General features: G+C 36.2%; 12 protein-coding genes and 1 pseudogene across 13 annotated transcripts in view; 6 read left to right on the plus strand and 7 right to left on the minus strand.

Moving 5' to 3' along the window:
- Positions 1-965, minus strand: part of LOC110692679 (putative clathrin assembly protein At4g40080) — a 1765-nt gene extending 800 nt beyond the window's left edge. Inside the window, exon 1 of the mRNA XM_021869716.1 lies at positions 1-965. This exon is cut by the window's left edge and continues 800 nt beyond it. Coding sequence (XP_021725408.1) covers positions 1-565 — 565 coding nt within the window. The 5' untranslated portion in view covers positions 566-965.
- A 16749-nt stretch (positions 966-17714) lies between these two features.
- Positions 17715-19886, plus strand: LOC110692839 (putative receptor-like protein kinase At3g47110). The gene has a single exon (XM_021869922.1). It carries the CDS (start codon positions 17715-17717, stop codon positions 19884-19886), a length of 2172 nt encoding a protein of 723 aa, XP_021725614.1.
- Positions 19887-19894: 8 nt separating this feature from the next.
- LOC110692680 (probable LRR receptor-like serine/threonine-protein kinase At3g47570) lies at positions 19895-21061 on the plus strand. The gene is made up of 2 exons (XM_021869717.1): positions 19895-20376; positions 20484-21061. Exons 1-2 carry the CDS (start codon positions 19911-19913, stop codon positions 20885-20887), a joined length of 870 nt encoding a protein of 289 aa, XP_021725409.1. The 5' UTR covers positions 19895-19910; the 3' UTR covers positions 20888-21061.
- A 1690-nt stretch (positions 21062-22751) lies between these two features.
- On the minus strand, positions 22752-25491 carry LOC110692840 (annotated as a pseudogene).
- A 3825-nt stretch (positions 25492-29316) lies between these two features.
- On the minus strand, positions 29317-32280 carry LOC110692681 (receptor kinase-like protein Xa21). The gene is made up of 3 exons (XM_021869718.1): positions 31452-32280; positions 30107-30928; positions 29317-29980 (listed from the first exon to the last, which is right to left on the minus strand). Exons 1-3 carry the CDS (start codon positions 32227-32229, stop codon positions 29574-29576), a joined length of 2007 nt encoding a protein of 668 aa, XP_021725410.1. The 5' UTR covers positions 32230-32280; the 3' UTR covers positions 29317-29573.
- A 4605-nt stretch (positions 32281-36885) lies between these two features.
- Positions 36886-44593, plus strand: LOC110692683 (receptor kinase-like protein Xa21). Its single transcript, XM_021869719.1, has 3 exons — positions 36886-37258; positions 42937-43651; positions 43745-44593. The coding sequence occupies exons 1-3, from the start codon at positions 36908-36910 to the stop codon at positions 44128-44130; spliced, it is 1452 nt and encodes a 483-aa protein (XP_021725411.1). The 5' UTR covers positions 36886-36907; the 3' UTR covers positions 44131-44593.
- Positions 44594-45465: 872 nt separating this feature from the next.
- Positions 45466-47642, minus strand: LOC110692684 (E3 ubiquitin-protein ligase ATL6-like). The gene has a single exon (XM_021869720.1). The coding sequence runs from the start codon at positions 46863-46865 to the stop codon at positions 45957-45959; it is 909 nt and encodes a 302-aa protein (XP_021725412.1). The 5' UTR covers positions 46866-47642; the 3' UTR covers positions 45466-45956.
- A 7243-nt stretch (positions 47643-54885) lies between these two features.
- Positions 54886-56391, plus strand: LOC110692685 (protein MIZU-KUSSEI 1-like). Its single transcript, XM_021869721.1, has one exon. It carries the CDS (start codon positions 55243-55245, stop codon positions 56002-56004), a length of 762 nt encoding a protein of 253 aa, XP_021725413.1. The 5' UTR covers positions 54886-55242; the 3' UTR covers positions 56005-56391.
- A 17272-nt stretch (positions 56392-73663) lies between these two features.
- LOC110692687 (magnesium-transporting ATPase, P-type 1-like) lies at positions 73664-74848 on the plus strand. Its single transcript, XM_021869725.1, has 2 exons — positions 73664-74236; positions 74319-74848. The coding sequence occupies exons 1-2, from the start codon at positions 74081-74083 to the stop codon at positions 74835-74837; spliced, it is 675 nt and encodes a 224-aa protein (XP_021725417.1). The 5' UTR covers positions 73664-74080; the 3' UTR covers positions 74838-74848.
- An 18-nt stretch (positions 74849-74866) lies between these two features.
- LOC110692686 (probable glucan 1,3-beta-glucosidase A) lies at positions 74867-79227 on the minus strand. 2 transcript variants are annotated; one of them, XM_021869723.1, is made up of 10 exons: positions 78546-79227; positions 78340-78455; positions 78120-78239; positions 77369-77557; positions 76848-77006; positions 76412-76581; positions 76161-76316; positions 75620-75972; positions 75341-75520; positions 74867-75247 (listed from the first exon to the last, which is right to left on the minus strand). In XM_021869723.1, exons 1-10 carry the CDS (start codon positions 78637-78639, stop codon positions 75162-75164), a joined length of 1623 nt encoding a protein of 540 aa, XP_021725415.1. In that variant the 5' UTR covers positions 78640-79227; the 3' UTR covers positions 74867-75161. The 2 variants fall into 2 exon arrangements, with proteins under 2 accessions (XP_021725415.1, XP_021725416.1); XM_021869724.1 differs by lacking the exons at positions 78120-78239; positions 78340-78455; positions 78546-79227 and adding an exon at positions 77945-78105.
- An 856-nt stretch (positions 79228-80083) lies between these two features.
- On the minus strand, positions 80084-83652 carry LOC110692688 (RING-H2 finger protein ATL52-like). The gene has a single exon (XM_021869726.1). The coding sequence runs from the start codon at positions 83223-83225 to the stop codon at positions 82011-82013; it is 1215 nt and encodes a 404-aa protein (XP_021725418.1). The 5' UTR covers positions 83226-83652; the 3' UTR covers positions 80084-82010.
- A 25870-nt stretch (positions 83653-109522) lies between these two features.
- Positions 109523-110152, plus strand: LOC110692841. Its single transcript, XM_021869923.1, has one exon. The coding sequence runs from the start codon at positions 109523-109525 to the stop codon at positions 110150-110152; it is 630 nt and encodes a 209-aa protein (XP_021725615.1).
- An 871-nt stretch (positions 110153-111023) lies between these two features.
- On the minus strand, positions 111024-121029 carry LOC110692689 (ATP-dependent RNA helicase DEAH12, chloroplastic-like). The gene is given in 4 exon segments (XM_021869727.1): positions 111024-112461; positions 113244-113480; positions 113483-116399; positions 119830-121029. Coding segments are annotated over 4 exon segments (5211 nt in total). The 5' UTR covers positions 120667-121029; the 3' UTR covers positions 111024-111241.
- Between the last annotated feature and the right edge of the window lie 1290 nt (positions 121030-122319).

Here is a 122319-nt window from a genome sequence, read left to right on the forward strand (position 1 = left end):
CCCTTAACAAGTCCTTGCATAAAAGCGAGGCGATGATTTCCTTACCCTTTTCCCTCTCGAGGCTACACGACGTCGAAAACAAAAAATACCCGAGTATCCTGGAGCTAGACAAGATCTGCTCCAGGTACTTGGCGTACCACCTGATCCAGGTGGACAACTCCCAGGTTATCGGAGACGAGTTGTCCCGAAAATCGGAGAGTTTAAGGTAGTTACGCCCGCCACTAGCGGGGTAAACAGAAAGTTGGTCGTGTAATATGAAGTTTCCACGTCGGACAATGACGTGGAGAGCTAAGAGTGATTTTATTGCTACAGCTGAAGAAGAGGTCTTGTGAAGTCGCCGCATGAGAACGTCGATCACTACGGCTGCTGCCGTACGTGGACCTTCTCCTGCGGCAAGTATTGCCGCAAGGTGGGATTCTTGGGGTGGTGTATCGGCCTCGTGGCTGGTTGCGCGTAACACGGTGAGACGGAGCGCTGCCGTGGTGTGGTTGCGGGAGAGGAGGGCTGCTTTGCCTATTGACGCCTTGTCTTTGACCTTGCCTATTATGTCGCCTAGGAGTCCCATGTTTTATATTTTGTTTGAGTTGAAAATTTTGGAAATGGGTAGGAAAAAAACCAAGGTGGGAAGTTTTTAATATAAGGTATGAAAAGAATTTTGTAAAGAATAAGGTTAGAATGATATGATATCAACGGTTACAGGATTTAATTTAAGTTCAAGTTAAAGTGGGTGGGGTTAAAATGTAAATTAAAGGAGGAAGAATAAAGAAGGGGACTGGTCATACAAAGATAAAGGGGATTATTAAAGAGACAAATTTTACCGGCAAACAACTTTTTGATTACTTATGAAAGAGAAACTTCCATCTTATATTGTCAATGCGTGCAACTATTGAGTGCTCAAAATCTTCAAATTGGCCAACTCATGAATTGGTGCTATAATATTGTTTGTGATTCTTATTTATGATCTTGCATTTAATAGTATTTTAAGTAGGGTAGTACGTTGTACCATTTATTTTTGGGACTTACTTCTTATATGATAATGACGGTATTCAACTATCAGATTTTATTTGTCACCAAAGTATGTGTCATCTTTTGAGTTGATCATTATTATTAGTGAATTATCGCTTGTTAAGTCATCATTGTCATTCAATTTTTAAATATGCGAAGTATTATAAAAAAAGAACGTTGAATAGGCGTTTGGTTCGCGGAATATAATTATGAGGTATGAGTTTAGAATGACTAAAAGCCAAACCATCCATATGTTTGGTTGTCAAAAGTATATATGAATTTTAAACTCATACCTCGTATGGGGTTTGAAAACCTTGGGGGGGGTGGGTCAGGTTTGGCTCATTCCATTTCCTTAGGTATCAAATACATGGTATTAAGGGGATGAGATTCCATTCCAGAATTGAACCAAATACATGATATTAAGTATCTAGTTTCAACCCGATATCACCTTAATCCCATCACTGATTCCAAACCGGCCATACCACTCTGCGAACCAAACGCCTTCAAACTATCAAGTATCAGTCTTACTCATTGTCATTTGTATTGATGTTACGTGTCCTCTCCCGCAATAGAAAACCGAGTTATTTAGATTTAACTCCCAAATTTGAAATTTAACCATTAAAATTTAATTTATCTTACTTGCAACTTATTATTATTGATTACTTCTTATTTCTTAAAATAAATAAGGGTCATGTCGTCATGTGTAGTAAGTAGCACTGTCAAATTTCAAACCGAAACCGTTTAACTGCCCGAATCCAACCGACCCAAATGAGAACCAAATCGATTAAAAATCGATTTTTTGAAACCGAAAACCGACCCGAATCGCATTTTAGTAAACCCGAAACCGAACCGATCCGAGTAACGTTAAACCGTTTAAGAACCGAACTGAAAGAAAACTGAACTGAAAATGAATCGAACCGTTTAAACTGGCATAAAAACCGTTTACACCGAACTGTTACAAATTGCAGCCCATTTGCACCAAACAGTTTATAAATCGAACCGATTATAAACCGAACTGCTTATAAACAGAATTGCTTATAAATCAAGCCATTTACAAACCGCTTACTGTAAAGAAAAGATTAAAACCAAGTTAAAAGGTATTTTAAATGAAATCTAATTATGCACACATGTTTCTAGCACATAACTTTTTCCCTAAATAAATATTTAACTATGAGAATATGAGATGGTTAGATGTTATGTGTATGTATAATCGATTGAAGAATCAATATTACCTTTTTAATCATTAATGTTTTCTTTCATTATATAAATCAAACTACTTTGTAATATCTTCATATATAACTTTATGCAAATATATAATGATAAACGAGTCTTAATTATCAGTCTTGTTGACTAATTAAGTATCGAATACCAAATTGCAAATTTCGATGTCACAACAAGTCATCAAATCATGATTATGACACTATTAATTAAATGATCAAATAAGAAGCAGATAATAATCTGATAGCAAAACAATAATACATTAATGCACTAAAATTTTATAATCTACTTCGTAATAAACTAGTAAGATCAGTATGGCTAAACTTGAAACATAACATGATATGTATTTATAATATTAATGGGAATTTATATATAATATGATGCCTAAATATAAAGTGATCAACTCTCGGCTTGATATAAAACTTGTTAGCCAGCAAAAAGTTAGAAAATACTATTAAATTTCAAACCAAAACCGTTTAATTGCCCAAATCCAAACGACTCGATAAAAACCGATTTTTTGAAATCAAAAACAGACCCGAACCATAATTTAGTAAACCTGAAATAAAACCGATCTAAATGATGTTAAATCGTAGAAGAACCGAACTTGTTAACGAACCGAACCAGTTATAAACCGAACTAAAATAAAATTGAACCCAAAAAAAAATCGAACTATTTCTAACCCAAAAACTGTTGGAAACGGGATAAAAACCGTTTACACCGAACCGTTAACAAACCGCAACTCGTCTGCACCGAACCGTTTACTACCTGGACCGTTTACAACCCGAACCGAATTTAAACTGTTCAAGAATGAACTGTTACCGAATCGAATCGATAATTGTTTAAACCGAACTGAAACTGACCCATAACATACTTAAACCGATTTCAAACCAACCCGATTTCAAAGCGAATCGATTTCAAACCGAACTGCCAAACCGTTTTTACATTGCCGAAATAAGTATAATTATCAACGACACAACTTCTAACTATCAAATAATAAATTAATGTAGGTACACTTGCTGATAACTATTTGAGTGGATCCCCTAATTATAAATGTAGACAATATCAACTTTGGTGTTAGCAATATATCCCAATAATACAATCATGATCAAATATCCTCGTGTCTTGAGGGTCCCACAAACTGCAGGCTGCATTTGTTTCACTGAATCACTGCCATCCTTCAATAATTTCGAATGTATTAGGCGGCGTCACTAAAAGTACAAGTACACAATTCTTTCAGTAAAATACAACGTATATATTGATCTTTTTCTCTTTTACTGTACTCTTTTTTGAGAGATCACGGTCAGACTTGCCAAACAAATTGGCGGATTTTAGGCCAAGGATTTGGGCTGGGCTGAAAAACATATCCAAATTCGCCACAAATTTTAAGCTAGACCCACGTCCAGTCAGATCTGACTGATCCTACGACTAGAAATGAACATTTATTATACTTCTTCCGTTCTTTTTTTATCGCATCACTTTGACTTTCACACTATTCACATAATCTTCTTTGACCATCTTTTGTAATTTATTCATAAAGAAAAACATTGTCATGTGGAATCTAGTTAGATTCATCTCGAAATCTTCTTTCCAAATATCAATTTTTTATAATTTTTACAAAGGTATAATTAAAGATATTAATAGCTAAAGTAATGCATTGACAAGCGTGAAATCTCCTATGATGCAATTAAAAAAGAACGGAGGAAGTAACAAAAATGAACATTTAGTATTGAATATATTTGAAAATGGTTGGTCCTCTCCAACAAAAATGAACATTTACCAGAAAAAAAAAAAACGAACATTTAGTAGTTAAACATATTTGAAAAGTAACATTAAAAGTGCAAATTTATATCAAAAATTTGAGATGAATATTTTATTAAATAACAATGAACAATTATTTTTTTTAATGAAAAATGAATTACAAATCAAAAGGAAAAATATCTAAAACTTGAAATCAACATTGCAATATATAAAAATGAACATTTATAATATATAAGAGTAAAATAAAGTAGGCTGACAATCCTTGACCCAAACCCGATAACCCGACTTGAAGTTACTGAGAGAAACCTGAATCGAACCCGAACGATCCGAACTCGACCTAATTTGACCCAAATTTCATATTTCGTAATAATATTAAGTTTTACATATTTTTGATAGTTTCTAAGCATAACCCGAAATTGACTCGAAATCTTACCCGAACCTGACTTGCTGACCCAAATTGCTACCCCTAAAATAAAGAGACTATGAAACTAAAAAAATAAATTGTACATCTAATATTATATCACTGAACATTTCAGTTGTAAATAAAAATGAACATATAATGTTGTTGCTTATTAATCAATATTTTTATAAGCTTCAAGTGAAATCATAATGCATGAAAATGAACATTTATTTTATAAGAATGAACATCATATTGCATGAAAATGAACATTCAAGTATTGAGAAATACAAAACATCTGTAATACAAATGAGCATCTAATTTCATATTTTTGAAAATTGAAATAAACAAATAAATAATTTTTTTTATTAGCATGATATACAAATAAACTTACAGTTTTATGATTATGAATATTTTGCTAATATTAACCTGAATATCATTAATATACTCTTTAATAGTAAATTATTCACAAGTGAACATAAAACACATGGGAATGAACATATATTGATTTTATAATGAACAAAATTGTAAAATATGTTCAGTTAGAAAATGTTCAATTTTGTTATATTAAGTGTTTATTTCTGGTCGCAAAACCAACCAACTCTGACTGGATGCGAGTCCAACTATTACAAACTGCAAACTTGCTATTTGGGGTATTAATAAAAAAAATTTGGGTCAAAATCAAATCGAGTTAAAATTTTAATTAAAATTAAATTTTAGGACTTCAAAAATCCAATTTTTAAAAAATGAGTTGGGTCAGACCAAAATTATTTTCCAAATTCAACAATTTTCAAACTGTCTTTGATTAGGTCTACTTTCTACCTTTTTATTAAATACCTAATACTTTAATTGGAAACTACTCCGTAATATTTACATAACCGTCATTTATTTATGTTGATTTGCCTTTAAGTATCTTAAAAGTATCGTTCAGGTCAAAACAATGTTTTGAAACTCATCGTAAAACACTCATGTTAAGATTTGGAAATAAGAAAGCTCCTCTCAAAGGGGTTTACTGAGAATCTAACCCAAGCATTTAGACTTAAATAAACGTGAAGTACCAAACAAAAAAAAAGGTAAAGTAGTTCATAAATCCCTAGTACATGAATAACTTAAAATTATTTATTATTATTATTAAATTAGGATGATAATTGTATATATTTTGTATCATTATCGTACTATGTTTACAATATTTTTAAAACTCTATATATATTGATCAATGGTACGGTACGTCACACTCCAGATTGAAGAGTTTTCCCAAAATCTAACATTTTATACGTATCAAATTTAGTTACGAATCTCATATTCGCCTTTCTAGTCATTTTGTTTATCCAGTTCTCAAACCTGTACGTTTTACACTGCATGTCTTGCCTACAAATAATGTAGACCGTGTTGCCCTCTTAGAGATCAAGTCCAAAATTAGTGAGGACCCTCGACGGGTTTTTTGAGCTCTTGGATATGACTCCCTCCCTCGCTGTAAGTGGTCGGGTGTTACTTGTGGTGTTAAGCATCCACAACGAGTCGTGGAATTAGATCTTGAAAACAACGATTTGGTGGGAACTTTATCACCATATGTAGGCAACTTGGGTTTCCTTCATTATCTCGACTTGTCCAATAATACTTTTAGAGCATGTTTGGTTAGAGTATTTTTTTGGGTGGGAATGGGTTTAATTCAACCATTACTATTATTAAGTGTTTGGTTAGAAGTTTTAGGTAACAATTAGGTAATGGTTTCCACTATTTGTTACCTCTCTATAACCTAAGGTAACAATTACCCTTACCTTCCTCAAACAAAAAGAAAAGGAGTTATGATTAAGTAATTCATTTCCATTGTTAAACCAAATTAATTAATGAAAAGGTAAGTATATATTAAATAATTTATTTCCTCCCTCTTATTTATTTCCGTTCTACTTCATTTTCAATATCTATATCAAACGCCCCCTTAAAGGTTACATTCCACCTCAAATTGACCATCTACTTAGATTAAGGTCTCTAGTATTACAAGAAAACTCATTTGAAGGTGAAATCCCGGCCAATATATCTCGCTGCCTGAGACTGAGGGTGATAAGTCTTGCAATTAACAATCTTACCGGAGCCATCCCACCTCAATAAGGCCTTCTAACAAACTTATTCAGTATAACCGATACACCGGTGACCTACTCAACACAGTTGTTATCAATATGACATCCTTGCGAATTTTATGTGCACCCGTTAATTCGTTCCAAGGAAGCATTCCGGACAACATTGGAGTACTCCAAAATTTAACTTACATCAGCCTTGCACAAAATATGATTTCAGGTAAAATTCCTCCTCCTTTATACAATTTATCATCTCTTCAAGTCTTTGATTTGGACTTGAATCGAGTCCAAGGAACTCTTCCTCTAGATATCGGATTTAGTCTTCCTCAACTTACTTCATTTAAAATAAGTGGAAATTCCTTCAATTCCATGGTCATCTTCCAATGTCACTTTCGAACCTTACTCACCTTAAGCAACTAGCTATATATTCTAACAATTTCACATGAATATTCATGTTTAATTTAGTGCTAGTAACACGCCTGGTTTTTGGTGGCTAGATATTGCCGATAACTATTTGAGGACAAGAGAAGCTGATGACTTAAGTTTTTTACAAACACTTGCTAATTGTAGTCAGTTAGGATGTTCTTCTAACAACTTTGGAGGAGTCCTACCTCATTTTCTTGGCAACTTGTCAAGTAGTCTAACTGAAGTATATTTTGATAAAAATCAAATAATAGGAAGTATTCCAACGGGGTTATTTAACCTCATTAACTTGAAGCGACTAGAAATTGAACACAATCATTTTTCCGGATACCTTCCACCACAATCGGAAAGCTAAGGGTTCGTTTGGCATCGCTATGATTTCTGTTTTTTGGTTTTTTTTTTTTTTTTGTTTTTCAAAACCATATGATATATGGCATATAATGAATAAAAAATTAGTCAAACTTATTAAAATCTTAATAATTTTGAAAACTGACAAGAAAACTGGAAACACCGTTTTTGGTTTTTGGTTTTCCAAAAAACAAAAAACAAAAAACGATGCCAAACAAGAAATTTAGAATCCTTTCCCAGTGTTAACAATCATCTTATTGGCAATATTCCTTTTTCATTCGGAAAATGGTTGAGTCAGCTCTATTTGGACCAGAATAGCTTCGAAGGGATGATACCCTCGAGTCTAGGAGATTTAAGGAATTTATTGTATCTATCACTTTCACAAAACAGCCTTAGTGGATTTGTTCCTTCTCATCTATCATAACAATCTACAAGGAATCATCCCTATGGAGATTGAGCAATTGAAGAATTTAGTTTTGTTGAATTTGTCAGAAAATGGACTTTATGGAGAGCTTCCTATAAGCCTGAGTAGTTGCACTAGTCTTATTGAGCTAGACTTGGGAGGAAATTTTTTTATTTTTATTTTATTTATTTATTTATTTTTCTTTTTGACACTTGCAAAGGAGAAGAGGAAATATATTTAGTGGATCTATCCCCGGTTCTTTTGATACTAATTATAAATTTTCGTAGTATGTTCATTTTAATATATTAATATTCATTTTAGATTTATATAATGTTTTACAAACCCCTTTGAATTATCTCGAATCATATAAATTCATTTGGATTAATTGATGTTCATTATAAAATAATAATGTATGACACGTTCATATTCAAAATTCTAATGTTCATTTTCAAATAATATATGTATGTTCAAATCCAATTGTATCTCGGTTTTATATTTTTCAAAAAATAAAATAAAATAAAATATAAGCTCAAATTTAATATATGTAATTATTAACGAAAAAATGAAAATAAAACAGTTTGTTTAAAATAGGTCCCTTAAAAATAGTTTATATTCATTTTTAATGTACTACATGCTTATTTTGTTAATTGGACTAGTATAGCGGCTAAGGTTTTCAAGGGTGGGGCAAGGGGCGGTTGGGGGTTTTGGGGGAAGGGGAGGGCTTTCTAGGAATTTTTGAGGGGAGGGATGGAGGTCATCGGGGTGGAGGCCGGGAAAGGAGGGGGATGGGTTGTCAAGGTAAGGGAAGGAGGGTAGTGGGGTGGGTCACGTTGTGCGTCAGTGTTGGAGGAGGGGGTTTGGGCCCCGCTAGGGGGAGGGGGTAAGTCGGTAGGGAAGGGGTGGGTTGTTGCTGGTGGCCGGGAGGGAGGGGGTGGTGTTTTTTTTTTAAAAAAAAAAATTAAAAATAACTAATAATAGTTATATATTTTAACTAAATCTATAAATAAATATTACTAAAATAACAACCACTAATATCATTACTTTTCTCAATTATACAGATGTCAGCTTCTTCTTTATTTTTTTCCCGCCCAAACTTTTTTTTTCTCTTTCATATTTTTTAATAAAAATCTAACTACTGATTGAAAAGTAGTTTAATACAGTACATTAAACATTTTAGTTTTCATTACTTTTTCTTTTAAAAACCTTTTTAAAATCTTAAAGAAAACAAATAACAACCTTTTATATATGTGATTATACTATCTAATTACAAAGTTCGCAAAATTTTATTGTAGACATGAATTTTCTTTTATTCCCTATTATTTTAATTTTTGTAGTTTGGTTTATGTTAATAATAACGTATGTAATACAAAGATTTTACATATTTTGACTGATATGTCTTTGAAGTTTACACAATTATAAATTCTCTATATTATATCCATGCATCGCACTAATCTACTAATAATTATTATATTTGGTAACCAATACTTATTATTATAAAAAATAATAATCCGTAAGTTTTTTTTTCAATTCAAGTAAATTTAAAAATAGAGGATTATCAAAGAAAAATTTCCAAAATATTAAAAATTTGAAAAATTCAACTCGTATTTATTATGAAAATTGGAGATTGAACGATGAACCGTGTACATTTAATAAATATGAAAAATTCAGTTCTAAACGAATAAGGAATAACCCAAAATACTTATTACGAGCAGATGATACACCTACTTTGAAAATAAGGTCTATTAAATTGGATACACCTCTTGACTTTTGTGTCTTGTGAACTGAGTGACAACAAGTAATACGGAGTATTCTCTTCCGGTTTGCGAGTGGGAAGGTATCACTTGTGGCACCAAGCATCCACATCGAGTCGTTGGCTTAAATACATGGTATGGATTATACTTTGTATTTCTTATATCATAAATTCTTAAGTCATCTTAAGTAATACGGAGTATTCTCTTACGATTTTAGTTTCATCTTCCATCAAGTAACACTCATTACTCATCAAAAGTTGTAATACGGAGTATTATTAACTAACTCTAAGTTATTTAGAACCATTAACACAGTGTATATGCAAGGGTAGGGAAACTTACTACTTCGTATAGTATTGCAATGTTGGTACAACAAATAAAGAAATTTCAAAAAAAATATATACGAACTATGTTTTTTTTTTTTTTTTTTTTTTTTTTTTTTTGTTTTATTTATTTTATACGGTTCAATCTGTTGTGCTATTTAGTATTTTAATTCATACTTCGTAATAATTTGCTCATGAAAATATAACAAATAGTACAAGTAATACTTTGTGATCAGGAAGCATGCTTGAACAAAACCCATTTCGAAGAGCATTTCTTGACATGAATAGGTTTCTCATCATACATTTATCACAGAAAACAACTTGTTTCAGGTGAAAACAATGGGACCTTGCCGAAGGTCCGCTGAAACGGAGAAGACTCGATTCGGTCCAAGTTATGTTGGGCCGAAGGTTTCCTGCACAGTAAACACACGTAAACTAGCCTCGGGGGTGTTGCCGAGGAAGGCCCCTCCGATGCTAAAGTTAGTACAATGTGTAGAAAGAGAACACTATGCAAGAGAATTTGTTGCTTGAGGCTTTTTTTTGAGTATATGAGAATATATGAATCTATGAATTGAATCCCCCTGAATATATGAATATTGATGGCTTTTATACCTCTTCATACATGGAGAAGTTGGGCCTTAGCCCAATTGGCTTGCTTTGAGGGCTGACTTTTGACTTTAGCACAATTGGAGAGTTGAACCTTGACCTTGGGCTTTTAATTGGATCATTTAATGCCTAGGCCCAATTGGACTAAATTGGACCCAAACAACTTGCCCCCCAGACCCGATTTGGAAGGATGACGGGTCGGGTTTGATTTAATTCAGAAAAGGAGGGAAGTAAATGATTTAATTAATCCAAAAATTTGAATTTAAACCGTAATTAATGAGATAACAACGATTAAGGCGGATGATTGTGGAAGTTGGACGGATAATGGGCAGTTTAATCGCAAGGTCGTGTGTTTAACGGTTACTTAGTGGGGTATTTAAGAGAAATTGAAACGCGAACTCCCCGTATTCCCAATTCTGGAGATATAATCAGAGGCGCTGTCATCTCTCCTCACTTATTCACCAACACAAACCCAGAATTCTCGAGAGAACCCAAGAACCCGCATCAAAACTTCGCAAATTCCCCAAGCATTAAGCTTAGAAACTGAGACTTGCCACTACGAACTCGTAAATCGGCAACTTTCGCTTCAGATTAAGGTAAATTCCTTTGATTTCAGTTTATTTTTCTTCGAATTCGAACTCCTTCCCCCTTTTTTTTCGACTTTTTTCTTCGAAATAATCAATGGCAAGAGGAGTTAGAGGTAGAGCCCGTGCTCCAAGAAGAGCAAGGCCAATTCCCGATCCTAGGAACAGGATTGGGACCTGGAATGGACAAAGGCCAGAGTCTGACCCTGCTGAAGGGATTAGGGCGACTCCAATTTCCTCGGCTCCTCCTCAGAGAACGGAGGGGCCGAGCGCTTCTGGACGGGACGATGAAGTTCCCGCTGTCCTTTGGGATATCCTCCCCGGGTTTTCAGAGTGGGAGAATGCCGAAGTAGCTTCGGCCATGATAAAGAACCGCCCCTACTCATGGTGGGTAGAGAACGCCGAACAATATCGGTTTGCCGAGCAAATTGAGTTGCATTACGGCATTTTTGAAGCTGATGGGTATTGGTGCCGAATGCCCGCGGCATCCGATAGAATCCATCGTCCACCCCCGGGGTATGTGGGGGTGTACACAAGACAGCTTCAGTACGGCTGAGGTTCCCTTTGGACGTATTTGTCCGAGACTTGCTGATCCATTACAATATCTCCCTATGTCAGCTAACTCCTACCAGCATCCGAAGGGTGATGACATACTTATGGGTCTGCAAGTTCTTCAAGTATGTGCCGAACCTGCACTGCTTCAAAAAGCTTCATCAGCTAGTGCCAAATATTCAAAGTGGGCACGGAAGCCATGGCTCTTGGTGGTACCGAATTGAGTCTCGGCCCCAGTACCTGACCACGTGGCCGAACGACTCTTCAGACAAGGACTGGAGAGGTCAATGGATTTGGGTTAGGGCACCCACAGATCCGGGCCACCCTTGCGTCTTCAGCGCTCCCCGGTACCTTGCTGAGCCTGATCCCGACATGGGAAGTCTAGGTCCCCCCGCAGATAACGGGCCGGATCCGAACCTTGATCAACAAAATATCTTCGGCAAGCTACCGAACCGGGGGGGCAGCAGCCGAATGCAGCATATCCCGGAGACTTGGCTCCCCGATACGCATTATGTTTTCCAAGAGAACATGCTAGCAGCTGTTGGCCTCAGCCGAAAGTTTAAGGATGGTAAGCTTCTTTGGCTGGGGCCGAGGCTATTTAATTATCTCTTTTTCTCCTCACTTCGCTTTTTTATGCTGTGCCAACCTAACTGAACTGACCTTTCCCCTTTTCTTTTTCAGAGCGGGACGAGACCAACGTTGGCATTAACTACGCTCGTCTTGGCGTCAACCGAGAACGAGTTGTAACTGATCGGGCCCCGTCTATCACTGAACCGAGGCATAGGGAAGTTCATCTAGACTCTTCCCACTTCCAAATTGAGGCTGTTGCTCTGTATCAGAGGCAGAAGCCTTGGTGGAAGAAGAGAGACCCCTGGTTTCAGGTGCTGGACGAAGAAGCTGAAGCTGCCCGTACAGCCGAAGAGGTTGCACGGGTTCTCGAAGCTTGCGAAGGAGGAGAAGGGTCCTCCAGAGCTGCTGAAGAAGAAGCTGCAGCTAGGGCAGCTGAAGAAGACGAGGCTTTGCTGAAGACCTCGGTGAGCTTTCAGACTTAACTTTGTCTTCTTCTTTCTTTTTTTTTTTTTTTTTTTTTTTTTGTACTCACATTCTTCCTCCCCCCTGTCTGTTACAGTCTGAAGAGAGTAACAGACACAGAGAAGGGAAAGCCCCTGTTCGTCCCGAAGACCAAATACAAGAAGAGTCTTCAGACTCAGACATGGACGAGCAGCCCCTTCAGAAAAGGCGCCGAAGAATGGCCATCATCGGGCCGCATGACTTTCAGCGGAGGCCGATGACCATCGGCGTTGAAATAAGGGAACCCGAGGAAGGAAATGGATCGCCGAGGGTTCCCCGGCCACAACCTCAATCACCTCAAAAGACCCCTCCGCCACCTCCTGAGATGGAGGTGGATCAAAAAACTCCCGAATCTAAGGGAGGGGTCCAAGAAGAAGTTCAGGAGAGTGCTGCTGAGCACAAGAATAAGGATGCCGTGATGCCCAGTGCTGAGGGTTTCACGGCAGACATTGCAAGAGAGGTTGAGGCTTTCGTCCTCACCCCTGAAGAAGAAGAGGTCATAGTAATTGACTCCTCTGAGAAGGATGATGCTGAGCCATCTAAAGCTAAACAAGCTCCATCGTCATCCTTTCCCTCCTTCCAGACTCTGCAATCTGGAGAAATGGGTTTCTTGGCCCCCCGAATTCCAATCCCAGATCACATCTGGGACCTCATATGGGGTCAGAACCGAGAAGGTGCTGCAGCCTACTTCGGCGATTTTGCTGGCATGTCCGAAGTAGATAGGGCAAGAATCTGGTCGCTGAAGGCCACTGCTGGGATGGGCGAATCCAGCAGATCAGTTCCTGACCCAGCCAGGTCTAACCAACTGCTGATGATGCAGGTGATTTTCCTTGCCTTTATTTCCTCTAAAATTCAACTCTATTTTTATTTATTTTTATTTTTTAACTTGTGCTCCTGTTTTCAGTTCGTGCACAATCAGACTCTCACTGTAGAGCTGATAGATACCCTAGAAGATAGGGTAGACGCTGCCGAGCACGACAAGAAGGTAGCTGAAGAGGAATTAAAGCTTGCTAAGCTGAAGCAAGCAACAGCTGAAGAGAAGCAGCAGAAGGGTGAGGAGTACGAGAAAAAAGCTGCTGAAGCCCTCAAAACCTTCTGCGACGCTATGGAGAAGGAAGTTTTTCCCCCACTGATGGAAGGGGAAAAATTCCTCCAGGAGCACATGGGAGTGGACGTCTCCAAATTCAAGGCTGCCGTTGAGAGCCGTATTCAGGAAGGAGCTGCTGCACAAGCTGAAGTGCAGCAACGGCTAGAAGCTCTTGAAGCCAGCAGAATGGCTGCTGAAGAGCTGCTCCAGGCCAGGGATGTCCAACTCTTAGAGGCTGTTGCTGCTGCTGAAGCTTAGAGAGCTAAGCTCCAAGAGGTTGAGGATCTGCTGATGGCCAAAAAAGAAGAAATGGCCCAGGCTCAGACAGAGGCTTCCCAAGTTCAGCAGGAGCTGAATGAGCTGAAAGGTTCCTCCTCCAAGCTCGGCGATGAGCTGAAGAAATCCAAGGAAGACTTGGAGGAGACCCAGAAGAAGTTGGCTGATGCTGAGGCTCTACTCAAAGTCTGTGTCTATACCCAGGAAGAATATAAAATGGGTTTCAGAAACAGGTTCAGAGTATGCCGAAGAGTCTGCCTTCATGCTGAGCCGAAGCTGGACTGGTCCAAGTGTGCTGAATGGGTCCAGAATCCCGAAGACCCTCATATGAAGTATGCAACTCCAGTCGAAGCTGAAATTCTTAAGGCTGAGGAAGCCGAAGAGGAAGCTGAGAGAATGGAGTTGGAGGCTGAACAGAGGGAAATGGAGGCTCGGCAGAGTGCAAAGCCTGCTTCTTCTGCTGCTGGGGTTGAGGCCACCATGGGGCTCAACAATGCTGATCAGTCTGATCCTCGGGCTGAAGCATAGGAACTCGGGCAGTCGTCTTCAGAATCTTGCGGTTCATCATGCGCTTAACTTTAGACTTGCCGCTTTCTGAATTTTTTTGCCTTGTTTTTTGCTTCAGCTTGCCTTGTCGTACAACAGTTTATTTTTTTGCTTATGTACGTATTTCGGCAGCTGTTATTTTCCGCTTGTGGGCGGTTGCCGATACAGTTTAATTGAACTTGTAGCTCAATTTCTGAGCATAAATTATTAATTTGATGCTCTTTTCTTCAGCTGCTTTGTTTTTGAATGCTTTACTGTTTCTTCAATTCTGCTGAACATTAACTTGCACTGATAGTGCTTCTTGCCCCCCCAGAAATTGAAGTATGGCTTCAGCTGAATAAACAATTTCTTCACTTCTTAAAAATGGGTATCCGAAACACAGGGCCAACTGAAGGCAATGTTTCGGATAATGGCTTTCTGGGATACAAGGCTCAGTTAAGGCAATATCCCAGAATTGTCCATGGACTCGTCTTTGGAGAACAAGTCTTACTGAAGTTGGATTTCAGCTGAAAGACCAGTGTTCTTTAAAAAGACGAGTTTTGTCAGCAATCTGAAACCCAGTTACCCGAAGGCGAAGGTTTCAGACGAGGCTGAATAAACAATTTTCAACTGTTGCTGTTATCCTTGATTTTCTGTCTATCTTTGAAAAATGGATACCCGAAACACAGGGCCAACTTAAGGCAATGTTTCGGATAATGGCTCTCTGGGATACAAGGCTCAGTTAAGGCAATATCCCAGAATTGTCCATGGACTCGTCTTTGGAGAACAAGTCTTACTGAAGTTGGATTTCAGCTGAAAGACCAGTGTTCTTTAAAAAGACGAGTTTTGTCAGCAATCTGAAACCCAGTTACCCGAAGGCGAAGGTTTCAGACGAGGCTGAATAAACAATTTTCCACTGTTGCTGTTATCCTTGATTTTCTGTCTATCTTTGAAAAATGGATACCCGAAACACAGGGCCAACTTAAGGCAATGTTTCGGATAATGGCTCTCTGGGATACAAGGCTCAGTTAAGGCAATATCCCAGAATTGTCCATGGACTCATGTCTTTGGAGAACAAGTCTTACTGAGGTTTGACTTCAGCTGAAAGACCAGTGTTCTTTAAAAAGACGAGTTTTGTCAGCAATCTGAAACCCAGTTACCCGAAGGCGAAGGTTTCAGACGAGGCTGAATAAAAAACCCTTAAAGAGTAGATAGAACAAAGAAAACTTTGAAAGGATAAAAAGTTGTAAACATTTATATAAATGGCGGCTCCAAGGCCTTTCATTAGTTCAAAATGTACTTACAAAGATTGTTCTGCCCCGAAGGGTTTACACATGATATTTTTTCAGTACATCAGCGTTCTAGTGATTTTTCAACTCAGTTCCATCCAACTGTCGAAGTCGGTATGTCCCTGGCTGAAGCTCATCATAGATTTCATAAGGTCCTTCCCATGCAGCTGAGAGTTTCCCATGGATTCGGCCTTTCTAAACTGCAGCAGCATTCCGAAGGACAAGGTCTCCAATTTTGAGAGGCCTTGCATGGACCCTTCGGTTATAAAATTTGCTGATTCTCTGCTTATAAGCGGCCATTCTGTCTCGGGTTGAGTCTCTTACTTCGTCGAGGAAATCGAGAGATTCCCTCATCAGTCGCTCATTCTCAGCCGAGAAGTGGTGCACTCGTAGGCTCTCAGAGCCAATTTCCAATGGAAGGACGGCTTCGGCACCATACACCAGTTCAAAAGGTGAATAGCATGTTGCCTCTTTTTCAGTTGTCCGAAGGGACCAAAGGGTTCCTGGGAGCTCCTCCAGCCACTTGGACTTTTGATCTTCCACCCTCTTCTTGAGGGCATTTAAGATCTGTTTATTTGCAGCTTCGGCTTGTCCGTTACTTTGCGGGTGGCATACCGCTGAATATGCCAGTTTGATGCCGAACTGATCTGTATACCGCTTCAGCGGTAAGTTATCAAATTGCCTAGACCTTGCCATTTGCATAGTCGCCCATCTATTCCACTTGCTACTACATTTAATTTCCTAATTAATAAGCAATAAATTGGTTAGACCTGGCATATATTTAGTGGTCCATCCATTCTAGCATATTGCTACTACATTCAACTCAATTTTTGCAACAAATTGGTTAGACCTGGCATATAAATAATGGTCCATCCACATTAGTAACTTACTATTAGGAGTGGTTATTGGTAGGGCTACCCAATGACAAAAGGGTCGGGCCTAATACTAAAGGGTTTTGATCCTTTAATTTTTTAGTGGACAAGGTTTATAAGATCTTATTTTTTAGGGGTTTATAGGGTTTCAATTAGAGCCCAATAATTTAAGAATTAAAATAAAAAGCCTAATAATAATGGTTAAGGGTCAGCCCCACTCACCACTTCTTTGACTTAACGCCGTCACTTCCATTTTCTCTCTTCTCCTCTGTTCTTCTGCCCACCTCTAACTTCTGATCTTCACTGAATTTCCAGAAATCTTTCGTATTCGTCTCGATTCTTTCTACCATTTCTTCAAATCGAAGTGGTTTTTACATCTGTTCAAGCTTAGAGGGGAGAGAAAAGGTTTCGATTAAGGTGTAACTTGTGTTGGATTTTCATTTTTTTAGGCAAAGTAGATTGCTGAATAATTACTGTTTCTGCTGAAAATTTATTCAAAAAATTGTTGTTAATTTCGAATTTGTTGATTCTATGGGAGTTGTGTATTCAAGGGAGAGATCGTGTAATTTTTTTTTTTAAAAAAAATTAACCCAAATACCTTTCTCTCTCCTCCATTGAAGCGCACTCAGAGTTCTTCATTGAAGCCGCTTCTCAGCTTCTCAGGTATCATCATCATTTTATGGGTTTAATGAAATTGTGCGGCTGCGATTTGATGATGACTTTGGGCTTCTACGATTGAGCAACGAAGAAAATCAATGGCTCTGATTTGCGATGGTGTTGGAGCTGATGGAGAAGAGAGTGCAGCCAAGCATTTCACGACTTCACGAAGAGGAAGAGAATAGAGGGGGTCTGATTGATTTTAGGGAATTTGGTTTTATTTTCCTTTTTAATTTAATTTAATTTATTTTCATTTTCCTTTTTCTTCTCTGTTTTCAATGTGGGTAAAGGCCCGTTTCACTTTTACCTCGACCCTAACGGCTAAATATTCATCTTGACCCGCAACTGACCCGCCCCACTAATGACCCGCATTGACTCGCACTGACCCGTCCAATAACCACCCCTACTTACTATATATGTGCAGCATATTGATAAACATAACATACTTCACAAATAACAAAAACAGCATTCAAACACTAGTTTTTTTACAAAACGCAATGAATCCTAAATTTACCTTTGTATTCATTTTGCTTATTCATTTCTTATGCCTATTCCACTCCGTCTTTCCCTTTACCGTAGACCACGTAGCCCTCGTAGCGATTAAGTCTCGAATCACACTTGACCCTCGCGGAGTTTTAAACACTTGGAACAACTCCCTTCCGGTTTGCGAGTGGGAAGGTGTCACTTGTGGCACCAAGCATCCACATCGAGTCGTCGGTTTAAATCTTCCAAACAATAATTTGGTGGGAACTCTATCACCTTATGTGGGCAACTTAAGTTTCCTTCATGTTCTAAATTTATACAACAATAGCTTTAGAGGTCACATACCACCTCAAATTGGAAATCTATTAAGGTTAAGGTCTCTACAGTTAGTTAAAAACACCTTTGAAGGCGAAATTCCAGCCAACGTATCTCGTTGCTTAAACCTCAAGCAACTTCAATTATCAGGCAACAATCTTGGTGGATTTATTCCATCTCAACTTAGTCTCCTTACTAAGTTACAAGTTTTGTCACTTTCTTATAATCGACTTAAGGGTGACATCCTTAATAAGGTCGCCATAAACTTGACTTCCTTGCAAATATTGTTGGCTTCGAATAACTCCTTTCACGGAAGCATTCCGGACAACATTGGAGTAGCACTCCAAAATTTAGCTTACATTTATATTTCTGGAAATAAGATGTCAGGTATTATTCCTCCTTCCTTTTACAATCTTTCTCGTCTTCAACAGGTTAGTTTAGAAAAAAATAAGTTCCATGGTACACTTCCCTTAGATATTGGGTTCCGCCTTCCTCAACTCACCGCGTTTTTCATAGGTAAAAATTCCTTCCATGGAAACCTACCAACTTCCCTCTCAAATCTTACTCAGCTTGAGCAATTAGGTCTTTATTCAAACAAATTCACAGGAAAATTCATTTTTAGTGCTAGAAATATGCCCAATTTGTTATTCGTCGAGGTCAACTCTAACTACTTGGGTACTAGAGAAGCAGATGATTTAAGTTTTCTACAAACTTTTGCAAATTGTAGTAAGTTATACCGTTTGGAAGCTTCTTTTAATAACTTTGGAGGGATTTTACCAGCTTCTTTAGGTAACTTGTCAGAACTAACTGTATTTAATTTTCCATATAATAAAATTTCAGGAAGCATTCCATCATCTCTTTATAACCTTATTAATTTAAGAGTACTAGGCTTGCAAGGTAATCAATTCACTGGAAATCTTTCGCCTCAGATTCAGAAGCTAACTAAGTTAGAATTATTTGATTATAATGATAACTATCTCTCTGGAACTCTTCCTAATTCATGGGGTAATTTCTCACATTTGAGTGAGGTCAATCTAGCTAACAATAGATTTGAAGGAACAATACCCTCGAGTCTAGGTAGTTGTAATAATCTATTGTATTTGACAATCTCAAATAATAGGCTAAGTGGAACTCTACCCCCTCAGTTATTCCAAGCTTCTTCGATGTTAGTTGAGCTAGGATTATCCTACAACCAATTACAAGGAGTCATCCCGGTTGAAATTGAGCAACTAAGAAATTTAGTTGTGTTGGATATGTCAGGAAATTCGTTTTTAGGAAAACTTCCTACCACCCTTGGTAGTTGCAATGAGCTTGTTGAGCTACATATGGGAGAAAACTTGTTCACCGGGTTCATCCCTCAGTCTTTTAAGTCATTAACTGGTTTACGAGTTTTAAACTTGTCTCATAATAAGTTGTCTGGTCCAATTCCAAGGTTCTTAGAAAATTTTCCATTAGTAGGACTAGACTTATCTTTTGATAATTTTGAGGGTGAGATCCCTAGGAAAGGTGTTTTTATGAATTTAAGTGGATTGAAAATTCTTGGAAATAACAAGATTTGTGGAGGGATTCTAGAGCATCATTTGCCAACATGTCCACCTAATAATGATTCGAAAGGAAAGGGGAGTAAATTGTCTGTTGTCGTGATTGTGATCATTGCAGTAGCTTCTTTGGTTGCGGGTGTGTCCATAGTGTCATTAGTATACTTCCTACTTTGTTCAAGGAGGAAACGAAACAAACCGTCTCAAGGATCCGAGATAAACTTGATAGAGCCCTTCTCGAAAATATCATATGACATGCTTTCCAAAGCTACAAATAGATTTTCGGAAGCAAACTTACTTGGTGCAGGCCATTTTGGGTCTGTTTACCAATGAGTATTTGATCGTGAGAGTTATAGTATGGTTGTAGCTGTTAAAGTTATCAATCTTGAAGAGAGAGGAGCTGCCAAAAGTTTCATGGCCGAGTGTGAAACATTAAGAAGTATCCGTCATAGGAACCTTCTTAAGATTGTCACGGTTTGCTCGAGTACTGACTTTCAAGGCAATGATTTCAAGGCTTTAGTGTACGAGTTCATGACAAATGGAAGTCTTCATCAATGGATTTTCATGGATGCACGTGTGAGAATCCTAAGCCTACTTCACAGAGTAGATATTGCAATTGATGTGGCGAGTGCATTGGATTACCTGCACAATGGTTGCGGCACTCCTATCATTCATTGCGATCTAAAGCCAAGCAACATTCTCCTGGACAATGATATGGTTGCTCATGTTGGGGACTTTGGGTTAGCTAGATTTCTTTTGCGTGCAACTGCAAACAATAGTAGCTCCATAGCAGTCAAAGGCACAGTTGGATATGCAGCTCCAGGTAATATGCAATAACAGTAATAACATTGAAATCTAAAATTAGATAGCTAGTATATACTTGTAATTGTAAATTATAAGCTCTGCTTTGAATAATTCTGTTTTGAACAGAATATGGCTTGGGAAGTATGGTGTCTAAGGAAGGTGATGTTTATAGTTTCGGCATTGTGTTGTTAGAGATGATGATTTCAAAGAGTCCCACTGGTGAGATGTTCGAAAGAGGTTTAAACCTTCACAATTATGCTAATTCAGCAGCATTGTCTGATCAATTGGTAAACATCATTGACCCAAGGCTCCTAGAGAATGGTGGTACAAGTGAAGGAAATGAAGGTGAAATTTTGACAGAAGTTCACAGGAAACATAAGTGCATAAGATCTATCATTGAAATTGGAGTAAAATGTTCCATGGAGTCACCACAAGATCGAATGAAGATCGAAGATGCTATTGGGGAGTTGCAAGTAACAAAGGATGCTCTCCTTAAACAACTACATGTCATTCGTGCAAAGCGCGTCTAGGTAAATGTACTAAATTTCACATTGTCTAGTATATGCTAAATTCATCAATTACATACTGTACTGAATTTTACTAGGCTCTTGCAGGAGTCATGCATGCTTTTCGATAGTATGTTCTCCGTTTAAACGGTCAAGATTGTAATTCATATAGAGTAATTATAATTTCATATAATTCATTGTTGGGTCCAAGTATATATATAAGCTGAAATTCCTTTGTTATTAATAGTTCGATGTCTACTATAAGAGGGGGGTGGATTATATACTATAGAAAATAGTGAACTTTTTGCGGAATTAAACAACGTAAGATAAGAGATAACACACGAGATAGACTTTTCGAATATTTTCACTATGTAAAGACTCTTTTACAAAGGTGAAGCTTCGGCCTACACTCAAGTTCCTCTAGGAACTCAAGTATCCCAGCTACGGTATGGTCCCTCTACAGCAGCTTGACTCTCTTTCTTGATTCGACTCTGAATCACTTACAACTCTTTAATAGACTCACTCCAACTAAGTCTCTTAGTTACAATTCTCTCAAACCCCAATCCCAAATTACAAAAGTAATTACAAAACTAATCCTAATGCACTAGAGAAGATTAAGACAGAAAGGAACTCAGCACTCTTTTGTATTGAATGTAAATACTTTTGAAAAACTTAAGCTCTAAAACTGAATGTTTTTCGTTGTATTAAATCCAAATCTGTTGCATGCCTTTTATAGAGAGATGGGTAGCCTCAATCACATTTTCCACTCCTCCCATAACCCACGTACACCTTAACTTGGGGAGTAAGTCAAAAGTGAACGTTGATCAAAGAGTGAGAAATTGGATCTCCCTACCTTTTCTCTCAAGCATCCAACGTGCTCCTTAAAGGTAGGTAATCAATTTTACTTAGTCAAATAAAATCAGTTATAAGATGTTTATTTATTATTTAAATAGATAAAACCTTAAATAATTATTTAATCCAAAAATAACAACCTTATCTTTTAAATTAAACAATTATTTATATTTTATTTATTTACAGAAAATATATCTATTGAAAAACTGATTTTATTTAATCCTTTAATTATTAAGGAATAAAACTGATTTTATATTTTACGTTAAAACATTTAGTTCCTTACTGAGCTCCTCTAATGCTTACAATGAATGCTATGGAATGGAATTTTCTCTTCTTCTTGAAAGCTTGCATACAAATATCAAAACTTCCAATTCAGTTGCTCCTACTCCGAAACAGTTAATATCGCCTGAATCTTTTCGTTCTACCAAAGACTATCAAACACCATGAGTCAAAGTTTGTTTGTTTGCCAATCATCAAAATACCAAGAGGGTCTTAACTCTTATCATGTTTTATTTCTAAAACTTATTGCTCCATACGTGTATATAATCAAAACAAACTATATCACATCTATATTTAAAGATTATGAAAATAAGATGTTTAAAAATAATCATCATTACAGATTAACAAGATCTTACTCCCTCCTCTCTGGCCTTTATGTGCTTATCCCTATTTTCAAGGTTAAACTTTAGAAAGTGACCAAAAATTGTCATTAATGTATATATTTATAGATTTGTCTCAATTTATAGTCTATAATATCAACATTTTATAATTTTGTTAATACGTCAATAAACATATTGATGGTCAAGTTTATATATGTTAAGAAGACCTTAATTTAATTGCAAAATTAAGGCACTATATATATAAGAATTGATGGTCAAATGTATGTTTTAAAGACCTTAATTAAGAGATCAAGCCCGACTAGACCACCCTTATTTTAGGGGGTGGGGAAATCCTACATTAATTATATAAACACTGAGTACTTTGTTTGTAATCTATAGCATGCTCAACCGTCTATTTATATAGCATCTGACAATATTCAATACATGTATCTGTTGATGATGCGTAACTCTTTAAGTAATTTATCCTTTGTCCGTAGTAGTTCGTTGATGGCATCTTTGATTGTTATCCGATATAGAGATGACTCGACTGAACATTTTAATCCAACCTTAACGACAGATTTTATACACTTGGTATAACTGTCAGTACTTGCCAATAAAGTTTCATCTTGATTCCTATTTCTTGCACCAATACTATCATCTAGAAGTCGTGGATCAATTATCTTGGACAGCTGGTCTGTCAATAATGCTGATTTTGCGTACTTATGAAGGTCTAAATCTCCGCCAAACATCCTATCCGTGGGAGTTTTTGCAGTCATCATCTCTAACAACACAATGCCGTAACTGTAAATGTCACCTTCCTCGGATACCATGCTTCCTAGGCCATATTCTGTCCAAAACAGGACATTTCAGAGGTGAGGAAATTGGCTATTGATAGGTAAAATATACGAAAATAATTTCTTATTTCGAGAAAATAAATAATATTGTGGAGTTACCTGGGAGCAACATATCCAACAGTCCCTGTAACTGTAAGTGAACTACTATAACTTACACGTGCATGTAAATGAAATCTTGCTAAGCCAAAGTCCCCAACATGAGCAACCATATCATTGTCGAGCAAAATGTTGCTTGGTTTCAGGTCGCAATGAATTATAGGAATGACACAATCGTTGTGCAAATTAATCAAGTGCACATGCTACATCAATTGCGATATTTAATCTTTGAATGAGGCTTAGGGTTCTCTCATGTTGATCAACGTGAATCCACTGCTGAAGATTTCCATTAGGCATGAACTCATAAACCAACGCCTTGAAATCGTTACCTTTAAAATCCATACTCGAGCAAGCAGTAACAACCTTAAGAAGGTTCCTGTGACGACTAATTCTTAACGCCTCACATTCTTCCATGAAACTCTTAGTCGCTCCTTTCAGATTAAGGCTAATGATTTTAACGGCGACAACCATTTTATTTTGGTCCAGATCAAGGACTCCTTTATAAACAGAATCAAAATGGCCTACGCCCACTAATTTTTCATTCGAAAATCCTTTTGTAGCTTTCAAAAGCATGTTATAAGATACTTTCAAGAAGGGCGGTTTTAAGTTCAAAGACGATACTTGAGACAACTTATTTTTTTCCCTCCTACTATAAATCTGAGACAACTTATCGTTTTTCCTCCCACTATGAACTGTGAAGTATACCAATGACAATATCAAAGACATCAACCCAAAGCCCCCAACAAAGGCAATAAGCGCTTCCACAAGAAGTCGTCGACCCGGGCACTTACATTGGTTGCCTTGGGAACTTGACAAACGAAGAAAGCTATGAAGCTCATCACCAGGATACACTCTGCCAATCTTGCTATCTTCAAAATTTGTTACTGCATGTAATTCAGCAAAAGCTTTCATTCATAATCATTATTGCTTATCCTCCAATTCATAGAAATACGTAGTAATTAAAATCTACCTATGCCTTAAAAACAGTACAAGAAAATTCTTACAAATCAGACTAATTAAACTTGAATGATTGAAGCAAACTAGTCAAAATTTTGAATATCTATCTATTTACAAGTATTGAAAATTTTTAGAAGTCTGAGCAACCTTTTTATAAGTTTATGCTTACTCAGGCAAGTTGGTGGATGAGCAACCTTAATTCTTACCACAATTTGAGAGTCTCAATTGCTCCAAAATTCCAATCTTTCAATTATGTGCATTCTTTATTTTATTTAAACATAGAAACCCTACAATTTCTCCCATAACTTACACTACTGTCCTTTTAGGGAAAATTACAAACTTCCAATATTGTTATCCTCTTAATCCATTTAATAACTACATTAATTTACCTATTATTAAAAAATTGATACTTTTAACTTCCCACACTTAAAATATAAAGATACTATTTCCATTTCTTATTATTTGCAATGAAAGAATATTTTATGTCTTATAGATAATACTCCTTGTTGTAAATAATAAGAAACAAAGGTAACATAATATACTTTAAACCTTAATGACAACAAATTTATATATTCTGCACTAGCGTTGGTACACTCAATTCTATATAAGAGCACTTTAAACCTTAAATACAACAATTCTATGCAAACAAAAATGAAATAGATAAGTATATAAAAAACTTATTATACTATTCCCTCAAAAAAAAAAAAAAAAAAAAAACTTATTATACTAATAACTTTATTCACTCTTGTAATAAAGGAGTAATTGTTGCTAAATTAGCACCATTGACTCATTAGCTCAAGGTCTTGCGCAATGAACATTGACTAAGACATATCTCATAAAAATATAAAATCATTACCTACTACACCGTTGACTCATTGACTCACGGACGTGTGTAATACTGTGCAAATTACATTTCCATGAAAAAATAGGCATACGAAAAAGAGGGGGGGGGGGGGGGGAGGCACTAACCGTAACGAATTTTACGACAACCTTCTCCGTCAATGAACCCGTCGCCGGTGAAACCCGGACGACACCGACACCGGAACCCAGAAGTCCCAACATGATTACAATACGCATATTGATGACACCGGCACGTGCCGGTAAGCCACCAACCAAGCTGAACTGCTTGAAACTCGACCCATGAAGAATCCAAATCACCTCCAGTTATAGAATCATGGACAACAACTGACGAAAACAAAGTTTGGCATCTAGTAGCAATGACATCTTCGTAATTCAAAGTGCTAAAACTCTCCGTAGCATAACAATTCATATATTCAGTCCTTCCTTCACACTTCGAAAACCTGCTCTCAACCAAGTTCGATGGAATTACGCACTTGTTTAATGGCGTGACACAGTCTTGTAAAAGTAAACTATTTTGCGCAGTTAACACGTAGTTTGTTCCGAAAAGATGTAGGCTTTGGTTGATCGGACGGCTACAATTTGGAGAGAGACTTAGTACAATGGAGTTCCATGTTATATTCATAATATCAAAACCTTGGAATTCCATTCTACCGTTGGACGTGCAATTCAGTCGAAACTCGCAATTTTCGGAAAATCCGAAAGGGTAGTTTACTGTTGTTCCGTTGCATGATCTGATGCATTTTGTTGGATTTGTTATTGCTTTTGTTGTTGATATGAAAGTGAATAGTATCACTAGCATTAATATTGTTCTTTCTATATTTTTTGAGGTAGTTTGCATATTTCTTATGTTTGAGACTTGGATTACAGAACTAATGAATATGAACAAGGATGATTTTGCTAGGTCGTAATTTCGAACTTTCAACATTAAATAATATAATAGTGCTCCTAATATCATTTTTATGTGTGTTTTGAATTTTAGTAGATAATATGTTTAAAGCTACATCGAAAAGTCAAGTTGTCCCGTCAATCAATCCTAATGAGTCTATTTATAAGCGGAATAATCCCTTAAAGAATATAAGTTTAGCTCTATAAACTGTAGAAAAGTTCTTGCTTAATACACTGCTATTCAAACATTTCAAAGAAAAATTCAAGATGGGCAGATGGTCCATTGATAATATATTTCAAATCGCCTGAATGGGCCTTTTTTTTTCCGATTGATCATCCAACGATCCAAATTATTTAATGCTAAATTTTGGGTTATTAATGGGGCGCAATGCCTTGTTTGGCAATTACGAGGAGCTTTTTAACTATTACATAGTATCTGCTAGCTTCTTTGACTAGTTGTTAGTTGTTAGCAGTTTGATTAGTTGATTGTAATTGTGTAAAAGTGTTTGGTAAATAATTAATTCCTCTGTTTTTGAATACTTGCAACAATTTTCTAAAATGAAAATGTCACAATACATGTGTAGCACATTATAATTGGAAATTTTTGTTGTTGAATGTTGTACTATGTATAAGTTCATTGTCCACTAAATTATACTCTTTATAATCTCTCACCCCTATTTTAAGTGTGTTATATCATGTGATGTCCACTTTTCTTAAAGACGTGAAAAATTGTGTGTTGCAAGTATTACAAAATGGGAAGTGTTAGCTATTAGTTTTTTGTTTTTTTATTTTTAGTGTATAAACAATCAATAAGCTAAAATCTCCTCATATTAGGTTTCTGCAAACTTGTTTGTTGGACCCAAAAATAATTTTAAAAAGCACTTGCCCAAACCCTAACACCCCCAATAATGTTTATGTGATTTGCAAATAAAAGTGCCTCGTCATACTATTGACATGATGAGACAAGTGCCAACTATACTCAAGAAAACTAGAAACATATTTAAGCTTTGTTTCCGCGACTCTATGCCTCTAATCAGGACCCTAAATGTAGGCTAACGTTGTCACTTTGAGTTAAAAAAACAGTGTAGGCTAGTGCATAAGTTACTCCACAACACAAATACATACAACTCCGTACTTTACTATCCATCTCCTAATGTTTAACCTATTTTCATTTTTAGTATGTTTATTATTTAATTTTGTCTCATACTACATACAAAGTATCAGTTTTAGTTGGAATAAACCACAATTTCACTCTTACATATTTGGTTCACCCATTTTTCGGGCTATTATCCACAAGATTTATTAATTCTACCATACTCTCACATATATGAAACCTCATACAACAGACAGAGTATTAAACATTATTACTAAAGAAATGTAGCAACTAAAAATACAGAGCCGAGCTAAATATATGCATAACTAATTACGGTAACAAAATATATTCACATATAGCTTTAACATCTACCATCACCACAGCTTACACACTTTGATTTAATTAAAACAAGAACACAAATTAAAAGGCCTTGGCCTACTAGGCTACGACCTCAAAACCCAACTTGAGGTATTTAAGGTTCAAAATTAAAATTTTAAATTTTCAAATATGGTAAATATGGTGACAAAGTCGAGGCTCAGCACAAACACTAAGAGGAATCTTTTTAGGATTTGAGAGACCATAAACCTCATCCATATCCACTTCTTGAGGCTTCATGTTATTAGGCAATTTCCATGCAAAACCATGAAGAAGATTAGCCAAACTTGTCTCAATAACTTTAAGGCCAAGATTATACCCTAGGCACATCCTTCTCCCCGATCCAAAAGGCAACAACTCAAAATTGTGACCTTTGACATCTATATTTGTTTCACAATAAATCTTTCAGGCCGAAATTCATCTGCCCTTTCATACACCTTAGGGTCTCTTTGTATGGTGAAAGTATTTACAAGCACAATGGAACCCTTAGGAATATCATAGCCTTTAATTTTAACTTGCTCCCTTGCTAGGTGAGGCGCGAGCAAAGGTGCTACCGGGTGTAATCTCATTGTTTCCTTTACTATTGCGCAAACATAAGGCAAGTTTTGTATATCTTTCTCTAGAACCCATTTTCCCTTTCCTATCACGTGGTCCATCTCCACTCTAGCCTTAGCTATGAGTTCAGACATTGCCCACTCAATTGTTGTTGTTGAACTCTCTGTACCTCTGGCAAGTAATTCCTGAAATTCATTTTATGTATAATACTAATGTATAATATAATGCACATGCTCACAAATTACAAATGGAGATGGGATTCACAATAATCAAGTTCAATGTAATTATAAGTCGCTAAAACCATCTAATCACTTTTATAAAAAAATATTCTTCCTTGTATTTAGCCTTGATGAGCAATATTGAAAAGAAGGGAAATTCTAACATGGTGGTCTCCAGGTTTTAATTTTTCTACGTGAAAGACAAACTTTTTTCCAACTCTCTCAAGTGGCACTCTGGATTTGCAAAATTAAGTGTAATGTTTTTTTTTTTTTTTTTTTTTTTTTTTTTTTTTATGGCTTACTTTTATAATTAAAATGGTTAATCTAAGGTTTCTTAGTTTAGAAATTAATTAAAATATATTTTAAAATAATCAAAAGGAAATTTCACCGGCCACCACCACCATCCCGGAAGGCGGCAGCCTTCACCATTCCGACAGCCCAGCCCGCTCCCACCCCCACCGGCGCCTAGACAACCTTTTTCCGCACCGGCGACCCGTCCCCCCCTCCCCTTCCCCCTTACCCACTAAATCCACCCCCTGAAACCCCCAAATACCTAACCCGAAACCTCAATAAACCCTCCCCCACCACGTTAAACCCCAAATCCATCCGGCCCTCTCCCACCTTCGAAACCCTGGGCGACGGGGTTTCGAGGGTGGGGGAGGGTTTTTTAGGGGTTTCGGGGTTTTGGGTTGGGGATTTGGGGTTTTCAGGTGGTGGGTTCAGTGGGTAAGGGGGACGGGGTCGCTGGCGCGGGAAAAGTGTTTCTGGGCGCCGGCGGTATGTGGGGGTTCCGGTTGGGGTTGTGGATGGTGGTGAGGAGGGTGGTCGTGGGTAGGGGGCTTTTTTTAATTTTATTATTTTAAAATATAATTTAATTAATTTTTAAACTAAAAAACCTTAGGTTAACCATTTTAATTATAAAAGTTAGCCATAAAACCAAAATAAGGACACTACACTTAATTAATTTTGCAAAACCAGAGTGTCATTTGAGAGAGTTGGAAAAAAGTTTGTCTTTTATGTAAAAAAAAATTGAAACCTGAATGCCACCATTGTGTAGAATTTCCCCCCCAAAAAAAAAAAAAAAAAAAAAAAGAAAAAAAAAAAAAAAAAGAATAAGTAGATCAGAGTACTAATACTGTATCAAAATATTGTAGGAAGCTGATGAATTACTAACAATAGCCGACTTATCATTGATCACTTATAATTGGCTAATCTAAAATCTTACATTTGCCTTCTTTTATACATACTAGGCAATAAAATACAAACTTGAAATTAAATACTAGTATATACTCATACATATAGAAAATAATTATTCTCAATCAATCAGATCGATACTGCAGTAGTGTCTAACAAATTTCCAAAACTTTAATACATGTATCGGTTGATGATGCGCAACTCTTCAAGAAAAGTATCCTTTGTTACTTGTAGCTCTTTGATGGCATCTTCGATTTTTATTCGTTTTTGTGGTGAATCCACTGAACATTTTACTCCTAATTGCATTAGTGATTTTATGCACTTCATTCTACAGACATTAGTTGCCGAAATTATATCTTGATTCCCATTTCCTGCACCATCACTATCATCTAGAAGCCTAGGGTCAACTACCCTGGACAATCGGTCTGTCGATAATGCTTTCTTTGCATACTTGTGAAGGTCTAAACCCTCCTCGAACATGGAGGAAGTGGGAGATTGTGCTATCATCATTTCTATCAACACAATGCCGAAACTATACATGTCACCTTCCTTAGACACTCTGCTTCCTAGGCCATACTCTGTCCCAATATACAAAAAATATAAGAAAACGTAACAGCTTATTTTGTAAAATAAATAAATAAATAATGATGCATCGTTTAAGAAGCAGAAGTACGAAGTAGTTAATAAATAAGTCATGGAGTTACCGGGAGCAGCATATCCAACAGTCCCCTTAACCGCGACTGAACTAGTAATACGTGAACTTGATTGTGAATGAAATCTAGCTAACCCAAAGTCTCCAACATTAGCAACCATGTCATTGTCGAGTAGAATGTTGGCTGGTTTGAGGTCGCAATGAATTATCGGAATGTCACAATAGTTGTGCAAATAATCCAGTGCACATGCTACATCAATCGCAATGCTTACTCTTTGAACGAGGCTTAAGATATTCTCAGTATGTTGATTGTTGTGAATCCATTGTTGAAGATTTCCATTTGGCATGAACTCGTAAACTAACGCCTTAAAATCATTGCCTCGAAAGTCAGTACTCGAGCAAGCAGTAATGATCCTTAAAAGGTTCCTGTGACGAATATTTCTTAATACTTCACACTCTGCCATGAAGCTCTTTGTTGCTCCTTTGAGATCAAGGCTGATGACTTTCACAGCTACAATCACCTTCTTATTGTGTTCGAGATCAAGGACTCCTTTATAAACCGAACCAAAATGACCTGCACCAACTAAGTTTTCTTTCGAAAATCTCTCTGTTGCTTTCAAAAGCATGTCATAAGATACTTTTAAGAAGGGCAACTTCAAGTTTAACATTGATCCTTGAGATATCTTGTTCTGTTTTTTCCTAAATTGAACTAGGATATATATTAATGAAAGTACCACACCAACCAAAGAAGCTACCGCGATGATTAAGGTGACTACAAAACGTAATTTATGCCGCCTTTTGGACTTGTTTGTTTGGCAATTTGGCAAATGAAGCTTATCCCCACTACAACTTTCTTCATTTCCAAAATATTTCTCTGCATTCAAATTCACAAAAATTTCCATATAATTATATTAGAATCTATCCCTCCAAGTTGAATGATCTAGATAATTATATTGGTAAAAGATAGATAGGACTATCATACGACTCAAGGAGTAGACTCAAAGCTTCAAAGAATGATTAATACCAATTTTTTAGTACTAGCAACATTTCTAATAGACTACCATTTTTTTAGTACTCAAACGCATTGACTTACATTATGGGGCTATGTGCATTGACTTGCAATCTTGCATTATGGACGACTTATAAAGTATTCCTTATTTGATTGGTTTTCTATCCAACCACTTGACAATATTTAATGTCAAATTGTGATTAATCAATAAGACGGATGTTAACTCATTAACAACTTCACATCCTCATCAAGCATATTATAAAATTTAAATTGTTTTTAAAATCTGATTACAATGTATTAACGTTGACAATTCAAGGTATTGAACTATTGACCAAAGTAACATGAAAAAATGATCGAAACTTTAATAGCAAAAGGTATTAGCACTAACCGTTACGGCAACCCTCACCGTCGATAAATCCATCACCAATGAAACCCTTATCACACTGACACCGGAAACCGGAAGCTCCGGCAACTTGAATACAACGAGCCTTTTCATGACACCGGCACTCCCCATTAATCCACCAACTGACCTGAACCGCCTCGAGCTCAAGCCATGTATCATCAGGATTCCCTCCGGAGACAAAACTGTCTACAACAATCGATGAATACAATAAATTACATCGACTGTCAGTGACATCCTCGTACCTCAAAATTTCACCTTCTAAAGTACCATTCTTCGAATCATAACAGCTCATGTTCTCACTCTTCGAACCACAAAATGCGAGCCTGCTCTCCAACAAGCTCGGTGGAATCATGCACCCTATAAAAGGCTTGGCGCAGTTCTGTAAAAGTAGACCGTTGAGATTGGTTAAAGCGTAGTTTTTCCCGAAAAGATGTCGGATTTCAGTTATCGAACGGCTGCAATTTGGAGGGAAATTGAGTATGATGGACTTCCATCTTGTTATGCTTCGTATATCATAACCTTTGAAAAACATTCTACCGTTGGATTTGCAGTCCAACTGAAACTCGCAATTTTCGGAGAATCCGAAAGGGTACTGTACTTTTGTTCCTAAACATGATCTGCTACTGCAGTTTCCTGAAATCTCAATTGCTTTTGTTACTGATATGAAAGTCGTCAAAAGGATCACCAAATTGTAGATTATTACCACCATAATAATTCTATCTACATTTTTTGTGGTGGTTTGCATTTTTCTATTTTGTGCCATTCGACTTGGATTCAGTACTAAAGAACAAAGACTTGACTTTGCTATGGTGTTTTGAAACTTCCAAAATAAAATAATTTTGTCCCTATAATCATTTGATTACGTGTTTATATGATTTTGACTCCATTGAAAAAACGTTTAATGGCACCTCAAAAAGTCAAGTTACTTGTTATTGTTTGCTCTAAGATTTGTTATTTCTTTAACACATTATTACGTCAGTTCAGCTTGATTAAATGTTTCGTCAGTCCAGCGGGTTTTTGCTTTATACCAATGATCGCTCCCATCGGCGGCGTTGTTATTAGCGGTACTATCGTCGACGGGGAGAAGCTCGTTGATTGTTCATTATATTTGACCATGATTTATGCTTAAATTGGCTTGATAATTGCTTGAGATTCTCGGATATTTTGAAAATTGCCAAAAAAATCAATTTAGGGCTTTCTTGTGTGATGTATAATTGTTGAAATTGATTGCCCTATGTGATTGTATGTTGAATTGTGAGCATTTTGATAACAATGCATGTATTTTAGTTGAGAAATGAGCATGTTATGTTATACCCATGAGCTTAGTACGAGGCCTTCAATGGTGGTTCCGCCATTGTTGACCTTTTAATTATTTTTATAAAATAAATTCGATTGTCTAGATTATATCATCTATAATAAGTTGGATGATATCATCTATAAGTTGGATGATGATATTATCTATAAGTTGGATGATATCCTCTATAACAGGATATGATATTATGTATATCAGCTAACAAATGAAGCATATCAGTCAACAAAAGGAACATATCAGCCAACAAAAGATAGATATCAGCTAACAGATTGAACATATCAACCAACAAATGAAGCATATCAACCAACAAAAGGATGAAATCAGGAAACAAAAGCAACAAGTAAGCCAACATATTGTACATATCCTCTATCAAATAATATTCCTCCAACAAACTTTACATATCCTCTATTAAGTAACACATATCCTCCAACAAATTTTACATATCCTCTATCAAATACTACATATCCTCCATCAAATACTACATATCCTTTAATAAACTGTACGTATCCTCTATCTACTAACACATGTCCTATACTAAATACTACATCATATCCTCTATCAAATACTACATATTCTATAACAAACAATATATATCCTACAAAAACTGTACCTATCTTCTATCAAATAACACATATCCTCCAACAAGTTGTACATATCCTCTATCAAATAATACATATTCTATATCAAATTGCATATCATATATATTTGACGCACTAATTGTTTGATGCGACTTGCCGCACCCAATACCTTATCTTTCTTTAATTTTTTTAAAGAGTGGGGTTGATGAGTAAAAAATTAATGAAATTATCAATAACGAGTATTGTGGTGATTAAAATTTCCAATTGTAACATAGAACAACATCAAAATAACAAATTATAAAGATTATTGAATCACATAAAAAGCGACTTTAAAGCTCGGTCAATCTTATTGAAGAGATCAGAGAATCAGAACTTTACTTCTCCAATCTCCATATCAATTATAAAACCTCAATTTAATTGAAAAGGCAATGTAGCAATAACTAGGTACTCCCTTCTCAATATACTATTCAATATTTATCATCTTATTGGACTTTTCTATTCAATATTCATCATCATATTGGACATACTTTATACAAGATGGGCAGATGGCCCGTAAAAGAATATTTAGAATGGTCTGAACAGATGGGCCTTTGAGGAGGATGGGCTTTAAACATTGATTAAAATCACCCAATGGTCCAAGTCAAATCCAAAATTTCTAATCGTTATAGTTGAGGTTGAGCTCAGCTACACATTTATGAGGTCGCCATCAAAATGAACATTTAACATAAAATATGAACATTTTCTAACTGAACATATTTTACAATAATTTCGTATTTCTCAATAATCAAATGTTCATTTTCATGCAGTATGATGTTCATTCTTATAAAATAAATGTTCATTTTCATGTTGTATGTTGTTCATTCTTATAAAATACATGTTCATTTTCTTTTTTAATTAATAAATTTTTTTGTGTTTGTTCAGTTGTATAAAATGTTCGTTTTTATAGTAAAGGATATTTAATTAACATATGCATTAATAATGTTAGACATTAGCATATTGTTCTTTATTAAAAAACATATTGTTGATTTATTTAATTGGTATTAAATCATATACTTCAGTGAATTGCAAGATATCCATTCAAGAGACTTGAACAAATCGAGGTATTTCACTTGAAACTTAAAAAAAATGTTGATGAATAAGCAATAACATTATTATATGTTTATTTTTATTTACAACTGAAATGTTCAGTTATATAATATTAGATGAACAATCCTTTTTTCAGTTTCATAGTTTCTTTATATTACTCTTATATTATTAATGTTCATTCTAGTAAATGTTCATTTATGTTGCGCGACTCTAGGTGGTGCTAGCTGGGCGCGACCCTAGCTAAAAATTTGCCAAATTTTGGGTTTAACAATGGGCCTCATAATGTCCATAGCCCATTACTATCGTAGCTAGTCAAAGTCTTGGGTATCATCCCAAAACTTTGAGATAGAATTTCATTTACTAATATCACTAGCTAGCTATCTTTTCTGAATCCTGAAAAAAAAAAATGTTACTTCGTATTAATTAAATTACATCACCAACCAATGTATGACTATACAAGTACAAAATTACTATTGGCAAAATGGTAACCTCGCTCAACCCAGTGTGTAAAGGCAGCTAGGAAAGAAAATAAATAGAGAAAAGAAAGTAAACTTACCTTTCAATCTCTCGTATTAGTCGTATACTAAAGAAAAATTTAGATCATGATTTCTCTATGTCCATACAATGAAAACGAAGTTAATCTGTACATTTATTATAATCCTATAATGTGAATTGTATTACCTTCCTTTTATAAAGTCATCTTTGTTAATTAACAATAAAGTGTTGTTGCATTTACTTTACCAACCACGTCCTAGTCAACATTCTGTAAATTAATCGTCGTGTTTAATTGCTCTTTGAATTTCGTCCATTATGCATTTTGATACCATAAAACACCAAGCTAGGTACTATAAAAACACATCAAATAGCCTTCACTTGTGATATATTAGAGATTTAGAGCCATGAATATCATCTGCCCATCTATATTCATTATAATCATCCTTTTCTTAAGCCTTTTCTGCTCGGTCTTGTCAAATAGTGAGGACCGTGTTGCGCTCTTAGCCATTAAATCTCAAATTACTCATGACCCTCAAGGAGTTTTAAACTCTTGGACCGACTCCCTTTCGATTTGCGAGTGGCATGGTGTCACTTGTGGCACCAAGCATCCTCATCGAGTCGTTGGCTTAAATCTTGAACACAACAATTTGGTGGGAACTCTATCACCTTATGTTGGCAACTTGAGCTTCTTATACAATATTTCCTTAGCCAATAATACTATTGGAGGATATATACCGCCTCAAATAGGTCATCTCACAAGTTTAAGGTACCTAGCTTTAGAAAAAAAACACCTTTGAAGGCCAAATCCCGGCCAACATATCTCAATGCTTGAACCTCAAGACACTTTGTATAGGAGGCAACCGGCTAACAGGAATCATTCCATCTCAACTGAGCCTCCTATCTTGCTTAGAGGTTTTATCACTTTATAAAAACCAACTCATGGGTGATCTTCTCAACAAAGTCGTTATGAATTTGACATCTTTGCGACAACTGTCTGCATCATTCAACTCCTTTGAAGGAAGCATTCCGCACAATATTGGAGCAATACTAAAAAATTTAACTTTCTTTAGTATTGGAGAAAATAAAATTTCAGGTACTATTCCTCCTTCCTTTTACAATCTTTCTAACCTTCAAGTCCTAGATTTGAGCCTTAATCAACTTCATGGAACTCTTCCCCCGGATATCGGGTTTCGACTTCCTCAGCTCACCATATTCCACATAGCTAATAATTCCTTCCATGGAAATCTCCCGGCTTCTCTCTCAAACCTTACTCAGCTTGTGGACTTAAGTGTCTACTCTAACAACTTCACTGGAAAATTCATATTTAGTGCCAAAAATATGCCTAATTTGGAAAGCTTAGATGTCTCCTCCAACAATTTAGGGACAGGAGAAGTGGGGGACTTAAGTTTTCTACAAACTCTTGTAAATTGTAGCCATTTACAATTTTTGCAATTAAGTTCCAATAATTTTTGTGGGATTTTGCCAGATTTTCTAGGTAACTTGTCCTCTAATATGACCGAGTTAGACTTTGGACTAAATCAAATCTTCGGAACCATTCCCACAGGATTGTTCAACCTCGTAAACTTAGAGCGGTTAAGTCTCCAAGGAAATCGACTAACCGGACATCTTTCACCACTAATAGGAACAAGGTTAACAAAATTACAAGCCTTTAACTGTATGAATAATAATCTCCATGGACCTGTCCCTTACTCGTTAGGAAATTTATCACGATTGAGTTGGTTGTACATGGGCTATAATAACTTTGAAGGTATGATACCCTCAAGTCTAGGAAACTGTACAAATTTATTATGTGTCACTTAATCAAAACAACCTCACTGGAGCTCTGCCTCCTCATCTATTCCATGCTTCGATGATAGTTGAACTAAATTTGCACCAAAACCGCCTACTAGGAGGTATCCCGGTGGATATTGCTCAACTGACAAATTTAGTGGCATTCGACGTATCAGAAAATGCCTTATCCGGCAAGCTCCCTAGTAGCCTCGGTAGTTGCATTAGCCTTGTTGGACTATTTATGGGAGGGAACAATTTCACTGGAGTCTTTAACTAGTTTGAATTACTTGCAACTACCTCGTAACAAATTATCTGGCCTAATTCCGAATTTTTTGACTAACCTTTCATTGATGACATTAGATTTATCTTATAATGAATTTGAGGGAGAGGTCCCTAGAATTGGGATTTTTGCCAACTCTAGTGCCATTATAGTCGAAGGGAATAGGAAACTTTGTGGTGGGATTTCTGAGATACGTTTGCCTAGATGTCCGAAAAGAGAATCAAATAGAAGGGGTAGATTCTCCGTTGCTGTGATTGTTGATAAGTATATTAGGTGACTCGTACTTCGTAGCTTTGTCCGCCCGATCGGGCGGACATTGCCCGGTCTGACCGGGCGGAAGAAGAAGAGGTGCCTGGCAAATTCGTTGAAGAAGCTGCTCTCGCGCCCGACCGGGCGAGCCTTCGCCCGACCGGGCGAGCCTTCGCCCGACCGGGCGAGCCTTCGCCCGATCGGGCAGACCTTGCCCGGTCTGACCGGGCGGTGGGGGTTGGATACGTTGAAGCATTCGTATGGAGTTTTCTTCTCGCGCCCGATCGGGCAGACCTTGCCCGGTCTGACCGGGCGGAGAAGGAAAAATACGGAACGCGGATTTTGCGGTTTTAGGTTATCTTATTTTATTATCTTTTTGCCCAAGTATCTTTTAATTAGGGATTAATATAAAACCTCCCTAATATCAGTATTAGGGTTAAGAGAGACAGAGTGAAAGCCGTTCTTGAGAAATACAAGAATCATCTTTGTAATCTTTGCAGTTTATAGTGAAATCATTCGATCTCGGTGCCCGTGGACGTAGCTATCACATCGATAGTGAACCACGTAAATTCTTGGTGTTGTTCTTATTGTTTGCATTGAATTTCTTTATTGTTTTCTTGTTTGTTTACGACCTTTGCTTCCGCTGTCGCACAACAATTGGTATCAAGAGCTCAGGTTCAATCCTTGGAGAGTTTCTTGAAGATAACAATGGCAGGAGATTCAACAATAAGAATTGAGAAGTTTACCGGGAAAAATAGTTTCGGGCTATGGCAAATTAAGATGAAGGCTCTGTTAAAACAACAGCAGATATGGCGTCCGTTGGCTCCAAAGAGTACTACTTCGGAGTCAGGAGACGGACCGACTGACTCGCAGTTAGAAGTTATGGAAGAGAAGGCACACTCTACCATATTACTTAGTCTTGATGATCAAATCATCACGGAGGTTGCTGATCAGGAAACGGCGGCTGGATTGTGGCTGAAGCTGGAGTCATTGTATATGACTAAGTCGTTGACCAACAAATTATTACTGAAACAGCGGTTGTTTAGCCTCCGGATGCAGTCAGGTACTTCCTTACGGGAACATCTAGAAAAACTTAACTCTATTTTGCTTGATTTACGTAATTTAGATGTTAAAATTGATGATGAGGATGCTGCGTTGATTTTACTTGTATCTCTACCGTCTAGCTTTGAGAATTTTGTAGAGTCTTTTGTTGTTGGTAAGGATTCTATAACCTTAGAAGAAGTGAAGGCAGCACTTCATACTAGGGAACTCAGAATGAAAGCTACGAGTGATAATGGGGATAATGGTAGTGGGTTGTTTGTTAAGTCCGGAAAGTCTAAAAAGAATAAGGGGTTTAACAAGGGGAACAATGCTGGGTCGGGTGCTGGAAACGGCAAGGATGGATCTAGTAAAACTACTACTAAAACATGTTATTACTGTAAAGAACCGGGTCACTTTAGGAATAATTGTCCGGTGAGGAAAAACAAGTCCCAGGCTGCTGTAGTTGAAGAGAAACCGAATGAGAGCTATAATTCAGAGGAAGATTTAGCATTAGTCAGTTCTGCTAGGTCTGATGATTTATCTGATAACTGGGTTCTAGATTCGGGGTGTTCGTTCCATATGTGTCCACGTCGAGATTGGTTTGATACATATGAACCTCGCAATGGGGGTATGGTTATAGTCGGTAACAATGCTCCATGTAAGGTCACAGGTATTGGTTCCATGAGGTTGAGGACTGTTGATGGGCGGAGGTTAACTTTGACTAATGTACGGCATGTTCCTGCTTTAGGAAAGAATCTGATTTCATTGGGTACCCTGGATGAATTGGGGTACAATGGTGTGTTTTCAGATGGGGAGTTGTGTATTTTCAGAGGTTCTGAGTTGGTACTTAAGGGTATCAAAAGGAACACCCTCTATGTTTTTGAGGGTGTTACACTGCCTAGTTCTGCGGTTTGCGCATCTGTATCTCACCAGGAGATGACTAAGATTTGGCACATGAGGCTTGGTCATATGGGGGAGAAGGGGATGCAGCTATTGTCCAAGAGGGGTCTTCTATCCGGGGTCAAGGTTGCCAACCTTGAATTTTGTGAGCATTGTGTGTTTGGTAAGAAACACAGGTCAAAGTTCAGCAAGGGTGCTCACATTACTGATGCAGTGCTCGATTACATCCATTCAGATTGCTGGGGTCCATCTAGAGTTGAAGGTATGGGAGGTTACCACTATTTTGTGTCATTTGTTGATGACAAGTCCCGATACACATGGCTTAGGTTGCTTAAGTCAAAGGATGAGGCCTTCAAAGTTTTCAAGCAATGGAAAGCTTTGGTGGAAAATCGACAAGGAAGGAAGATCAAGAAGCTACGAACGGACAATGGGCTAGAGTTTTGCAAAGACGAGTTTAATCAGTTCTGTGCAGATGAGGGTATAGGTCGGCATCATACTGTCAGGAAGACACCACAGCAGAACGGTGTAGCAGAACGGGTTAATCAGACACTGCTAGAGAGAGTCCGATGCATGCTCTCTAATGCAGGGCTTGGGAGGAGGTACTGGAGTGAAGCTGTGTTAACAGCTTGTTATGTCATTAATAGGGGTCCTCATTCTGGAATTGATTCCAAGATTCCGTTTGAGATCTGGAGTGGTAAGTTGCCTAATTTTTCGAATTTGAAGATTTTTGGTTGTGTTGCTTATTATCATGTTATTGAGGGTAAGCTGGATCCACGAGCCAAGAAGGGGTGTTTTGTTGGGTACGGGGATGGTGTGAAGGGGTTTAGAATTTTTTCACCTTCGGAGGGTCGGGTCATTCTTAGTAGGGATGTTACTTTCGATGAAAACACCATGTATTCAATTAAAAATGCAGAGATTTCAGATTTGAGAAGGGAAGGAGACAATTTATTACAGACAGATGGGGTACTTGAGGTACATCAGTCTACCATTGCTGATTTACCTCGGGTACAATATATTGATGATGATGCTGATGTTCCAGTGCCGGGTACTCCTGAACCTGAGATTACTCCTACTCATTCTAACTCTGGGGATGAGGTGGAGCAATCTAATCAGGGGTCATCTAGTCAACCTGACACCATTCTTGAGATGCCTAAACGAGTTATCAAGAAGCCTGTTAGATTGATTGAAGAGATGGAGGGAAGAAATTGCTGTGTTGATGCGATGACAGGTTATGCATTGAGTGTAGCTGATGATGTAGAGTCATTTGAACCTGCCACATATAAACAAGCAATTAGTTGTAGTGAGTCTGCGCAATGGCTTGCCGCAATGGGTGAAGAGATGCAGTCTCTTTACAAGAACAGAGTGTGGGAACTGGTAAAGGTACCGGAAGGGAGGAAGCTTGTGGGTTGTAAATGGATTTACAAGAAGAAAGAAGGGTTGTCGGAAACTGAGCAAATACGTTTTAAGGCTAGGCTAGTTGCTAAGGGGTTCAGTCAGGTAGAAGGGGTTGATTTTGTTGAGATATTCTCACCTGTGGTTCGACATACTTCTATCCGTGTGTTATTGTCAATTGTAGCACATTTTGATCTTGAGCTGGAGCAGTTGGATGTTAAAACGGCTTTCCTTCATGGCGATTTGGAGGAGGAGATTCTGATGAAGCAGCCCGAAGGATTCGAAGTTCCTGGAAAGGAACACTATGCCTGCAGATTGCTAAAGTCATTGTATGGACTTAAGCAATCCCCCCGACAGTGGTACAAAAGGTTTGATTCTTTTATGGTTTCACAAGGTTTTGACAGGAATTCATATGATTGCTGTGTGTATCATAGTAAGCTGGATAATGGTTCCATGATTTATCTTTTGTTATATGTTGATGACATGTTGGTTGCCACAAAGAATAAATCTGATATTGCTAGATTAAAGGAGATGCTTAACTCGGAGTTTGACATGAAAGACTTGGGTGCAGCTAGGAAGATTTTGGGTATGGAGATCTACAGGGATCGGGCTAGAGGTAAGCTTTTCTTGACTCAGAAAAGCTACATTGAAAAGATTTTGTCTCGTTTTGGGATGGAAAAATCGAAGCCTATAAGTACGCCAACTACTGTTAGTTGTAAGTTGTCTTTGTCTATGTCACCTCAATCAGAGGAGGAGTTGTCTTATATGTCTAGAGTTCCATATGCAAACGCGGTTGGTTGTTTGATGTATGCTATGGTCTGTACTAGGCCGGATATTGCGCATGCTGTTAGTGTTGTAAGCAGGTTTATGGCTCGACCTGGGAGGGAACACTGGCAAGGGGTGAAAAGGATTTTTCGCTACCTGAGAGGGACAACTGATATTGGTCTTGTGTACGGGAATGGTAGGGAATGCTTGGTCACTGGGTACAGTGATTCTGATTATGCAGCTGATGTGGATACCAGGAGGTCTGTGACTGGTTATGTGTTCACTTTGGGTGGTTCTGTGGTTAGTTGGAAGTCTACATTGCAGTCATCAGTTACGTTGTCAACTACTGAAGCTGAGTATATGGCTTTAACTTCTGCAGCTAAGGAGTCTATTTGGCTCAAAGGCCTAGTAGGTGAACTGGGTATTGCACAGGATTTTGCTACAGTATATTGTGATAGTCTAAGTGCGATTTGCTTAGCTAAAGATCAAGTACACCATGATCGGACGAAGCACATTGATGTCAGGTATCATTTCTTGCGTACTGACAAGAGGATTAAGGTGAAGAAGATTGGGACTGCTGACAACCCGGCTGATTTCTTCACTAAGCCTGTTCCGTTTAGCAAGTTTAAACATTGCTTAGACTTGCTAAATATTGATTACTACGTGATGTAGTAGGCCCTGAGGGGCGAAGTTGGGGAGCTCCTGGTGTAGGTGTGTTGGCATTAAGGTGGAGCTTGCCCGGGGCTTGTGATGCAGGTGGAGCATTATGAGTTGTTATACTTGGAGACGAGTATGTGATGGGTCTTGGTTGAAGACTTATCGGGATGTATGGCTTATGCATGAGTCCTGCATCGGGTTTGGCTTGAGATGTTTTTTCACTATGTCTTGATGGGGTCGTTTGCTGACTACGAGTTCTCGTCAAGGTGGAGATTGTTGATAAGTATATTAGGTGACTCGTACTTCGTAGCTTTGTCCGCCCGATCGGGCGGACATTGCCCGGTCTGACCGGGCGGAAGAAGAAGAGGTGCCTGGCAAATTCGTTGAAGAAGCTGCTCTCGCGCCCGACCGGGCGAGCCTTCGCCCGACCGGGCGAGCCTTCGCCCGACCGGGCGAGCCTTCGCCCGATCGGGCAGACCTTGCCCGGTCTGACCGGGCGGTGGGGGTTGGATACGTTGAAGCATTCGTATGGAGTTTTCTTCTCGCGCCCGATCGGGCAGACCTTGCCCGGTCTGACCGGGCGGAGAAGGAAAAATACGGAACGCGGATTTTGCGGTTTTAGGTTATCTTATTTTATTATCTTTTTGCCCAAGTATCTTTTAATTAGGGATTAATATAAAACCTCCCTAATATCAGTATTAGGGTTAAGAGAGACAGAGTGAAAGCCGTTCTTGAGAAATACAAGAATCATCTTTGTAATCTTTGCAGTTTATAGTGAAATCATTCGATCTCGGTGCCCGTGGACGTAGCTATCACATCGATAGTGAACCACGTAAATTCTTGGTGTTGTTCTTATTGTTTGCATTGAATTTCTTTATTGTTTTCTTGTTTGTTTTCGACCTTTGCTTCCGCTGTCGCACAACAGTGATCTTGATTATTACAGTGGCTTCGTTGATCGTTGGTGTATCGATAGTGGTATCAGTATACTTCCTGCTTTGTACGAGGAGGAAATCCGATAAACTGTCTCATACATCATTGTATAATGCGGAGCACTTCTCTAGAGTATCATACGCCATGCTTCTACAAGCAACAGACAATTTCTCAGAAGCAAATTTACTTGGTGCTGGCCATTTTGGTTCTGTTTATAAAGGAGTTCTTGATATAGAGGGCAGTATGGTTGTGGCTGTTAAAGTAATCAATCTTGAAATGGAATCAGCTACGAAGAGTTTCATGGCTGAGTGTGAAGCATTGAGAAATATCCGTCATAGGAACCTTCTTAAGATTGTCACTGCTTGCTCGAGTACTGACTTCCAAGGTAATGATTTCAAGGCATTGGTTTACGAGTTCATGCCAAATGGGAATCTTCAACAATGGATTCACACCGATCAACATGAGAAATCTTTAAGCCTCCTACAAAGAGTAAACATCGCAATTGATGTGGCATGTGCACTAGATTATTTGCATAGCAGCTACGACGTGCCTATAATTCATTGTGATCTAAAACCAAGCAACATTCTGCTCAACAGTGATATGGTTGCTCATATTGGAGACTTTGGATCAGCAAGAATTTATTTCGATACAACTGCAAATAATAGTAGCTCAGTAGCTGTTAAAGGGACAACTGGTTATGTTGCTCCAGGTAATAACAATAACTATAACGCTTAAGCACTAAATTTCATGAGTTAATTTTCGGAATTCTATTCTCACCTCTAAAATGTTCTGTTTTGGACAGAGTATGGCCTAGGAAGCAAGGTATCTAAGGAAGGTGACGTTTACAGTTACGGCATTGTGTTGATAGAGATGATGACTACAAAAACTCCTACTGATAGGATGTTTGAGGAAGGTTTAGACATGCATAATTTCGCAAAATCGGCGTTGTCTGAGCATCTGATAAACATAATTGATCCAAGGCTTCTAATTGATGGTACTAGTGCAAGCAATAAAAACGAAGACCAAAAGTTGGTAGGAAATGAAAGCACTAAAATGAAGTGCTTGAAGTCTCTCATTGAAATCGGAGTAAAATGTTCGGTGGAAACACCACAAGATCGCATGAGAATCAAAGATGCTATCAGAGAGTTACAATTGACTAGGGACATGCTTCTTACAAACTGTGTATAAGTATCCCCTGCATAGTAAACTTCAAGTTACATTGTATCTTTTATTTGATTTTTAATACATAGTATCCAGAGTATTCCTTATATTCATATGAAAGCCGAATTTCTTCACCCACAAACATTTAGGTCAAATGCAGGTAGGTCATGTATTGTATGTGTTACAAAACATTGACAAAAATATTCCATAAAATCAGATTGTGTGCAAGTATTTCTATTTTTTTTGAAACTGGTGTTGGACAAAGGGAGAATAGGAGAACAACTATTATATTTTCTTACCATTGTTTTCTTTTACCTTACGGAGTATCTTTTAATTACAATGACGAATGTCAAATTAACTAACAAGAAGTCAAGAATTAAGGTGCTTAATCATCGCAATCAAAAGATTGATACATACTCAATTTCCTTAATGAGTATTTTGCAAATAATATGTCAATTTTATATAAAATGAAAACATTGCAAGTAAACAAACTCACAAAAAAAAAAAAAAAAAAAAAAAAAAAAAAAAAAAAAAATAATAATAATAATAATAATAATAATAATAATAATAATTATTATTATTATTATTATTATTATTATTATTATTATTATTATTATTATGTTGAGAGCAATATAATTATATAAATATCCTTCAGAGTTGGTTGCGGTGTACATGATTTCTCAATTTAACCGAAAATTTAATGTTATTTGTTTGGGGTGCTTTTTAAAAGTCCTCCCAAATTTAATGTGTGATTATTTAATAAATGACTAATCAATTATATATATCAATGCATGTCAAGTGCATGGGCGGATCCAAGGGAGCCTACCCGGGACTTGGCTTGCTCTTTGCCAAAAATGTGTAGTATTTCGTATTAATTATTGTAATAGATAATCCGTATTATTGTTAATATCACTACAATTTAAAAACGGAAAACAAATATAAGCCTTAGAATTTCTTAGCAATACGTGAATGATTTCCTACGAAATGTGAAGGAGAAAATATTTTCTAAATTTAAGAAGTCATATTTAGAATATAGGATCTGTATAAACTTAAGTTATGATTTGTTATATTCATCCCAAAAACAAAAGAAAACATAAAGTAGAGAGAGAAGCTTTAAGAGAATTTTTTAGAGAAAAGTCTCGAGTGTATATGGTTGTGAGTTATAATAAGTGTTGTGAACACTTGTGTATTATTTATCTTTTTCAATAAATTTTGCAGCATAATTAGGGATACAAATATTTGTTCATTTATTTGTATTATTCAAATATATTTTTTATTCCCACTAATCTGATTCTAAAGGAAATTTGCATAGTATTTTCTAACAATTATGAGTTGTTGAGTTGGTTTTATGTCATTGAAAATGACATGGTAAATTTCGTAACAGACATCATAACAACGATTACAATTATAATAAGATAAGGTTGATACTATATGTATTATCGATGTATACAATTCACACTAATTAAAACTTGTGCTCCTCCACTACTCGCTCCGTATAATTTACTCAAATTATAGAGTAGTTTGGATCACACTCATTGTACATTATTCTAACATGGTAGTATATACAACATTTTCTAATAATTCATTTGTCCCAATGAAATGAACAATAATTATATTCTATACAGATTAAATTTACACCTCACCATGAAAGAAATAGATTAACTAATGTAACTTGGGAAATTAACTAACCCTATAGTAAAATAAATAAACAATAATATACAATTATCGAATTATGAAAAGGGGTCTAAGGTCTAGCTAACACTCAAACAGGAAGCCGAGGCAAACCCTCTACCGGTGTTACAACCGTGCCATAAAACCTCTTAGACCCCGAACCTAAATCTCTGTCACCACCGTTATTTTTTCGATGTCCACCTAAACGAATGCCCGAAAAATCGTCCGTAACGACTACTTCCACTACCTTCTCCGCCACCATTTCGATACCCCCGTCGTGAACTCGACACCCGAGGCAAAACCACCAAGCTAGCTGACCGGTTCAGCTTCGGCCTAGCCACCATCAACTGCTTCCGAACCTCATCCGGTAACCGAAGCGTAAACCGCTCATGATCCTCACTCGATCGAACCAGTGAGTGACCCGTTGAGTGCGATCTCGGCACTCTCCCCTTCGGTGGCATAGGTAGAACCGTAATCTCCACTTCATAGCTCGTCGTTCTAGACTCACCTTCCGCCAAGTGAGGATTATCCTCACTCGACGACTCGTGTGCGTCAGGAACAAGCTCAGCTCGGCAAACCGGGCAAGTAGTATGAGCAATAAGCCAAGCGTCAATACACTCAGGATGAAAAACATGATCACATTTCGGTAGCAAACGCAGCGTTTCATCCTTTTCGAACTCATTAAGACAAACCGCGCACTCGAGTGACCCTTTACCGATCTTCAACTCCTTTACATCAGAGTATAAAAATGTCGGGAACGTGTCGATCACGGATCGGTCAAGTCCCCGTTGGTTAATTCTTACTATGTTACCGTTTCGGGCGATAGTGGTCGTATCGCCCGTACTATTATTGGAACATTGTTGGATATAGATGGAAATACATCCGGTGATGAAAAACCCAAGGACTAAAACAATCACAATTAGAGCCATTGATGGGCTTACTCTACTATTGTCCAACCCATTATAATCGTTATCCGGTGAATTTGACGATTGTTGCGCATACACCGCACGTGTCGGTATCATTAGGAGGATTAACAGAAATGAAATAATAGTATAGAGGTTGTTGGTAGTGCAGCAATGGCGGGTCTTCATTTGGAAAGAGAGAAAATAGTTTTTTTTTTTTTTTTTTTTGGGTATTTTTATTTTTAAGTGTTACTAAAAACATTAAAGTTTTTAAAGAAGGGTAGGAGTTGTCGTGGGAAGGAAGAAAGTGGGGTCCAAAGGAGTCTTTGCTTTGGCATGTGATGACGTAATAAGTGAGGAAGATTTTGATAGGCGGCTTTTTTGTGATTAATCCGACGGCGGTGATGCGAGTGATTTATTATAAGGAGAATTGGAGGATTGACTTTATCGGATATGTATGGGAGTTGAAAATTGACTTTCTAGATAAATCTCGAATTTATTGACTAATATTTTATTACATGTAGTCATGTATCAATCTATTCTAAATTCAACCATGCATGTTTTTCTATTTTGTTGATGTAAGATGAAGGTTCCAATGAGATATTAAAATGAAGATCGAATAAGAAATATCCTTTTGTAATAAGATTATTGATCTTATATAACCTACCTGTATGATCGGATAGTTGGCTAAACGTTCTAGCTTGATGCTTCGAAACATCTACTTTTAATTGTGATGGTTATGGTGTGACAACACATGAATAATGCCTAAGAAGGGAGGACTAAATGTTGTAGTTCATATTTGAAGAGGACCGCAGCTGCCATTAGTAGAAGAAAAAGATGGAATATTTTGAAATAAAGGAAAAGGGTGAGAAATGGAGTGAAGATGACATTTGCTCTTTTAGAAGGGTTGTTCAATGTTCATTGCATGGTCTTTTTAATAAGTTTATTTAATCAAGGTTTTTAAATACTTAAATGGGATAAACTGCTTTATAAATTAGTTCACGAGTTTGCTTCCAAGATAGTGTATTTTGGGTAAGAAGGATGCTTCCAAGTCACGCACTCTTTTGAAAATATGATTGATGTTATATAATGCTTCCACGCTGCACCTCTATTTATAAAATACTTGTATGAATGTTGATTTTTCATTTGTTGATACATATACATCTTCGTTCCACTCTTACTACTTCTATACTCTCATAATTATACCATATAAAAAAAGAAATCTTGTATTTTACCCCCATAAAAATCATTTTAAAAATCCTTAATTAAGTATTTAAAGTTTTACGTTTGTTAATACACAAATTTATTAACCATTAATATATTTAATTACTTTAAACAATTAATCTACTTGTAACGTTTTGACGTTTTCACTATTTATACTATATATAATTCACTTTACCTTTTTATTTTGGGTAAGAAGACGGATTGTGATAAGACCTCAACCATCATAGTTTTTTTTTATCCAATATTTGCGGGTTAGACACGTTGAAAATGAGGGGGAAATCCGGAAATGTAATGGATCTCCACCCTTAAAGTGTCTTTAATGGGATTGAACCTCCAACCTTAAAATTACAAGGTGTAATCTTTTTCACAAAACCAAGTTTAACTTGTATATAATTCACTTTTACTTGCTTTGATGATTATAATTAAGGAAAATATATTTGTGAATTTTGTCATATTCGTCTCAAATTATATTTTCAATATTTCATAATTTAAATTTTTGTATAATTGTAAAAATAATAATTATAATATAAGTGGTTAAATAAAGCATTGACAAGTGTGAAATGAAAAATATTACAAGTAAAAAAATATCTCTAAATAAAAATATAAATCTAAATTTTTTAGAAATAATATTTGATAGAGTATAAAATATATTTCTAGGCCTCAATTATCAGCTTAAGCTTTTAATTGAGTAGGTCCTTTAATATGGTATCAGAGCCAACGTGACACATGTAAATAATCTTGGACATTACTAGTTTGTATATTAATATCAAGACAAAATTTACAAGACCTCACAATACTAAATTTATCCTTGTATAAAAATTACAATAAATAGGCAAAGTAGGGTGTAAAAAATTGTCTTTCAAATTGACCCTAATCTAGTACTTCCTCCGTTCCATTAATAATGCAACAAAGATGAAATTACGCATCCCAAAACACATTTTATATGTTAAATATGTATAATTCTATATGAGTAAAAATTATAAAAAGCTGATATTGTGTAAGTATTTTACGAGACGAATTTAACAAGGTCTCATATGAATATATTTTACTTAATATATAAAGCATAATATGTGATCAAACAAGCATGATAAATAGTGCAAAAATCCAGCTGTTGTAATATTACTAAAACGGAGGAAGTATTATATATTCATTAAATTAACCAAAACAAGAAGTCATTTTACATGTGGACTACCGGCCTGCTCACAGTTTTCTCGTAAAGCCCGGCCCAAGTTGGTCAATTGCAAGGCGACTTTGGTAAGACCAAATCCTATCCACCCAATTAACCAGGTAGGCACTGGCTAAATATGTGGTCATAACAATCTTTTTTACATGTTTAAATTGTTTAATTCATCTCTTTGATCCCTTAAGCACAAACTAAACAAGCCCAAGAGAGAAGGCACATCAAAAAAGTTCAACCAATTTGTTAAACTCTAGATGCTATTGGGCCAATGAATTTCATTATTAAATGAGACATATGAGAGATTGAGACTTTGTGAGGTAGAGTTGTCAAATTGGATATTTGGTTCGGATTCGGATCGATAACGTGAATTATTTGGATCATATGTTTAGTTTACTAATCCAAATCTTTTATTATGATATTATCCAAATAATTCACATGGCCCATAAACTGTACTACTGTAGTAAATTAAACATATAGCCAAGAAAGGTAGTTTTTAAGGCCAATAGCCCATAACATTATAACACCAGTATGATTTGAGGAACTTAAATGTCAAAATTGATTTGTATAGCCCTAACATTATTTTAAAGTCGGGTTTTAACAATCACGTCATATGCATTTTCATTGGGTTGAATTGGGTAATTGGTTGTTATTGGGTTAGATGCATATTCAGTCTGATTTAAAGTTTGTAAATTCAAATCCCGTGTGTCTAGATATTTTTAGGTTGGTTACGGATCGGTTTAGATCTTAATTTCATCGACTAACTAAATAGTTGGTTAACATCAGATTGGTTTGAATCAATTTCTTAAATATAATAAAGTTGGATTGGATTTCGATTTATCTTAATTAATTTCTCAAGTCGGATCACTTTTTAACTGCTCTATTGATAGGGAGATTAGCTTTGGACTTTTGAATCTCCTCTCTCTCTCTTTCTCTCACGTTGACATGTTGGAAAACTTCCAAACTGTAGTGTTTCCCCAATAAGCATCAGAGATTGAGTAATAATTATCAAATTAAACAGACAAGATTATATATATGTTAGCAACCCAACAACATTATAACTACACCTGAGATGGAACACACTATACTTTGTCTTAGATTTGCTCTTTATTTTCCTACTCAACCCACCAACTACATATTTTAGTTAATCTTTATTGACACAAATTAGTTGAGTACATGTGAACCATAAGAATAATTATGAAAAAAATTAATAAATCAAAGTGCACAACATAGATTTTCATAACTATAGTCCATCATTCAAAAGTAGATTTAATTAAAAAATAAAAAATAAAGGAAGCAAAGTTAGGACTTGCACGTCGACACGTCGTTTTATTGGGTGCAACTTTACATTATGTAATTAAACAATGGCTTCAATAATATTATCTACACCCATCTAAATATAATAAAATGGCTTCAATAAAGCCGCTACTTATGCAAGTCAGCCTTATTGTATTAGTTTTGTAAGCCAGGTCAAATATTGTTAAGGAAGAAAGAATTATTAATAATTTAAATGGGGAGCATACTACATGATCTGTTAAGCTATAGTATTTTGATTTCATGTCAATTCTTAATTTTTGTGGAGATTTTAAGGGTACCGAATTGCATGTATACACATATGGGAGTATGTAACTTATATGTGGTCGTAAGGTCAAACCTTCTAAAATGCAGTATTTAGGGATGAAGATCTTTTACCCTTTTTCTTTTGGAATTAATGTTCCACTTTAGTATATACTAGCTAGGATTAGCACAATACCACTCACAAAGAACTGATTGGAATAAAATAAGGCAATTATTATTGATAACAGGGAAAATTGGATACCCAATTAGTTGGAGCAATAAAAAAAAAAAAAAAAAAAAAAAAAAAAAAAAAAAAAAAAAAAAAACATCAAGTAAATCAAACGCGTTACACCACGACCTACCTGGCCAACTCGTGTGTGTGCATAGTATACAGTAATCCTTTGCCGAGGAGGAAAACATATACTTCATATAAACAAGGGAGATGTCTTTTAATCTTTCTTTGTGGGACAAGAGACTTTTCCAAAATAAAGCCCATGGCAAAGCTTTAATTTGTGGTTTTTACCTCCAACAAGATATTTCAACATTCATATATTTTGAGATAGGAGCCAAAACATAACAATTGGTTATTTCTCTGACTTTAGATGACATGAAGCTAGGGTCAAATCTCACCAATCTCAAGCTAGAACAGATCTTCCTAAATTTTCCCCTTTATAATGGATCTTCTCCTATCCCTCCTAGTGATTCATGATCTTCATTCCCATGTTGTACGATGAAATACGGGATATTTTTCACCGTACAGACAAAGCACGCCATATGTGCCTAAACATTATAGAGTACCAAAGAGTGAAAAGGTAGCAAGTCCTTCCATTTACAAGGTCACACACTCACACAATAGTACAATATACATTCTATTGACATTTTTTGGTTAGTTGTGCTAGAGTCATGTAAAAAGGGTGCACCATATGATTGATGTACTCTATCAAACCTTGGTCATTTATACTAGTATAAGATATGAATAAGGAATGTTTTCTTTCATAATAACGGAATTAATCGATTTAGTGCGGGGAAAGGGACGAGGAGATCGAACAAAGTGGGTCGAAGCATGTGGTAAAGGAAAATTAAAGGTGAAGCAAAAGAACATGAATGGAAAAATCCAGCTAGAAAGCCAAAAGAAGAACAAATAATGAACTACTATCTACTATTAATGCTACGTTTATGGTTCGTAATTTTATCATAATTTTATGTATACTTGCTTATAATTTAGTGGTCTACATTGCATCCAACAAACCACATTAATTAACTCTATATATTCTCTTCTTTATATTTTCTCCCCTTTATTCACTTTGAAAAAATTCTAATTAGTATATGAATTCAATTTCAAAATTATTATTATATACCCAGTACTAGAAGAGATAGAATAATTTGTTTCCAAAACATATTCTTTTTGCTTGTTGAAGGAATCTGTTTGCTGATATCCAATTAATGAAATCACAACATTTGGTGCATGAGAATGTTTGAATTTCCTTTTCTCAACTCCCATTAATTGTATTTTAAAATACACAAACTATTGGATGCGACAATCCGCACCCAACAGTTCGTGCGACAATGTTAACCCTAATTGAATGATCTTCAAAGCATTGCCGGAAAAGTACGCCAAGAAACTCCGTATCTATTGCGACGAAGAGTAATCATCGATCAAAGATCGAATCAAGCAAAACTCATATTCAAGATTATCAGACCATACCTCACGGATCTTAATCGATTGAACAAAGGCCATGAAGAATCCAGAACTTATTGAATTGTTAGGGTTCCTCAATCTGCGTTCTTCAATCGGCTGCGGTTCACTGGTGAGGTGCAATTCGGTCGCAGCTGTTGTGGACGGTGGTGAGGTGCGATTCGCTGGTGAGGTGTAGGTCGCAGGGGACTAGGGGAGGTACAATTACGTACAATCGTGGCTATTATGGATGGTGGTTGTGATTGGTGGATGGTTGGGCGGCAGTTGGGCATTTGGGGAGTAGCCGGTGGTTTGTGCGATTGTTGGTGAATTGGGATTTGTTGTTGTACGTGAATGGTGCAGTGGGTTTGGTGGACGGTGGGATCGGTGGGTTGGTGGTTGGCTGTGGTGCTGTGACTTTGGGGATGGTGAAGAGAGAGGGAGTGCGTGAGTTTGAATTTGGCTGATACATTTGTGTCATTGGCTTATTTTGGGTTGTTGGCTTATTTTGGGTTGTTGCCTTATACATTTTGGGTTCTTGGCTAATAGGTCATTCATATTAGCCATTCAAATGAACATATCGGCCTATTGATGTCTGATATCAGTCCACATTAGGACCATATCAGACATTAATAAAAAAAACGTATCAACCAACAAAAAGAATATATCAGTCAACAAAAGATAGATATCAGCCAATAAGAAGAATATATCAGCCAACAGAAGGAACATATCAGCCAACAAATAAAGCATATCAGCCAACAAAAGGATGAAATCAGCAAACAAAAGCAACAGGTAAGCCAACAAAATAAACATATCAACCAACAAAATAAAACATATAAGCCAACAATTAAAATATATATATCAGCCAACAAAATAAAGATATCAGCCAACTTAAGAAATATATTAGCCAGCTGATGTCTGATAGCAGCCAACAAAAAGAATATATCAAAAATTAAACAAAAAACATATCAGCCAACAAAAGGAATATATTAGCTAACACAAAAACCATATCAGCTAACAAATGGAAAATATCAGTCAATACATGAAACATATCAGCCAACAAGTGAAATATATCAGTCAAGTCTGCCGCACAGAAATTTTCACGCAGCAGTACGCACCCAATACCTTCTCTTTAAAATATCTCATTATTCACATCACAGATGAAAATATATAGGTATATCGTGTTAATTATTATGTTATTTACGTATATAAATCATATTTTGGATAGCATCCAGTCAACAACTTACACCCTCACAAAATATTTATAAACTTTCTTTTTTCATAATTTCCCACATTTGTATAAGCCAAAATAACATATAGTAGACCATAATGCCTTTATTAAATTAATATTCTCTTCTTTAGAGAAATTGTCGTTTTTCTTAAAATTGAAATGATATGAGTATCTTTTCCGGGAACACCGTGTTAATTTGGAGGGGAGTATAGGACATCCTTTCGTCAAGAAAACGCCAATTATTTAATGTTGAAGATTTTTTTTTTTTTTTTTTTGGTGTAAAAAAATATCCACACACTAACAGACACTTAATTTTGGGGTTTTGGGTGGCAAAATGTCTTTAAATCATTAATTTTTCCAACCATTTTTTTTCTTTCGAAATGACTAATTGTACGGTACTCCCACGATTCTTCTTCTCTATATTGTTGTCGTCGTTGTTATATTATATACATTCCCATAATTATTCATTTTCATTATTGTTGCAATCTAGGATGAACAAATTGCACATATACCCTTTTTCAATATTTTCGTAAATCAATTCACAAATTGCAATTACAACATGACGGCATTCTACATCAAAAAATAATAATAGTATAAAAGTATTTCCACCCTCTTTATTCGGAGTATTTTTTATTTATATAATGAATAATACAAAAGGAAATGTTTATTTGAAGGTAGTCTAAGCTTATATAAAGAAAACTAGTAAATAAAACAGAGGTTGTCATTTTTTAACATATCCTTCTTAGGATGAAGAATTATATTTTTTCTTTCAAGATTTCATTAATGATTTAAAAAGATAATAAAAATCCTAAACAATAAGTGGGTATCAAATTATCTTTCACTACTGGTTTACTACTATTGTAACACATACATGCACAAAAAGCAGCAACAACTACCACATTCAACTCCGCAAGTCTTAGAGAGCGATGTTCTTTAAAATATACGAGTACTTTGTATTCTCCTTGCCTCTTCTTCTAAATCGTAAAAATGCAGCTACACAAGTATATATGTACTGACTAGGAAAGTGATATAAGTACCCAATTTTAATTCAAAAACTTTAAGAAAAGTGATTGATTATAGGTTTATAACATTTGCAGGTATGATTTTATGGTACACAATGTATAACCTTATGAATTATATATAATTTTTTCTTAAAAAAACTACTTTTTTTATGTTGAATTTGTTCAACCTAATGAACCTAATATATATGTATTATCCAAAAATAATATAAAATATTACTTAATTTCCTACTTTGCAAAGCAAGGTTGAATATATTCATAAAACACTTGATCGACATTTACACCTCATTCACGCAAACATTACTAGGAAATATTTATTTAAGTACATTTAAAAAAGAAAAACTGTCAACTTTGCATCAACATATATAAAAAGGAAAAAAGCATCAAAATCAATGATCAATTGAATGATTGAAATCAAGAATAAATTAAACTTAGCACCTTCTTTCACTAATTGAATCATTCCATTATAATTAATGTGATTAGTGTCAAAAGATAAACTAAATAATTACCCATTGGTGGGCTAACTAGATTCTCATAAACCCACGCACATAAACCTTTTTTACATTGCTAACCTCATCATATATTCATATCCCTTTCTCTATATATAGGTGTACCACACAAAGTTCTTAGTAGCTCCAACAACCAAAACACATCACCTAAATTCTCTACCAACAACCACCACCATGCCCACATACCGGAACATGGGCCCCACCCACATTGCCGCCAACGTTACCACCGTCGAATGCCACAAACAAGTCCGAACGTGGCGGCTCCTCCGTGCCATCATGGAACTCCTTATCCCTACATGTAATTGCACCTTTGTCCAAGAACAACCTAACCACCAAATCAAAAAACCTACACAAAACCATCATAATCCTAAACCAACTCATTCGAGAACCTCCTCAGCATCCTCATCCTCGTCCTCATCCTCATTCTCATCCTCATCCTCATCCTTCCTTACAGGAACAATCTTCGGATACAAAAAAGGCAAAGTAAAGTTTTGCGTTCAAACAAACTCGAACGCAGCAACCCCAATCCTTCTTCTAGAGCTAGCAGTCCCTACAACAATTCTAGCTCGCGAAATGCGAGGCGGGGTATTGCGAATCGCCTTAGAATGCTCCTCCATGCCCAGTACTAATGACCCTTTTTCTCTTCTCGAAATGCCGGTTTGGAAAATGTACTGCAATGGTAGAAGGGTAGGTTTTTCCGTAAGGAGGCGGCCATCGAAGGCCGATACCGAGGTTTTATGGAAGATGAAGGATGTAGTGGTGGGTGCCGGCGTTGTTAGCGGTAAAGAAGTTGGATGTGAAGAAGATGATATTATGTATTTAAGAGGAAATTTTGAAAGAGTTCGTGGGTCGAATGATGCTGAATCTTTTCACTTAATTGATCCTGATGGTCATATTAATCAAGATCTTAGTATCTTTTTTCTTCGATCTCGATAATCGTTATCGTTATCGTTGTCGTCGTCGTCGCCGGATCAAATTATCTCCTATGGACACTCACTAGTCCATGCTATATTTGCAAACTTTCATTTGCATGGGATTTTTTTTAATTGGGTTGAAGAAGGAGGTTTTATAATTTTTTGTCAAATATTATTTTGGTAATTTCCCATTTAGTTGGTTGTCTAACAATTTTCTCTTAGTTTTTTAGCTGCTAAAAGAGACTTATTATAAGTGCTTTTTTGGTAGTTGTTGTCATTATAGAGAAAATTTGTATGTGTATTAACTACCCAAAGGGGGTATTGTTGCTAGCCAATTTATGTAAATGATTTATTCATGAATTAAAGTATTTTGTGGATTTTAATACATGAACTATATAGTTCGAGATCAGATTGCTTGTTTTTATTGCTTTATTTGTTTATTAAAATTATGATTAAAAAAATGAATTAAATATTTTTATATACTCAAATCAATACTCTCAAACAAAAACCAATGAACTTGCTGGCTTGGAGGATAGTTAAAAGATAAGAGCATGCACATGCATGCACTACTACACATTTTTTTTTCCCTAAGAGGGGATTATTGAACTGCAAGAAATAATGTACTCCGTATATTAAGACTTTCAACGTAAATCCTAGCCGTGAAAGTTGAATTTACTTTGCAAATATTAATCATTATTCATGCTTGTTTTACGAATGTTAATACGTTTATTTATATGGTTAGTCCAATCTAGTTCCGGCAATAAAGAAGGTTTAAGAAGCTAAGACAACCTAACAAGGTTTCTAATTTGGAAAGTTCAACTAACTTAATTGGTCAAAATCTCAGGACTGCGGTGATATTCAAGATTTGCAATTAAATTTGTATACTCCCCCTGTCCCAGAATAACTGACACAGTCAACTTTGTACACATGTCAATGCACACGTTTGACTTTATTTTTAAATAATTAAATATTTATTAGATATTTTGGGACGAATGGAGTACACTATTGTCTTATATGACTCTCTCTACTTACCCACGATAAAAGTACACTGCCACCCCTCCCCCAAAACTAAGGATTTATTGTATTACACTCAACCAAGCATACCTTCAAAGTTTAAACAAGTTTAGTTTATAATTTTGATTAAGTAAGAATCGGATGAAAATATATATCACACTTTTTTTTTCTTTTTTTTTTTTTTTTTTTTTTTTTTTTTGTTGTTGTTGTTCATCTGATAAAGAAATATATGGCACATTTTATTGTATGTATAGCACTGTATACTTCACTTTCGAAATGTTGTTTTCCCGCACGCTCCTTATCTTTATTTGTCAGTAACACTGTAAACTGCATATGATATGACATGCATGCATGTCAAGTCTTTCGTTCTCAGTTCTCACTAGACACTAGTTGTTGCACACTACGGGTGCAGGCAATTTAGCATGATTTGGTCGTGGTCAAGCATTGTCGTGTGGCATCTATATATACACAAGTACTCTGAAAGTGGTTCTTTAGTCCTAGCTTTTCAAAATTCTTGTGTACAGACTACGGAGTCTATCAAAAGATCAAGAAATTATCACAAATAATATATAGAGTACATCTAGTCATCAATACCTATTTAATATTCCGTATGTCGTAAGTGATAATAAATGGTAAATTATGTAAATTGTTAAACAACGTTTCCATTTTACAAGGAAACGCTCCCTTTTTGACATGGAAGGACAATGTTGCCTTGTGTGTAAGTTGTAGTATATAATGGTCCATTATAGATTTATGGGACATGTTGGCATTATAATATCATTCCCGACTTACTAGCACGTGGTAAAAAAAATTCCCGACCCTTCCACATCCGACCCCACCACATTCGATCCACCACCAAAAATCCAAGTTTTTTTTAAAAAAAAAATTCTTAAGCATTAGCGACGGGTTTAGGACAATGGACGACAACAACGTTGGGACACCGGAGGCTTTGTCGGAGGATTCTGTAAGTCGTCGGACCTTTTTTTAAAATTTTTGAAAAAAAAGATCCGCCTAAATTAGGATCCACTTAGGTGGATCACTTAAAATTTTCGGATCCACCTAAGTAGATCCGGAAATTTAAGGCGGATCTCCACATCCGCCCAGAATTTCCGGATCTTCTTAGGTGGATCCGGAAATTTTAAGTGGATCTACCTAGGTGGATCCTAATTTGAATGACTTGAATCATAATGTTTTTTATATTCTGAATCAACGACAGGTTCTTTGGATACCGTATGGGCCCGAGTACATTGTCATATTGATAACTAGATCATTGCAATTCGTAATAGTTTGGAGGCATCAAGATCGAAAATTGGTGAGAAGTATAGACAATTGCCACTATCACGTATAAATGGCAAAGTGCCTCAACATTGTTTGAAAATTTTGGATGATGAGACGACAAGGATGAAGGAGTTGAGTGACCAGGTGTATGAACGTTGTGGTTGTGCAATGCGTGTGACCCATGGTTTACCATGTGCTTGCCAGATACATGATTCGCTAGTTGCACATAAGGGCTTGTATATCAGGAAAATTCATCCATTCTGGAAGACCTTGGTTATTGGTGATGGTGTTGATATACCTGTGTTCGTTGATGACTCAACCGAGGAAGCTTCATGTTTTCGTTCCCTGATTGATGAGGTCATTGGTAGTGATCCTGCTATACTTCGAAATGTATCTCGCATCATTGAAAAGGAGCTGCATCCGGATCATACAAACCTTGAAGAACCACATGTAAACCACAATGTTCGAGGTCGACGAAGGAACAATGATACCGGGCGTGATCCCTGTTATTTCGAGCATGTAAACTGTCGAAACAGTCAACGTGGTACACAACAAACAGGTACGACCGCAGGTAAGTCATGAAATTAAACTTATTAGGCCTAATGTAAATTACACTTATTTCATCTTGTAGCGTACTAATAAATGACCATTTATTTTGGGGCAGAAGATCATTGTGACATCAGGCAATGCAGGTACTTACACTTGCTTCTAGGACCGATGGTGTCTTACATCACGGCATGGAAGGATATCATTGATGATGGAAACTGTGACTTTTGTTGTGTGGCTGACTTCTTCTTTGGTGATCAAGTGCAATGGTTTACCACTCAGGAAACAATTGCAAACGAGGTCGCCGCTCATCCAATATTGTACGAAAGGATTTACGGGATTGGAAGGCTTGGGTTAAATATAGCACGTATTCGATGGGATGGTGGGGCGGTTGATATGCGACATTGGATGGTAGCAATTCAGGATTTATTTCCTTTTGCTACTTGGTTCAACGCATGGGTGATATGTCTCGGTATAGGGAATGTACCAACCTGCTACTACCCATGCATCACGGTGTTACCGTAACGGGCACGAAGCACGGTTAGGGCACCCACTCAAGAGTTTGTGATCGCTACAGTTGGTGGGTCACATTTCATCCATCTTGATCTCGCACAGGATTCACCTCTTCCCCCAATTGCAGGTTAGTGCACCGAGCACCACGAGCCAAGTGTTGTTGGATGAGATCAGCAATTTGAAGTTAGAAGGACCATGTGGGATGCATTAGTTAGATAGTGAACATATTTATGTACTTTTATTAAGGTTGAACATTTGTAGTTATGTAATATAGATTAATAAAAGTAATAAAACTAAGATCCAATAAAACCAAATATAAAAGTGTCCAGTTCTTACATTTCATGCCGAATAAAGAGTAATATAAAATAAGTAAGACAATTAATAAAAATCAAACCACTAATCAAAGTACTAAAAGATAAAAATAGTCAATATTTTACAATCCAAAAATCTATAACCCCATTATCGTGTTCCAATCAACTACCAGCTGCTCAGTCATTGCCCTAAACTCACGCGACATGTTGGGATACTCAACAAGAGATCTTTGGTGAATCTCCATGGACCGACCCATCCACTACAAAGATGAAAACAACATATTGTAGACATTACAATTACTGGAAGTAGGATTAATAGTATAACTAAACAATACTACTTACATAATCCATGTTAGTCCTCTCAGGTAGACCGATACTCCCAGCTGGTGAACCCCCACGAAATACACGAGGGTGAGAAAATCTATACAGCCACTGCATGTAACCAAGTACGAACGTAGGTGCTCGACGACCAAGTCTGGTGTAGGTACCTAACACTATACTGAAAGACGAACCAGAGACAAACCTAGTCCACATAACAGATGTCATCTCATTCGGAAATTTTACCCGGTACATCTTCAAGTTGGTCGGTCTCTTGGCCTTCTCAAGCCTGATAATGGTCCTTGGAAATTCCTGCACGAATCCAAGTTGTCAAACCACTCGATTAGGCATGTACGACTCAATGATGCTACGGTATTGTATGCAAACAATAAATAAAGTGGTAGGCACATGATGTGTAGGATCAACTCCGTACGGTAGCCAGTTAACCTCAAGGTCAGTCAGCTCATTGAGTCTACCACGAAAAGCTAAGAGGCGCTCCTTTCTCTTGTTGGGGCATCCCGATCCAACATCCCAAGCAGACGCACGAGGGATAATAAGCTCCCTTGTCAAGGTACCCTGCTGAGGCCAAAAGCACGGAAAGTACTCGTAAATCCACGCTTGCAGAAGCGTGAGACAACCAACGATCGAATCAGTATTTTTTCGTGATGTCGTACCCAACTGCCGATACAGGTACGCTAGAGTAGCTGAACCCCAAGAGTACTCATAAATCGGAACACCTTCAACAACAAGTTCGTGAATGAAGGAAGGATGAGCGCGGTTACCACTCTTGTCTAAAAACAGTGATCCTCCTAGTACTAACCATATGTATGCAGTATAATGGACACTAAAGGGCCTCTACACCTCCAAAGTCGTACCAAAAATCCTCTCAGTCAGCACCCCACTACCCTGCCAAGTGGTTTTAGTACCATACTTCTCATTCAACTTATCCGCAGTCAAATCCATGATAACCGAGCACACGTCCCGTATGGAGTCTGTTCTAGGAGTAGTGGAAACCATAGAACCATCAACACGAAGCCCAAGAATATGGTACACATCGTGCAACATGATCGTGATCTCCCCAAATGGCATATGAAATGTGTTTGTATCTGGCTGCCATCTCTTAACAAAAGCAGAATCAACGGCTAGTCGAGATGCTTTACATAATCCCGGGTAAGTGAGACAGACCAATGCCATCAATCAACTCGAGGTGCTCATGTTCAAGACGACCTCGCCAATCAACCAATGCAGAACATAACCGTGTCCTACTCAAACAGCGCAAAACTTCTTGCTCCTGCCCGCCCCATAAATGACGCCATGTGACCACCAAAACTAAGGATAACACTCCCATCCTCAGGACCACTTAGCATCAACTATTGCACCAACCATGTCTCTACTGAGGTGGTAGTAGGTTGACTACTTGACTACTAATAAATCTCCCATGTTGACCCCTATATACCTTATGAAAATCCTAATGGTCTGAGTCTTTGTCCCGATAATCATGACGTACCGGCTTTTCGTCCTCATTGTCAGATGTAGGCCGTCCACCCGAGTACATGGGGCGGCTCCCTTGTGACTGATGCTCTCCCGACCAACTACTAGGAGACCCATATTGATGCTCATGACGAAGCGCTGCCCTCGTAATATTTGAACAAGATGACTCCCTCCTAACAGACGCATTCAAACGTTGTGATATAGCATGAAGAGCACCCGAACCCTCAATCTACATTAAATATGTACAAAATCAAATGTCAATAATAATTACAAATATAACTATTTGGTTAACATTGAACAACAACTGATATTAATATTCAAAAAAAAAAAATTTCAGAACAACACCACCACCAACAACATTATTAATAATAAGGACGATAATAATAATAATAATAATAATAATAATAATAATAATAATAATAATAATAATAATAATAATAATAATAATAATAATAATAATAATAATTAAAATAATAATAATAACAATAACTATAATAACAGTATTAATAATAATAATTATAAACCACATATTTCGCAACATACTAATAATAACAACAACAACATTAATAATAATAATAATAATAATAATAATAATAATAATAATAATAATAATAATAATAATAATAATAATAATAATAATAATAATAATAATAATAATAATAATAATAAACCACTTCTTAAAAAAAATTAAATCACGAAAAAAAAATTAATTCAGGACTTCCGCCTGAAATATCCGGATGAACCAAGGAGGATCCGGATTTTCCAGACGGATCCACCTTCGAACATCCGGATTTTTAGGCGGATGGGTGGATTCGCCTTAAAATTTCGGATCCTCTTAGGTTCGTCCGGAATTTTCAGGCGGATCCTTCTAACTTTAATTTTTTTTTTTCAATTTTCAGGCGGAAATTAATACATGCTCGCCTCCGGTGCCGCCGCCTCGACCTCCATAAGTTAGCCTTATTCCGCGCCGGTCTGCCATTGCCGGAACTTCGTTGGCCTTCCTGGATTTGTGGCTGTCGATGGTGGGTTGTGGCTTTCTTTTCTTTTCTTTTTTTTTTTAATTTTAGAGAGATGAAATGAGAGTGAAGTTACGAGAGAGTTGTGATATTTTCAGAAATGAGAAATGAGTGTTGTGAGTGTCATGAGTATTTATTTACGAGGGGTAAGTACGAAAGTTCGTATTAAAATGCAAGTGGTGCCTTGTAAAATGTAAGTGTTGTTTAACAACCCTCTAAATTATAGTACTGTAATAACTATAGTATAGTAACATGTGTGTAAATTTATAAATACTATAGGATCATAGTAACATGTGTGAAAATTTATAAATACTACATATTACTTCGTATTATAGATTTACAGTAACATGTACAACTCTCTTTGCAAACACGTAACAACTTTTTTTTTTTTTTTTAATACCGTATTCATTTTTGAATGGTAATTGTCTCATAAGAAGAGTCAATACGCAAAGAAATTTCGGATCTAAATGAGGTAATAAATAAGTATTTGGACATAATTAGTACATAAGTAATGAATGCTTGCAAATACTCCATCCGGTTTTTTTAAGTGCCAATAAATTTGGACAGTCTGAACCAAACACTAATCACTCCACTAACAATTATTTAAATCATTAGAATGATAATCACTGGCAAATAATGTTAGGGTTTAATTCTGATAAATCTTTCTCCTCATAATGCAATAAATTTTTAAGAATGTTATTGCACCTTTTCTCTATCATGGTGGAATTGTTTTATTATGTTTGTTTGTGATTTTTCCCCACACATTTCACACACACACACACAGAAAAAAAAATAAAAAATTGAGTGGTTGATTTGCCATAAATCCCATGATAATTTAAGAAAAAGAGGTTGGACATGAAAAAGAAATTTATATTAATGGAGCCCATTTTGCACTATTATAGGGCCTTTACCCAAAATAATTCGACAGCACATTATACTTTGCTGGTTACACTCATTTACTCTGGCCTATTTGTGACGGAAAATGGGCCCAAGTGGTTTGGACTTTCTCTTAGAAGGCCTGCTATAAGACAATGGCCATGTCTTATCGATTAAACCTTTTTGTGCTAGATCCTATCAATCAATTATTTTTATTTTTCACTTTTTTTTTAATAGAATCTTGTCAATCATTTGTATCATTTCATTGCACTTTTTATAATTGTTTAGCCAAAGTAGACAAATTCACACGTGTATTTGTGCCCACACATACAATCCTGCCCCCTCCAAAAACTTGCATATACAAATCATTCAATTAATGGAAATTCTCAATAGTAAGTAACCTTGTATTTGTGCTACACGAAATAATAGCCGTTGTTTTTCTATTTTATATAAGATGGTCTTAATTAGAATTTTATTATTTGTGCTACATGGATGTGCCTCGATGAAGGAGTATTGAAGATTGACTAGGCACGTTCGTGCCTCAGTAGGGCTTCAAAGGTATTCGGCAAGGCACATTCGTGTCCAAGGGAGGCCCGTGCCTCAGCAGATTTCGTGCTTTGCATGTTTCCAGATGTGAGGCACGTCCGTGCCTAAAGGAGGCATCGTGCCTCAACAGTTTTGACCGATTTTGAATACTTTGTTCGCGGGCTTTATTTCCTTAAATAAAGTCTATCTTTTATAGTGAATGGGTTATTATAAATACCCTTAGGTTATTTCCTAGCCGCTATGAAATTCATTATCAATCTGTAATAATCTGGAATTTCTCCAAAATCAATGAAACTATTACTCTCGTCTACCCGTGGACGTAGCCAACGCATTGTTGGTGAACCACGTAAATCCGTGTGCTATTTACTTATTTTGCATTCGTTGATTTGTTCTTTCTCACATCCGTTACAACAATCTTATTTTAATAAAGGGTGGAGCTGGTGGTGGCTCAGTCTGTAGGGGGGTTTCGGGTTGGGATGAGGATGGTGGTGGAGGTTGGATGGGTGCATGAATTTTTTTTTTAAATTTCTGAATTTGCTCTTCTTTGCTCAACGATTTATGATTTCGATTATTATTGTTGAGATATTTTTGCCGACTTTTGTTGACATTTCTCACGATTAGGTGTCTAATTTGTAGAATTTAATTATTGATTTGTTTTTATTTTATGTAATTTTTTACTTTGTTCTATTTTATTTAATTAGGGTTTTGGAATACTAGTGTTATATATCTTGCTCTTTATCCGCTTCTTTCGTACCGTTTCGTTTGATTATTGATGACATTGATTGATATAGTTTTATTGTGAATTGGAATGGTTTTGTGGATTGGATCTGTTTAGAATTGTTGTTTTTATCTATCTGTTGTTCTTGGATCTTTAGGTGGAGCATTGTGGTTGTTGCTAGAGTTGTTGTGTCTTTTAATTAAGGATATGATGATATGATTAAAGTATTTGCATCTTGGAATTTCCAATTCTATATTGAAGTAGTTGCATTATGTTAAGAATAGATAACGACTTTTTCCCGGATATCTAGAAAAGTTCTGATTTCTGAATCGATGGGGGTATATTTGCTGATGCTAATTTATGTTATCTTTGCGGTGTTTGTTGGCATTTCAGTTGTCTGTCTTGTTCTTAGGATCTAGGCTGCAATGGCAGTAATAGCTTGCCGTTGTATGTTGCGTTGTTAGAATGTTGATTTTTAGTGGTGCTGAGCTGTTCTGGATCTGTGAATTTGTATTAATTGTTTACATTGTTGCTTGAATACTCCTTTGCATCTATTTTCGTTGTGGTAAGTATTTGATGAGGTCAATGCTATGTGTTAACTGAAGAGTAACACTATCAAGGAAGTGGTCCTCACAAAATATAGCTGGAAAGCCTGTTTTTGACTTGGTTGTTTATAAAGTAGTGGATTCATGACTTCATCTCATCTAATATTAATATGCACCTCTAATATTTTATTACTAGACCAGGTATTTATCATGAGATTTAGTCTTTTTGCTGTTCGATTTTCTTCTTGTAGTATCAAACCACTAATCACAATTTTAGTTAAGTCTACCTGTAATTCCTGCCCCTAGTACCATCTGCATGCTATATGAGAAGTCGAGACTATCCCAAGTTCCCAACAGAAGATTGTAATGCTAATTCACTATCCTAATCTGGATGTAAAGGGTGATTTTATCTTCAATTCTTACCCCCCCCCCCTTCCCAAGTTCCCAACAGAAGATTGTAATACTTATAATCTGCGATTTTTGTAGTTCGCTTTTTGTTTTTTGATCAGTTATGGTTTCATTAATTACTGTTTGTGATTTAGGTTTATTTCAATTGCTTTTTTTTCTTGAATTGTTATATTTGTTAATTTGTTGTATTGTATTCATAAGCTTAGATATATGTCAACTAGCTGTGATGTTTTGTTTGGTTTGGTTTGCTGCGGCAGTGTAACAAGCTGTGTTAGGATGATAGATTTGAGGTGTTTGGCTCAATTTTCTTATCTGTAGGCACCATGTTTTACCTCATATACTCTAAAACTCCATGCATATGCATTATAAAGTGCTTTCTCCACATTTGATTGTTACCAAATTTTATAGGATTAATCTTCCTTAATAATTCTATGCTCTTATCCTGTCCCTCGACAATGTCATTACTAGTGGATGGTGTTCAACTTTTGAAACTCGAACATGAACAAAAGGACAACATAAGCACTCTTTCATTCTTGTTATGAATAGACTGTAAATGAATTATATTACATTCATTTTTCGTGCATTATGGATTCTTGGAGTGAAACGAAGAGCCATATGTAAATGAGATAAATGTGTGTGAATGATATTGTACTAATGTACTTCGACTATCCCTCACAACCTCTTATCATGTCTCATGTCTGAAGTTATTTATAGTTTTGAATCGCAATATATCATGATGATCTAAATATTTGGTGTTTCCTTGGCTTGCAGGCTCAGACGCGTCCTAGTCCTGTAGGGCCACCAAAATTGACTGCTCGGCCTGCTGGACCTGGTCTTGCTAAAGGATGGTGTGTGCCTAAACAACAGGCCACTGATGCACAACAGCAGCCCAACATCAATTACGTCTGCAGCCAAGGAGTTGATTGCAAACCCATTCAACCAGGTGGTGCTTGTTACAACTCGAATAATGCTAGGGCTCACGCGACCTATGCCATGAACACATTTTACCAGACCAAGGGTCGCCAGCCCTACTGTTTAGGGTGAAAATACCCTAAGACACGTGGCCCAATAAAGGCTTGACACGTGTCAATCTTTCAACGGTCTGCAAAGGCCCGATCCCTTTGCAGACACGTGTCCCTTATACCCTAATTGAGGTACAGTTCTCCCTTACTATAAATAGTAAGGGTAGACCTCATTTATGACACACATACATTAATTGCAACCACAAAAAAAAAACAAACAAAGCCCAAACCACAAAAACGCTCTCGAACCGAGAAGCTTTTATTGTTCTTATTCCACTTCGAAAAGATACTAACTTAATCTTCGGAGGCGGAACTCCCACCCCTATCCGGAGTCTCCGTTACTTGTGCAGGTATAGGCGTAAGAAGGAAGTCTGCTAGGTGCAGGTACAGGCGTAAGAAGGAAGTCTGCTAGGAAATTGTAACTCTCCCGAAGGACATAAAATACCCCCAAACACCTACCTGTGCGACTTCTCCCAGACTGCTGTTATCTCTAACCAGAATCCAAGTAAGTATCAAGGCTCCTCTATACATATTTTTATGTGCTAATTAATAATGACATGTTTTAACTCTTGATTCTGAAAAGCCTAACTTGAAGATTCTCAATGATACGTAGATTGATCTAAGTTTTAGGCCTCATACTCTCATATCAACCGTCTTTTTTTTTTGCTAAACTGAAAAATTAATGATTAAAACCGATTTAAGCTAGTTTAGTTGTTAATCAAGACTAATTTTTGATCGATTTACTAGTTTACTTGTCATACATATGTAGCCAGCCTACCGATTAAAATTAATTTTTACTTGATAACTAAAAAATTTATAATTGACTTGAACAAGGCCTTAAACATGCTATCACATGTTAATTAATATTATGTTTTGCTCATCAAAGTGCGCTAAGTCATGCCTTTTAAATAGTTTGTTCATTTGACAAATGAGCAACTAAGTTTTTGCTCATTTGACAAATGAGCAACTAACTATTTGCTCATTTTCTAAATGAGTGAAAAATTGATTGCTCATTTCCCAAATGATCAAAAGTTTTATTGCTCATTTCCCAAATGATCAAAGAAATGTTTGCTTATTTTACAAATAATTAACTAATTATTTGCTTATTTGACAAATGAGTAAACTAATGGTTGTTCATTTCACAAGTGTTGATTTAATGAATGATTAAAGAAATGTTTGCTTATTTGACAAATGAGCAACTAATCATTTGCTCATTTGACAAATGAGCAACTAAGTTTTTGCTCATTTGTTAAATTAGCAACTAACTATTTGCTCATTTGCTAAATGAGCAAAAAATCGATTGCTCATTTTCCAAATGATCAAAGAAATGTTTGCTTATTTACAAATGAGTAACTAATTATTTGCTTATTTAATAAATGAGCAAAATAATGGTTGCTCATTTCACAAATGAGCAAACTACACTCAATTAGCACGTAGAGTACTGTGAAAATGCAAAGTTTGAAAATTTTGAGTAGTTAATGAAATTTATTTCTTTTGGATATTGGGAAAACAATACAAAAGACACCCACTATTACAGGTTATAAAATTGCAAAACAATTTTTTGCTCATTTATCAAATGAGCAAACTATTTAATGCTCATTTGTCAAATGAGCAGATAATTTTGGCTCATTTTGTCAAAAATTAATGTTTATTCTTTACTAATTTGTCAAAAATGAGCAAATAATTTGTCAAAATGAACAATTAATTTTTTGCTCATTTGTCAAATGAGCAATTAATTTTTGCTCATTTGTCAAACGAGCAAAAAATTCAATGCTCTTTTGTCAAATGAGCAAACTATTTAATGCTCATTTGTCAAATGAGTAAATGATTCTTGCTCATTTTGTCAAATTAATGTTCACTTGAGTGTGTTTGAATGTTTTAAATACGTTAGCCTACTAGCTCAAGGGTAGGGCATTGTGCAAATGCACAAAAGATGTGGGTTCGAATCCCACGTAGGTTCATTTATGTAATGTGGAGACACAAGTTTGTATGAGAGTTTAATTGTAACAAAGTTTATATATTTATCAATCATTTCAAACCATTTTTATGCTCATATAATTTAGTACGAATTTGATTTTTTTTTTAATTAATTTTGTTTATAGAGATAACCTATCTAGGAATTGAACCTACATTCCCTATGCATTTGCATAGTGCTCTACCAATTGAGCTAAAAGCTTCACATATGACATGTTGCCCTTTGCGATACCGGATCAGCTCCAGACTTTGGAGAGTAGACAAAATATCTTCTGCTTTGATGGCTTTAATGTCATTGAGCTCCTGCAAAACAATAAGCCACATATTCATCACAATCGAGCAGGAAACAGAAGTACAAAAGTTTTAGTCAAAAACATTAAAAAATAGACACATGGATCCTAAGAAGTTTTAAGTCTACAAACCAATGAGATAGAAGAAGGTTTTCATTCTACAAACCTTGATAGATATGTTTCCTTTATGCTTCTTCAAGATATCCAGAAGAACACGTGTCTAGTATCCCCTGTAGCTCAACAGCCCCAGATCTGAGAGTGGCCTTTCAAGTGTGCCCACCTTACCTTCTTTCTTAGAAAGTTCATAAGTTGTTGCTACCATAACTGATGTTAGCAACAAAGAGAGAAATGGCTATGCATATATTAGCAAAATGCCGAGCATAGATTCCCTATTGTGTAAACAACCCTTACTTCATTGGATCCTTAGAATAAGAAGCAGTGAAGTAACACAGGAGAGCGAAAAATTACTAGAAAATTGTTAAGGGTGGAGGCTTACAAAATGCAATAAGAAATTTGCCATAGCCTTTCATTTGATAGATGAGCAAAGAATTGTTTGCTCATATGATAAATACCAAGATCATCATCTGTTCAAATACCACCAACTAAGACATTAACTCAACTACCCCTGTCTGCCACACCAATCTGACTACCCCTAATAACAAAGGGCAGTTCATTTTCCGCATCAAAAGTATCCGAAGTATTACCTACAAACTCATTCAAAACAAACTCATTGATAATAGAGTACCAAGTCACAAGATTTCTAACAAGCATTTTATCAAACACCTTGTATGCACTATAAGGATATTCATAAGTATCATAAAAATGCACCAATAACCCATATAAAATCGATGAAATTGGCGTATAAAATTGCACAAAAATTAAGCAAAAAATCAGATTATGAAATCGCACAGGAAGTCAAAAAAAATCGAACAAAAATTAAACAGGAAACGCATAGGAAATCGAACAAAAATCAGAATTTTTTTTGATGAAATTGAAGCTAAAAATCGATATGATGCAATTAAACATGCAATTCAATGATTAATGCAATTCGAAAATTAACATGTAATTCGATAATTTTAATGAAAATTTTGAATCAAAAGTAAATTCGATAATCATCACAACATGAAATTCAATAATTTCAACAAAAATTCAAGAAGCTAAGAAGAGGAGAGAGAAATGACGGAATGAACATACCTCAATAATTGACGGAATTTCTGTACTTGTAAACAAGCTAAGAAGAGGAGAGAGAAATTATCAAGGTTGAGCCATTAAATTAGACGCCATTGATGAAGTCAGTTTTAAGGAGAGAGAAATCAGTTTAAGGAGGTTTATGTAATTAATCTCAGCTATTGAATTTAATAAGATTAATGACTGATATTTCTATAGACTATAGCTCTTATCTAAGGCAACAAAATTAGTTGTTGTAGTTAGTCGTTACATAGTGGTCGCAAAAAAAAAAAAATGGTGGACTCGCATTCACCATGAGTAATCTGCTCTCTATGTAAAAAATGTCATCTTCGGTTCTTTTGAATGTACTTTGATGTTTCTTATACAAAATAATTGTGACTGGTTCTATCATCACTCTAAAGGCTCCTTTGTCCTCTCTTTTTTATCAGCTTTAATGCAGTGTTTAAACATAAAGTGGGTAGCAAGTGTTTTTTTCCCTTCCTACAAAGTACAAACTTAAGAGATAATTATTGGTAACTTTGGGCCAATAAAAACCAAACATGAATATAGTCAGGCCTTTTTTTTTTTTTACATTGGGCCTTGAGTTATTTATTTGGACTTAGATAGTGTTTATATTTGACCCGTTATTGATCAATAATTATGTATGAACACAATCGGTTCCGGTTTAAAAAAATTGAGAATTTGGTGCAGACTACAGCGTAACTGTCTTTTTGGTAGTTAGGAAGTGGGACGTTTTAGGAAACTAAGCTTCCCGAAGAAAATAATTACAAATTTGGTTGCGTGGCAAAAGTATTTACAAAAATAAGCTTCTGGGGTAAACCGCTGCCTCGGGCAGCGTTTTACCCTCTATTTTTTTTAAAAAAAAATTTTGCTACAAAAACGCTGCCCCAGGCAGCGTTTTTATAGTTTGACTTTTTTTTTTCCTCGTTTATTTTTTTTTAAAATTAATTAAAAAAAAGGCAACAGCATAAAACGCTGCCCCAGGCAGCGTCTTATCTTGTTAATGAAACGCTGCCCCAGGCAGCGTTTCTGTCTGGTTGTAAAACCAGAAACTCGAGCTTCGTTTTCAATCACGTTTGCTCTTCATTCCTTCGCCTCCTTCGCAATCCTCTTCCTTCCCTTCCCAAATTTCCTCTTCAATCCTCTTCAACCCAATTTCGTATTATATCCAATTCAAGGTATGGTTAAATATTAGTTGAGTATTTACAAATTGTTCGTTATGTTTGTTGAATTCTTGAATTGTTGGTTAGTGTTGTTGAATTATTGAATTGTTGGATATTGTTGTTGAATTGTTGGTTAGTGTTGTTGAATTCATGAATTGTTGTAACGAGGAAAAAAAAAAAGTCAAATTATAAAAACGCTGCCTGGGGCAGCGTTTTTGTAGCAGAATTTTTTTTAAAAAAAAATAGAGGGTAAAACGCTGCCCGAGGCAGCGGTTTACCCCAGAAGCTTATTTTTGTAAATACTTTTGGCACGCAACCATTTTTGTAATTACTTTCGTAACGAAGCTTAGTTTCTTAAAACGTCCTCGGAAGTGGGTCCAAATTGGACATGCAGCAACTAGTCAACTACCTCAAATTCAGTAGACTGGTCTCTGTTCAGAAATCCTCTGTTTTGCCGCACCTAACTGTCAAGTGTCACTAGGAAGTCTGGTAGTTTAAAAAACAGACATTCAGTTTTTCTCACCTTATTGTCAAAATTTCGTACTTATATTTAGCTTAGTTTGGACCAAACTTCATAATTTCTTTATGTTTTTCCGACCATTAAGTTACCTGTTCTTCATTTTCTCATGGCAAGATTCAAACTTTCCTCCATTTTCACCCAAAAAAAGCCCAATTCAGCAAAATCTCGTTAATAGTACCACAAATAACTATTTTGTTGGAGTTTCTCTCTGTTCTTCTTCGCCGTCTCAAGATTAGAAGTAAGTTTTATCTTGATTTTGATTTTATAGATTATAATCATCAATTTCGTGTTTTTTTTTTCTTTTTATTGATTTTAATGGGAATTGAAATGGGTAGTTATTAATTTGCTGAAATTTTGCAGAAAGAAATGGCGGGAAATCGCGAATGGAGGAGGAAGAGAAGGTTTATTCTTGGTTATGTGCTTTGGCTCAAACTGATCAAGCTTTGGCTTTTGAATATGTTGAATCAACTAAGCAAGGTGAGGAATTTTTAATTATTTATTTTTTCGATTATTTTTTACTTTTTTTTTTTTTTTAACTTGTACACCATGTTTTTGATAAAATGTCTTTAACTTGTTGACTTTGATTGAATTTGTCTGAGTACAAATAATAATGTAAAATAAAAATGTGTTTGATATGCCTGTAGGGGCTTTGTCTTCTTGAACATGTAATTATAGACACAGTGACAGTTAAAACAACTTAACAATTAAAATGTATATACACCAGGTGACCAGGTTTATCAATTTATAGTCAGGAATGTACCTTAGACAATTGCGGGGTTGCACTTAGAAAGTAGGAAACAATGCAACTGCAAGCATTTAGAAAATGAGAAGCGAAGGGCAACAATCGCGTCTCTGGATAAACTCGTGTATCATCACTCAATGGCAAACTTCTTTACAAGCTTTTATGTAATGAAGAGAGGCCAAAGTTCATAATCTTCAACCCACTATATATGGCAATATGAACTAAAATTTCAAAAAACTGGTCATACATATACAAATTATTTTTGTTATGGCATTATAATATGCAATAACCATGAATGAAAGGTTGTGATGATATTACTGGAATCACTACTGTGAGTGATGGAAGTAATTTACACGAGTTGCTATAAATTCATTTCATATGTTCCCTGAAATTTACCATCATACTAGAGTAATTTATCATAAATAACTTACACGAGTTGCTATAAATTCATTTCTTATGTTCCCTGAAATTTACCATCATACTAGAGTAATTTATCATAGATAATTTGGTTTCTTAATTTGGGCTTACTTTTGTTAACATGGCTTTCTAATATGATCAATCCTTATCTTTCTACGCAGGATTGAGCTTTTCTGAAGCTAACAGAAGACTGAAAGAAAGTAGTCTCAATGTGACAATGTTCCAGTGGAATGCACATCACAAAAGTGGTGGCTGCTTCTATGGAATTCTATATTTCATCCTTTTAATGTAAATCTAATAGTCTTGTCAACACTGTCTTACATAACTTGGGACATTTTAAATGGCTGCATCATGCTGGTACCGGTTTTCATAAGTGTCACTCTTCGTTTCTACCAGGTCAGAATCTATTTCAGCTGTTTTCGGCTCTCAAAGACAAAGGTTTAATGAGCCATGCATAGTCATCTTTTGCTGATCTTCACCCTCGCAGGAATACAGTAGCACCAAAGCAGCTCTGAAGCTTTCTGAATATTTAAGATATCCAGTTAAAGTCCAAAGATGTGCTCGTAGAAGATCAAAGCCATTCGAGTCATCCAGCAAGTCGCCGATGGATGCAGTTGCCTAGGATGGATAATTCTATCAACTGTTTTACGTTTTTGGATAAGGAGTCCTTGGCTGTTGGTACTGAGCTTTCTGTTATTGGGAAAGACATAATGTGCCAGGTCATTAATTAATATAGTATACTAGCAAACTCTTTGTCGTCTGGGTTGAGCATGAACTATCCTAAGTGTTTATTTGGGTCTGCAAGCCTTGGTGCAATTGCCATCTTTGCTGGTGGTTGTGATATACAGGGTGACATTCTTAGTTTGAGATCCATTCCGAGCATGATCAAACCGAGGAAGATGTGATCAAACCGAGCAAAACTAAGAATGTTGCCCTGCATGGCTGCATATCACAACCAACAGCAAAGATAGCAATTGCACCAAGGCTTGCAGACCCAAATAAACACCTAGGATAGTTCATGCTCAACCCAGACGAAAAAGAGTTTGTTAGTATACTATATTTATAAATGACCTGGGACATTATGTCTTTCCCAATGACAGGCAGCTCAGTACCAACAGCCAAGGACTCCTTATCCGAAAACGTAAAACAATCGTTAGAATTATCCATCCTAGGCAATTGCATCCATTGACGACTTGCTGGATATGATGGACCTCGTCTGTAGTTTTATATGTCATTCTGATGGTTCCACAGTAGAAGCACTCTCCACAGAAAATCGCCAAAGGATTCAAATCACGAGAGAAGAATTGAGCAGAATTGGGTTACAGGTTCTTGGAGTAGCAATGAAGGAGCTAGAAATGGTATGTTCAATTTCCCTTTTTACAAACTTGCATCAATCTCATACCAAACCTATTGAAATTTGAAAGTAATATGTGGTTGCAGAAGATAGGTGTTGAAGGGAAACTAATTGGTGATTCCAAAGAGTCAGATATGGTTGGCCTAATGACATTCTATGATCCACTGAAGGACTCTGCGAAGCTAGCTTTATGGTGTTTGGCCAAAAAGGGAGTAGAAGAAAAAGTTGTAACCGGTGACTCTTTATCTCTTGCATTAAGGATTTGTGAAGAGGTAGGCATCAGTACAACTCATATAATCACTGGACCCGAGCTTGAGTTGCTTGACTGGTTGACCCTGGCACTTTCCATGAAGCCGTCAAAAAAAACAATTGTACTTGCTCGGTTAACTCCAACTCAGAAGCAACAGATGGTTCAAGCATTGCAGAATGGAGATCATGTTGTTGGCTTTTTAGGGGATGGTATTAATGACCCGCTGGCCTTGGAAACTGCTAATGTGGGGATATCTGTTGATCATGAGGTTATTTTTTCAAGGTCTGTTGACTGTTATCAGCAGAAAATTAACTTGTATTGGCACTCATTAACAACATATGAGAATTTTGTATGATAGAATTAGGATTAAATAACAAAGAAAAGCCGCATTCAAATTTCTCTTCAGATTTCATAAGAGTAAGGTAAATAAGGTCTGTTACAAAATGTATGTGATGCAAAAACAAGAAACTGCAAGTCAATAGAATTGGCACTCATTGACATCAGCCCATATGCCTTGTTTTCAAGGTCTGTTGACTGTTATCAGCAGAAGATTAACTTGTATTTGCACTCATTGACAACATACGAGATTTTTGTATGATATAATTAGGATTAAAGAACAAAGAACAGCCGCATTCAAATTTCTCTTCAGATTTCGTAAGAATAAGGTAAATGATGTCTGTTAAAAAATGTGATGGAAGAACAAGTAACTGCAAGTCAATAGTAGGAAAAATATGACATCTGAGTTGTGCGATCTGGGTGAGCTGCCTGCATAATAGAAGTGAATTTATGAAAACGTACACTATCAGTATCTGGTACTTCTGAATGGGACAAATCAATGGGAACTATAGATGTACTTACTGAATTCAAGATAGTTGTTTTTAATGTTCCATTCAAAATCCCAGTGCTTCCTGTCATTTTTTATTGTCCAATAAGCCCATCCAAATGAAGCAGCATTATAAACATCTAACTGTGCTTTTCCAAAACTCTGGTAGTCTTGTTCTGATCCGCTTGTTACATTCCATTCATTCACCCATTCACCTGAAACTCAAAGAAATACATTCATAAATATCTGAAGCTCGTTGATGGAGTTTTCGCAAGGAATTTTGGGCAATAATTGTAGATTTTTTTCTTAACTACCAATGAAAAGAAGTGGACCACTCGCATTGTTAAGCTGTTGCAGTTGAGCTTCCCTACTCTTGTATATATAGTCAATATTCTGAGCTGAACTCATATGAACAAAGAAAGTATCAAAAAGGTTGTAATAGTGCAGGTCCACCACAACATTTGTGAAGCCTATGTTAGCCTGATAAAGTTCAAGAGGATCTGCATTGCCGATTCTCTGGCAGACTATAACATAAGCTGTTGGGGAATACTTTCTCACTGTCTCATAGCCTTTTTGGTAATAGGAAACCAAAATGTCAAGCGGAACTCCTGCAGCCGATGGTTCATTCAAGAGCTCGATTCCCAGCAATGCAGGGTGGTGTGCATATCTGCAACAACAAAAAATTTCAGCTAGTTGGTGATGCAGAAACCAACGTGGTTTAAAATGGGACAACCAAATAGATTTGAGGCAATAAGGCTTCAATTCATTCGTTTTATATGTAAGGATTTTTCCCTAAACATAATGTTGTAAGGTGAAAAGAACAAATCCCAAGAAGCTTTGGTGTGGAGGGTTTACCTGGAGGCCAAGAAGTCAATAACATCCAATGTTTTATCAATATTATCTTGGGACTTAGGCCAATCAACTGAACCGTCTCTGCTTGCACTATGTTCCATTCCATTTTGAGAACCGGGGGCAGCATGAAGATCAATTATGCACTTGATATTATATGTTCTGAACCACAAATGTAACATGCTTGTCAATACAAAGCAAAACTCAAAATTCACCAATAGACTATATACTTCATAAGTATTAGAGCAAAGACCTACTGCGCCCAAGAAAATGCATCGTCTAATGCTGCCAACGATCCCCCAATGAAAGGTGCAGGAGGATCAGGATCAAAAGCAATCCACCAGCCAACAGGGATCCTCACCGCATTTATCCCATGTGTACTAATAAAATAAAAGTCATCTCTGGTAATAAAGCTGTTTCTATGTTCCTGTGCTTCAAAAGGTGAAGAAAAACAACACATGTAAGAATCAGAACAAATTGTGGGTTTTCTGAACTTCTTCATTAAGAAAATAGACTAAATACCTCACGGGCTAAGGAACCACTAAACTATTCCCTTCGACCCACATTAATCTATTGATTCACATTTTACAGGAAACTTTTATCTGTAAAGTTGAGGCTCACTCGAAAGACTCAAAGCATTGCCCCGATACATTACAAGAAAGTGGATCAGAATTGCTAACAATTACAGCATACCTCCAGAACTTCTTTGGCCTTGGCATGTCCATATCCATTTGCAAGCTGGAAATCGCCATTAAGATTATTGGACACGATTGTCATCTCAAAGGTGGCTGCATTATCATCCCATCCCGGCGTCCCTTGATAATCTGCTGTAATCTGGCTTTCTGTCATAGCCTAAATTGTGAGACCAAATCACATAATTCTTAGTAACCAGCATTCTGAAAAGAGAAGCCGACTCTGTGACTCTTAGCATAAAATTTTGTTCAGCAAAACTATATTTTGCAGAGCACCATGCAGAATAATTTCTTTAATGTGTTAGAAACTGGAAGTTTATTATGTATAAACACATTAATCCAAGAGTTTTGTTTCCCCCCTTTTTTTTTCCTGATCATAGTCGTTAGACAAGGACATTTAGTCATGTACTTCGAAATTCTCTGTTAGAATTTTGTCATATACTTTGAAATTCTCTGTTAGAATTTCTGATGATTACTGGACGATCATTAACCCGATGATAAGCTTAAGATGCAAATACATACCTGCAGGTATATGCCACTCTGAAGTTTAATATGAAATCGGCTGCTATTGTAAAGTCTCTCTATGTAAAATGTCTCATTGGTTGCGGGTGCATCTGTAGTAGCTGATACAGAGCTTCCTTGACCCTCACATGTCCAAAATTGCCCTTGTGTGGAGCGCAATTGGAATTCTTTCTCGGACACTCTCCATAACTGCAATCATTTTGTTGAATGCCTTGAACATTATTTTCATCAATTGAAAATTCAAATATCAGTAACCATCAAAAATCTTTTAAAACATAGATGCAGGAGTAAGAAAATCCTGAATATATTGCATATTTCATCACAGCAAAATGTTGAGCAGTTCAGTCAGAAAAGTTATTGACCAAAAATTCAGGCAGAAACAACCTTTCAGATTACTGTAAGGTCTGTAACTAAGCTTATTTCGAAAATTTAGATAGACATATTATCTAACAGGAAATAGTTCTTAGTCACGTCTGGCAAAAAAAGTTGCACATCCATGATCATAAACCAAAACTACCAATTTCCATTACTCTATTACAGAAAAACTCATTGACACACAATTACAATATTACATACAAGGAATTCTGATTCCTGTTCATGATCACATCCTGTTAAGCACACAAGCAATAACTTTTTCATGTAGCAAAATGTATACAGAGTACCAATCAATTCTGAACCAAACCAAACCGTAAAAAAGTATGTAAAAACCACACTTTCAACTTGTAAGTGACAAAAGTAGTCAAAAACGAACCCGAAACGTTTCCCAGGAAGATGGTATATCCCTACTGACTGAGACATTTGAGCCACCTCCATTTTCAGCAGAAACATACTTCTGTAATGTCACTGACTTAAACTGCACTTCTGTCCCATCCTACATTTTAATTGAAACACAAGCATAAACAAACAAATTCACTATAATTTATTCATATCAAAATGATAAACCAAACAAATCCCAAGTCAAGAAATCTCACAAGCATATCTCCATTGAGAATTCCATCAAAAAGAGAAGGTTTAATCCACCCTTCAATCACCAACCACCCACCTAAATTTACTGCTCTAACTTTTGAATTTCCTTTTATTCCTTCCACTTCATTCAATAATTATCAAACAAAAACATGAAAATTATCACAATTAGGATAAAAAAAAGTTCAATAAAAAAACAAAGCAAACTTTTTACCTGATAATGCAGCAGAGAAGAGGAGACAAAAAGAAAAGAAAAATGCCAAAACCCATTTCTGGAAAACAAATTCCATGTGAAGTGTACAATTCATCTCCTACAAGATTAGTTCTAGAAGAAGAATATCATAAAGTAAGCGGAAATTTATCCAAACTCGTTAGGAAATAACCCCACTTTGAGCAGAATCTTTGGTAATTCCTTTCTTTGAGATAAATCAATCCCAAAAACTGTACTAAGAAAAATAAAATAATTAACGTCTTTTAACAACGTTCATGTATGTGAGACTAATCAGTTCTCGTGTACGGAGTATGATCCAAGAATCATTACATTACTTACTATAGAAACTTTGAGAATGCTCATAAAAAATTACTACGTAGCATTACAATAAGGAAAAGGTTATTAATACATGAATTTTTTATTTTTGGAATTTTTTAAATAAAAAGAAGATGGTAGAAGAGAAGAAAAGAACAAATTTGGAGAACTTTAGAGGAACAGAGAAAGCCCAATTTTTGCTGTAGTGTGCCATGTTAGGCTATTAGGATTATAAGGTTTTTGATTATTGATCAACCACCTTACTGCAGCTGAAAAGGCATGCCTTATCCTAACCGAATCAACATTTTTTATAGGTAGAAACTTCATTAAATTGACATTTTTTTTCTTTTTGGACAAGGATAAATTGAAAGTATAATAATATCATGTAACTCATGTTCAATTAAATTTACAAGTCCAATTTTTAGAAAATGGTAAATTATGGAGAATAATTTAGTTAGTTCAGATTAGAAAGGCTTTGGGTTCATAGAACACACTTTTAATTTATACAACAATGTGCTAATTTGATGTAGAAAGATACAGTGTGTTGTAAAAATTTTAATATACACCTTATGGTGACTCAATGTTTTTATTATTCATTTGGTGATTAAATGCGAAATTCATTGAATGAACAAAAAATATCTTTAGGTACACCTTACACAGTTACACACGGGTGTACATAAGAATATTTGATTTTTAAGAAGGTTGTCTCGCTCAAAAGTGGGAATTCACTTGTCCCCTTCTCCATAACGACCTCGTGAGTGACATCCGAAGTTCAATAAGAAATCTCGATTTAAAGTTAGATGGACTCAGGTCGATGACATTTGTGGAAATTGTTATGGACCTCAACCTCTAATGAGTAAGAGATTGCATGTTGGGGGGATTTCATTGTTAGCTTACTAGTATTAGAGGTTATTTGGTTGGGGGATTCAAGAGAGGGAACTGTAACTTGAATAGAGGCTTAAGGTGTATTTATATCTTACTACTTAATATCCAAAACAACCTTGTTAATATGTTAATTGCATATAAATAAGGGAGGAGTAGGAACAAACACTCCCTGTTATTAACTAATTACTCGTAATAATTATGATATCATAGAGCGTAAATAATACGAAGTATATTGCATGGGTAAATTATTAATCAATAGGTTACCAAACATCTTGTAGAAAATTAGACCTTTTTATCATGAACTACTGTGTTATTTAGTTTGAATTTTGGCAAGTGTTGGCCTTTTTTTTTTTTTTTTTTTTTTTTTTTTCTTCTTCATGCAATACATGCTACCTATCTACATTGTTCCTCTCAGTCCCTTCTCGCGTTCCTCTCAGTCACCCTTAAAATTGTAGGTCGGCTCACTTGATAAGACAGCCCTACCCCATATGAAGATGTCACACCCCACAATGAGAAATGACCCAACAGGCCAACATGGTCGTTCATTAGTCGTAGAAGTGTGAAAAATGGCACTCCGTATGTTTGTTTAGAGAGACGGGGATAAAATGTTCTTGTATCCTAAATTCCTAATCCTGTTCCCTATCTACATCAAACAAGTGAAAAAACATAAATTTCCCCTTACTCTATATCACACGCCCCGTAAAATATGGACAAAATCAAGGGAAAAACAGTACCCTGTTTGAAGGAGAAAACAACAATGATGTCAAGCTGCTGACAGCTTTAAAGTTCAAACCTGCTATTTGGTCTTAATGTTCATACCTCTCTAACATCAAACTAACTGCAGCACACATTTACACACACTTCAGGAAGATAAACAGGGCAGACAGTCTGTGCCTGACGTACTCAGCTAGTATACACCAATTAGAATCTTTATCTGTTGAACCTTAATCAAAATGAGTGTTCACACCAGCAGAAAAATCCCTGAAACTGAATTGTTTTAACAAGATCAAAGAAAGACAGTAACATACAAGTATGAAATAGCAGACCTAGCAGCAAACAGAATTCTATAGTATCATACGTAAACTTAGGGTATCCGACGAGTTTTTGTGAAAAGAAAACGACTCCTAATGCGTCTTTAGTTTTCCTCTCGATACACTGACAGAGTCAGAGCATCAGATTTGAAATGAGCTTATTTGCTTCTGTTTAGTAGAACACTGAAAATAATTCAAGTACTTACAGTGTCTCATACTCTCATTACTTTAAAGCATTTGCAAGTCGTTCCTACAAACAGATCATGATAGAATATTTTCTAGGATGAACTCATATCATGATGACAGATTAGATCAAACACAGCAGAATTCCAGCTACAATTGTACACCCTTGGCTCTAGGAGCTTTGATTTTGTTCAGACAAGTCACTCGAAAAATCTACAGCAGAAATAACACAAAATGACATCTAGGAGAGTTAGTTCAGCTGAGACCTGTGTGTCTGACACAGGTGCATATTAGACAGTCTAGTTACGCCATTTTCTTGAAGAGCCAGCCTAATCAAGCTATACATTCAAGGAGGAAATGCAAGTGCTGATTCTAAATGGGAGAAAGAAGGATAATCAAATTGAAGATGAACGACAGTCACATCAGCTGACAAAATATGCACATAACATTCAATGTAAGTAACTAAGAAAGGTAAATCTATCAGGCTATCAGCAATAAATGTTGGCAAACGCAACACATTCAAGCACTAACCACTGTCCTCAAATTGAAATAGACCTAATAAAAATTTTACTACAAAAATGCAATAATGCAAGGCAGACCTAGCTGTAAAATTTCACTACAGCAACCAAATAATACTTAAAATAGCATATAATCAAACTTTTCCAGTAAAAGATGAGCTTCTGCAGCAAAAACAAAGCATAAATTGTAGTTCTTGATGCCATTATATTGTATCATTACTTACTGAGTGCAAAAATTGCAGAGGCACTCTAATCATATATAGTGGCTTCAATTTGAGTAAACCACAATCGTTGACATAAAGTTTTATCATATTTACATTAATTTATCATATCATACCAATGCCTGAATGCCCTATCCTCATTACCTATATATGCTCCAACGTCTGAAACAGCCTTCGGCACCAGACAATTAGACCAGCTTTATATTCCTGAGACTTTGGTATGTTGGGACCATAATTCACCAATGTATAGCAGTATAATTATTTGAGGCGGTGAGCATGTCTTATGACATTAGCAAGATGATCAATCCACCTTATTCATAATGGAAGAACTGAGGCCTGGCTTTTCGTCCTGCGAAATGAAAAGAACCTGCTACTCGAAGACAACGATCTCTTCATAGAAACAGGATCCTTCTGAAATGATAGACCAATAGACGAACTCTTCATCAATAAACCTGACATACTCGATCCCCTCTTATTACCACCCCCTTTCCCTGAATCAACCTTCTTCTCCTGCAGAACAACCCCAGAATTCCCACCACCAGAACACCCTTCATTGTAACGCCTATCACTAGAACTACCTTCATTGCCCACAACAGCACCACAGGCTGCAGAAGCAGCTACAGCATCGAACGAAAACGACCTCCTAACCGGCTCCAAACCCTCCTCCACCCCTCGAAACCGATGATTCTCACCTAAATCACTATAAATCCTTAGCTCACGATTCTTCTTCAAAATCTCAGCTATCCTTACACCCTCCCCAACAGGCAATCCCCTCAATACATCCTCCCTTTCCCTCGAATTTCGATCACTACACTCGCCGCCTCCCCTAAACACTAACCCTCCATCATCCTCCTCCAAATTCACCCTCACACCCTCCTCACCGGAACCCGAACCACTCGAATTCAACCCCATTACACCAGAATCACCCCCCTCAACCTCATTCACAACAGGAGCCCGGCAAAGGGGGCAATTCTTATGAGACCTCAACCAAGTATCAATACAAGAAACATGAAAAGCATGACTACACTTTGGCAATAACCTAAGATCATCACCTTCCTCAAACTCAGTCAAACAAACAGAACATGAAGAATCACAACCATCAACAAAAAACCCATCAATTTTATTATACTTAAAAGCAGTTATTGAATCAATTACCGATTGTTGAAGCCCAATTGTTGCGATATGCCAAATTGGGTGATCCACAATCGACCCACCATCGTTCATCGAAGCATCATCGGAGCTCGCCGGAGAAACCCCTCGTCTCCGGTCGGTAAAACGAACCCTCAAAATGATAGTGCAAGTCGTAAGAAGAAGGAAGGAAACTCCGAGAATACAAACAGTAGCAATCAAAAAAGGAGCTATATGACTCTGAGAAGACGGTGGCAATGGCGGCGGAGGTGACGGCGGAGGAAAAGGAAAGGCGTAAGGGTTGGCGGGGTAGCGGTCGGAAAAACAGGGTTTGGTGAGGTTTTCACAGGGTCGTAAGAAGCAATAAATGTCGTCATAACCGGGAGAATCTGCCATGATCATGGAGCTTGAAAGAGATGAAAATGGCGGAATTTTGTTAAATTTGTTGTTTATATTTTGAGGGGTTTGGAATTGAAATTGGAATTGGAATTTTGCATGGTGTAGAATTCAAAGGAAGTGAGTGCGTTTCAGTTGGGTGAAAGGGGAGTTATGAATTTTTCCTGTAAAAAAGTCAAAAGGGGGAAACTTGAAGTCAAAATTCCGCGTATTATTAAATGGAAATAAATAAAAATGGTGGGTGGAAATTTTATAGATAAAGATGGGAGGAGAGAGAAGGGAGATGAAAAAATACGTGGAGTTTGTTATGCGAGATTAGTGGTTTTGAAATTGAAGGCCGGTGGTCATTTTTTTTGGATTGATGTAATAGTGCATTATCCATACTTCTTTCATTCTTTGGAGTCCCAAATACTAGTAAGTGGACTAGTAGTAGTCTAGAATGTCGTGCATGTTGGTTAAATCGGGTTTATACGTATTGATGTTACTCTGTATGTTGGTTAGATCGGATATATATTGATACTTAGCATATTGTGCATGTGTTGGAAGTTCTTGATATAAAAAACAAGAGTGTTGAGTGAAGGAAAGAAATCAAGAGAGAATGAGAGCCACAAATGAAAAAGGGAAAAATCCACATTAGTGGAGGGAAAGGTTTTTCCTTATTTATATATTGTAGTATGTTAGTACTACTTAGTTGAGTGACTTGGAGGTGGGTGTTGTACCCCACACATGTGCGGAATGCAATGCGCCGAGCCGGGTCAGACTCAGGCTGTGGGGAATGCAATGCGCGCAAGTGTGGGTTTTTTTTTTATCTTTTTGGAGGAATTTTATTTGACAGAATATTCTTTGTTTATTCTAACCGTTTTTCACTCTTGCGATTCACTGATTGTTTAGCCGTTAATCCCTTATTACAGCTAACCGTTACACCTTAACTATTGCTCTTGACTGACCAACGTTCTTCCTTTGATTGTGGGAAATAACGGTTTTGCTTGATCTTCGCTGAACGTTGCCTGATTCTCGGCCTTAATCATATGGTCGTTTCATCATTTTCCCTGTAGCCCGTTACCATTCCATACTCTATATAAACCTATGTTTGCTTCTTCGATCAACATAGAAAAACTCATACCTTTCTTTCTTCTCTTAGCATACTAAACACTGTTCTTAATTTTTTCTGGGCAAATATTCTGAATTCCAGTCGGGTTTGTGAGTGCACATAAACTCTGGCGCCGTGCTTATCCTGGAGGGCGGCCGCTTCTTGTCTGCTGCACCGGGAGATAGCGCGAAATTGTCTTTTAGGTCAGTGGTTCACCACGACACGGCTACTATTTTTCTGGTTTACGCATCAAGGGATAAGTTTATTGCCTTTAGTATCATATCAGTTTAACAGCATGTTGGTTAGATCGGTTTATGTTGGTGTTGAGAACTTAATTAGGACTATTATTATTCTGCTACTCTCTTAATCTCTTGCGAGTAGAGTTTAAAGAATGCAATAAAAGATTTAAGATTTAAACTTTAAAATATGATTGCAGTTTTGCTAATATTTCTTGGTTTATTAAGAGAATAATGATTACGAAGGGTGACTTAATTTTTTGTATGAGTCAAGGAGTATATGTCATGTTGATATTATTACGAGGTGAGAAAGTATCCTAAATTGTGGCCTGGGTTGAGGTCATCTAGCATGACATGCGTGTTGGTTAAATCTTATATTGATGTGAACAACATTAGTATTTTATGCTGGAAAGATGTATAAATGTAAGTTTATAGGTTTTTGAATTGTAAGCTACAAGTATAATTCTTCGCATCGCAAAGTTAATTCCTTATTATTACGATATGATCTCTATACTATTCTATCAATTAAAATTCTTTGTTGATTATGATCTGATCTTATTAATTGTCTAACTATTAATGTACATGATTATATTACCAAAATCTCATATCTAATTCAACTACCAAAATCTCAAAATTAAATTGAAGTTTGTTTTCTCCCCAAAGTTGATATTTAGGATCAATTCAATGTCCTAAAAACTCGGCCAATTAATATAGAAAACTAAAATACAAAATAATTATAATGAATGAGACTTTCCACCCGTTTATTTTTTTTTCTTTTTTTTTCATTCATCAATTTAAACTAAACCTAGCTTAGGTTTTTTTTTTTTTTTTTTACCTCACACGTACTGTTTTTCCTCTCCTTTTAAAATTATCTCCTTACCCTCTTTTAAAACTCTTTTAAATTTTATTTGTATACTCACTTTATACACTTTTTTTTTCTTCTTTATAAACTTTTATTCAATCGGTTATCTTGCTATACTCTTTTTCCTTTTTTGACGATTCTTTATGACTATATTAATGTTAACCGACACCAAATCATTTTAGAATTAAGACTTTGTTGTTGTTGTTGTTGGGACTTTCCACCCATTGATTTGAAAAAGAATCGTTACAAGGCCCTTCTAAAATTTGCTAATGGAGGCTAATGATTGAGAATTGAGAGAGAAGAAGAAGAGTTAATAAAATAATAACATAATACTAAAACAGACACCAGAAATGGCACGTGTTACTTTCTGGTGCTGTTTTTTTCCCTCCAAAAATCCATCCTATTTTCTTGCCAAAATCATTTTAAGGAATATTTAGACACTACTAGAAATAGGCCGGATTCTGACGGACTGAAATTCCCTCGGAAAATTCGAATTTTCCGATGGAAATTGGATATGTCAGAAAATTCCGCCGAAAAATGTTAGTTCCGACGGAAAATCCCTCGGAAATATTACAACGGATTTTTTTTCCCTCGGAAGCAATCAATTCCGAGAGAAAAAAATCCTTCAATTTCCGTTGGAAGCGGTCAATTCCGAGGGAAAAAAATCCGTCGGAAAATATTAATTTCCTACGGATTTAAAATTCGTAGGAAAATTCCGAGGGATTTTAATTCCGTCGAAAATTTCCGAAGGAAGTTTAAGCTTTTTCGACGGAAAAAAAAAAAAGAAAAGAAATAACAAAACGATACAAAAACCCGGAAACCCTAAATTCCCCCTTCCCCTTTCATCTCTCTTTTCTCTCTCCTCTTTCCGCCTCTTTCCTCTTTCTCTTTCCTCTCTTCTTTCCTCTGCTCTTCCTCTCTGATTTCCTCTCCTCCTTCATTCTATCTTCTTCTCTTTCTTCGTTGCTCTTTTCTCTTTCTCACTCTTGCACCGTCAACAACAACTACAAACCGCTATAATCGACAACAACTCCGACCATGAAAACTCTAGATCTAGATTTTTCATGGTCGAATTTGGCCTCGTAAACCCATTTTTGAGGTTTTATGTGGTCGAATTAAGGTACATATCTTTTTTTTAATTAATTTGTTGTATTTTTGGTTTTTTGTTGATGTTTTTTCCGGTTTTTTTTCATTAATTTGTTGTTAGATATTTAATGTTTTTTCGGTTGTTTTTTTCGAATTTTTTGATGTTTTATTGGGTGGGTTTCGGTGCTGGGTGTGGGTGGTGGTTTTAGGTAGGTTTCGGTGTTGGGTGTCGGTGGTGGTTTAAGGTGGGTTTCGGTGGTGGTTGGGGAGGGTGGGGAATGGTGGTTTCGGTGGTGGTTTGTAGATGGTGGTGGTAGCTGGTGGTGTGGGGAGGCGTGGGTGGGTCTGGGTTAGGAGGATCTGGGCTAGGTGTAGGGAGGATCTGGGCTGGGTTCAGTGGTGGTAGGTAGCGCTGGGTGGTCTGGGCTTAGGGTTAAAGTTAGAGGGTGGTGGAGTGGTGGTGAGCAGGACTAATTTTTTTTTTTTATTGACTTTTCCGACGGAAAATTCCGTCGGAATATACTTCTTCCGACAGAAAATTCCGTCGGAATATAACTCATACCAACGGAAAATTCCGTCGGAACATTGCGACGGACTTTCCAAATAAGTCAATCTTGACTCCGACAGAACAAAATCCGTCGGAAATTCCTTCGGAATGGACCTTTCTGACGAAATTTCCGACGGAATATCGCGAAATTCCTACAACATGTATTGCGACGGTGCCTTCCGTCGGAATGGGCATTTCTGACGGAATTTTAGGGTTTTCCTACGGATTTTTTCCGTCATTGATTGGCTGTTTTCTAGTAGTGAGATAATATGAATTTTCTATTTTTGTTTCTTCTATACATACAATGTCAACTAAAATATTATTCTAATATTATTTTATACTTCATGACTATTCTGGCCAAAATCTTTTAAAAGAATATTTGTATACTGTATTATGATTTCCTATTTGGTCATCTTATTTCTTCTACATACAATCAACTAAAATATTTGTGCATCATTTTCTAAAGCGGCAGTTTTTATGTAAATGCATTACTTCCTTTTTTTTTTGGACGACCCCTTTTTTTCATACATATTTTTAATTATATCTCCATCTTCACATGTTCCCGCACTTTTTTATTTATTTATTTATTATTATTATTCCGCTCCTCTCACATCCTTTATTTTTTTAATAACCATCGCCCCCTAATTTCAATTTAAATTTTTTTTATCTCCAAACGAATTCCACCTACACAAAATTTTACTTCTTTCAATTCACCATCCTAAAATTTAGTGTTGGTAAAACCGATGCACTTAAAAAAATGGAGGAGTATAAATTTGGCAATTTTGTCTCTAAGAATTTACTGTATATCATATATGATTGTAAAATAAATATTGTCTTTGAACAACTTATATCACATGTCTAATTCTTGAAAAAAGTATTATCTCAGCTCAATCAAATGTAATAATATGGACGATAGTACATTAAATTGTTGAAATATTAGTTACTAAAAAAATATTTATATCTCAGCTAATCACAAAAAAAAAAAAAAAAAAAAAAAAAAAAAATTTGCCAGTACATGCACTTATTTGAGTTAAATTTTTACTTTTAAGTAGGGCAACTAACGAGCGCAATGCACGCGTCATAACTAACCATACACATGGAGCTTTTTTTTAGTTGGTCTTATGTCACAACTTAAGTTGTTGCTAGCATTAATAAAGGAAAATAGCCATAACTAACTATATCCGGGGAGCTTTTTTTAATTGGTTTGTCACAATTTAAGTTGTTGCCAGCATTAATAAAGGAAAATACATAAAAAGAAAATAATAAAAATAAATAATTAAATAAAAATTGTATGTAAATAATCATATTAATAGGCATAATTGTCTCAACAATATTCATAAAAATTGAATAATATTTTTAGGGGCACGATTGTCTCAACATATTCATAAATGTAATGATATAATATAAGAGTAACTATGTACATAAACATTTCAATGGGGCGTAATTGTCTCAACAGTACACTATTCAATTATTCATAAATGTTTAGTCATACTTTTAAAAAGGAAGAGATAAAGAATCTACTATAAATTGTTAGTTAAACATGTCATGTTGACATCACTATTGTCCACGTGACAGCTTCATTATAAAAAATTTCCCCCTAATCTTAAGCTAACTTCATCAAATTATGTTTTGTAATTTTTTTTTTTTTTTGCCAATCATGTTTTTTATTTAATGAGATGAATTTGAATTGGGGTGGCAAAAATAAACTGATTTTACTGTTTTCTTTTCCCCAAAAGATCGCTTTGACTATTGAGCTAAACTCTCTCCCCTCTATTTCATCTCATCTTATCCCATCCCCTATTTTGTTTGTTTTTTTCTTCTCCGATCCACCTCCTATGAACCATTGAATTAAGGATCGGAATATCAAATACTATTATTTTAGTATGTTACGTATTAATTTTAAAACTATTTTAATAATATACAACTTTAAATTACGCAATTTTTTTTGTTAAATCTGTGCATCGCACGGGCATTAATCTAGTGTAATACTATAAAGTTGTATGATATCAAACTAAACTTGCCAAAATAAAAATAAAAAAATCATTTTAATTTGGGATGTACCAAAAAAATAGGGAAAAAGGAAAATGTTCCACTTATTGGCTCATATAGTGCATGAGAGGTTAAATTTATAACTAGCACCCCTTAATTATTTTTATTTAAAATTTAGCATTCACATGGCATAATGTGAGCTTAATTTAGTCTATCATGCCCTTAATAGTCATCTTGCCCTCGATTAAAACCTCAAAGCTTTAGATCTTAGCCTTGAAAGAAACATGATATAAAATAAAGACGAAGCTTGTGAACTAATCATCGTCCATTTCTCTACCTAATGTTACCAAATTAATTAAATTAATATGGGTTTTTTTTTTTTTTTTTTTTTTTTTTTTTTTTTTTTTTTTTTATATTGCACAAAAAGAAATTAAAACCAATATAATTAAGACAAAATTTTAGGCTTTTAGTGTTAAAATGGGCGGCTCTACCTTTCAATTGCGGTGCAATATTTATTTATATACGAGTAGTTTGTTATTAAACAAAAACTTGAGTCGTTTATTAAACCATACCCAAATACTTTTTATTAACTAACAAACAGTAGTGTCTGTGATAAGTACTTCCTTAGTGGCAAAACACTCCACAACATATACTCTAATAGTGTAGTTAGTAGCTAGTACATGGGCCAGTAAGCTGCCTCATTAAAAATGAGAAAAATTGATAGAATTAACGGGCTGTTTGGTAAGTGGGATTATGGGTTGGGAATGGGAATAATAATCCCTAATCTTTATAAATCTATGTTTGGTTGGTGGGAATTATGATATAGGGAATGGGCTTGGGAAAAATTAGCTTGTATTCCCTACATTTTATTACTCGGGGGGCAGGTAATATTTTGGGGAAATTCACTGAATTGTTAAAAAGACAATACTACCCCCTCTTTTGTGACATATATTTACACTTTTTTAATATGCAAAGGGTAATCTTGTAAATTATGCTTTTAATCCCTCTATTATTCCCACATACCAAACATAGGATTTAAAATTTCTCAATCTTATTTTCAAAATATGCCAAATAAGGGATTGAGATTATTTCATGAATTCCCACCTATTAATTCCCATTCCCACTCCCACCCTATATTCCCCAAATTCCCATTCCCATTTACCAAACGCCCCGTAAGAGAATTAATCAAACTTATTAAGACCTCTTAAATAATAATTGCAAGGTTGGATCCATTTCGAACCCTATGGCCTATATATGCTTAATTAAGCTTGTTAATTGTTATCATGCAATGGAGCCATGGAGGTTATCACTCTTGATGTATTTCGATCACTTGCATTGCGATGAAGAGCAAGTTGTAGGCAATGATGTGGTGATAATGTATCAATTATTCTATACTTGTATCAATTAAGAGCACAAACATCAGCTACTCACTTCAATGACAGCTTGTAATTGTTAATTAAATTCCCTAAATCTCTATATATTATAGTTAACGTTGTTAATCAAACAACAAAAGCCTACTATATCATATATATGCATATTTAATGTTAATTGAAGGATCAATAGGGTAATGGAATAAACAATAAATATACTCTAGAGGGGGGGTTGAATAGAGTATGGCAAATTTTCGTGAATATAAATCTCAAGGTCTTGATATTAGTTTTAAGGCGGAATAAACTGATTCACTTATCAGAGTCAAGGCTTTGAGATTCAGTTCAAAACTTAAAACCAAACTTTGAAACTTAGGCAAAATATAAATTACGAATTAAAACAGAAATAAAAACAAGTAAAGTAAAGCAAATAAAAATGAGACAAGGCACAGCGATATTTTTACGAAGTTCGGCAAATATGCCTACGTCTCCGCCTAGGGTTATCCAACCCGTAGGATTTTAAATCTTTTTATTTCTTCCTTTAGAGTCTTAAAGCACCTAGAAGATCTCCCATCTTCTTTCCGCGGCCACCCAGCTACACCTTGGCAACTCAATTCCCAAAGATAAAAAGCTACCTAAAATACTTTGAGTATTATAATATTACTCTAAGTATATCTCACTTTTGATATATTCTTTTTCCACTCTTAGATACACTTTTCTTTTCTCTCGAAACAATCACACAATAAGGTATTAAAATACTAGAGAGAAAATATTTAACAACTCTTGCTATAGCGTATGAAGTTTGATAATTCTTGTGTGTTCTTGTTGTTGTTTTCTTAAGCACACACTAGGCGAAAAACCCCAATCCCCACCGGTTCAAACCACACTTTCCCCACCGGTTTTGAACCGTTCTTGATTTGGGGGGTGCTAAATCCTCAAAGACTTCCCACCGGTGGCAAAAACCACTTTTCCCACCGGTTTTGGAGTGAACTGGTGGCAAAAACTTCTGATTTATGTTATAGATGGAGCACTTTTCCCACCGGTTTTCAAGTGAACCGGTGGCAAAACTTCTGATTTATGTTATAGATGGAGCACTTTCCCCACCGGTTTTCAAGTGAACCGGTGGCAAAACTTCAACATTCCCACCGGTTTTCACAGTGAACCGGTGCCAAAAGTCAGCGCGCCAGTTTTTAAAATTATTTTGGGCACCGGTTCATTGAAAAAACCGGTGCCCAAAATAATTTTAAAAACTGCACATCCTGTATTAATTCTGCCATTAAAATATATTATAATAACATTAATAATAATAATAATTATTACCCGTATTATTATTATTATTATTATTATTATTATTATTATAATATTATTATTAAAAATACTAAAAATATAATAATTTTTACATTGGAATAATAACAACAATACATAAATATTAATTAATAACCGTAAATGCGATAAAATGAAATGTCATATAGCTTTTACAACTCATTAATTAAAAGGTGTTATATTTACAAACTATACTAATAATTAATGTATAAGTTAACAAGTTCAAATTAAATTATATGTGATGAAAGACGCTAACATGTCTCGAACTTCATTCAGCTCTTTGCTCGTCAATGGACCTCCTTTCTGTACCTTGCAAAACTTGGTTAAACAAAAATGATGTTAGCTAGAATTAATTACTTAGGTTATGTATGTAAAAATACATTTGCAATTTAAGTTAGGCAAAAATTTAATACATAGGCCTATATGACTACTACTTCATCTATTTTCTACATTTATTGCCAAATCAACTCATTCTTCCTCATAACATGTCAATATTACCTAGTTAGAGGCAGCTACAGCTTGAAATCACATTAAAAGAACAAGTCAAGTGTTTTAAGACGCATTTTCAACCTAAATGGCCCGAATAAGGCCTATATCACTACTTGTATGCCTATTTTCTATATTTTAATCAAATTAGCTCATTCTTCCTCTTAACATGTCATTATTACCTAGTTAGAGACAGCTAAGGCTTGAAATCACATTAAAAGAGAATTTGAATGGTTTTAGGACGCAATTTCATTCAAAATGTCCGAATAAGGCCTATATCACTACTTCTATGCCTATTTTCTATATTTTTAATCAAATTAGCTCATTATTCCTCTTAACATGTCATTATTACCTAGTTAGAGGCAACTAAGTCTTGAAATCACATTAAAAGAGCAAGTCAAGTGTTTTAAGACGCATTTTCAACCTAAATGGCCCGAATAAGGCATATATCACTACTTGTATGCCTATTTTCTACACTTCTTATCAAATCAACTCATTCTTTCTTTTAACATGTCATTATTACATAGTGAGAGGCAGATAAGGCTTGAAATCACATTAATAGAGCATTTGAATGGTTTTAGGACGCAATTTCATTCAAAATGGCCGAAATAAGGCCTATATCACTACTTGTATGCCTATTTTCTATATTTTTAATCAAATTAGCTCATTATTCCTCTTAACATGTCATTATTACCTAGTTAGAGGCAACTAAGTCTTGAAATCACATTAAAAGAGCAAGTCAAGTGTTTTAAGACGCATTTTCAACCTAAATGGCCCGAATAAGGCATATATCACTACTTGTATGCCTATTTTCTACACTTCTTATCAAATCAACTCATTCTTTCTTTTAACATGTCATTATTACATAGTGAGAGGCAGATAAGGCTTGAAATCACATTAATAGAGCATTTGAATGGTTTTAGGACGCAATTTCATTCAAAATGGCCAAAATAAGGCCTATATCACTACTTGTATGCCTATTTTCTACACTCCTTATCAAATCAACTCATTCTTTCTTTTAACATGTCATTATTATATAGTGAGAGGCAGCTAAGGCTTGAAATCACATTAATAGAGCATTTGAATGGTTTTAGGACGCAATTTCATTCAAAATGGCCGAAATAAGGCCTATATCACTACTTCTATGCCTATTTTCTACACTTCTTATCAAATCAACTCATTCTTTCTTTTAACATGTCATTATTACATAGTGAGAGGCAGCTAAGGCTTGAAATCATATTAAAAGAGCATTTGAATGATTTTAGGACGCAATTTCATTCAAAATGGCCGAAATAAGGCCTATATCACTACTTGTATGCCTATTTTCTATATTTTTAATCAAATTAGCTCATTATTCCTCTTAACATGTCATTATTACCTAGTTAGAGGCGGCTAAGGCTTGAAATCACATTAAAAGAAAAATTCAAGGGTTTTAAGACGCAATTCAAGGGTTTTCTCTTATCAAAACACACCACAAAAGCAAATTAACTAAGTCAATGGCATACCTCATCAAGCTGTTGTAAGTCTGTACAATGACTCATTATGTCCAACATGAATCTCATCACGTATAGTCCGCAATCAACTCCGTTATCTTGTTGTGCGCACTAGCATAGGAACACAGTAAATGAATCAAACATGCATAACAAATTAGCAACATCTTACACATCGTTTATTATAAAAATCACAAAATCATGTAGCATTACCATCGGTGATTTCCATGTAGGACCTTGAGGAGCTCGGCAATTTATCTTCTTCATAGTACTATAGAAAAGTAAGTTCAAACTTGATTAGTATGACTAATATAATAAATGAGTTAAGTAAGGATAATCAACACTAGATAGCTATATTTACTTTCGCAATATAGACTTCACGAGGAGCTTTTTCGGATGAGGCAATCGAGCTGAATCAAAAAGGAAGATGGTGTTACCGGGAACACAAATCACCAGCAGGGTCCAATGTGCACTACAAAAATGGACAATACACAAACAAGTCAATAATTAGCCGTGTACAACATATAATTAGGGGAAACAAATGAATTTGACATGGTCAAACGTACTCCTCAAAACATGGGGCGAATATGAACTTGTCACCCGCACGCAATGATTCCTTGATACCCTGTTCAAAATAGTACAACACGTCAGGGTAGTTGCCTAAGATTCTAGTAGTGGAGATTTTCTCGGGGCATAACCACCCTACTTGACACGGAGAATCAATCTCAAGTAAGTGCTCCTGTAGTGCTCTGCATGCATGGTAACAAAATATTAATGGGAAATTAAATGACAAGCAATCACCACTAATCTGAATAACATAATAGTGTCTGGCATTAAATTACCTCATGAATTTTTGAACGAGGGAGATGTTAAGCATTGAACCACTTAGAAATTCTTTCACATCTTCTTTGCTAAGCCATGCAACTGCATCCTCATCAAAGTGGAACATTGCCTTAGGTAGTGGAACTTGAATGGGAGTGTCACTAGGCAACATACTAACACGGTTGTGTAGAAATGTTAAATCTTTAGACAACGTTTGAAGGACCGTGTCAGCAACAAGTGGAGTAGCATGCAAAGCTGAACCTCTCGAAGAGTTCTTCTTCGACCCTTTTTCACTCTCCGACCTTTGTTATTAGAACCAAACATATCACAAGGGGTCGTTTCCTACACAATTGATAATGTGCCCATATTCACTAAGATTGATAATGTGCCCATATTCAATAAGATAGAACTAAACAAATTCACCTGTAAATCTGGAAAATGATGAGGTGCTGGATTATCGAGCTCCCTCGAGTCCGCATGTGTAGGCGTACCATCCTGCAACAAGAAATTAATGATTTCCACCTTAGATCCTACATAACTCAATATGCCAAAACTAAAAGTTTTGAAACTACCTCATTTGCATCATCGTCTCCATGTATATCATCTTCCCCTTGTCCTTTTGGGTGACTACATGAGTCGACGGGTGTATTCAAGGGGAAAGGCAAGCTCGGCAGGTTCATTTGCTTCGCCCAAGCGTTAAATTCACTTACGAGCTCGTTGCGGACTTGTTCCTTAATCGATGCCACCGTGGAAACCAAGTCATGAGGTGAGTTCACACTTGCTCGGGATCTTCCTGATTTGGTATACTCTGGACCCATCACCTTTTCCCACCCTAGCAATGAGCCTCCTGCACCTACTACCCGTCATGGATGGTAGGGCTTTCCCAAAGCCAAGGTGAAAGGGTCTTTTTCTACACTTGGGACGAGCTTGCCTTCAACCAGTTCTTCAGTGTGTTCAATCTGTAGCAAAAAAAAAATAAAAACAGAAACCAATAGCATCCATAAGTGATATTTATGCAAAATATTCATAGAGTTCTCAAGTTCGTAGTTTCTTACGAGCTTATCAGCCATTTCTTTGGTTTTCGGAGCCTTAATGGCCCATTTTCCGGTCTCCTTGTCATGCGCATGCAATGAACAGAAGAAATCACCAGCACGACTCACCAGCGTAGTGATCGTGGAAGAAGAGGGTCCTTTGGACGACCCTAGTAGAAAAGTGGGGTATACTCCTTCGTTGACCCACGTTTCCCTCCATTCACCAAATGTCTTACACCCCATACGTTGGGTGTATTGCTTCATATTTGCATTTTTGGAATTTTGCTCCCTCAGTTCCTACGTAATTAGAATTGTTAGTATTATTACTTCAAAAAGAGATAATATATTATACAATTGTAATCAAATTTACTTAAACTTACAATTGCTTCCTTTGTACTTTGTTGAATAACAAAAGCTTCCCAATCATCCTTCGATATGTTTGGCCATTTTTGCCATGGGAGTAGCTCTTCATTGATGACTTCATCATCATTGCATTTCTTCTTGTTTGGTTTTTTCTTCCTCTTTGTGATCCAACCACAAACTAATTCGCTCTTGAAGCCTCTGAATCTTTCCGCTAGCAAAGATTCAAACACCCTTCGCTTGGCGGCATCATTAGAAATATTAAACAGACTCTGCAAAAACAAATAAAGTCGATTATTAGTTTCCCCTTTTACATAACATTAAAGTAAAGGTATTTATAATTGTATAAATATGCAAATAAAACACTTGCCCTTGTATCATTCCAAAATGTGTCAATCAAGCCTGGAGGTACTTCCCGCATACGAAGTGTAATCGGGATTTTACGCGCACAAATGCCAACGTGAATAGCATATGGATGACGAAATTTGCCTACAGGTTGGCCCGCCTTGTCGTACTCCAGGACCATGGGACCGACGGGTTTCTTGAAACTTGTCGTCGGACCCCTCACCTTTTTCTTAGCCGGTGCCCTCACCCCTCCTCCACTTTGTCCTTGGCTTTGATTGTGGGAAGTAGCGTTCTCACCAACCGTCTCAGAAGCTGCATTTTCAATAGGAGGCGCTTGTTCAGCCTCCATTTCAAATGCATCCAGCCTACGCTCCAACTCATCCTGAGCCTGATCTTCTGCCTCACCCAAATCAGGCTCCTTGTTCACATCATACAACTCATCACCATCCTCAGATAAGTCATCATCATCATCCTCTACATCCTCAACACAAACACGGTCCTGATCGTCCGCTATGAGATGTAATCACCTGCCATAACAATCATAACACGTTAGTAGTTGTATTATAAATACATTTGTAAGGTACAGTTATAAAATCAAATATAAATTGCCTAATTATAATACTTATGACAATTAATTAATTCATTTTCGGCTAACCTGTCATTTGATAATACTTTCAACACCTAAAATTGCAAAATTGCTGAAAATAGTACCTCATTCTAATATTCCTTCGTTGTGGTCTAATCGCACATAATTGGTTTGGTCGTCTACGTCATTTGGTACAACAGGTCTAGGAACAGTGAAAGGTGCCGAGTCATCAAACGCATCATATTCTTCCTCATCCTCGACATCTCCAATGCCTAGGATTCTTCTTTTGCCAGCTAGCACAATAGACCATTTCATATCTGCTGGGTCAGTTACGTAAAACACTTGCTTAGCTTGAGATGGAAGGATGAATGGTTCCGCACTGTCATTTAGGTGGCTAAGATCTACAAGAGTAAATTCATCATATTTGACGTTACGCATGATATTATCAACCCATTTACACCGGAAAAGAGCAATCGTGAAGCTACAATTATCAAGCTCCCGTATTTCTTGAATTCGACCATAGTATGATAACTCTGCATCAACGGGTGATTTATCCTTAGCACTTGCAAACTCCCTTGACGATGCCACAAGCGTTACACCACTGTTTTGGGTCGAGGAAGATTTCAAATCCTGACGCTCAGTCCAAAAAGTGTACCCATTTATGTCATATCCCTCAAACGAGCGAACATCATCCCTAGGACCATAAGCAAGCCACCTTACTGTATCAGTGACACTCTCATCCATTCTACCCATCACTCGATCACGAAACCAACTCACAAACCTCTTATTATGCATCTGCATCAATGCCCTTTCACCTTTCGATGGAAATTCATCACGCAAACTAGCCATGTGCTCATCTAAGTATGGGTGAACATCTGCAACATGGTGCAACACATATAGGTGTGCTTGTAAAAACTTATCTCGGTCAGGTGACATTCGTTTCGACCCGATTGTGCCGTGACCATCAAGTCTCCCTTCATGTCGAGAAGTAGGAAGACCAATAGGTTCAGCAATAGCTATATAGTCGGCCACAAAATTACCAATCTCCTCACCCGCGATCCCTTGAATCATACTTCCTTCCGGGTGAGCCCGATTCCTTACCTTATTTTGCAATGTACCCATGTGTCTTTCAAAAGGATAGCACCACCTCATGAACACTGGACCGCACAACTTAATTTCACGCACCAAATGAAGAATAAGATGCACCATTATGTCAAAGAATGAGGGTGGGAAGTACATCTCAAATTTACACAAATTCACAACCACATCCACCTGCAAAGCATCAAGTGCACAAGGATCAAGCACTTTGCTGCATATTGTATTGAAAAAAGAACAGAGGCTTGTAATAGCTTCTCTCACGTGCTTTAATAAAATACCACGTATTGCAATTGGTAGGAATACTTGCATAAGAACATGACAATCATGGGATTTCATACTTGTCAGCTTCAATTCTTCATTTAAGGATACAAATCTTTTCATGTTAGATCCATACCCTGATGGAACCTTAATTCCGTACAGACATGCACAAAACATCCGTTTTTCTACCCTTGACAATGTGTAGCAAGCCGGAGGTAAATAAGCCTTGGCATCCTTTGCTTTTCCATCATAATTCTTCTTCAACGCATCTGTGGACTTTCCTTTTCCCTTGCTCTTCCCCTTTCCTTGTTTTGAACTCGTTTCATCTCTCTTTTCCTGTTCTTTTCCCTTTCTAACCTTTTCCTGAGCCCACAATTCTGGACGAACCCCCATCTTTTGCAAATCTAACCGTGCACCCTTTCCATCCTTTGTTTTGCCTTGAATATTCATCAGCGTTCCCACAAGAGCATCACACACATTCTTCTCTATATGCATTACATCAAGACAGTGCCTAACATCATGTTCTTTCCAGTACGGAAGCTTCCAAAAGATTGATTCTTTTTTAAAGAGAGCAGTTGAGTCCGAAGCTTTTTCTGTTTTCCCAAATACTGTTCGTATACCCTTAACTTGAGCATAAAACTCCTCACCAGTCAATGGCCTAGGCGCAGTCCCCTCTTCCGCTTTCCCATCGAAAGCCTTTTTCTGCCTACAGTACGGGTGATCGCGCCTTAGCAACCTTCGAGTCCGCAAATACACCTCTTTGTGGCAATTGTCAAGGTGTATGCTTGGGGTGTCATCAATACAAATGGGGCATGCTTTTTTTTCCTTTGTTCTTGTACCCAGACAAGTTGCCATATGCAGGAAAATCATTAACGGTCCACATAAGAGCCGCACGCAAGGTGAACATCTCATTCTTATGAGCATCAAACACGGAAACCCCTTCGTCCCACATCTTTCTCAAATCGTCAACAAGTGGCGCAAGATAAACATCTATGTCGTTTCCAAGTTGCCTTGGCCCAGTTATTAGTAGTGAAAGCATTACATACTTACGTTTCATGCACAACCAAGGAGGCAAATTGTAGATCACTAAAAGTACTGGCTGCCATGTGTTGTGCTGGGTACTAAGAGTGCCAAATGGATTCATCCCGTCCGTGCACAACCCAAGCCTTAAATTTCTGACTTCATCACCAAATTCACCAAACTTCATATCAATGTTCTTCCATTGCGGGGAGTCAGCTGGATGCTTCAGCATTCTGTTTTTCTTTCTTCCCTCTGCATGCCACCTCAAGTTTTTTGCGTCTTTTGGTGTTGAGAAAAGACGCTTAAACCTTGGAATGATGGAAAGATACCACAACACTTTCGCAAGAGGTCCTTTCGTACCAGCATTGCAACTCATGCGCTTGTAGCGCGACTTCTTGCATCGTGGACACTCCTCCAATTGTTCATATTCATTTCGATAAAGAATACAATCATTAGGACATGCATGTATCTTCTTATACTCCAAACCAAATGGACACTCCAAACCAAATGGACACATGAGCTTCTTTGCATAATAGTATGACTTAGGAATTTCATTCCCGTCAGGCAACATCTCACTTAACACGATCAACAAAGCCGTAAAACTGTTGTCTGTCCACCCATGCTTCGACTTAATGTTAAACAGTGTTAGCACAGCTGATAGTTTGGAGTATTTTTTGCACCTAGGATACAAAGGCTTTTTAGAAGCCTCCGATAACGACTCAAACACGTCACCTTCAACACCACGCATCATTTCATTCACCCCTTCATCCTCCACCTCATCCACCTGATCATCATCAAATCCATCCTCATCACCATTATCAACAATAAATTCATCATTTTTGTATTCCTCGTCCACACGAATATCATTGCTTCTATCATCATACACATCATTCCCAATAACATCCCCAGTGTACTCTCCTTCTTCACCGGGCCAAATCCACACATGGTATTTAAGCCTAAACCCACGACAAACTACATGATCTCTAATGATATCAACACTATTAACCACCTTCACATTATTACAATCACCACAAGGACAATAGAGGCAATCGAAACCCATTCTGCGCTGATAAGATGAAGCCCTCTCACAAAACTCTTGAACCCCATCAAAGAATTCCAATGTATCATGTCTACCATACATCCAGCCACGATCCTTCTCCATTAAGTAAATTGCCTCTAAACATGGCAACATATTACGAATAATGTATAATTGCTACATCTATTATATATGTAAATCAAATTCAAACACACACCATGCATATAACATTCATATAGATACAATAATGCATATATGCTTCCAAAGGGTCCTTATCGCTCCAACCTAACCCATCCTTGAACGTTTACTCTCACTAGTGAATGTATGTCGACTTTCCAATTTTAAGGAAAATCCGGCAGCATTTCTACCCAGTTTTCCAAGTACACGATGTAGGTAATAACTTGCCCACACATGTACCCAGAGAACATGGTGATCGAGGAAATGCTAAGCCAAGATGTTCCTTAAAATCGAAAAAAGAAGACATACATTCACCACCTAAGTGAGAGTAAACGTTCAAGAACAGTCCCAACCGGGGACTATTCAAGACTTTCTCCTAATGAGAAAGCCTTGAACGGGTATCTAGGCATATGATGATGAAAGCATTTATATATTTTTGTATTAATTTGTCATTAAACAATACACAAGTTGTAATGGCATGAGAAAACTTTCATCATGAATCAAGAAAAAGAAACATAGACTAAGTTTTTAATTCATACCACAATTGAGCAAAATTTGTAGTCTTCAAGCTAAACTTGTGCTTCAATTCACATATGAATCTATAAAAAAATTAAAAAGAAAAAACAAAAGTTAGTAAGTAATTAATACCTACATACATTGCTAAAGAATAACGCATCATTAACCAAACTAACAATTGCTAATCACTAGTTTTTTTAAATTTTTGAGGAAGCACTGTCAAGCTAATCTTGCTTTCTGCATTTAATGGTGGCTGAGAGGAGGAGAGAGAGTCGAGGAGAGCAATTTTTTGGATTAGAAATGACTATCTATGGGAATGGATTTCAAATGCTATGGGCTAAACATAAAATAATAAAGGCTAGAATTTTGATCAAATTCAAATGCAAATACCTGGTATTCCCAATCATGTGAATTGGGCTAAATCCATCATTTCAAATGAAATGTCCAATACCAAATAGGCCATTGGATTTATAACTTTTGTTTAATCTAGATGTATTAAGGTAATTCTCAAATAATTAACTTAAAGTAGATTAATCATGGTTATATCCTCAACACCAAATTAAACCACCACTACACCACCATGCTCCCCCAACGAAAACACCCAGCAAATTTTATCTATGACGAATCTCCATAGCACACACCAGGCCACCATCTAATCAACATCAGAGGAGTATAATAATTATGCATCCATACAAGTACAAATATAACAAAAAATTAATGCTCCAAAAACTCTCGTAAAAAAGGTGACTTCCACTACTAAAAACATATGTAGATAAATTAAACAACTATCGATACATATACAAGAAATCATGTCTTCATAGCGTAAAGCACAACTTGACTCAATATACAAACAGAAGATTTTAAAAGCTTTAAAAACCAGCAGTCCTATTTTATCAATAAACCTCAGTTTAAAGTCTTTCAATCATCCCCCCCCAACCCAAGTGGGCAAGTGCATATGCATCATGACAATATGCACTTCGAGTTTTAAATATTGGAATAAGTAATCCTGAAATCCTTAATTTGAATTCATCAACACCCTCTAAAATATAAATTCATCAACAAGAAACTCCAGAGGTTGTCCTTAGAGTCTATCCATGATCTCCATTAAGCACTGAACACACACCAATCCACACATCCCTAGCAGCATGCACTTCACTCATAAAACCCACGACTGATAAGAACCGTATGCACCAATAGAACAAAAGCAACATCACACTTTATGAGCTAAAGCCAATTCCTGCTAATGCTAGTCATTGCATACCCAAGTACCCATGTCATTGTTGAACATATTCTACATTCAATTTTCAGATCAGCAGAAAATATGCACAACTCAAAATTAAAGAAGAAATTAAAGCAAACCACAAAGAACATAAAACCCTAAATCAACGACTAACCCTAGATTGCGAAATTAATCAATAATACCTCGAAGCTGCTACAATGCAGTTGGAAAGTCAGAATGCGCTTCAATGGAGGTAAGAAAGCTCGACAGAATGAGCTTCAATGGAGGAAAGTTATGGAGAGAAAGAGAAGAGTTGCGCGGAAATGGAGGTGAGAAACCCAGAATGCGCTTCAATGGAGGACGACAGCGAAGGACGAGAGCAATGGTGAGGGTCGTATGTAGGCGAGAACGAGAGAGGAAGAATAATTGATGAAGTTGCAGTTATGGAGGCGAGAAGAACGGCAATTGGGAAAGCAGGGGATGGGGAATGCGAATGGAATAGTAATAAAACGAAGTGCTGAAGGAAAAAGAAGGTAAAAGGCGGGTTTTTTTAAAAAAAAAAGCCACCGGTTCGAACCGCTTCTAAAACAACTTTTCCCACCGGTTTGTGTTGAACCGGTGGCAAATCTGTTTTCCTCCTTTTTTTTTATTTTAACAAAAACAATTAGGATTTGGCACCGGTTTATCAGGAACCGGTGGGAAAAGTTATTATCCAAAATCAAGCCCACTATTTTTCCCACCGGTTTTTAAGAACCGGTGGGAAAAGGGGGTGCCTTTTTCAATTTTTCTACTAGTGACACTCGAAACGCTATTTATAGGAGTTGTAGAACTAGAACTTGAATTTGAATTTTGAAGCTAGCCGTTGTAAGTCTTTAACGTTGTAACAAACGCTATTTGATAGGCTTCAAAACTGACGATCAAACAACAAGTATTTCCAGCCTACTTCTAAGGGATACTAACAACTTAATTTGAATTTGAAAAACAGAAGTTGTTAGGATAATAATAAATTCAAATATTAAGAGGATAATATCATCATTATCCCTTATTTCGTGGAATCTGCAAAACAAATCTGTTAAGATAATTACTAATATTAGCAAAATATCTAACCACTTAAAAGGTAAATATAAAAATCAGAAATTGAATGTTAGATAAACTTAGATAAAATACTCCAGCAGCCCAAAGTTAAGATAAACTGTGGACTTTGGAAATATCAATCCTACATATATTGGGCTTAATAAAATCAAACACATTATAGCAGCCCATAATAAAATATAACCTGTTGGGTTTGACTTCCATCATAAAACACAAAGTTAGATAAAATAATAAAGCTCATCAAGGTGGAGTCTTCATTAATTAACGTGATATTCAGGCAGGCTAGCTAGCTCCAAGCTAAGTACAAGGAAGATCAAAATCCTAGACCATTTCAACTGCTTGAACAAATAGGCATCTACTAAGAATGTTCAAAGGAAATAAAATGGCTTAAAGTTGACTTGTACTTCTCAAAGGTGACATGTTTCCAAAGTAATTTAGAAAAACATCCATAAATATTTGATGAAAGCCCTAGTATTAATAATTATATATGCCTGCCTTTAATTCTTAATTTTTTCATGGAAAATTTTTATGCACGTGTTACCTGTAGCTGGCCTTGTGAATATTTATCATACACCTAATCCTTCAATATTTATAAATATTAATAATACATTATGGCTTACAAACTTGTACAATCTCATATCTATAATGGAGACATTGAACTTGAACAGCCTAAACTCCGTGAAATTCAAACATCGCAAATTAGATCATCTTCGAGTTCTAGCAATGATCAAAGCAGCTTCATCTATATATCAGCATTCAAGAATCAGAGAAGGTCTAGGGTCTTGAGTGGTTCACTAGCTTGGAGCAATGTTAATACAAGCAGGAAAATTTACATGTAAGTTTTAATTTATTTTATTTTTTAAAAGAAAGTTATGGCATTTATTTTCCATTATTATTGGAAATTGAAGTAACTTTAATTTCTTGCATGATCATGCATACATGCAGGGGAGTAGTACTTGCAGGGCAAGGCAATAATTAAAATGTTGAAGGATCAGCTGCCAATTTAGACCCTTTCGGAAATTCAATTGGTATAATGAATTATGTTTTCCTAAAGACATTATTCCTTTTTAAAATAGGCGTATCTAATTCTATCAAATAGGTATAAGCTAAATAGGTATATCTTGTCAATATAATGTGTTTTTTTTTGGAGCTATAAGATATTAGGAATGAGCATGTTCGTAATTGTTGTGAATTTTTAAGTATTGCAAACTTTTGTCAAAATTTCCCATGTTAATTTAAATAACAAAACAAATTTTACTCCACCCAACCCAAACAAAACAAATCATGTAAGTGAATCCTTTGAGAAAGTGTTTAACACTACTCTTTGTGAGTAGCTTAACCTTAAAGCACATAAAATTTGTGATCTCACGACGTACGTAATTGTCAAAATCATTTTCCAAATCCTTCCAACAGCAAGTATCATCCTCTTACTCTCTCTTTTCATAACATATATCAATTTTTTCTTACTTGAACACTATCGATCATAAGCATACACACACATCCTCACTTCTATTTCTTTATACGAAGTACTTCGTATGTGTCAATTGTAATTATTCTTAGGAAGACAATAATTTAAGGACATAGATAGCAATAAGATTAGTTTCAATCAAATTAAGTGGTTGGTTGGTGTAATTTTGCCACTAATTTTGCCCTTTGCGTCTAAAAAATGGAACCGACTATTGGCAATAAAAAGTAAGTATACTTTGGCTTATTTAATTGATTAATAACATATATACGTAGTACGAGTATATATTAGAGTACACTCCACATTATTAATAAAATAGTATTCTCGCTAATTAATTTAAGCTGTGGTTATTATATGATATCTTGATCATATGGTAGATGAAGTTGACACGGTGGTGGAGACAGTTGAAACAGTGGTAGAGACCGTTGAAATGGTGGCTGAGGAGGTGGCTCATGTGGCACATCAACTTCCACAAGATGGAAAATTGCATGATATTGTTTGTAATGTAGCAAATGTGGCGGAGGAAACCGCAAAAGATGCCCACTTCGTAGATCATTGAAAAGGTAAGAATTTTGACCCCTTTCCCATCAATGTGTAAAAAGAGCCGCAAAAAGCCAATAATGTATACAAGATTTGATCTTCATTTTTAACACTTTAATCAATTAACTACAAGTCAAAATTCTAGATAGACTAAATAGTTAGCTTGCTTTCCCTAGCAGTGTTTCATAACGTACTATCTAAGGAATGGTTCAGATTTGACTTACTAGTATGTGTTCATCCAATCATCCATGACTAATTAAATGACAAATTGATCCTCTATTTTGTCTACAATACGTTTAAATTAATCATTAATCATATACTATAACTTTTTTTAAAAAAAAGTTTAATTATTTATGAAGAATTTGTTGCTCTCTTATCTATTATGCAGGTAAGGAGTAGAATCTGCATTTGTGGGTGAAGTAGCACACGATGATGAAGTTATTAAGGGTGATATACAATCTGAGAAGAAACTATTGGAGCAAAATAATGACATGAACATGGAAGTGATGCCACAAGATAAAATTGTCGATGATCAAACTAAATAATTTATCTATTCATTATTATGATTTGTACACTTGAATGTTGTTTTATGCACTAATTTATTTTACTACTAGTGGAAGCCCGTGCGATGCGCGATTTTTTCATCTAAGATTTTAAGTGAACTTGTGCATGGTAATATTCTCATCTTCATAAATTATTAGAATAAACTAGTCTTTACCGATCTAATACAAGTATAATTAATGATAATAGTAAGGTCTTGTTCTTTTGAGTTGTTCTGCTCTGCTGAAATCTGCTCTGCTCTGTTCTTCTGAAATCTGCTATGCCCTGCTCTGCTTAAAAATAATAATTAATATTTAATAAAATTAACAATAATTATTATTAATATTTAATAATAATAACTAATATTTATAGATAATAATAATTAATTAATATTTAATAATAATAATTGATATATAATATTAATTGATAATAATAACTAATATATAATGATAATAATTAATATTTTATATTATTTAACACATTTTATTATGTTATAAAAAGAGTAAAAAAAATCTTACAAAAAATCAAAGAATAATAATAATAAATAAATAAATAATGATAATAATGCCATAATAATAATGCCATAATAATAATAATAATAATAATAATAATAGTATTAGTAGTAATACTACTACTACTACTACTACTACTACTAATAATAATAATAATAATAATAATAATAATGAAATCTGCTCTGCCTCTACTCTGCTAAAATCTGCTCTGCTCTGTCATGCCCTGCCTTGCCCAGTCCTACCTTGCTCTGCTCTGTCTAGAAACTCAAAAGAATAGGGCCTAAGAATTACATCTCTTAATCTTTAGGTTGGGAGTTCAATTCCATTAGGAATAGCTTGAGGGAAAGGATCCCTTATTACTCTCCCTTACCTCCCCCCCCCCCCCCGCCCTTCTCTCTCTCTCTCTCTCTAAGGGCCTATTTCACTAGAAAGTTGATCCATAGAATTGTGATCCAACAGCGTTGTTGTTTCCTTGTTTACTAAATTTTATAAGAAATTACTTCGTACAAACATCTATCACAAATTGATGTGTAATGGAACTTGAAACGAATTGTTCACTAGGATATCCGTATATTTATAATTTTATTATAAAGTTGATTATTATAAGTAGGTTTGTCATGCCAAATCAGGTTCGAGTAAAAATGTGGGCTATTAGGGCTAAAGGGAGGTATGGGTTAGGGCAAATGATAAACTAGAATAATATAAGTCAAATGATGAATGTTGGATCCATAACCAAATGTTAGTGTCTCGGTAACATTAAATTTTGATGTCTATGGTAAACTTACATACTCTTATTTAATTAGTCAATGAATATACGCTCAAATTCACATGTCAACGTTAGTTAGCCTGTAAAGATTAGGGGCGGAACATCATTTGGGCCGGTGGGGCCGGGGCTGCGCCCCCTGACCAATTTTTAATTTTTCTGTAAAAATAATAAGTTAAAAATTGTTAATTTTTGCTTAAAATATGTTAATTTATATATTCGACCCCCTTTAAAAGTACAAAATTTTATTATAGCCCCTTTAATATATATTTCTAGTTCTGCCTTGGTAAGATGATTGTGAAACATATGTCGTGTTGAGCCCATCTTTTTTGGGCCTATTTATAAGGTTCAACTTGTGAATTACCCACTAGCTATACATATACGTGTCGATCAACATTTTCAAGAGGGAAGCCCCGGCATGATCTAAGCTCTAGTGCAACCATATTGTAGATTTGTAGTAGCCTTGATCATACTCCATATTTCACTTATCATTAATTGTGTCATACTTATGTGCATAAGCCAAATTTTCATTTACATGTATTGTTTTAGCTTGTTTGTACGTGTTAGGTTGTGCTGTGTCTTGTCATACTCATATTTAAATATGGTATAAGCCAAGTCATTGCCATCTTTGTTAGCTCTTTCCTTAGATTAGCTATTGAAAAAATTAATTTAGTGAAACAATATTGCTTGTTAAAGGTATTGTATGTGAAAACATAGTGATTTAACTTTATAATCTCTTGTTTACAAGATATTACAATACAATACTTCGTAGTATACAACCATGCATCAGTTGAGCTTAAATCTCAAATATTTTATTTTTAATGAATTTTTTGAGCTTAAATCCAATATTGTTCCATTAAAAAATACGAAGTACAAGCTATGAAGACAAATTGAAGTCGTCAAACTGGGGCCACAACACAACCGACCTATAAAAGAGGACTTGATCATAATTAGGAAATTACTTAATTAGTGGCTACTTATCCATCATCATAATTATTTTTTCTAAAAAATTGGTATCAAAATATCATATTTATGCAATCGAATCAAAATCTCTTACCAGATGCATGCATGAAATTAAGATGATTCGATTTAGATGAGGTTGGGTGATGGAGAAATAATTTGCATGTGGAAGCAACAATTTAAGAAGAAAAAAATTGCATTGCATTTTCTATGTCTTATATATTATATTTATAAATGTTTATGATATATGCAAATGGACAAATGGCTAAATATGAGCCCAAGATGTCCTCAAAATTATATTACATGTACTCATGTAGTACTCGTATTATCTTATCCCTAATAAATACTCAGTAGTATACATCAGTGTTATTAATGTTAAATATTACTCCGTACAAATAGATTAATATTTTTATTTTTAACTATATAATAAGATCCTATATATTATTTTTCAAATACTCTGCATTATCTTATCCCAAATAAATAGTTGAAGAAAGGAAACATTAAAATTTGATACGATACGCTACAATTATTAAAGATTAGCATCTTGAATAAGGACTATATGGAATATGGATAATGGAATTTGATTGTTTCAAATTATTCAAAGCATGAGAGTTGACCTTAGGTAGACTTGACCATTCCTTTTCAATCCCTTTCTATATATGCTAATACTATGAGAGGATTCGCACCTTCTATTTTTTTCACCTCATCCTATTTTTTCTCACCAAATTTTAACTGAAAAGTTTACTTGAATATCCAGCATCTTTTTGTTAACAATTATTTTTAGCAACTAGCAATGTCCAAATATAACTCATTATTTGTTGCTCAATTGGTACTTTCCCCTAAAATGTGAGAAATTATAGCAAATAAACATGTTATCCTCCATGAATCATGCAAGTGGAGTAGTCGAGACCCTTTAGTTCATCTGCATTGAGTGTTTACTCCCTCTACCTCTTAAAAATAACTCCATCTCTACTTACATAAAATTATTTTTCCGAATAAAATAACAGAATGATTTAAAAGAAGAATAAGAGGTGAATAAACTCGGTAATTCATATTCTATAGGTTAACCTTTTTCCGAGCAACCCACCCTTAATTTTTGTCCAAAAATAATTAAAATGCTTAATTCCTTTCTTTTTCCTACAATTCATATTTAGGAGAATCTTTCAATATTAAAAGTAAGAAAAGTTGTAACGTTTTGTCAATGCTATAGCATCCCACACACGCAAGAAAAGCATTTCCCCTCCGCAAACATTTTAAAAATAAATTAACATCCCACCATTTCTTGAGGTATCCACTTCCCTCTCAACCACCCTTTTAACTTAAAACTTGATCAACATAAAACAAATTAAAAAACCTAAAGATTAGACAAAAATAAGTCTCTCTTTCTTCTACGCCTCAAACTAACAAATTTCTCTCCTTTGTGTAAAAATCTAGGATGACCAAAACTTCATTCATACCTTAACTGACCTTAGAAAGGAACCACTCTAATGGCTAACTGGGCTGGGGCGACGCCGAAGAACCAACAGATGTTTAATGTAAAAGGGTTTGATGAGAATGATTTGATGATGGGAGTTATGTTGTCACAAAAACCAGGAAATGATCTTATTCAAAACTGTGATCTGCCACCCCCTACAAAAGTCTTTTCAGGGTTACCTGACAATGTAACAGTAATCAGTCCTATGAAAAGAAAAAAAGTGCAGAACTTTGTGGGTGATCATGATCATGGGGATGAATTTGATGTTGGGGATAGAAAAATGGGGCTTCTGAAGGCACTAAGGTTGTCTCAGACACGAGCACGCGAAGCAGAAGCTAAGTATGCCGCGATGACTAAGGAGAGAGATGCGCTTGCCTGTGCTGTCGTGCAAGATTCGATGCAGATTTTTGCTTACAGACAGTTTGTGACGTTGCTTGAATTTCAAGTATCTCAACTTCAGCAACAGCAAAAACAGCAACAGCAGCAGCAAGTCTTCTGTGATCAAGGGAAGCGAAAACAGGGCGACGAAGGTGGTGATGGAAGTGGAAGTAATGGGTTAACATTGTTGATAACTATGGCTTTCTGTTTGGGTATAGCTGGGGTTGGATTTGCAGTTGGTTGCAAATATTTTTACTCTTATTAGGTTTTTTTTTTTTGGAAACTAACTTGGGTTTACATTTTCTGATTCTGATGGATTGTAAAGTTGTAATTGGTTTAAATTATAATAGTAACCTATGAAATTTCTCTTTTCCGCAAGTATGAACTCAAATTTGAGTGTAAATTCTATGGTACAGGCTAATATGTGTCAAAAACTGACATTCTGATAGTTTAGACTCCAGAAGTCCAGAATTACTTGCCATTAGATATTATAAGGCAACATTTATTTTACCTATCTTTAATTAAATAGCCAACATTTTCACACATATTTACAAAATTACAAGCCTTTTTCATCTAACTACTCAAGGTACAAAATTACAGAAAACCAAACATTTTAAAATTTTACACAATTATGTTCTTACACTCATATTCACAAATATATTCCACAAATATAATTGTATAACAAACCAAATCATACCAATGTTTCATCATCATCATCGAATTATTTTAGGATGGTGAGACTCTGTTTTCAGTACACAGTAAGTGCAATATAACATTATTTGAATTACAGTCAAGATGTGAGGTTTATCATATTCTACCACCTCATACAGGTTCACCTACAGTTCTCTCTGACCTTACCGTTACAGGTGGCCGTGCGGCCGTGCCATAGTTGATGAGAATTTCACCTGAATGATAATAGAATTGTACGAAGTACTAATTTACAGTTGCAATTCTGGTAAAGATATCCTTTTTGCATTATCCCCCAAAAGTTCTTACTGTATCTGTTTCACACCAAAAATAATTGGAGGTGTAGCGAAAACACTCAATTCAGTCAGGAGTTAAAATCTAGAAAATGGTACCCGAGTGACTTTATAAGGAGAATAAGAAAGGGGGGAAGTCATAGAAAGCCACATACATGCATCAAACCTGCCACGAGCACTATATGTACTCTCGGTACTCCGTATATATATAACATCATTACCACACTCACGATATATACAGAGGGATCACTAAAGTTAGTTGTAGACTGTAGTCGAAGCTATACATGGGATTGTGGAAATGTACAATGAGCTAAACTAAACAAAGCCAGTTATATACATGACATCTAATGGTTAGGATCAAGAAAATACCACTTTCATGTAATCCCGTGATGTATGGCCCTCAAATGGTTATAACACTCATCACTATCAGCAAAGTACTCCAAACAAACCCAACACAAATGCTTCCCACATTTACATTCAACGTGGTTGCATCCCTCGGACTTCTCAATGGTATGGCCACAAATCGGACACCTCTTAACGTACTCCTCCTTACCACTCCACCACTCTCTTAGAGATGAATCTGGATCTTCCTTGAACTCTTTGTACTTTTCACATGATAAGTAAGGATGGTACTCCAAATGACATCGAGTACAAGTCTCTGCATAGCAAGCCCCACACACAAAAGGCTCCCCTGTCTTTCCTGGACCATCAGTCTGATAAACAGAAGGACAATCAGGTGAAGGGCAAAATTTGAATTTACCATAACTACATGCTACAAATGCTCGCAATGAAGCCATAAAAAGCTCATCCAGCTTTTCAAATGACAAAAGAGATTTCAAATCAACAAGCCAAAAAGGGACGCCACAACCTTCATGGGCACAACAGATAGGGAAGCTATCTATGTTTTTTATTGCAGACTCACATTGTTCCACTAAGCATGATCTGCAGAACACATGCATGCAGCTCTCAAGCTGATATGCATCCTCCAGTTCACACAAACAAATCGAGCATGCCTTTTCACTACAAGCATTAGGCTCTCTTGAACTACCACTAACTAGTGCTATCTCGTTAACAATCTCCTCTACCTTTTGCTTTGCCTCTTTAGTACCACAAATGGAAATGACATGACGGCGTGTATTAAGGGTGAACTCAGTTTCAGGTACCTTCTCCTTCAGCCCATGCAGGTCTGGGCCAAACCTCTTGACAACTTCCTTCATCAAGTCATGCGGCAGTTCAACTCCACGTAGATGGATCTCTAAGTGCTTATTCATTTGGAGATTGAGAAGGCACTGAACAAACTGCTCCTCTGCAACAACAACCTTAGCAGAAGGCCCAATCATTCTCACATTAAGAGACTGCCTGTCAACATATATGTAGATTCCCATTTCTTGTTGTAGGGACTTCATCAATGTGATACCATCTCTAGAAAAGAGCAGCTGTAGAACAGCTGGAGTGAGGCTGGCATGATTGACAATTTTCCCTTTCATCAGTTCTTCCAGAGGTCTTCTCAACTCGGCAACAACTTTAGTGGCTGTTGCTGATATTTTCACTCGACAAGAGCCATTGGCATTCCTGTCTAAAGTGCATTCAGTTCCTGTAAATAAAGTTTCCTCATAACAGTTAGCTCCTAGTACATATAAATCATGGTGGTTCCACAACTATTTCACGAAGAATATATCATCATAGTGGTTCCAACTTTGTACTCCATCTTATAAGGGGAAAAAAAACACCCTAATTTGCTAATAAGCACATTTTCCAGCATGCCTTTACCTCTATATCCTCATTCCCTATTCATGCTAACATGGATATAAGATAAGAGAAAAATGAATAAGGGTGAAAAATATCTATGAGCCTAAAAAAATTATAATAAAATAAAATAAATAAAACACTAATAGAGGCTTTCGTCAAGTCAAGTTGGAAAGATGAACTCATGAAAGTCAACACAAAAAAAATTGGTTCTTGATATGAGGCCCCTCGTACAGCATGATAAACCTGAAGTTTGTAATTAAGGTAATTCCTTATTTGAAATTTTAAAAAAACAAGTGAATTTGAGGAAGTGATTGATGAAGTTTAGTCCAGCCAACAAATAATCGAGTAAATAACACTGGGGTGCATAGCAATTTAATATTCATTGTTCATTAGATATATTTCCGACAGCAATTAAGTTTCTGGTCTTTGAAAAATGCTATTTCATTTACTTAAGCAAAAAATTTCAGAGATCTCAGCAGTATCACCATATAGAACTGATGATCAAGAATTCAATGCCAGCCATTTGAAACATTGAAACAGTGAAGAGTTCGATTTAGGCAATAGAAAGGGAATGAGTAGAAAAATATTTTGAGCAGACAAGTGAAGTTTCCATGAATTTACACATACCTCTTTGACGGTCGAATCTTGCCACCAAGGTATGAAGTTCTCTCTTGATTATAGAGTAGACAGCAGAAGAACAACACACTGAAGTGTAAAATAACCGCTGGCATTGTATTTTCTGCCATGATTGAAAACCAGGTAACGCCTTTCCTTCAATCTCTTCTAACGCTCTTGCCGCCTCCAAATGTAACCTTCCATCAAAAGTAATCAAAGCTCTCATAAAAACATTCTTGGGCTCTGGGGAAAGACCTGAACTCTGCAGAAATTAACCTGTGGGGTCCCTTTTGGCATGAATACAGAAATCTCTCTAAAAAGAGCTTCTTCACATGCATGGCATGTTGGATCTTCCACAGCATCTCCCCTGACCAAAAAAAAGTCCATAATTCTTCGATTTGTAGCACTCCTCAATACCTGTAAAATTTCAGGTTCGGAAGCTTCCCGATCAATTCCACTAATCACAACAGAATCAATAGACTTTTCACTACGTTCACATTTTACATATCTTTCTCCAATCCGCAGATTAGAGAACTGTGAAACCAGTAAGTCAGCGTCATGTGCCATGCATATAACAATAGCAAAGCCTCTACTAATTCTACGAGGCCATGACAATTTTGCTTTGACAGCAGGAAATGAAAATGCTCGGTCTATTCCAAATGTTGCCCTTGAAAGATTCACTCTAAGCAAAGAACCATCAAACGTAAAATTGTTCAACTCAGCAACTGCCCTTTTGGCAGCATCAGGCGTCAGAAACGTAATACTGCCCCACTTCTCTTTATCTTCTATCTCTGAACCATGAATTATTGATTTATGGACAGCACATACTCCTGAGGCATGACTTTCAAAAAGCAATAAGAGCTCTTTATCATCAATAGCATTGGCATTGGGATGGAATACATCAGCAGTCAAACATCTTTTATCAAGCTCAAGATGCTTAATTTCAGCTCCAGACCCGAAAAGTGCAACAGGAGGGAATGCACTAGGACCACCATGATACAAACATTTTTCCACGCATTCATTCTGTAATGATCGTCTTTCACGATCCAAAGCAGCCTTAACATGATCTGAAACCTTTTCGATGTCATCTGAAGAAGTATACAACCGAATTTCATCCTTATCACAGTCAACTTCAACGCTTATTCTTTCATCTCCACAGATACTTCGCAGTCGTGATACAAGACAAGTCAGACCATTATTATACTTCCCGCAGAATTTCTTAAGAAGAGTTTTCCCATTGCCATATAATGTCATCACTTGCAGCTTTTGACTTGCAAGTCCAGAAACATCAAATAGAGGAGGGAGAGTAAGATCAGATAAGAGTTCCTGGTTAAATGCAGTCACACACGTCAAATATTGACAAGACACTGATAATAATTCACCAAAGACTACCCAATCAGGCTTATGATTGAACATCAACAGAGAACAGGCAGGATGAAGCTGCACATATTGCCCAGACAATGCCACTTTATAGCCAAGTTGATCACTACCAGAGTACATTGCCACATTTTCAGCAAGGGAAGCAAGAATGGCCATTGTAAGATTCCTGTCATGCTCCGTGACTCGCTCAGGTGTCCAGCCCCAGTAACTTGGTACAATAATACGAAGTTCGCTTTTAAGACAGCTCTCCCATTCACAGATGGCATCATGGCATCTTTGCATTGCTTTGGCATTAATGCTGTTATCCCAACACCACTGATTCCTCTTCTTTCCCACTGGAACATCCTCCCATGCTTTGTAAACAGAGAGCAGCGTAAAGAGATCACCATGAGGGTGACAAAATGACACCTTAAGACGGTCAGACTTCAGCTTATCTGCAAGGTTACCAACTCGACAAAATATACTACTGGCATTTGCCAAAACTGCTGCAAGAACAATACCTTCTTTTTTCAGGCCAAAACTGACACATCCGAGAATTAGCTTACCTAAACGAGGCTCGATGCCCAGTTTAACCAGAGACTGACCAAGGTCAGTCAATACAAAATTACCACTATTTGAAGTTACAGCTCCCAACTGCACAAGATTTCGAATAGCAATATCAATTGCCTCACTGGAGGGAGCATCAATGAAATCAAACTCACAAATGTTTTTTACTCCCAGTGCAATAATTTTCAAGGCAGCAACACCCAGATGTACTCTACGAATTTCAGGTTCCTGCTGAGCAGTCATCAAAGTAAAATCATCCAGAGAGTACAGCCGATAACAGCATCCTGGTTCTATTCTCCCAGCACGACCAGCTCGTTGGTTAGCAGAACTCTTGCTGATCCAGCATACTCTCAATACATTCATGCCAGAACCAGGTTCAAACCTGCTCTCCTTGGCCAGACCAGAATCAACAACAAACTTGACCCCTGGAATTGTCAAGGATGTTTCAGCAACATTTGTCGAAAATATAACTTTTCTTTTTCCAGGGTAGTCCTGGAACACCTGTGACTGCTCTTCATATGACAGCTTACCATGTAATGCCAGAGGCACCGCATCAGGCACAACCAACATTTCACAAGCCCATTCAACTTCCATGAGTGACGTCAAAAATGCAAGAATGGTGCCTTCTTTCTCAGTTCTATGGATTTCAGTCACCAATCTTACAACATCAAATACATAAGGGGCAATGGTACCAGATGACCCAATAAGTGACTGAGAAGTTCCTTCACAGAAGGATGGGACATATTTCACATCAACTGGGAAATTTCTGCCGACCACCGAAAACATTCCACATCCAAAGAAATATTCAGAAAGTTGCTTAGCATCAGCTGTTGCAGACATAATAATAAGTCTCAGGTCAGGCCTCAGAGGAAGCAACTTTTTAAGCATTGACAAGAGCAGATCAGTGTTTAGAGTTCTTTCATGAGCTTCATCAACAAGAATGCAGGAAACCCCATGCAACATCTTGTCATTCATACAATACTGCAGTAAACAGTGATCTGTCATATATATTAGCTTGGCATCGAATTGCTGAAGAGATGAAAAAGACCGATAGCAACTGATAGCATTATCTTCATAACACCCATAACTCTCTTCTTTAACTCTGCGTTCCAGTGAATTTGCCGCAATCTTTCTTGGCTGAGTGCATATTAAAGATCCATCGGCAACTAAACCTGAATCAGCAAGAAATTGCACCAACTGAGTACTCTTTCCCGATCCCGTTTCCCCAATCAATACCGTTATCTGCAAAATTAAAACCAAACAATCATAAAACAGAAAGGGATGATATAATACACATAAATCCACCAGAAAATATTGCGGTGGGATGCTGAGATATGCCTACATGCCAGTTGATATGACCAAAATGATTTTGGTCAGGTATGGGCAAAAGTTAAGCACTGCCCTGCGAGAAAGCATGAGCCATAAGCCATGGACCATGCATGGACAAAGGTTTTGCAGAAGTAGCTTACAGGCATGAGGCACAAAGGCAACATGACAATGGCCAAAGGGCCTTCATTAAAAAGAAAATTCAACTGCAAATATAATTATTCACTCATTTCATTAATACTTTCTTCAATTCCATTGTCTTTAATCCGATCTAGTTATCACTAGTTTACAACTAAAATTCACAAAAATAAGTTAGATTCAATATAATTTATTTACTATTTTCTCATTAATACTTTCTTCAACTACATTCTCTATTTATTCTGACCTTGTCATCACTAGTTTACTACAAAATTTAACAAAAACAAATTAGATTCAATATAAAAGGTACTGGTGTAATTACTGTAACTTTCTTACATTCCTCGGACTCTAGGACCAAATACACAAGCCCATTCACGTCAGCACAGCCCTCTACCATCTTCACCCATATTCAATCAACAGTTTAACGGTGTATATAAAAGATGGCAGATATCCTTCACAGCCACAGTTTTTTCTTTTTTTGGCCTCTTAACTCATTTCTACCTAGGTTGCACGGAAACGGATACGGGGACAAAAACGGGTACGGATACGGGGACGGGATACGGAAAAATCAAAATTTCAAAAAACGGATACGGCATGGATATGGAAAAAATTAATTTAGTAAAACATAAATACATAAAACGTTTCAAAAAAAATTTAAAAAAAAAAAAATCATACAAAACAAATGAAAACAAAGGCCACTTAATGTAATGTTTTAATCGCATAATCACATGATAATTAGATAAATATAACCATTTAAAACGAAAAAAGAAAAGAACAAAGTTAAAACAAAGCACAAATTAAACGACAAACCTACTAACTTATTGAGGGCCCTGACTGAGGCTACTGTCCAGTAAATTGAAAGTAAAAAATAATATCAAATAATCACATAATCATTAAAACGAAAAAACATAACTAAAAAAAATGAGAAGTAGAACTGTAGTCTATAGAAATAGAAGTAGAAGGGATCGCAGGTGGTCGCCGGTATCGGGGTGGATCGCAGGTATCGGGGAGGATCGCAGGTGGTCGCCGGCAAGGAACTGTGGCCTGTGGGTCGCAGCAGGTGGTCACCGGCAAGGAATCCAAGGAATCTTGGCTTATCAATTTCTAGGGTTTTTGAAAAATCAACCGGATGTAAGAAAATTTGGGTTTTTTAAAAAAAAAAATGGGTTGGGCTTGTATTGGGGACGTCAGAATGGAAGAGGATCTGTCCCCAAAACGTTTCCAGAGCTCATCCCAGCCGTCCCCAAAATAGCTTCCCGTACCACCTTTCGAGGGTACGCCATGGGGACTTATTTGGCCGACCGTACCCGTCCCCGATACGTCCCCGGTACGGGAAACGGCTACCCTTCGGCGTACCCGTGCATCCTTGATTTCTACTTTGCAACTCATTGCCTGCGGCAGTTCTTATCAACATTCCAACCATCTTGTATAAGTTTTCCTCCTCCATTACCAATTTTCTTCATTACCAGAATATTGGGTAAGCATCACTCAAGCATGAAACCTATAATCATTTACTAAACCATTATTTTTTTACCGTCTCCTTTGACCATCTATATCTTTGATTATGTATTTAGTAAAAATCATGAAAAATTAATATTTTGGGACATACACATCCTTCTACCTATTATGGTTCATACAAAAATACTTTTGAATTTAATTTTTTTAATTATACAAAATATTGATTTTCATGTTTATCTTGCTAATGCACAACTTTAACCATTTATATCTTTTAATAATTTTCTTTCAAATTTTCAAAAAAGAATAGATATGTTTATACCTTTGACCACTTTTCACGCTTGTTGATGTAAAGCTTAGACCATTTATATCTTTAATTTTTACTAATAATTAAAAATTATTAGAAGTCTATATTCGAAATATTTATGTGAAGACAATTCTAGCAAAATTCCACAAGAGCATGTTTCTTCTACTCCCTCTGTTTCAATATTTATATGCTCACATTGACTATAGTTATACACTAACATATTAAAACAAATGTTATTATGTAAAATGTTGTTAAATATAATATCAAATGTTGTTAAAACAAATAATATTAATATAAAGTTTTAAAGTATTAACTTGTTTTCTAAATTTTACTAATATTCAAACATAAACGAAGAATATAAAGGGTCAAGTTATTATGAAATAGGGGTAGTACATACCGTGTAATAAGTTAATCACTAGTGTTGGTCAAAACGGAGTAGGGAGTGATTGTAAACCTAGGGTGCACCCATCCATGTGTATTTTGTCCTGATTTACTCATCAAATGAAGAGCAAAACCTAATACTCCCTCCGTTTTTCAATGCAATTGAATATTAGTAATCTATTCATTTAAGACAATTTCAACAAGTACTCGCAAGACTATATCTTTTCTTATATATGATTCACAAACATTGGTCCAAGTGAGTAAAAAAAGTCTCAATGGGGCGCTTAAATAAAGGGAGAGAGTATTGGGTTAGTTGGATGCTCAGAACACCCCGGGTGTATATGGAGTAGGTGAATAAAAAAACGGTTAAAAATAAAATTGGTGGGACACGAAGCTTAAGAAATAAGAATGGTGGGATCTTATACGAAACTGTGTGAGACAGAAGAACACTTCTTTTCATGCAGAGTGCTGTGCATACAACAACAAATTGATTCAATAAGTTCATAAACATAGAACATGAAAAGACGAAAATAACCTTGTTACCTTAAGGTAGAGATGAGAGTTTTTTTTGGTAAGAGAAGGCCCTACCGGACCGGAACCTCTCGCAGGTGCTTGTTAGCGGGCTAGGCACTTTAGGAGTGAAGGGAAAGAGTAAGTGAAACCCCACCCGAAAATGCCTCTAGTGAGGTTTGATCCCACAATATGGTAGATGTGAGTATGAGTTTGAAACTTACTCGTAAGTTGAACCAATACTCATACTTTCTTTGAAGGTATTCACGTCATTCTCAAACCATAAATAATCCCTTCTTTTAAATTTTAACTGTACACAAATTATTTCATCTGTTTTTTAATCACAACATTCACTTTGTCAATTTTTCTCATACACCTTGTTGGTTCTTACGTGTATGTTACTCCGTATAACCCAAATTACTTCGTGATTGTTGCGCTAAAAAATAGTCTTGGTTATACGACTACAAAGTGACAGACCACACAGTATGTTGCAAGAAAAAAAAAAAAAAAAAAAACAGGAGAATAGAGAATAGAGAATAGCTTAAGAAAATTGACCTGCTGAGAACTGATCTCCCGGAGAAGTTCCCGGCGATAAGCATATACAGGCAACCCGTCTCGAAACCGGCGACATTCCCTCATTATCAAATGATAAATCCTCGGCCAATCGAACCCGCCATTGTCGAACCAATACGGCGAATAACCTCCTTTACTTTCTCCACCTTCAATGTAACAACGCAAAAAATGAACACCTCCCTTAAACTCTTGAATACGCTTAACAATCAACTCTTTCTCACTCTTCAACACCTCCTTCTTCTTCCTATTCTCCTCAAATAGCTGCGGATGTTGGTGTTTCTTCATAGCAACAAAAACCGCAGCAATTTCTTTCTCCAAACTCTGCAATTTCTCCTCCCACTTTTTCACCTCTTCTCCAGAACCCAAACCTCGAAGCTTCGCCGAAAACAGCGGTTTCAACCTATCGTTAACCTCATCAACATCAGAAGGAACGATGACGTTTCGAATCAAAATTGGGGTCAAATTATGCTCGCCATTGAAAAGCGCCTCCCAGAATTTAACGACACCTTCGCGAGCGCAAATCCATTGACTGTAATACAGAAGAATTGACGACGATTTCCACTCGAAAACGACGTCGTACGGTCGGAATTTGCAGTGTTTCACCAATACACTTTGAATAACACCGGAATTCTTGTAATTGAAGGTGTCGCCGGGAAGAGGAGAGAGATTGACGATGAAATTAGGGCGGCAACGACGGCGGTCTTCTAGAACATCCGGCGGCCGTCCACGGTGGTCATCCGCCGGAGATTTGTGATTCCGGCAAGAATACGACGGAAAATTCGAGTGATTTCGAAAACCTGGGTTGAAATTTCGAGCCATGTGAAAGAAGAGGAAGAAAAACCCTAAGAATTTGGGAAAAAATTTTGAAGGTGAAGGGTTTTAGCTGAGAGAAATACTGGGATAGTGAAGAAAATTAGTAATTTTTTTCAGGGGGCAGAATAATTAAAGAGGGTTTTTTGGTTTTGGGTTTTTAAGGGTGTCAGTGATTAATTAATTAGATTTAATTGTTTTTACTTTCTTTTTGCAGAGATAGTGAAAGTTGGATTTGATGAAGATTATGATTTGGAAAAGGTTAATGCTTTAATTTTTCTTGGGTTAATTGTCGTTTTTCTTAGGTTAGTGTACTACCTAATACCTATAAGAGAGTACTTTTTGGAATCCTCCTAGAATAAGAGAGTTTGTGACATTAAAAGGAACGATTTGTCAAAATAGTGTTAAAAATTAAATTAATTGCGAAAATAGCGTTCATTTGAAAATATTTTTTAAAATAGTATCCATATAGGATTGAAAAATAACCCAAAACCTATAATTTATTATTGCTTTGTGTTAAAAGTCTAAATAAAAAAATAATTGGGAGAGATTGTTATATAGACCCGGGTTCATCGTACACTCATGAGTATTTTGTTCTCATTTTGATGATTGTTTCTTTTAATCATTTAATGAAGAGCAAAAAATAAAGGAAAATTTAACAAGAACAAACCAACCTTTGTCCCGTTCCCCCAAAATAAACCAACCTTTAAATCTGCTCAAAATAAACACAAGTTTGTATTTTTTCTCCCGTAGTGAACCTAGCAGGTCACTTGACCTGTTATACCAGGTTGCAATACACGTGTCACGTTCTCATTGGTTAATTTTTTTATTTTTAAAATTCTGATAATTAAAAAAATATTTTTTAAAAAAAAATCTAACAATTAAAAAAAATATAAAATAAAAAATAAATAAACACCCTCCCTTCCCATCAATGTCAGCCCCCTGCCTCCTCACTAGCCACCCCTTCCCTTGTCGACGGCCGACAGCCGGCGCCTGGCGCCCAACCCATTCCCACGGCGTCGTCAACCTCACCGCCTTTCCCTTTCCCCACCCACTGTAGCCCAGCCTTCCCCTTTCCCCATTTCTATTACCCCCGACACCACCCAAAGCTAGAAAACCACAAGAGCAAGAGCAATAGGAGAGAGAAAACACAACAATGGAGGAAACCACAACATCAACAAAGAGAGAAAAACGCCTGATTAGAAAGAAGAAGAAGAAGAAGAAGAAGAAGAAGAAGAAGAAGAAGAAGAAGAAGAAGAAGAAGAAGAAGAAGAAGAAGAAGAAGAAGAAGAAGAAGAAGAAGAAGAAGAAGAAGAAGAAGAAGAAGAAGAAGAAGAAGAAGAAGAAGAAAGCGCAACCCTGTGCATTTTCTGGTGCTTCCTCTCCCGAAACCACCTAATGCAGTGGTGCCCTGCTTGCTGCTACTGTTGTTGCGCTGCTCTGCTTTTCCAATTCTTCCAATTCTCACTCCAAACTTCCTCATCATATCACGCAGGTTTCTAGGTTTAATGATGTTGTCTCTTACTGGTATAAATGTATAATCCCCTTCCTTTTTCTTGAATTTTACAAAACATTGAATTGAATTTATTTATTTTAGTATGAGCTAGGTCAAGGTTAATTTTATTTAAATTTTGTTTGAATTGAATCAGTCGGCGCCGGGAA

The sequence above is a fragment of the Chenopodium quinoa genome, unplaced genomic scaffold (genome assembly GCF_001683475.1).
Source record: "Chenopodium quinoa cultivar QQ74 unplaced genomic scaffold, ASM168347v1, whole genome shotgun sequence".
Lineage (NCBI taxonomy): Eukaryota > Viridiplantae > Streptophyta > Magnoliopsida > Caryophyllales > Amaranthaceae > Chenopodium > Chenopodium quinoa.

Bases quoted from the DNA above. Each gene is read 5' to 3' on its own strand.
- LOC110692839 (XM_021869922.1), top strand. From the start codon at position 17,715: ATGAATCCTAAATTTACCTTTGTATTCATTTTGCTTATTCATTTCTTA.
- LOC110692680 (XM_021869717.1), top strand. From the start codon at position 19,911: ATGGTTGTAGCTGTTAAAGTTATCAATCTTGAAGAGAGAGGAGCTGCC. The intron at 20,377-20,483 runs GTAATATGCAAT...TGTTTTGAACAG, and splicing joins AGTTGGATATGCAGCTCCAG to AATATGGCTTGGGAAGTATG.
- LOC110692681 (XM_021869718.1), bottom strand. From the start codon at position 32,229: ATGGCACAAAATAGAAAAATGCAAACCACCACAAAAAATGTAGATAGA. The intron at 30,929-31,451 runs GTTAGTGCTAAT...ATTTGAATGCAG, and splicing joins CGGTGAGGGTTGCCGTAACG to AGAAATATTTTGGAAATGAA. The intron at 29,981-30,106 runs GTAACTCCATGA...ATATTGGGACAG, and splicing joins TGTTGGATATGCTGCTCCCG to AGTATGGCCTAGGAAGCAGA.
- LOC110692683 (XM_021869719.1), top strand. From the start codon at position 36,908: ATGCCTTATCCGGCAAGCTCCCTAGTAGCCTCGGTAGTTGCATTAGCC. The intron at 37,259-42,936 runs GTGATTGTTGAT...TGTCGCACAACA, and splicing joins GGGGTAGATTCTCCGTTGCT to GTGATCTTGATTATTACAGT. The intron at 43,652-43,744 runs GTAATAACAATA...TGTTTTGGACAG, and splicing joins AACTGGTTATGTTGCTCCAG to AGTATGGCCTAGGAAGCAAG.
- LOC110692684 (XM_021869720.1), bottom strand. From the start codon at position 46,865: ATGAAGACCCGCCATTGCTGCACTACCAACAACCTCTATACTATTATT.
- LOC110692685 (XM_021869721.1), top strand. From the start codon at position 55,243: ATGCCCACATACCGGAACATGGGCCCCACCCACATTGCCGCCAACGTT.
- LOC110692687 (XM_021869725.1), top strand. From the start codon at position 74,081: ATGATGGACCTCGTCTGTAGTTTTATATGTCATTCTGATGGTTCCACA. The intron at 74,237-74,318 runs GTATGTTCAATT...ATGTGGTTGCAG, and splicing joins CAATGAAGGAGCTAGAAATG to AAGATAGGTGTTGAAGGGAA.
- LOC110692686 (XM_021869723.1), bottom strand. From the start codon at position 78,639: ATGAATTGTACACTTCACATGGAATTTGTTTTCCAGAAATGGGTTTTG. The intron at 77,558-78,119 runs GTTCGTTTTTGA...AAATGATTGCAG, and splicing joins CTTCCTGGGAAACGTTTCGG to TTATGGAGAGTGTCCGAGAA. The intron at 76,582-76,847 runs GTATGCTGTAAT...TTTGAAGCACAG, and splicing joins AGGCCAAAGAAGTTCTGGAG to GAACATAGAAACAGCTTTAT.
- LOC110692688 (XM_021869726.1), bottom strand. From the start codon at position 83,225: ATGATCATGGCAGATTCTCCCGGTTATGACGACATTTATTGCTTCTTA.
- LOC110692841 (XM_021869923.1), top strand. From the start codon at position 109,523: ATGGCTAACTGGGCTGGGGCGACGCCGAAGAACCAACAGATGTTTAAT.